Here is a 135991-nt window from a genome sequence, read left to right as displayed (position 1 = left end):
TTCATTATACTAATGGTATGGTTTGGCTCTGTGTCCCCACCCAAATCTCATCTTTTTTTTTTTTTTTTTTTTTTTGGAATTGGAGTTTTGCTCTGTTTGCCCAGGCTAGAGTGCCATGGCATGATCTCGGCTCACTGCAACCTCCGCCTCCCAGGTTCAAGTGATTCCCCTGTCTCAGTCTCCTGAGTAGCTGGGACTATAGGCGCGTGCCACCACGCCTGGCTAATTTTGCATTTTTGATAGAGATAGGGTTTCTCCATGTTGGTCAGGCTGGTCTCGAACTCCTGACCTCACGTGATCCGTCCTCCTCGGCCTCCCAAAGTGCTGGGATTACAGGCTTGAGCCACTGCTCGGCCCAAATCTCATCCCACAATTTCCCCGTGTTGTGGGAGGGACCCAGTGAAAGATGATTGAGTCATGAGGGCAAGTCTTTCCTGTGCTGTTCTCATGATAGTGAATGAGTCTCATGAGATCTGATGATTTTAAAAACAGGAGTCTCACTGCCCAAACTCTCTTTTGTTGTCTGCTGCCATGTGTCTTTCACCTTCCACCATGATTGTGAGGCTTCCCCAGCTATGTGGAACTGTAAGTCCAATAAACCTCCTTCTTTTGTAAATTGCTCAGTCTCAGGTATGCCTTTATCAGCAGGGCTCAGAAGAAGACAGGAAAATGTGGGAAAGTTTGGAACTTCCTAGACACTTGTTCAATGGCTTTGACTGAAATGCTGATAATGATATGGACAATGTAATCCAGTCTGAGATGGTATCAGATGGAGATGAGGAACTCACTGGGAACTGGAGCAAAGGTGACTCTTGTTATGTTTTAGCAAAAAAACTGGAAGCATTTTGTCCCTGCCCTAGAGATTTGTAGAACTTTGAACTTGAGAGAGATGATTTAGGGTATCTGGTGGAAGAAATTTCTAAGCAGCAAAGAATTCAAGAGGTGACTTGGGTACTGTTAAAGGCATTCAGTTTTATAAGGGAAGTGGGCCGGGTGCAGTGGCTCATGCCTGTAATCCCAGCACTTTGGGAGGCCAAGGCAGGTGGATCATGAGGTCAGGAGTTCAAGACAAGCCTGGCCAAGATGGTGAAACCCCATCTCTACTAAAAATACAAAAAAATTAGCCAGGCGTGGTGGCGCGTGCCTGTAATCCCAGCTACTCCGAAGGCTGAGGCAGATAATTGCTTAAACCTGGAGGGGCGGAGGTTGCAGTGAGCTGAGATCACGCCACCGCACTCCAGCCTGGGTGACAGAGAGAGACTCCATTTCAAAAAAGAAAAAAATAAGGGAAGTGGAGCGTAAAATCTTGGAAATTTGCTGTCTGACAGTGAAATAGAAAAGAAAATCCCGTTTTCTGAGGAGAAATTTAAGCCAGCTGCAGAATTTGCATAAGTAATGAGGAGCCAAATGTTAATCCCCAAGACAATGGAAAAAGTGTCTCCAGGGCGTGTCAGAGGTCTTCACGGCAGCCTCTCCCATCACAGGCCCAGGGGCCTAGGAGGAAAAAGTGGTTTTGTGGGCCTGGCCCAGGGTTCCTGTGCTATGTGCTGTCTTGGGACTTGGTGCCCTGTGTCCCAGCTGCTCCAGCCATGACTAAAAGGGTCCAAGGTATGGTTCAGGCCATGGCTTCAGAGGGTGCAAGCCCCAAGCCTTGGCAGCTTCCATGTGGTGTTGAGCCTGCGAGTGCACAGAAGTCATGAACTGAGGTTGGGGAACCTCTGCCTAGATTTCAGAAAGAAGTATGGAAACTCCTGGATACCCTGGCAGAAGTTTGTTGCAGGGGTGGGGCCCTCATGGAGAACTTCTGCTAGGGAAGTGTGGAAAGGCAATGTGGGGTCAGTAGGAACCCACATAGAGTTCCTACTGGGGCTCTGCCTAGTGGAGCTGTGAGAAGAGGGCCACCATCCTCCAGACCGCAGAATGGTAGATCTACTGACAGTTTGCACTGTTTGCCTGGAAAAGCTGCAGACATTCAACACCAGCCTGTGAAAGCAACTGGGAGGGAGGCTGTACCCTGCAAAGCCACAGGGGTGGAGCTGCCTAAGACCATGAGTACCCACCTCTTGCATCAGTGTAACTTGGATGTGAGACATGGAGACAAAGGAGATCATTTTGGAGCTTTAAGATTTAACTGCCCTGCTGGATTTTGGATTTGCATGAGCCCTTTAGCCCTTTGGTTTTGGCCAATTTCTCCCATTTAGAACAAGTGTATTTACCCAATGCCTGTACCCTCTTTGTACCTAGGAAGTAACTAACTTGTTTTTGACTTTATAGGCTCATAGGTAAAGGGACTTGCTTTGTCTCAGATGAGACTTTGGACTGTGAACTTTTGAGTTAATGCTGAAATGAGCTGAGACTTAGGGGGACTGTTAGGAAGGCATGATTGGTTTTGAAATGTGAAGATATGAGATTTGGGAGGGGCTGGGGTGGAATGATATGATTTGGCTCTGTGTCCTTACCCAAACCTCATCTTGTAGCTCTCATAATTCCCACGTGTTGTGGGAGGGACCTGGTGGGAGATGATTGAATCATGGGGGTGGGTCTTTCTTGTTCTGTTCTTATAATAGTGAATGGATCTCATAAGATCTGATGGTTCTAAAAATAGAAGTTTCCCTGCACAAGCTTTCTCTTTGCCTGCTGCCATCCACATAAGATGTGACTTGCTCCTCCTTGCTTTCCAGCATGATTGTGAGGCCTCCCCAGCCATGTGGAACTGTAAGTCCAATAAACCTCTTTCTTTCATAAATTGCCCAATCTCGGGTATGTCTTTATTAGCAGTGTGAAATGGACTAATACAACTAAGAACAAGGAGCGTTTTCTATATAACCATAATATAATTATCACACTTGAAAACTTAACTTATATAATAAACATTATCCAATACACACCCATATTTACATTTGTGCAAATGTACTTCAAATATCCTTTAAAGATGGATGTTTGGCTTAGGCTTCCATCCAGGATCCAGTCCAAGTTCACAATTGCATTTGCTGGCCATTGCATAGTATTTTTTTTTTAAATACACTTTCAATTTTGAGATCATTGTAAATTTACATGCAATTGTAAGGTATAAGAGAGAAATTTCATTTACCCTTTACTCAGTTTCTACCAACGGTAACACCCTGCAAAACTGTAGGCTAATATGACAATATCTTGACATTCGTATAGTCAAGTTATAGAATATTTCTGCTATCACCAGGATCCATCTATCATGTTGCCCTTTTCTACCACACACATTCTCTCCTCCTCTATCCACCTTTATACTCCCCAAACTACTAATCTGTTCTCTATTTCTATAATTTTATCATTTCAAGAATTTTATATGAATGGAATAATATAGTGTGTAGATTTTTGGATTAGGGTTGGCTATGAACATTCCTGTGACAGGTTTTTGTGTGAACATAAATTTTCATTTTTCTGAGCTAAATCCAGGAGTGTAATTACTGAGTCATGGTACTTGCATTTTAGCTTTGGGGGAGAGGGGAGGAATAGCATTAGGACATATAACTGATGTAAATGATGAGTTAATGGGTGCAGCACACCAACATGGCACATATATACATACGTAACAGATCTGCACATTGTGCACATGTACCCTAGAACTTAAAGTATAATTAAAAAAAGAAAAGAAAAGAAAAGAAATGGCAAAATAGGTATTTAGAGTGTCTCTACCATGAGACATTCCCACCAGCAATGTATGAGTGATTTAGCTTTTATTTTGGGCATCCTGATAAATGTGTAGTTATATTGCAATGTGGTGTGTGCTGTTTTTTTTTGTTTGTTTGTTTTTTGTTTTTTTTTTTTGTTTTTTTACAAGATCTCACTCTCTTGCCCAGGCTGGAATGCAATGATGCAATCAGTGCTCACTGCAGCCTCCACCTTGCCTGGCTCAGGTGATCCTCCCACCTAAGCCTCCCAAGTAGCTGGGAATACACACACACACCACAACACCTGGCTATTTTTTGTAATTTTTGTAGAGACGGGGTCTCACTATGCTTCCAGAGTTGGCCTCAAACTCCTGGGTTCAAGCGATCCACCCACCTCGGCCTTCCAAAGTGCTGAGGATTACAGGCATGACCCACCACACCTGGCCTCAATGTAGTTTTAATTTGCATTTTCCTAATGGTAAAAACATGTAACATATTTTCATGTACTTCTTTGCCATCCGTATATTCTATTTGGCAAAAAGGTCTTTTTGTATCATTTGCCCATTTTCTAATTGGATTGTTAGTCTTTTTTACTGTGATTCATTTTAAGTTTTTGTACATAAGAGATGAGACTTATGTCAAGTATTATTCTTCCTTCCTTATTTCTTTCTTTTCTTCCTTCCTTCCCTCTCTTTCCTTCCTTGTTCTTTTTTCCCTTTCTTTCCTTTCTCCCTACATCCCTTCTCTTCTTCCTGTCTCTTTATTCCTTCTTTTCTTTGTGGTATTCAATTGCTCTAGTACCATTTGTTTAAAAGGCTATTTTTTCTCTATTGAATTGTTTTTGCACTATTGTCAAAAAAAAATTGGGTGTACTTATGTGGGTCTATTTCTGGTTTCTCAATTTTTTTCAATGATTTTTATGTCTATCCCTCCACCAATGCTACAAAGTTGTGATTACTGTAGCTATATAATAAGTCTCGAAGTCAAGTAGATAAATTCTTCCTACTTTAGATTTTTAAAATTCCCTAAGCTCTTTTAGTTCATTTACCTTCCATATAAATTTTAGAATAATATTGGAAATCTTAAAAAATTCTTACTGGTATTTTGATAAGAATTGTGTTAGACTTGTGTATTAATTTGGGGGAGAATTGATACTTTTACTATGTTGATTATTTCAGTCAATGAACATGGTATGTCTCTATTTAGATCTTCTATGACTTCTTTCATCATCATTTTGTTGTTTTCAGAATGCAAGTCCTTTACATGTTTTGTACATGTTTTGTTAGATTTATAGCTAAGCTTTGTTTGAGCAATTTAAATGATATTGCAAAAATAAATAAATCATTTTCCAGTGTGCACATTTTAATTGCTAGTATATTGAAATACAATTTATGTTTTTAGCGGTTATCTTATGTTGCTAAACTCACATTTTTAATTCTAGCAGGGTTTTTTTTTGGTGAATTCTGTGAGATAGATGGTCTACATAGACAATCATGTCATCTGCAAATAGAAGTGGTTTCATTTCTTTGTGTTTTGTATCCTTTTCATTTCCTTTTCTTGCCTATTGTACTGGCTAGAACTTCTAGAACCATGTTATATAAGAACCCTGTAATTGTGATTTTCTTTTCAGAATTGTTAGAATGGTTGATTATATTGACTGGGTTTTGAATATTGAGCTAGTCTTGCATCCTTGAGATAAATGTTGTAAAATTCTTTTCATATATTATTGAATTCTATTTGTAAGTATTTTGTTAAGAATTTTTTTTTTTAAGTTCTGGGGTACATGTGCACAATGTGCAGGTTTGTTACATAGGTATACATGTGCCATGTTGGTTTGCTGCACCCATCCACTCATCAATTACATTAGGTATTTCTCCTAATGCTATCCCTCCCTGCTCCCCCCCAACCCCCGACAGGCCCCAGTGTGGGATGTTCCCCTCCCTGTGTCCATGTGCTCTCATTATCCAACTGCCACTTATGAGTGAGAACATGTGGTGTTTGGTTTTCTGTCCTTGTGATAGTTTGCTGAGAATGATGGTTTCCAGCTTCAGGAGGACGTGAACTCATGCTTTTTTATGGCTGCATAGTATTCCATGGTGTATATGTGCCACATTTTCTTTATCCAGTATATCACTGATAGACATTTGGGTTGGTTTCAAGTCTTTGCTATTGTGAATAGTGCCACAATAAACCTACGTGTGCATGTGTCTTTATAGTACCATGATTTATAATCTTTGGGTATAGACCCAGTAATGGGATTGCTAGGTCAAATGGTATTTCTAGTTCTAGATCCTTGAGGAATTGCCACACTGTCTTCCACAATGGTTGAACTAATTTACAGTCCCACCAATAGTGTAAAAGCATTCCTATTTCTCCACATCCTCTCCAGCATCTGTTGTTTCCTGACTTTTTAATGATTCCCATTCTAACTGGCATGAGATGGTATCTCATTGTGGTTTTGATTTGCACTTCTCTAATGACCTGTGGTGATGAGCATTTTTTCATGTGTCTGTTGGCTGCATAAATGTATTCTTTTAAGAAGTGTCTGTTCATATACTTTGCTCACTTTTTGATGGGGTTGTCTTTTATTTCTTGTAAATTTGTGTAAGTTCTTTGTAGATTCTGGATATTAGCCCTTTGTCAGATGGATAGATTGCAAACATTTTCTCCCATTCTGGAGGTTGCCTGTTCACTCTGGTGATAGTTTCTTTTGGTGTGCAGAAGCTCTTTAGTTTAATTAGATCCCATTTGCTAATTTTGGCTTTTGTTACCATTGCTTTTTGTGTTTTGGTCATGAAGTCTTTGCCCATGCCTATGTCCTGAATGGTATTGCCTAGGTTTTCTTCTAGGGTTTTTATGGTTTTAGGTCTTATATTTAAGTCTCTAATCCATCTTGAATTAATTTTTGTAAAAGGTGTAAGGAAGGGGTCCAGTTTCAGTTTTCTGCATACCGCTAGCCAGTTTTTCCAACACCATTTATTAAATAGGGAATCCTTTCCCCATTTCTTGTTTTTGTCAGGTTTGTCAAAAACCTGGTTGTAGATATGTGGTATCATTTCTGAGGGCTCTGTTCTGTTCCATTGGTCTATATATATATGTTTCAGTAACAGTACCAAGCTGTTTTGGTTACTGTAGCCTTGTAGTATAGTTTGAAGTCAGGTAGCATGATGACTCCAGCTTTGTTCTTTTTGTTGAGGATTGTGTTGGCTATGCGGGCTCTTTTTTGGTTCCATATGAAATTTAAGGCAGTTTTTTTCCAATTCTGTGAAGAAAGTCAGTGGTAGCTTGGTGGGGTTAGCATTGAATCTATAAATTTCTTTGGGCTGTATGGCCATTTTCATGATATTGATTCTTCCTGTCCATGAGCATGGAATGTTTTTCCATTTGTTTGTGTCCTCTCTTATTTCGTTGAGCAGTGGTTTGTAGTTTTCCTTGAAAAGATCCTTCACATCCTTTGTAAGTTGTATTCCTAGGTATTTTATTATCTTTGTAGCAATTGTGAATGGGAGTTCACTCATGATTTGTCTCTCTGTTTGTCTGTTATTAGTGTACAGGCATCCTTGTAATTTTTGCACATTGATTTTCTATCCTGAAACTTTGCTGAAGTTATTTATCAGCTTAAGTAGATTTTGGGCTGAGACAATGGGGTTTTCTAAATGTACAGTCATGTCATCTACAAAGAGACTTAGACTCCCACACAATAATAGTGGGAGACTTTAACACCCCACTGTCAGTATTAGACAGATGAATGAGACAGAAAATTAACAACAATATTCAGGACTTGAACTCAGCTCTGGACCAAGTGGACCTCATAAACATCTACAGAACTCTCCACCTCAAATCAACAGAATATGCATTCTTCTCAGCACCACATCACACTTATTCTAAAATTGACCACATTATTGGAAGTGAAACACTCCTCAGCAAATGTAAAAGAAATCATAAAAAAACTGTCTCTCAGACCACAGTACAATCAAATTAGAACTCAGGATTAAGAAACTCACTCAAAACCCCACAACTACATAGAAACTGAACAACCTGCTCCTGAATGACTCCCGGGTAAATAATGAAATGAAGGCGGACATAAAGATGTTCTTTGAAACCAATGAGAAAAAAGACACAACATACCAGAATCTCTAGGACACATTTAAAGCAGTGTGTAGAGGGAAATTTATAGCACTAAGTGGCCACTAGAGAAAGCAGGAATGATCTAAAGTTGACACCCTAACATCACAATTAAAAGAACTAGAGAAACAAGAGCAAACCAATTCAAAAGCTAGCAGAAGACAAGAAATAACTAAGATTAGAGCAGAACTGAAGGAGATAGAGACACAAAAAATCATTCAAAAAAATCAATGAATCCAGGAGCTGTTTTTTGAAAAGATCAACAAAATAGCCCACTAGCAGGACTAATAATGAAGAAAAGAGAGAAGAATCAAATAGACACAATAAAAAATGAAAAGGAGATATCACCATCGATCCACAGAAATACAAACTACCATCAGAGAATATTATAACCACCTCTACACAAGTGAACTAGAAAATCTAGAAGAAATGGATAAATTCCTGGACACATACACCCTCCCAAGACTAAACTAGGAAGAAGTCGAATCTCTGTATAGACCAATAACAGGTTCTGAAATTGAGGCAATAATTAATATCCCATCAACCAAAAAAAGTCCAGGACCGGACAGATTCACAGCAGAATTCTACCAGAGGTACATAGAAGAGCTGGTACTATTCCTTCTGAAACTATTCCAATCAATAGAAAAAGAGGGAATCCTCCGTAACTCATTTTATGAGGCCAGCATCATCCTAATACCAAAACCTGGCAGAGACACAATAAAAAAACAAAATTTTAGGCCAATATCCCTGATGAACATCAATGCAAACATCCTCAATAAAATACTGGCAAACCAAATCCAGCAGCACATCAAAAAGCTTATCCACCACAATCAAGTCGGCTTCATCCCTGGGATGCAAGTCTGGTTCAACATATGCAAATCAATAAACGTAATCCGTCACATAAACAGAAACAACGACAAAAACCACATGATTATCTTAATAGATGCAGAAAAGGCCTTCGACAAAATTCAACAGGACTTCATGCTAAAAACTCTCAATAAACTAGGTATCAGTGGAATGTATCTCAAAATAATAAGAGCTATTTATGACAGACCCACAGCCAGTATCATACTGAATGGGCAAAAACTGGAAGCATTCCCTTTGAAAACTGGCACAAGACAGGGATGCCCTCTCTCACCACTCCTATTCAACATAGTGTTGGAAGTTCTGGCCATGGCAATCAGGCAAGAGAAAGAAATAAAAGGCATTCAATTGAGAAAAGAGGAAGTCAAATTGTCTCTGTTTGCAGATGACATGATTGTATATTTAAGAATTTTTTATCTGTATTCAGGAAGGATATTGATCTAGAGTTTTCTTTATGTAATATCTTTATTTCATTTTGGTATAAGGTTAATATTGGCTTTACGGAATAAATTGGGAAGTTTTTTTTTTCTCTTATTTTCCAGAAAAGATTGTGTACAATTGATGTCAATTCCTAATTGACTATTTGGGTGAATTCTTCAGTGAAACCATTAGTTCTGGAGATTACGTTTCTTAAAGGTTTTTAAAATTGCAAATTCAGTTTCCTTAATAACTATACAACTACTTAAATTATTTATTTCATTTTGGGTTAACTGTGGCTGTTTATGTTTTTTGAGGAATTAGTCCATTTCATCTTAATTGTTAAATTTATATGTGTAGAGTTGTTTGTTATTATTCCCTTATTTTGCTTTTTAAATCTGCAGAGTCTATACTGCTATCCTTGTTTCATTCCTGATGTTGGTAACTTATTACTTCTGTTTTTCCTTTGTTCATCTTGCAAGATGTTGTGCAAATTGTGTCCATTTTATGGACATTTTCAAATAATAAGTCTTTGTTTTATTGATTTTCTGTGTAGGTATGCCTTTTCAATTTCATTAATTTCTGCTTCTCTTTTTATTACTTCTTTCCTTCTGCTTGCTTTGACTTTTTCTCTTCTTTCTGTAGGTTCTTGAAGAACTTAAATTTTTAATTCGAGACTTTTTCTCTCTTCTAATATATGCATTTAGAGCTACAGATTTCCCTCTTATCACTGCTTTAGTTGTGTCCTATGAATTATAAGTTGTATTCTCATTTTCATTCAGTCTAATGTATTTTTAAAATTTCTTTGAGGTTTCTTCTTTGACCCACTGGTTATTTAGGAGTATGTTGTTTACTTTCAAAGTGTTTGGATTTTTTTTCTAACTTTTTGTTATTAATTTCTAGTTCAACTTCATTTTAGTTGGAGAACACACTTGATATGCTTTGATTCTTTGACATTTGTTGAGTTTTTTAATGGTTTTTCTTAATATATTTTCCTTAGGACCTTCAAAAGAATGTGTATTCTGCTGTTGTTGGATGGAGTGCTCTGTAAATGTTGATTAGTTCCTACTTGTTGATGGTGTTGTTGAGTTCTTCTTATATCCTTGCCAATTTTCTGTCTAGGTGTTATATCAACTGCTCAGAGAAAGGTGTTAAAGTCTCCAGCCATACTTGTGGATTTCTCTATTTCTCCTTTCAGTTTTTTTCAGTTTTGTTTCACGTAATTTTCAACACATTGTTTGGTGCATACACAGTTGGTTGGTACATACACATTTAGAATTGTACATCTTCTTGATAGATTAAGGATTTTTTTTTGCATTATATAAGATCCTCTTTGGGTTTGGTAATTTTCTTTACTTTGCATCTATTTTATCTGCTATTAATAGAGCTACCTACTCTTGCTTTCTTTTGGTTAATGTTTACAGGAAACATTTCCCATTATTTTACTTTCAACCTGTCCTTATTATTATATTTGAAGTGGGTTTCATATGGACAACATATAGTTGAATGTTTTTTAATCCACTCTGTCAATCTCTGTCTTGTAATTGGTATATTAAGACCATTTGCTTAATGTAATTATTGGTATGTTATGGCTTAGGTCTACTATTTTATTAGTTGTTTTATCTCTGTTTTTCATTTCTCTGTTTTCTTTTTTCTGTGAATTGCTTAAACATTCATTAGAATTCCATTTTGATTTTTAATATGGTGGTATGTCTTTTTGTATAGATTTTTAATGTTTTTGCTCTAGGCATTACATTATATATATGTACACATATGATTTATATTAACAGTCTATACAGTCTACTGGTATGATTTTACTAATTTGAGTGTAATGTAGAAAACATACCTCCTTTACATTTCACCATCAAACATAATTTTGGTGATGCTTTCGTCATCAAACATAATTTTGGTGATGCTTTCGCTATCAAACATAATTTAGAAAATGCAAGAGGAGAAGGGAAGTCTATTATATTTACTGATATTTTAGTTACCATGTTTTTTTTACTGATGATCCAAGATACTTAGTCATTTTCTTTCTGTTTAAAGAACTTCCTGTAGCCATTCAATAACCTTTTTCTTATCAAATGACATGAACTAGAAACTTTCAAAATATTATATACTTTATTGCAATGCATATGAAAGTCTTGCTTCTTCTTTCTGACTTTAATGGAATGCTTGTAATGTTTTTTTTCCATTTAGTGTGATGTTGAGTTTTAGATTGAGGAATGCTTATATATTTTTATCCACAAAATACCTTTTCATTTTCTTAATTCTCCATTTATCTCTCAGGAAAATAATGTGATTTCTAGGGCAGTTATATACAATTCTTTTTAAGATTATTTCTAGATATTTCATGTTTTTATGGCATTTATTAATGAGATATATTCCCCAAATACATCTCCTTTTGAATTTCCTTTAAATATATAATTTTGAATAGAAAATCACTAGAAATATTGGGAAAAAATGGAAAGATACGGAGAAAAAACTGAAAGCTATTTTTAATATTCTAAACTAGAGATACTATGTGCTAATATTTTATGTCTGTCATTCTAGTCGGTCTGGAATATTTTTATGTGTTTTGTGTGAAGTATTATATGTGTTAATTTTATGTTGATCATTTTAAAATATCTATATTTATATTTTACAAAAATGGTACCATATTAGTATATGATACACTCTTTCCATCTAGCAATATATCATAAACACTTTTCTATTTTATTCAATAGCATAATTTTAATAACTTCATCTAGGACAGATGCTTTCCAGAAATTTGTCTCTAGTATAGAAATCCATCTTATCTGTGGTTTTGCTTTCTGTGGTTTCAATTATCCATGATTAACCATGGCCCAAAAATATTAAATAGAAAATTCCAGAAATAAACACTTTATAAATTTTAAAATGCACACTGTTCTGAGAAGTGTGATGAAATCTCACCTGGTCCCTTTGCCCGGCTTATCTGCTGCTGTATATGCTACCTGTCCTTTAGTCACTTAGCCAGCCATCTGTGTTATGAATTTAAAAGATCTCAAGAAGAAGAAAAGTAGGTACAGTACAATAAGATATTTTGAGAGAGAGGGAGAGAGAGACACACACAGAGAAAAAGAGACAGCACATTTACATAACTTTTAGTACAGTACATTGTTATAGTTCTATTTTATTATTAGTTTGTCAATCTCTTATTTTGCCTAATTTATAAATTAAACTTTATCATAGGTATAAATGTATAGGGGAAAACTGCTGTATATATTTTGTTGTAAATGCAAGAAAGCTATTATAGTTGCAGGACAGTCTTCTGGGAGGTTGGAACAGCTTAATTCTTCCCTTTTTTTTCACTTGTAGTTCTCAAGAATAGCTGCAGAATGTGCTAGGAATGCAACATCCTGAGAAAAGAAGGAACTGGCCAGAAAAACCTCGGTTCTGTTCTGGTTCCCCATAGAAACAGGACTTCTTTCAACACGTAGGCCCAGCATGTGATGTGACCCCATAGTATAAAGCCAGAGGAGAGGGCGCTACTTTCTGGGGTCCCTCAACTGCTGTGTTAGTTGAGTACTTGTAAATAAGATTCCATCTGTCTTGGGCAACTTTCCTGAGCCTTGCAAGATCAGCTTACAATGAATCCTCAGCTTATGTTGCCATTGTTGCCAGTCTGTAAGTAATAAACCCAATTCACGTAACGGGTGTGTGCGTATGTTCTGTCGAATTGGACTGAGGCATATTGGTAAGCAGTGCACGGTGCACCTACTTAACATTCAGGGGCATTAATTTTATATGCACTTTACTAAATTTTTATGAATTCAAAGACTTTTCAGTTTATTCATAAAATGTCTAAATAGGCAACCATATGGAAGAAGAATAATGATAATTTTGTTTCTTCCTTTTCATGGATTATTTTTTAGTTCTGTTTCATATCATGATCTCAGCTAAAATGTTTAGACAATGTTGAATAATGGTGAATGTGTTTTGTTTCCTTTATCTTCCTCTGATTTTTAAATGGAGATGCCTCTATTCTTTCATTGTTAAGTAGTATTCTGGCTGATGGTTTGATTTGCGATAGTAATGCTTATTATTGACATTGAGATAAGCATTCTTCACTTTTGATTAAGGTGATCATATGTATGATATTAATTATATTAAATTATTTATTAGTTACTAGCGGATGTCCTAATATCCATCCAATCCTCCAGATAAAATTTCTACTTTTTAAAGTAATATTACTTTTTTCAGGTTTTGGTAAAGGCTTACACTTGATTCCTGAAGGTATTTTTAACTTTTAAAATAGCCTAAATCAAATGAATGTAGCATTATAATTAGCTTTTCCTTAGAATTTTGAAACCTCATTGGTAAAAAAAATATTGATCCCTGAAGACTTTTTGGAGGTAATTTTTAAATATTTATATCTATTTCATATTTGTAATTATTCTATAATCACTCTCTTCAGATAGGCTACTTCTTAAGCAATTTACGTTTCAAATTATAATCTTAGAAATTTTTCTGCAGTAGTAAAATTTTCAGATTCATTACCAATTAATTTTGTATGATACAGCAGGAACAGGCAAGATCCTTGCTTTCGTGAAAAGTACACTCTAGTGGAGAAAAAGGAAAAAAAAGCAACAGGAAACAAAGATGATTTCTTACAATAATAACACTGTTTTGCTCACCAAATGTTTCTAGTTTTCCTTCTGGCCATGGGAAGGCTATACTGTCCTGCCCCCTTGGAGTTAGGTATGGTCACATGACTTGTTTTCCCAGTGAAACGTGCGCAGAAGTCACATGTGTCACTTTAGGATGTATAATTTGCCATACCAGATCTTTTCCACTGCCATGGCAATCCTCTCTTCTGCCACATTTTCTTGACCAAAGCATGTCAGAAGGCCAATCTAGAATCAAGGAATGGGGAAATAGATTCTACTTCTTGTTGAGAGGACATGCAAAGTTACATTGCAAAAGATGTAGGGAAGGGTGAAGAATTGTGACTGTTTTGCAATCAATCTGTCTACCACAATTATTTTCTCCTTTCATTGTTCTTTCTTTTTTAAAATTTATTTAATTTTTAAGCCTTTAAAAATTTTCAGTTGCATGTCTATTTCATTTATATTTTCAAAACTTATACATTTAGGTCTATCAATTTATATTTTAGTAAGGCTTTTGGTATATCCTAGCAGTTCTAACATGTAGTAGTTTCTTTGTTATTGCCCTGCAAATAGACTAAAATTGTAATTTTACTTCTTTCTTTGATCTAATAGCCATATAGGGTTAAGTTTTAAAACATTCAAATCATCAGAATTTTATCTTTACCTTTGACTACGTTATATTACATTTTGACTGGAGGATTATTCCATATAATTGTGTTGTTTTGGAACACATCAAGGTCTATCATGTGATCAATTTTTGTAAATATTCCATGGATTCCTGAGAGAAGTTGTTGGCTTTCATGAAAAGTACACTCTAATCATAATCATTGCAGATTATGTATAATAATTTAATTTCTGGTCCTTATCAGGCATTCATCTCTTTCGGATCTGTTAGACCAGGTGGATATCTATCAAGTTCTTTCTCTCCTACAGAGTTAATTAGGTGAGTCTTTCACTTCTTAGGGAAAAATGTAAAGGATGTAAAATCTGAGATATATCTATTTCAAGTTCAACAATTCCATGGATTCCTCAAAGAAGTTGTCAGCATTTTTTAAAATTAGGATGTAAAGTCTGAGATATGTCTATTTCTAGTTCAACACATTAATTATAATATATGCAATGTTTAAATATATACACACATATAGGCCAGGCTTCATAATCCCAGCACTTGGGTGGCCGAGGCGGGTAAATCCCTCTGAGCTCAGGAGTTCCAGACCAGCCTGGCCAACATGGTGAAACCTTGTTTTTACTAAAAATACAAAAATTAGTCAGATATGGTGGTGCGTGCCTGTAATCCCAGCTGCTCGAGAGACTGAGGCAGGAGAATTCACTTGAACCTGGGAGGCAGAGGTTGCAGTGAGCCAAGATAGAGCCACTGCACTCCAGCCTGGGCAACAGAACAAGACTCCCTCTCAAATAAATAAATAAAATATATACACACATATCATTTATTACATAGTAGTGTGTTTTCTTATTACAAGTAAATTTCTGTCCATTTATAGTCTCTCTCTTTTTTTTTTTTTTTTTTGAGACGGAGTCTTGCTCTGTCGCCCAGGCTGGAGTGTAGTGGTGCGATCTTGGCTCACTGCAAGCTCCGCCTCCCAGATTCACACCATTCTTCTGCCTCAGCCTCCTGAGTAGCTGGGACTACAGGCGCCCACCAGCACGTCTGGCTAATTTTTTGTATTTTTAGTAGAGATGGGGTTTCACCATGTTAGCCAGGATGGTCTTGACCTCCTGACCTCGTGATCCGCCCGCCTGGGCCTCCCAAAGTGCTGGAATTACAGGTGTGAGCCACCGCACCCAGCCTCTTTTTGTTTTAAATATTTCAATGCTATATCATTAACCCATGAAAGATATTGTTAGCTCATCATTGTGGATTATGTATAATTTAATTTCTGGTCCTTATTATGCATTCATCTCTTTCAGATCTGCTAGACCAGGTGGATATCTATCAAGTTCTTTCTCTCCTACAGAGTTAATTACGTGAGTCTTTCACTTATTAGGGAAGCTAAAGTAATAAAAAATAGAAACAAGTGAATCAATTGTAATAATAAATATAAATGGATGGAAGTCACCTATTACAAGGGAAGGATAGGATTAAAACACCAAATCCAATTGTAAACAACTTACGAAAAACCTAATGAAATGAAGTACTATTAGTTAAAATTGGAAACAACTCAAATGGCTACCCACTGTAAAAAGCTTAAGTAAATTTTGATATATTATACAATAGAATATGGCAATGAAACCTACTAAAATAGACCTACGCACAATAAATGGGCTGAATCTTAAACATCATGTTGAATGAAAGAAGCCAGAAAAAATAGCATTTATTGCTCTTTTATTTACACAAACTTCAAAAATCTTGCTCTTGGCTGGGCGCGGTGGCTCAAGCCTGTAATCCCAGCACTTTGGGAGGCCGAGACGGGTGGATCACGAGGTCAGGAGATCGAGACCATCCTGGCGAACACAGTGAAACCCCGTCTCTACTAAAACTACAAAAAACTAGCCGGGCGAGGTGATGGGCGCCTGTAGTCCCAGCTACTCAGGAGGCTGAGGCAGGAGAATGGCGTAAACCCGGGAGGCGGAGCTGCAGTGAGCTGAGATCCGGCCACTGCACTCCAGCCTGGGCGACAGAGCAAGACTCTGTCTCAAAAAAAAAAAAAAAAAAAAAAAAAATCTTGCTCTTAGGGAGGTATTTCTAGATATTAAAAGTCTAAAATAAAACCAATAAACATTTACTCCAAGATGTGAGTAAAAAGGAGCATCTAAGGTACTATTTCTTGATTTTTGTGGTAGTTCTATGGGTATTTGCTTTATAAACATTCATCATACTGTGCATAAAAACATTCTGTATGTGTAATATATTTCAAAGTTTTTTAAAAAGACATAAGAAGAAAAAATAGCATAGGTAGGTGAAAGGATGAGGATATATAAAGTAAATAAAATATTTATATTTTTATAAAGTAAATAAAAAATTATGGTTATACTACATATAAAAAGTAAATGTATTTATTTTAAATACAAAACAACAACAATAAAACAATTCAGAGGCAGAAATAATTTTCCTAATTTAGTAGAAATAAAAAATCTTTATACCTATTGAGCCTCAGCTATGTAAGATGGGTAAGTTCTAGATATCTGTTGTACAACCTAGTATCTATAGTTAACAATATGGCATTGTGCACTTTAAAATATGTTTAAATAAATATGTTTAGGTCTCGTGTTAAGTGTTCTTCACACAAAAGCAAAGCAAAACAAAATGTAAAAGAACATAAGAAAATTTTCAGAGGTGATAAACATATTTAGGGTCTTGATTGTGGTGATGGTATCATGGGTGTATATACATGTCAAAACTCATCAAATGTATACATTTTTGAGTATCAATTTGTATATCAATTTATATTTTTTGTCTATCAATTATACATCAGTAAAGCTTAAACAGAAGAAATCAAATAAAATATTAAATAGCATAGAAAACATCATTTTATGTTATCATACTTCCTTATCTTTGTGCTTTAAAGTTAACTATTTTTCTTTGAAAAAGGTTTTTTCAAGATCTTTTGTTATTCTTTAAATTTTAAAATTTTAATAGCTTATGCCTTGAGGAGATCTCTGTTCATTATCTTTATGAGAGTATGGTGATAAACCCTAAAAAGCTAAAGCTTTGTTTTAGCTCTGGAAAACTGACTTTAATTATATCTTGAATAATGATTGCATTCCATTTCTTTTGATTTGATTCAGTTATCTTTGGGGGGAACACCCACCATTTCTTGGATTTCTTTTCACCATTTCACTTATCCTGTAGTATCTATCTCCATCTTTTTCTCTGATTATTTTCATCTCTTTATTCATTTCTTATACGATCCTAGATTATTTCTCCAGTTTATCTTCTGCATTACCAAGCTGTAAAATTGTCTTTTAAAGCATAAATTTATTTGCCCCTTCTGCTCGGGTGTTAGTTTCATTGTACTTTCTTCTTGACTGATCTTCTTACCAAGACCCTTACTTGTTCAATTGAGGCAAGTCCTTATAGGAACAAAAGAAAAAATGTTGCAACTTTTCTTCCATTTTAGAAAAAGCCTTTTCTACTAAATTATTTGGTCATTAAAAATGTTTTTCCTTGTGCTGTAGAATTTCTTCATAGATATCACGTAGATTTTGTTCTATTATTGATCCTAGAAAGAGGAGAATTCTGTGTAGAGCTAGTAGTGTTAAAGAACGGTTATGCTGCCTAATTCTCCATCACCATTCAGGGTGCCGTCCAGGGTCCAGCTGCAGTCCCAAATGCTAGCTGCAGCTCCTGCTTGAGTGTAAAACCCTAATCTACCACATATAGGAAAGGCAACACTATCTTTCTTTCCAAATGCAAAGCTCTTCAATGCAAAAGCAAACAAACTCGCATTGAAATTGTTCTTGCTGTATTCAATAGGTTCTTATTTGGAAGAATAAGAGCTAATGGGGTAGGTTCTTGGTTTGTTGTATATTTTGCAGGTTCCTTTTAGTTTCATGCATTTTCTTTTAGATGGTAAAACAAATACATGTTTATTGAACTCAACATAAATCTTACATGCTCTAAAGCTGAAGTTACAGAAAGGCACAGTGAAGTTTTAGAGCGTTTTTTTTTGAGGGGGTCTTTAACCTTTTTCCTCTGGCTGATTTCCTGGTTAGTGCAGTGATGTGTGGCTGAAATAAATTTTTATTCTTGCCTTTGAAGTCTGCTTCTCAAATACTTGTGACAGCTTCTTATCTGAGGCAGACTTTCAGTTCAGCTTAATGCTAGAAAGCCCTTTTGCTCTGGGCTGCCCAGTTCATCAGGGTCACCTCCCTTCCCACCCACCTCCAAGTTGGAAGCTGTCCATGGGGCTGTCCTGTGGCTCGGGAAGAGGCCTCAATTCAATCATTAATGCACTTTCTCTTTTCTCCCTCCCTCCTCTTCCTTCTCAGTCTTTTTCTTCTGTTTTTCTTCCATGCAATTTTCTCTGCAAAAATCGATGAATGGATTGAGACTCTTGTGGATTGAATTGTGTACCCCTCACATTTGTATGTTGAAGCCCAACCCCAGTGTTATTGTATTTAGAGATAAGGCTTTTAGGAGGTAATTAAGATTAAAAGCGGTCATAAGGGTGGGGTCTTAATCCAATAAGACTGGTATCCTTATAAGGAAAGAGAGACACCACCAGGGATGCATGCACAGAAAAAAGGGCTATGGAAGAACGCAGCGAGAAGGCAGTCATCTGCAACCCAAGGAGAGAGGCCTCAAGAGAAACCAGGCCCGCTGACACTTTGGTCTTTGTCTTCCAGCCTCTGGAAGTGTCAGAAATAAATGCTTGTTGTTTAAGCCACCCAGTCCGTGGTGTTTTGTTATGGCAGCCCTAGCTGACTAATATAGACTCTGTCTACCCATCATCTGCTAATTGTTAAGAGACTTCTGGGGATCTTGCCATATGTCCAGGTTTTTTGGTTTGTTTTTATTTTTTTCGAGACAGAGTCTTGTTCTGTTGCCCAGGCTGGAGTGCAGTGGTGCTATCTCAGCTCACTGAAAGCTCCACCTCCTGGTTGCAAGGGATTCTCCTGCCTCAGCCTCCCGAGTAGCTGGGACTACAGGCACCTGCCACCACACCCTGCGAATTTTGATATTTTTAGTAGAGACAGGGTTTCACCATGTTGGCCAGGCTGGCCTTGAACTCCTAACCTCAGGTGATCTTCCCACCTCAATCTCCCAAAATGTTGGGGTTATAGACATAAGCCATCACACCCAGTTTGTTTTTATTACTAATATCAAGTACTGCTGAATTTTTCTCTTCTTTTAAATGTAAATCACAGGTATTTTTACAGGGACATTTGGGAAAGAAGAATTCATTTGGTCTTCTATGAATCTCCTCTGAAACTTTACATTTCTTTTAGTTTCTGTCATGTCACTTAGCAGTTATGTTCTATTTTGTTCCATCCATTAATAGCAATAGCTTTAATATCATCTGCCCAATTAGCCTGTAGCTTGCAAGCAGCAGGTAATTATGTTCTATAATTCCTGTCTAGCACAATATTTATGCTTAAAAGTGCTGGAGGACTGGTGGGAACACTGATCCTACAAGTTGAGTCATTCTTGTTACATACCTAACTAAAATACAGAGTTGAGAAGCTGGGGGGAGAAGTACTCAGAACATATAACGTTGCTCCAAGAATGTAATTCTCTGCAAACCTGCCTAATGAAATTGCCTGCTGTAATCTTCAACCGGTTTTGTCTAATGGTTTCTGAGACAACCTGCTACAGCTCTAAGATTAATTTTACTCACTCATGTCACTCACCAGTTGAAGCTTGCCAGCCCCCTAGAGCCTTACTAGTGCCAGTGAACTTTTCAAAGAGCAATACTTAACATACATTTATTTATTTATTTATTTATTTATTTATTTATTTATTTATTTTATTTTTGAGACAGAGCCTTGCTCTGTCCCCCAGGCTGGAGTGCAGTGGCGCAATCTCCGCTCACTGCAAGCTCCGCCTCCCGGATTCACGCCATTCTCCTGCCTCAGCCTCCCGAGTAGCTGGGACTATAGGCGCCCGCCACCACGTCTGGCTAATTTTTGTGTATTTGTAGTAGAGACGGGGTTTCACCGTGTTAGCCAGGATGGTCTAGATCTCCTGACCTCGTGATCTGTCCGCCTCGGCCTCCCAAAGTGCTGGGATTACAGGTGTGAGCCACCGCGCCCTGCCTCTTTTCTTCATTTTTTAAAATGAAACCTCCAATCTTCTCTTTGTTCTTTGGACATACCGAAGACCGCCCGGTCTCCGCGTATGGTCTGAACTGCAATTCTTTCTTCCCGAATAAAATGTTACACTTCAGACATTCGTCTCTACATTTTTTATTTTGACTTGGACAGTTCATTGGTTTAAATCCTCAAATTGGACTCAGGGGCACAGTGATCTTGATCCTTTCTGTTTCCCACCTAGGTTTAGAGGTGAATTCAAACTCCACCAGGTGTGAGGGAAGAGGGACTGGGGCCTTCTCCCAACAAACGTGAGGATTTAGGAGTCCCCATTTCTGGTTTCCACATGACATAATATGCTGGTCTGTTGTTTTCCTCAGGGACCTAGAGGCAGATGTAGACAAATAGCAGGTGAGGAGGAAGGGTGGCGCTGAGCTGTAAACAACAGCTGCGGGCTGTAAACAATGGAGCTATATTAAGAAAGTCCTGCATCTGCAGCCTTAGGTTCAGTCCTGCCACCCACTGGGCGTACTCCGGAATTGACTTTCCATTGTCAGCTGATCAGTGACAGATGTGAAATGACTCCTAACACACGCAGGTCACATTGGGAGGATTCTTAGACGTCATATTCTTTGGTGATTCACAAAGTCTTATTGCGGCACATGGAATGATTTCAGATGGCACACAAGATGATTTTACATGGACACACGTTAATGTTGAACGCACATTAGCACTGAATTGCATTTCCAATATTCTTTCCATCTTTTTGGTTTGGGGATGGAGAAAGTATCTGTTTAGTGCTGGTAGGCCTTTTGACACTTCTGTTTATATTCACTAAAGGAAATAATGTGTACAGTGGTCCATATCCAAGACAAAGTGCCTTGAATTGGCTTAGGTCAGCAAACTACAGAAGACACAGGATATACTAGGCCCCTGCTTGGATAGCCGATGTCTGCTTGTTGGCCTCTCCCTTCTCCCTCTTGCCCCCACTCTTAGTTGCCCTCACCCGACCCAAAAGTTTAGTCTAATAAAAAAGCATACTAGCCTGCAAAATAGCTTGTTTTGTCTGTTCTTATCAGCCTGCCCAGCTACTTAGGTCATAAGTCAAATACTTGAAGAGCCTCTGAGCTAACTAGAATTGCAATACATTGTCAGCTGCAACAAAATGCAGCCAGACAACCCTAAAAAAACCCACCTATGGCCCCTACCCAACAATCAATAGGCAACATCTGGGAAGATTGTGACCCATAGTACTCAGCCTATAAGGAACAGCAAGAGGGACCTGTGCACTAGGGGATAAATTGCTTGTTGAAACTGTGCTGGGTGTGCCTGCCTATCAGACACCTGATCTTGCAAGACTGTCATTAAAAGTTTCACTTTCATTGTTCTTGAGGCCTCTGAGTTCATTGTTTGGGTTTGGATGGGTGAGTTTGTTTCTCACATTCACTATCTTCCCTCTCTAATAAAGAGAGTGTTTTCTCTCCTACATTGTATTTCTGTTACTACCATTACATATCATATAAAAGTCCTTCTTTATATAAATTAATTTAGCTGAACAAAGTGAGTCTCTTTAAAGACAAATATTAAACACATGACGCTGCAGGTGATATCTGGATAAGGGAATGATCGTGAAGGTGGTACACAAGGTAACACAGAGATGCTGGCATAGTTTATTATGAACCTCTATCCCCTCCCCTTTCCTTCTACACAGAAGCTGAGGCCTCTTTTGGAATGTTTTGCTGAGAGGCTGAATTGGGAAAGTTGGGATAGACAGTGAACTAATGGCATCTGTTATCACCGAGATGCCCAAGAGGAAGAGGGGCTGCCCCAGAAGTAACCAGAGGTTGGCACCTCTATGGATCTGGACCATGCCTGCTGCACAGAAAAGGTCTCTGACCAGCCACTCCTTTGCTTGTTCCCAGAAGACAGGGAGAAGAACAGTGGGAGGAGAATCGAGAGTGTAGCTTGTGTGGCATTGAATGGTACAGAAAACAGGACTTTCAGTCATATGAACTAGCAGTGCCACATGAAGGCAATAAAGCTTGGTGTCAATGATTGTTGAGCTTGGGGCCATAAACGATGTTTTGAATTTTTTCCTTTTAATCAATCACATAATTATTGCTCTATATGTTGTATACCTCTAGTGTAAAAAAATAGAAAAAACCCGTATATGTAAAATTCACATGCAAAGTATTTACAGATTTCAGTTGTGCAAATAAGTCCATTTTTTAATTTTCCTAAGCCAGCTGAATCTCCATTAGGAATCCCCATCAACTCAAAGGCAGGAAAAATTAATCTAATCAATGCCTCGTTTTCTCTGTCACTTCAGATTGAACTAGTCACTAGTGGATCTTTCTTCTTCCCCCATCTCCTTCTTCCTTGGTGACCCCTACATTTCCGACATTATGGTTCAGGGATGGCAGATGGGGAACTGGCTGACATCCTCTCAGGGTCTCAGACCCTGGCTGACCTTCTCAGGGTCTTAGGTATAGCCTTGATTAGACCCCAGTCTCTGTGGACATCACCCTGGTCATCTGACTGTACCTCTGCCGCCTCCTCCTCTTTGGAAATGTGAGGTTGCCTCTCAACTACTTCTGTGTCTTTTTCACCAGTGCAGCATCAGAAAACCCACAGCATGCTTGCCTCTTCCCTCTGATGCCCTGTACCCCACACAGCTTTACTGCCTCTGTGGCTGCCAGGCCACATGCCAGCATGCCATAGCAGAACTGTGGGATTTGCTCACATTTCCAGGCTCTACCCAGGAAGTCAGATCCTCCCCGCCCTCAGATCCCAAAACTTATTGGGAGGTGGTTCTGTTGTGGCACTTACCCTGCTCTTGACTGAGATAGAAGTGCAGCTTGGGCGCAGGGGCCCTTCTTGGAGGCTCTTACCAGCCTTTCTCTTACTTGGCCTCTCCCTTCCATCTCTCGTTCTAACCTACTTCTCTAGCTCAAGAAATATTGATCACATGCGGGAATAAGATGACTTACCTCTTGGTCTAAATTTATTATTTATGGAATACACTAAATTCAGAAGGCCCAGGTTAAGGCAAATCAACCTTTTTTGGGGGAACTTCTTCTTTTCTGTGTAATGAGTGTCAACAGACTAATTAGAAGATGCTATAAAGATTTGTGGACAAGTTTTTATGTGGACATAGTATTCATTTCTCTGGGATAAATGGCCAGAAGCACAATTCCTTGGTTTTATGTTAGTTGCATGTTTGGTGTTTTCTAATTCAATAGACATTAAAAAAAAGTGTCAAAGGTACAGAGAAATTGAGAAGATAGTATAGAGAATTCTCATATACACCCTAGCTGGTTTCCTCTATTAACATTTATATTCGTATGGAACATTTTCCAGAATTCATGAACCAGTAAACTTCCTTTAACCATTTTTTTAGGGTAGGTACAATTGGCTGAATAATGGCCCTCAGAGATATCAGTGCCTAATTCCTGGGACATATAAATGTGGCAGAGACTGCAGATGTGATCAAGTTAAAGATTTTAAGTTAAGGAGGTTGTCCTGGATCATCCAGATGGACCCCAAATACAATCCTAAGTGTTCTTATCAGAGAAGAAGGGGGATTATTAACATAGAAGGGTCGACTAGGAGACCACTGAGGCAGAGACTGGAGTGATGTGGCCACTCTGATAGAACACAAAGAAAGCAGCTCTGGGGGCTGGGAACAAATTCCACCATAGAACCTTTTAAAATTGAAAGGGTACCAGAGGAATCTAAGAATTTCTCTCTAGTCTATTACCCTTTCTGAAGACAGCCAGTGTTAATAGGTCATTCTGCATCTTTCCAGAGATATCTGATGCATATATAAGCAAAAATATGTTTTTTATATTTTCTCTCTCTTTTCACCCAAATGATGTCATGTACATTGTTTTGTATCCTGCTTTTTCCCACTAACAACAGCTCTTGAAGACCGTTCCATTTAAGTAGTTTTCTTTTTCTTTTTAATGGTTGAAATGGTCTGGCTCTGTGTCCTTACCCAAATCTTATCTAGCATTGTAATCCTCATGTGTCGAGGGAGGGACCCTGTGGGAGGTGACTGGATCATGGCGGGGGTTCCCCCATGCTGTTCTCATGATTGTGAATGAGTTTTCACGAGATCTGATGGCTTAAAAGTGTGTGGTGGATCCCCCCTCGCTCTCTCTTTTCTGCAACCATGCTTCCCCTTTGCCTTCTGCCATGATTGTAAGTTTCCTGAGGCCTCTTCAGACATGTGGAACTGTGAGTCAATTAAACATCTTCTCTTTGTAAATTACCCAGTCTCAGGTAGTTCTTTATAGCAGTGTGAGAGTGGACTAATACAATGGTTGCATTACATTACGTTGAAAAGATAGATTAGAATTTATCCAGTGACAACTTTAGCTGTTCTCAATATTTTTTATTACAAACAAAACTTCAATAAATATTTTTTTACACATATCTTTTTTTGCATTAAAATATATCTGAATATTCTTGGGATAAATTAAACAGATGTCGAATTTGTAGATCAAACAGTGAGCGCATGAATCGAATTGTGTCCCCTCAAAATTCGCATGTTAAAACTCTAACCTCCAGTGTGTCTGCATTTAAAGATAGGATCTATGAAGAGGGAAGTAAGATTAAGGGAGGTCATAATGGTGGGTTGAATTCAATGTGACTGGTGTCTTTGTAAGAAGAGAAAGAGACACCAAAAAGTGAGTCATAGAGAAAAGACCATATGAGGGCACAGCAAGATAGTCATCAGCAAGCCAAGGAGAGAGGTCTCACCAGAAACCAATTCTCCTGACACCTCCACCTCCAGAACTGTGAGAAAATAAATTTCTGTTATTTAAGCCACCCAGACTGTGATATTTTGTCACAAAAGCCCTAGAAGACAAACATAGTGCATATGTAATTTTGACAATTATTGCCAAATTGCTGTCCATGCAAGTTGGATCACTTTGTACTTTTTCCAGCTTCTGTTCTTCTATTGGCAGATATTTAGGCTATTTTCAACAGATTGTAACAAACCATGCTGCAATTAACATTATAAACTTTAAAAAAACAAGTTTTTTTTTGTGTCTTAGAGACTCTGGTACGTATGTCTTTGTTCTCATTGGTTTCAAAGAACGTATGCCTTAATTTCATTATTTGTCCAGTAGTCATTCAGGAGCAGGTTGTTCCGTTTCCATGTAGCTGTGCAGTTTTGAGTGAGTTTCTTAATCCTGAGTTCTAATTTGATTGCACTGCGGTCTGAGAGACTATTTGTTATGATTTCTGTTCTTTTGCATTCGCTGAGGAGTGTTTTACTACCAATTATGTGGTGAATTTTGGGGTGGAGAGTTCTGTAGATGTCTATTAGGTCCACTTAGTCCAGATGTCTATTAGGTCCAGAGCTGAGTTCAAATCGTGAATATCCTTGTTAATTTTCTGTCTTGTTGATCTGTCTAATACTGACAGTGGGGTGTTAAAGTCTCCCACTATTATTGTCTGGGAGTCTAAGCCTCTTTGTAGGTATCCAAGAACTTGCTTAAGAATCTAGGTGCTCCTGTATTGGGTGCATATATATTTTGGATAGTTAGCTCTTCTTGTTGCATTGATGTCTTTACCATTGTGTAATGCTCTGCTTTGTATTTTTTTTTTTTTAATCATTGTTGGTTTAAAGTCTGTTTCATTAGAGACTAGGATTGGAACCCCTGCTTTCTTTTTGCTTTCCATTTGCTTGGTAAATCTTCCTCCATTCCTTTATTTTAAGACTATGTGTGTTTTTGCACATGAGATGGGTCTCCAGAATACAGCACACGGATGGATCTTTACTCTTTATCCAATTTGCCAGTCTGTGTCTTTGAATTGGGGTATTTAGCCTGTTTATATTTAAGGTTAATATTGTTATGTGTGAATTTGATCCTGTCATTATGATGCTAACTTGTTATTTTGCCCGTTTGTTGATGCAGTTTCTTCATAGTGTCAATGGACTTTGGTATGTTTTTGCAGTGGCTGGTACTGGTTTTTCCTTTCCATATATAGTGCTTCAATCAGAAACTCTTGTAAGGCAGGCCTGGTGGTGACAAAATCTCTCAGCATTTGCTTGTCTGTAAAGGATTTTATTTCTCCTTCTCTTATGAAACTTAGTTTGGCTGGATATGAAATTCTGGGTTGAAAATTCTTTTCTTTAAGAATGTTGAATATTGGCCCCCACTCTCTTTGGGCTTGTAGGGTTTCTGCAGAGAGATCTGCTCTTAGTCTGATGGCTTTCCCTTTGTGGGTAATCCGACCTTTATCTCTGGCTGCCCTTAACATTTTTTCCTTCATTTCAACCTTGATGAATCTGATGATTATGTGTCTTGGGGTTGCTCTTCTTGAGGAGTATCTTTGTGGTGATCTCGGTAGTTCCTGAATTTGAATGTTGGCCTGTTGTGCTAGTTTGGAGCTAAAGCAGTGTTTAGAGGGAAATTTATAACACTAAATGCCTACAGGAGAAAGCGGGAAAGATCTAAAATCAACATCCTAGCATCACAATAAAAAGAACTAGAGAAGCAAGAACAAACAAATTCAAAAGTTAGAAGACAAGAAATAACTAAGATCAGAGCAGAACTGAAGGAGATAGAAACATGCAAAACTTTTCAAAAAAATCAATGAATCCAGGAGCTGTTTTTTTGAAAAGATCAACTAAATACATAGACCACTAGCCAGACTAATGAAGAAGAAAAGAGAGAAGAATCAAATAGACACAATAAAAAATGATAAAGGAGATACCACCACTGATCCCACAGAAATACAAACTACCATCAGAGAATATTAAAACCACCTCTACGCAAGTGAACTAGAAAATCTAGAAGAAATGGATAAATTCCTGGACACATACACCCTCCCAAGACTAAGCCAGGAAGAAGTCGAATCTCTTATAGACCAACAACAGGTTCTGAAATTGAGGCAATAATTAATATCCTATCAACCAGAAAAAGTCCAGGACCAGACGGATTCACAGCAGAATTCTACCAGAGGTACATAGAGAAGCTGGTACCATTCCTTCTGAAACTATTCCAATCAATAGAAAAAGAGGGAATCCTCTCTAATTCATTTTATGAAGCAAGAATCATCCTGATACCAAATCCTGGCACAGACACAACAAAAAAAGAGAATTTTCAACCAATATCCCTGATGAACATCAATGCAAAAATCCTCAATAAAATACCGGCAAACGGAATCCGGCAGCACATCAAAAAGCTTATCCACCATGATCAAGTGGGCTTCATTCCTGGGATGCGAGGCTGGTTCAACATAGGCAAATCAATAAATGTAATCCACCATATAAACAGAACCAACGACAAAAACCACATGATTATCTCAACAGATGCAGAAAAGGCCTTTGACAAAATTCAACAGCCCTTCATGCTAAAAATTCTCAATAAGTTCAGTATTGATGGGATGTATCTCAAAATAATAAGATCTATTTATGACAAACCCACAACCAGTATCATAATAAATGGGCAAAAACTGGAAGCATTCCCACTGAAAACTGGCACAAGACAGGGATGCCCTCTCTCACCACTCCTCTTCAACATAGTGTTGGAAGTTCTGGCCAGGGCAATCAAGCAGGAGAAAGAAATAAAGGATATTCAATTAGGAAAAGAGGAGGTCAAATTTTCCCTGTTTGCAGATGACATGATTGTATATTTAGAAAACCTCATCATCTCAGCTCAAAATCTCCTTAAGCTGATAAGCGATTTCAGCAAAGTCTCAGGATACAAAATCAATGTGCAAAAATCACAAGCACTCTTATACACCAATAACAGACAGAGAGCCAAATCATGAATGAACTCCCATTCACAATTGCTTCAAAGAGAATAAAATACCTAGGAATCCAACTTACAAGGGATGTGAAGGACCTTTTCAAGGAGAACTGCAAACCACTGCTCAACGAAATAAAAGAGGACACAAACAAATGGAAGAACATACCATGCTCATGGATAGGAAGAATCAGTATTGTGAAAATGGCCATACTGCCCAAGGTAATTTATAGATTCAAAGCCATCCCCATTAAGCTACCAATGACTTTCTTCACAGAATTGGAAAAAACTACTTTAAAGTTCATACGGAACTGAAAAAGAGCCCGCATTGCCAGGACAATCCTAAGCCAAAAGAACAAAGCTGGAGGCATCATGCTACCTGACTTGAAACTATACTACAAGGCTACAGTAACCAAAACAGCATGGTACTGGTACCCAAATAGAGATATAGACCAATGGAACAGAACAGAGCCCTCAGAAATGATACCACACATCTACAACCAGGTTTTTGATAAATCTGACAAAAACAAGAAATGGGGAAAGGATTCCCTATTTAATAAATGGTGTTGGAAAAACTGGCTAGCGGTATGCAAAAAACTGAAACTGGACCCCTTCCTTACATCTTTTACAAAAATTAACTCGAGATGGATTAAAGACTTAAAGGTAAGACCTATAACCATAAAAACCCTAGAAGAAAACCTAGGCAATACCATTCAGGATATAGGTATGAGCAAAGGCTTCAGACTAACACACCAAAAGCAATGGCAACAACAGCCAAAATTGACAAACAGGATCTAATTAAACTAGAGAGCTTCTGCACAGCAAAAGAAACTATCATCAGAGTGAACAGGCAACCTACAGAATGGGAGAAAATTTTTGCAACCTATCCATCTGACACAGGGCTAATATCCAGAATCTACAAAGAACTCAAACAAATCTACAAGAAAAATACAAACAACCTATCAAAAAGTGGGCAAAGGATATGAACAGACACTTCTTAAAAGAATACATTTATGCAGCCAACAGACATATAAAAAAAAAGCGCATCATCACTGGTCATTAGAGAAATGCAAATCAAATCCACAATTAGATACCATCTCACACCAGTTAGAATGGGAATCATTAAAAAGTCAGGAAACAACAGATGCTGAAGAGGATGTTGAGAAATAGGAATGCTTTTACACAGTTTTGGGAGTGTAAATTGGTTCAACCATTGTGGAAGACAATGTGGCGGTTCCTTAAGGATCTAGAACCAGAAATACCATTTGACCCAGCAGTCTCATTACTGAGTATATGCCCAAAGGATTTATAAATCATGCTACTACAAAGACACATGCACACATATGTTTATTGCAGCACTGTTCACAATAGCGAAGACTTGGAAAGAACCCAAAAGCCCATCAATGATAGACTGGATAAAGAAAATGTGGCACATATACACCATGGAATACTATGCAGCCATAAAAAAGGATGAGTTCATGTCACTTGCAGAGACAAAGCTGGAAACCATCATTCTCAGCAATGAACAGAGGAACAGCAAACCGAGCACTGCATGTTCTCACTCATAAGTGGGAGCTGAACAATGAGAACACATGGACACAGGGAGGGGAACATCATGCATGGGGCCTGCTGGGGGTTGGGGAGCTGGGGAGCTGGGGAGGGATAGCATTAGGAGAAATACCTAATGTAGATGATGGCTTGATGGGTGCAGCAAACCACCATGGCAAGTGTATACCTATGTAACAAACTTGCATGTCCTGCACATGTATCCTAGAACTTAAAAGTATAATAATAATAAAAAAAAGTTTTTGGTTTTCCAGTTAAGAATTGTGTACCAAATCAAAAGATGGTCAGATACTTGCTTTAATCAGAAATCCAAATTTGACCTACCCTAAGAGAAAAAAAGAGACTTATTTAGAACATCAAAGAGGCTCTAAAATTCCAAACATACCATGGATTGAACTGAACTTTTCCTTATGAGATGACCCCACATTTTTAGAAAGGCATAGTTTCAAGGGATCATTCACAATGGCAGAAGAAAAGATCTTCATATATATTAGTTAGGACTTAAGGTTTTGATGGTTAGATGACCCAAATACAGCTTAGGTTAAATAGGAAATGGAATTGCTTGGCTTTTATTATGAGAAGCATGTGAAGTTGGAGTTTATTTCAGGCATAGCTGTGTCCAAGAGTTTAAATGATGTCATCAGTCTTTTCTCGGTGCCTTTTTGCTGAATTTCTCATTAAGATCATAAATTGTTTTTCTGTATTGTCTATCTGTATTTGCTTGAATCTTGCTGAGTTTTCTTATACTCATTATTTTGAATTCCTTTTCAGGCATTTCATAGAGTTGCTTCTTTAGGGTCTGTTATAGGAGAACTCCTTTGGAGGTGTTATATTTCCCTGCTTTTTCATGTTTCTTTTGTTCCTTTGTTAGCATCTGTGAATCTGCTGGAGCAGTTGCCTCTTCCAATTTTATGGACTAGCTTTTGTAGAGAAAGACTTTTTCCTGTGAGTCTGTCCTATAGTGTTGATTGGGTAAAGTGGTTTGGATTTGGTTCTGAGTGGCTGCAGTAGTGTAGTATCCATGTGATTTCTTTGACTGTAATCAATATCAGTGGTGTTTGTAGAGACAGTGATGTGGCTTTGCTGGGGTTGGGGAATGACAGGTGGACTGGTTCTCAGGCCTTGGTAGGGCATGTGTTGGGCATAGCAGCTCTGCAGTTCTTCAGTACAGTATTGCCAGTGGTGGCAAGCATTGGGTGATCAGTCCTTGGGCAATGGGGGTATGCACGGCAGTGCCCCTGGTCTTGGGGGAAGTTTATTTCCTATTCTAGACCACCTGTTTCTTGGGGTGCATGTCACTGTGTGGGCTTAGGTGCAAGGTTTACAGCTGAACCACTGAATCAAGATAGAGTCTTGAACCCTGGCTTTGAAGTCTTTTGCCTGATCGTGGTGGAATGACGGCAGAGCTCCAGGTAGGTGGAGATGCCAGGACACTGGCTTCCAAAACAGGATTCACTTTATTGGTGGCTCTGTTCTCAGCATGATGCAGTTCCATAGCAGCTTGGTTCCTGAGGAGTGGAGAACCCAGCATGATTTCCTACTGTGGAGCAATGGAGCTGTGTAAACTCCAGGTAGCTTTTGTATACTGGGCTTAGGGACTGTGAGGGTCTTTTGTAGCTAGGATTTCAGGCATCTGCAGTGGAAATGAGGACTGCTAGGGATCTCCTGATTACCTTTCCCCCTTTTCCCCACTATAGGGAATCCCTCTTGGCACTGAGCTGATCTTGGCTGGGTGCTTCATTTCCTTCTTTATACTGCCATCTTGAGTCTCCATGATTCAGAGGGCTTCATCACTTCCTTACTGAATTCCAGTGTTCTGCCTTAGACACTCAAAGTGTAGTTATTTGTTTGTTGTTTTGGTCCTTCTTTGTGGAGGAGGTGAGCTTTGACACTTCTAGGCAGCCATCTTGTTGACAACATCTCCCATGTGCCTTCCTGAGGCACAATTATACTGTCTTCCTCCTGCCGTACTCACGTATTTATGGTGTTGCCCAATGGCTGGATTAAACTGGAAGCTGGAGGTTGAGGGCCTTCTGGTGATGCAGTCCAAATGGCTCATCTACTTGGAGCACAATGTGGGGCTGAGGGAGGAAAAGATGGATTTTCTTGGGGCTTCTTTACACCTTCCTTACCACACTGTACAAGGTGCCTGGTTCTCCAGGCCTTGTAGGCAGACGGGTGAGCATGGTCTCCTACAGCTTCCTTTTCCCCAGAATTCCACAGAGGGAACTGAGGATGATCTGGGAGGTCTTTGGATGAGCTACTCTTCAGCCTTTGATTCCAATCTCATCACTCTTGATTCACAATCTCATTAGCTCTTTCTGCCCTACCAATTACTCCAGGTTTGTTTATTCATTTTTTGTGTGTATGTTAATACGGCTGGATCACAGAGTGCAGAGATATTTGGCTAAACATTATTCCTGAGTGTGTCTGTTAGTGTTTTTCTGAATGATATTAGCATTTGAACTGGTTGACTGAGTAAAGCAGATTGCTCTCCCCTATAAGGTAGGCATCATGCAATTCATGGAAGAACCAAATAGAACAAAAAGGAGGAGGAAGAGTGAATTCTTTTCCTCTTTCTACCTGATGGAAATTTTTTTCCTCTTTCTACCTTGCTGGATCTGGGACATTATTATTTTCCTGGCCTTGGGCTAAGACTTGAACCATTGGTGCTCCTGGTCCTCAGACTTTTGGATTGGTACTGAAACTATAACACTGACTTTCCCCTCTAGCTTGTGGATGGCAGAGTGTGATAGCCTCCATAATTGTGTGAGCCAATTCCTCATCTCTCTCTATTTTACTGGCTCTGTTTTTCTGAAGACTCCGACTATAAAGCAGTGCCTAATGTGTCTAAAGTAATATTTTAAGCAGAGAGAATAGCCAATGTCAGCATATCTGGACATTTTGAGGATCAGCAAGGAGGCTACTGTGGCTGCAGGTAAGTGGGAAAAGAGATGGAAAAGGAAGGGAAAGTCATGTTCCCTGTTGACCCTTGAGAGGCCTTTCACTTTTATTCTAACCATGATGGGGAACCATAGGAGGGTTTTGATTAGAGAAGTAAAGTGATTTGACTTATAGTTTTAACAAGATTAGAATTTATTGACTGATTGGGCATGAGGATTTAGAGGAAGAGATAAATGAAAGATAATTCTAAGAGTTTGCCTTGAAATGTAGAGTTGCCATTAAGCAAGCTGGGAAAGACTGTAAGAGAAGTGGGTTTTTGAGGAGGATTGTGAGTTTTCAAGATAACATTGTATTTAACAGTGTGCGAAGCACCTCAAATATTTTAACTCACTTAATTCTGCCAAGAACGTTACCAGCTTCATATTATTATCCTCATCTTCAAATGAGAAAATGGAGTCAGAGAGGTTAAGAAATGTGCCGCAAATCACACAAGTTGCAAGAGATGGGGCCAGAATTTAAACCAATGTTATGGCACTCCAATGCCTGGGTTTTTAACCAGTACCCCACACCACAGCTCAACATTAGATTTATAATAATGGTCATGATAATCATACTTGCTCGTTAAGAATGAAGCCCAATGAGTATCTTCCAATTTGACCTCTTCTTCTTCCTCCTTGGGTGGGTGGATGAAGGAAATGCCCAAGATGAGAGACTTGATCCCCACTCTGCTAATTGGCTTGGGCTACCATAACACAATACCATGGACTGGGTAGCTTAAACAACAACAAAAGTATATTTTCACAGTATGGAGGGTTGAAGTAGAAGATCAAAGTTTGATCTATTGATTTATACCAGTGGTTTTCCTGGTTCTCCAGCTTGAAGGTATCAGATTGTGGGACATCTCAATCTCCATAATTGTGTGATCCAATTTCCATAAAGCAGGTGTGATTTCTTGGGAGGCTTCTGTCCTTGACTTGCAGACAGCTGCCTTCTTACTGTGTCTTCACCTGGTCATTCCTTTGTACACACACACTTCTGGTGTCTCTGTGTGTATGTCCAAATTTCCTTTTCTCATAAGGATACCAGTAAGATTGGATTACAACCCACTCTAATGACCCCATCTTAATCACCCCTTTTAAAGCTTGTGATGGTTAATCTTATGTGTAAACTTGACCGGGCGAAGGGATACCCATAGAGCTACTAAAATGATTCTGGGTATGTCTGTGTTCATATTTCTGGAAGAGATTAGCATTTAAGTCAGTAGACTGAGTAAAGAAGATCCACCCTCACCAATGTGGATGGGCATCACCTAATGTGATTAAGGCCCAGATAGAACAAAAAAGTGGAGGAAGGACTAATTTGCGCTGTCTGAGCTGGACGTCCATCTTCTCCTGTCCTCAGACATCCATGCTTCTGGCTCTTAGGACCTTGGGCTTGGACTGAATTACATTACTGGTTTTCCTGGGTCTCCAGCTTGAAGACAGCAGATTGCCGGACTTCTCAAACTCCAAAATTGTGTAAGCCAATTCCTGTAAAAATCTCTCTCTCTCTCTTTCTCATAGTTCTGTTCTTCTGGAGAATCCTAACTAGTACAAGGCCCTATCTCCAGATACAGTCACATGCTGAAGTACTAGGGGTTAGGGCTTTAATATATAAATTTTGAGATGAAACAGTTCCACCTCTAACACCTGCCTTCAGGTCAACAGACAGCAACCACAAATTATTGTAACTATATACCATATTATTATTCTTATTATCAAGATAGATAGCTTTTATGGAGACAGGGGGTTATGAACCTAGGTGGCCAAAAGGTCACTGCACCTAGAATTGACTCCTGGTATCTTACACACAGTCTCTACATGACAGTATGGCCCATGAGCAACAGAGGAGTTACAAAGAGGCTTCGGAGGCCTGAGGACTATTCACATTGTCTTGCCATGTTGCTGAGAACATTTTTTTTTCCTGATAATACACATGACACATGCTAATGAAGGACAATCATAGGTTTTTATGTTGGTGATTGGATCACTTTTTGGAGAGGTCACTGGAGAGATTGGAAAGGTGGAGGGAGGCCTGAGAATAATAAAGGCAAATCCCTTTTGATAGCAGCATAAAGGACTGCAAATCTCAACCACAGCACAGCTCAACTAGTCTCCTCTTATTTGCTACATAGCAAAGTTACTTTTTGAAACTGATTTATAGACAAGAATCACTAGAATTCAGCTGGGTCTTTACAAAAATTTATTTAATTATTTTATATTTAATTCAGATGGGTCTTTAAATTTATGTAACGACTCCTGTTAGCCATTCTCACATGTGGAAAGGAAGACTTTTTTTCTATAATGATAATGGCAAAGTGGGATTTTTTGGAAATGCATTCTTTGAGTGAAAAGAATGTTCCAAGAAAAATGTATAACAAGACAAACATTTAAATCACATGGTAAATCAGAAACTATTTTTTTTGAGAAACATAGTCAATTTAAAAGCAGATTTTGTGTAAAAATAATCAGAAAACGATGCTCCTTTTCTATCTGTCTCCAGAAGCACTAACTGTTCAACTCTTGAAATAAGACATGGTCCTCACGTCTTCTCTTGTTTGAGGAATAGGGAGAAGGTATTTATAACATGTTTTCTGGGACTGGTCAGGATTAGCAAGACAATGAGAATGGAGTTCTATGTTGTCTCTTGACCTTTATGGAAGACTGGAGTTAATGAAGTGTGGGGTCTTGTGCAAGTAACTTTGACCTTTTAAGCTTTTGGCTCTGTTTCCCAGTCTATAGGAATTGTGGGGGATTTCTACAAAGGTAAGTGATGGTGAAAGTGGGGGTAGGGAGAATAGAGGTTGGGATAAGGGGAAGAGGGAAGAGAAGAGAAACAAACACATAATTCATTCTTAACCTGTTCATGGATTCAACAACTTCTGAGACTTTTTCTCATGGCTTTTTCTGATAGTCAAGAATATAGTCTTTTCTTTGCCCACAGGGTGGCACTAGCTGCTTAGAAAACAGCATAGCTACAATCAGAAAGCCCGCAGAAGCACTCCTGAAGCATGGAGAGTGAGCTGCAGTTGATGTTTAGAGCAATTAATAACGCTTTAGAAATTTTACTAACAGGGGTAATTCACATTGAGTTAATTAGAAAACAATTTTAAGACAGAGAAAGGGGGAGAAATGAGTGTGTAGAGATGCTGTCTCTCCACCACCAGTGCAGGGTGGTGAGTTTGCATGCTCACCCAGGGCTCTGATCTAGCTACGACCTGTTAAGGTTCTGCTCCATTGCCAGCTTGAGTTTCTTTACCATCTAAGATGCATCTTGGGCAGGTTAGGGAGGGATGTTCCCTTTTCAGTGTAGTGGAAAGAACGTTGTCCTGGGAGCTGGGAGATCAGATTTGTAATGCTATTTCTGCTACTAATTCCCTTCTGTGACATTGAACAGGAACACTTTGCCCTTCAGGAATAAATAAAACACATACATTGGGGCAAGTAACCTCTAAGTTCCCTTCTAGTTCTGGCTTTCAAATTGGTGATGATAGAAGACAAGAGTTTCGCTAGTTAGAGATGTATAGATACATGCTTATGTATGTAATCTCAATGTCCGTAAACAGCATCTGCTGAATTATGATAAGAGCTCAAAATGCAGCGTTCACACACTCAGACCATGGCTGCAGGAGTAGATTTTGATTGTTATCAGCAATTGGAACTCATTGCTGTCTGGGAAGAAATTGAATTTGAAAAGGTTACTTAAAAGGGCCTTTGGGAGCCAAGGGGAGTAAGTGTAGGCAACCTGCTAAGGGGGATTGGGGCTTGGATGGAGAGGCAGGTGAAAGCAGGGATGCAGGGAGCACATTGCCTGGAGGAGCAGGGCCAGTGAAGGGCCTGTCGGCACTTCCAGGACTAACAACAGCTAATCACTAGTCTGGGAGGTCTGTACTCAAGGCTGGAACTTGGCACCAAATTGTCCAGGCTCTAGTTCACCCTTTTCATTCTTTGTCTGTTGCAACAATTGGCCAATACATGTCGGCTGTGTTTTATTTTTGATTTGCTTAGAACAACATGCATCCTAGGCAGCTCTGACTTTGCTATTTTGTGATGCAAGTCAAGGTTTTCTTGTCACGTGGAAAAGATTTGAAATAAAGACAGTGAATAAAATGTTAGTGTCCAGGCAGAAGGACAATGGGGCATCGTTTAACTTGTTTTTTTCCAGGTGATCCAAGGGAGGTCTCACTTCTCAGCAGGAGACAAGTGCCTTGATTTCAACATGGATGGGAGAAATTGGGAGAAACATGGAATTACTGGTGATGTATACAAATCCAGACTTTTATCAAACAAAGCATTTAGAAAACTGTATCTTCATATGCACCCAATATTTTGTTATGTCTCATTTAAAATTCATTGAGTACTTTATTTGTAAATATTGTGATTTTTCCTAATTATAAAAGTATATATAGCTGATGAAAAATTCAGCAATACAGTATGTTAAATATGATTTTTAAAAAGAGAGAAAGAGAGAGAGAGAAAGCTCCTCCATTATCTGGTCTGAACCTCACACCCCCACCGTTCTTTGATGAGTCCATTTGACCAGCTTACTTTTTCAAGAAAAATCGAAAAGGATTCCATCTGTACATTTTTCAGCTCAGAGAAATTTTCTAACTCTGGTTTGGAGGTTATGGGCAACCTACCAACTCTGTTCACTTTAGACTCCTGATTCTAAACCAAGGAAAGTCCAAAACAAACCGGTGCATTTTGTCACCTTAGTTTCACGTAACTTCCCAGTGAACCTACAGAACTGAAGCCTGATCCTTGAACTTGGTGCTTTGTTCTAATACTGTGAGATATTATTGTTTTGCTCTTTCCTTCAGGGGAAGCATGAACATCTGACCTTTTCTTTTTCTTTCTTTAAGTCCATTGGAGATGCAAGATTTTAAGGAGCAGGAGGATGGGTGGGAAGGACACCCTCTTGCATGTAAGTCATGTTATGACTCCTCTCTACTTGACCTCATTGTATAAGGAGGGCCCAGGGCCACAAAGCTTGCTTCTTGATGGTTCTGTTGAACATGAACACTGTCTTCAGGAAATTCTTAGCTCTCAGCTGCCTTTTCTCGCCATGTTGCCTTAAATACGACCCTCAGGTAAGGCTGCATATCCTTAGGGAAAAACACACTGAAGCACCTAGAAGCCACAGACCAGTTTCCCCTCTCCCCCAATGTTACTGCAGTGGCTTCTGCCTTGTCTTTAGTGAGCAGAAGCTGTGGCCCCAGGTCTGTTGTGTGGTTAGACAGGTCCAGATGCAAAAGAGTGGGAGATGTGAGAAGAGCGTCTAATGAGGGCAGCACAGACCAGTGAAATCCTTGCACCTGCCTCCTTGACAGTTTTTTTCTGAGAATCAGACAAGCAAGGAATCTCTCACTTATTAGCTGAACACAGAAAGACTTTGAGGATAAAGCTGGTCTGAGAATTATAAAGGGGTTTTGAAACAGACAGAGGTGTGTATATACCTATTCATTCTTGAGTTTTCCTTAGACTATTACTACAAAGTGGCTTTCATTATTCTCCTTTCATGGCATAATGGAGTGATTAAGAACATGAGCTTTGGAATTCCACCTCACCTTCACCAAGTAGTGGCTGTGTGACCATGGGCAAGTCACTCCATTGCTCTGAACTTTTGTCACTTCTTTTTAGAGATAATACTATCAAATGCGTAAGATTGTTGTGAAAATTAAATGACACATAAAACACTTAGAAGCCTGGCCCATTGCTCTCAATAATGGGGACTAATATTATTAATCTTAGGTTGCGGGTGATGAGATTGAGGCTCATAAAGTCTAAGCAATGAATCAAAGGCCTAAGTCAAGATTTAAATCCAGGTCTGTTGACTTCCATACTCGAGTAATGTTCAAACTTAGAGTAGTTGCAAGGAGCATCAACCTTCCTCAGCAAGATTTGACCAGGTTGAAAGGTTCTGAGATTGTTTGGATACCATTTCAAGATAATAATAAAAAAACCCCATAGTGTTGTTAATATCTGATGAACATTCACAAAGAGGCAGACATCGTTTCAAGTATTTTCCTGTAACAACTCTCATCGTATAACCTTATTGACTCTTTGAGGTACACACTACTAGCATTTCCTTTTTACAGATGTGGAACTGAGGCACAGAGATATAGAACCCTGGCATAAGCTGGGGCTTATACTGACTGATAAGACCATTTCCAACCCAAACATTCTCAGGGAGGCAACTGGCAGCCAGTGCGCCAGCAAACTCGCACATCATTCTACACTCAGGCCTCCTCTGAGCTAAGCTTCCTAAAGAGCCAGGTGGCAGCTGGAGCTGGGGTCTCCTGGCTTGTGATTGGCTGTCATCATTTGTGGTTAGCCCTCCATGGTGGGGGAGGCTGGGAAGGACAGTGGAAGCTGATAAACAGCTCAGCAGCATGTTCTGAGAAACGAGAGCAAGGAGAGAGCAGAGAACACACTTTGCCTTCTCTTTGGTATTGAGTAATATCAATCAAGTTGCAGACATCTCAACACTTTGGCCAGGCAGCCTGCTGAGCAAGGTAACACTCATACTTTTCATGCCTTGAGCCAAAATATTTATTACATTTTTATGTTTCTAACTAGAATTGCTTGAGCTTTCTTTCCTTCCAGGTGATGAGGGGATGGAATGAGCAAAGCTACATCAATGTTTTTTTTTAACATATGAAAATAAAAAAGGTATAAGAGGACAAGTTTAGGGCCACTGAGGGCCCAGTTTAGGGCCACTGAAGGTTCATAGAAAGATGCAAAATATCTGAATTACTATAAATGAATGCTATTGTCAGAAGAAGGGTTTAAGGAATGCTTCTTGAATGAATGTGTACAAATCAGCAGAAGGTAATGTGTGAGACTCTTGGAAATAAATACTGTTAGTTCAGGCAAGAAAAATAGTCAGGAATGCAAGTTCTAGGATGGGAGGAAATGTGTGGTTTCCCAGGTATGAACAAGTATTACCAGGCATTTCCTGAACTAGATTGGCCTAAGTAGGAGACCAATGTTTCTCGAAATATCCGGTCATTTTAGAATCACTGAATGTTTAAAAATGCAATTCCTGGATTCCTTCCCTAACAGCCAGACTCTTTAGGACCTGATGATCTGCATTTCTTTTTAAAAACAAGTTCACTCATGATTCTGATTTGTATTAATTTAGAGAATTGCCATGGTAGAGACCCTGCTTTGAGGTTTTGTTCTTGAGTCAGGATTCCTGGCCAGGGATTGTGATGATAAATTTCACTTTCTGAAGTGGTTTATGCAAGAGGTTGTCTGAAGGAAGAGCAAGGATCATAGTGCTATTTTGTGGATACTTGAGACTTATAAAAACCCTTTGTATTTTGTCACATTTTTGTTGTGTGATATTTGACAAAAGACAGACGATGGTATTTGCAGAGTGAATGAATAAGTGGAACAGGTGTGATAATGAGAGGTCACACTTGAGCACACAGGTATTACTTGAAAATTGTGTACAGACTAAGTTGAAGACGTTAGGAGGGAAGATTGTGGGCCAAGTAATGGGGTGTATGTGTGTGTGTAGGGTGTGCAGCTGGGATGGAAATGGGGGCTGCTGCTGCTGCTGTGTCCTGGCCTCCTGAACTAATGATATCACTCACCAGAAACTACTGTTCCTGCACTGTCCAAGCCACCCCAAACTAGTTTGTCAAAATGAATCTGTGCTCTGTGGAGGGAGGCACCCCTGCAGCTCTGATGTCAGATGGCAATGCTGAGATGGCAGTGCACGGTGGGGACAGGGCTGAGCCAGCACCAACCACTCAGCCTTTGAGATCCTGAGGCTGGTCTACTGCTGAGATCTTTTGTTAGAAGAGAGGAGATCAAGCATTTGCAAGGTTTCTGAGTGTCAAAATCTGAGTCCAAGATAACTCCTTCACAATCCTAACTTCATTCTGTCTACAGGTCCATATTTTAGCCTGCTTTCTACATGTCTATCTGAAAAGAATGAGAAGCTAAGGGTGGTGGTCAGATTTGAAATTAGCCAGATCTTAAGCTTTTCTGGGGGAAATTTAGAAGAAAATATGGAAAAGTGACTATAAGCACATATAAATCTAGTCTTTAAAACAGTTTTATCCAGAATAAATGTATCACAAAGTTAATAAAAATAGTACTTGCTTGTTTTGAATAATTCAAATGATACAAAAATGAATAAAATAAAAAGTGCAAGAGGCCCTCTTATCAATGCCAATTCTATTTTTTTCAGAAATTAAACACTGTTAAGATTTTAGTGCATATCCTTTCAGAATTTCTGTGATTTCATATATGTACAAATACAAACATTATACACAAACAGAATCCTACTATACTTGCTATTGTCATTCTATTCTCTGCTTTTTCATGTGAGCATCTTTCCATGTCACTGATGCATACAGAAATTGCACATATGCATCAATGCATACAGAAAATCAAATTTTCTGCATGGTTTTCCACTGTATGTCTGGACCATAGTTTATTTAATAATGCCCTTTGGGTAATTATTTATATTGTTTCCTGCTTTTTCAAAGTAACAGTTTTTGAAACAAATCTCTCTGTCTTTATATAAATATTGTTGTATTCCTGTGGAAATGTTTCTATTGGATAACTTCCCAAAAGGAGATTTATTGCACCAAAGATAATATATTTAAAAATTTTAAAGACATTGCTAAATTGTCTAGTAGGCATTTGATACCAGTTTATACTCCTCCCAAGAATGTATGGAGATATCTTAATTTCTCCATGCCTTCATTAATGCTGAACCGTATAAGTAGTTTTAATCTTTGCTAATTGAATAGATAAAAAATATCTAATCTAAACCTAGTTCTTAAAAGTTCTATTTTCTACCAAAAGTAATACATGTCTATTTTAGGGAGTAAAAATCACAAGTAAGGATAAAAAATAGTGCAGTAATAAACACAAGAGTGTAGATGTCTCTGAACATACTGATTTGATTTCCTTTGGATAAACACCCAGTGGTAGGACTGCTGGATCATGTAATAATTCTATCTTTAGTTTTTTTGAGGACTTCCGTACTATTCTTCATAGTGGCTGTACTAATTTACATTCCTATTATTGCTTGTCATTTGGATAAAATCTATTTTAACTGGGGCGAGATGACACCTCATTGTAGTTTTGATTTGCATTTCTCTGATGATCAGTGATGTTGAGCACCTTTTCATATACCTGTTTGCCATTTGTATGTCTTCCTTTGAGAAATGTCTATTCAGATATTTTGCCCGTTTAAAAATTGGATTATTAGTTTGTTTCCTGTAGAGTTGTTTGAGCTCCTTATATATTCTGGTTATTAATCTCTTGTCAGATGCATAGCTTACAAATATTTTCTCCCATCATGTGGATTTTGTCTTCATTTTGTGGATTGTTTACTTTGCTGTGCAAAAGCTTTTAACTTGATGCAATCCCATTTGTCCATTTTTGCTTTGGTTGCCTTCCACAGGAGTATTTAAATAAATGTAGTTTGGTAGATTTTGATATAGTAATTCAGGTCAGTGGGAGTCAAGGGAGAAATGTGTAGGGAAGTGAGATACTTCCAGGGATCCTACCACCATGCCTTATGATTGACTTACTCAATTTGAAAGTCAGTATTAAACTTGATGAGCTCTAGAGACGGTCATGCATTTTAAAAAGAATTACTCATAATATTATCTTGGAATACCAGAGAGCAAGTGATTTAAGAATAGTCTGGGAAGTAAAATGCTAAAGGAATGAGAAGGTATTTGGGGTTGAGTTCAACCTAAGAGGCAGGGAAACCACAGGGAAAGACCTAGCACCTGCCACAGAAGATAATTAGGAAGCAGAATGGAACTATAAGCAATTTTGAGGTGTTCGTTGGGCTGCAGTTGAAATATTTTTTGAGGTTAATGAGACATTTGAAATGGCTGTGTATTGTTTTAACTCTTGCATAGTCCTGCATAGGTAACAATCTAATAGGATTTCTCTGTTAATCAAGTCTCAGAAATTTGCTTTTAATTTTTATGAAAAACACCCATTTCTTTTTTTTGAGACAGAGTCTTGCTCTGTTGTCCAGGCTGGGGTGCAGTAGTGGGATCTTGGCTCACTGCAACCTCTGCCTCCCGGGTTCAGGCGATTCTCCTGCCTCAGCCTCCTGAGTAGCTGGAATTACAGGTGCCTGCCACCATGCCCGGCTAATTGTTTTTTGTATTTTTAGTAGAGATGAAGTTTCACCACATTTGCCAGGCTGGTCTCACACTGACCGCCTTGGCCTCCCAAAGTGTTGGGATTCCAGGCATGAGCCACTGCACCCGTGCCCCAAAACACCAATTTCTGATGCGTAATGCTTGTAAGATGGAACAAACTTCAGTAAAGCAGGGACTTGAAAAGAGTCTTTGGTAGCAGGTGTCAGAGTTAGCCCTTGCCCCTCTGTACCCCCTAATCCCACCCCTGTTGAAAGTGTGTTCATCTGAGAATTTGTCTCCATAACTATGTGACTATAAAAATTCTCATCGATTTTGTTAGTTGATCAATTGAGGGGAAAACATATGTTACTTTACGTAACTGGTGGGTCGAAAGAGTTAACCCAGGCAAATTTGAGATAGGTGGATGGGATGATGGATTGAAAATATAGTTGCTCTTTTTGCAATTATGTACTAAGTAATTTGGGAAAGATTGGTCTAATTGGGTCTAAAGAGTACACCTCACATGGCATTGTTAGACTTTTTTCCTGCATCGCTAGAGATCTGTGCACTACAACTGAAATCAGTAGGGTTTCCTAATTGGGTCTAAAGAGTACACCTCACATGGCATTGTTAGACTTTTTTCCTGCATCGCTAGAGATCTGTGCACTACAACTGAAATCAGTAGGGTTTCCTAGCATATGCAATTGCCAAAATGTTTTTTTAACAGAAGAGAAACAATACTCCCACCTCTTCTTATTATGTTACAAACTATAGTGCTAATGACCATCGACCGACAATGACTTTCAGGATGACCTGTGTGAGTTTTATCTGAAACCATGTGAATTTTTCATCTTAAAAGTCCCTCAGAATCTCAGTTTATGTACACTCTGGTTTGTTGCAGGTTTAGAGTTCTGTGGTTTTTGTTTCTAATGTAGACGCAGCCTTATAATTTACAACAGCATTCACTAATTAAAATTGTAAGCATAATTACTATCCATGATACTTATTATTAGTTTGCACTCATAAAGCTCAAAATTCACTTCATCCTTTCAAGTAGTGAATAATTAGTTTCTTTGAGTTTGCAGCTTTATCATCCTTTTATGACCCATTTGGAAGAAATAAACAACCAACCTCCCGGAAGACTGCTTTAAAAAGCTGGAAAATATTGTCCAGCTAGTGCAATGAGGCTAATACAATGTGGAAAATACTACTTTTCTTTAGTGTTAGTAGCCAATTCATCTTTACATTTACTGAACAAATAACTATTGAGCACCTAATGTATACTAGGACCCTTGGGGAGACAAAGATAAATCAAAGATTCTGTCCTCAAAGACCTTAAGGTGTTTGTGGAAGGGAATAAAACTTTACATGTATATATCTAAACATTTATATGTGTGTAACAGGTATAAGTAACCGTAAACACTGTCAGAACAGGAAATAACTCTGTGATCAGCACCTAACATGATATATTAAGATAGAAGATTTAATACATATCTTTTGGAATACATGAATAAATAATTGAATGTATTTATTTTTATTACTTATAAGATACACCAGTGGGATATTGATATTGGTCTTAATATGACTTGTTTTCATTGTTCTCAGGTACCTCAGCCAGCATGGCGTCCTCTTTCCCACCCACCTTGGGACTCAGTTCTGCCCCAGATGAAATTCAGCACCCATATATTAAATTTTCAGAATGGAAATTTAAGCTGTTCCGGGTGAGATCCTTTGAAAAGACACCTGAAGAAGCTCAAAGGGAAAAGAAGGATTCCTTTGAGGGGAAGCCCTCTCTGGAGCAATCTCCAGCAGTCCTGGACAAGGCTGATGGTCAGAAGCCAGTCCCAAATCAGCCAGGGTTAAAAGCCCATCCTAAGTTTTCAAAGAAATTTCATGACACTGGGAAAGCAAGAGTTAAAGCCATCCATCAAGCCAACCTTCGACATCTCTGCCGCATCTGTGGGAATTCTTTTAAAACTGATGAGCACAACAGGAGATATCCAGTTCATGGTCCTGTGGATGGTAAAACCCTAGGCCTTTTACGAAAGAAGGAAAAGAGAGCTACTTCCTGGCCAGACCTCATTACCAAGGTTTTCCGGATTGATGTGAAGGCAGATGTTGACTCGATCCACCCCACTGAGTTCTGCCATAACTGCTGGAGCATCATGCACAGGAAGTTTAGCAGTGCCCCTTGTGAGGTTTACTTCCCGAGGAATGTGACCGTGGAGTGGCACCCCCACACACCATCCTGTGACATCTGCAACACTGCCCGTCGGGGACTCAAGAGGAAGAGTCTTCAGCCAAACTTGCAGCTCAGCAAAAAACTCAAAACTGTGCTTGACCAAGCAAGACAAGCCCGTCAGCGCAAGAGAAGAGCTCAGGCAAGGACCAGCAGCAAGGATGTCATGAAGAAGATCGCCAACTGCAGTAAGATACATCTTAGTACCAAGCTGCTTGCAGTGGACTTCCCGGAGCACTTCGTGAAATCCATCTCCTGCCAGATCTGTGAACACATTCTGGCCGACCCTGTGGAGACCAACTGTAAGCATGTCTATTGCCGGGTCTGCATTCTCAGATGCCTCAAAGTCATGGGCAGCTATTGTCCCTCTTGCCGATATCCATGCTTCCCTACTGACCTGGAGAGTCCAGTGAAGTCCTTTCTGAGCATCTTGAATTCCCTGATGGTGAAATGTCCAGCAAAAGAGTGCAATCAGGAGGTCAGTTTGGAAAAATATAATCACCACATCTCAAGTCACAAGGAATCAAAAGAGAATTTTGTGCACATTAATAAAGGGGGCCGGCCCCGCCAACATCTTCTGTCGCTGACTCGGAGAGCTCAGAAGCACCGGCTGAGGGAGCTCAAGCTGCAAGTCAAAGCCTTTGCTGACAAAGAAGAAGGTGGAGATGTGAAGTCGGTGTGCATGACCTTGTTCCTGCTGGCTCTGAGGGCGAGGAATGAGCACAGGCAAGCCGACGAGCTGGAGGCCATCATGCAGGGAAAGGGCTCTGGCCTGCAGCCAGCTGTTTGCTTGGCCATCCGTGTCAACACCTTCCTCAGCTGCAGTCAGTACCACAAGATGTACAGGACTGTGAAAGCTATCACAGGGAGACAGATTTTTCAGCCTTTGCATGCCCTTCGGAATGCTGAGAAGGTACTTCTGCCGGGCTACCACCACTTTGAGTGGCAGCCACCTCTGAAGAATGTGTCTTCCAGCACTGATGTTGGCATTATTGATGGGCTGTCTGGACTATCATCCTCTGTGGATGATTACCCAGTGGACACCATTGCCAAGAGGTTCCGCTATGATTCAGCTTTGGTGTCTGCTTTGATGGACATGGAAGAAGACATCTTGGAAGGCATGAGATCCCAAGACCTTGATGATTACCTGAATGGCCCCTTCACAGTGGTGGTGAAGGAGTCTTGTGATGGAATGGGAGATGTGAGTGAGAAGCATGGGAGTGGGCCAGTAGTTCCAGAAAAGGCAGTCCGTTTTTCATTCACAATCATGAAAATTACTATCGCCCACAGCTCTCAGAATGTGAAAGTATTTGAGGAAGCCAAACCTAACTCTGAACTGTGTTGCAAGCCATTGTGCCTTATGCTGGCAGATGAGTCTGACCACGAGACACTGACTGCCATCCTGAGCCCTCTCATTGCTGAGAGGGAGGCCATGAAGAGCAGTGAATTAATGCTTGAGCTGGGAGGCATTCTACGGACTTTCAAGTTTATCTTCAGGGGTACCGGATATGATGAAAAACTTGTGCGGGAAGTGGAAGGCCTTGAGGCTTCTGGCTCAGTCTACATTTGTACTCTTTGTGATGCCACCCGTCTGGAAGCCTCTCAAAATCTTGTCTTCCACTCTATAACCAGAAGCCATGCTGAGAACCTGGAACGTTATGAGGTCTGGCGTTCCAATCCTTACCATGAGTCTGTGGAAGAACTGCGGGATCGGGTGAAAGGGGTCTCAGCCAAACCTTTCATTGAGACAGTCCCTTCCATAGACGCACTCCACTGTGACATTGGCAATGCAGCTGAGTTCTACAAGATCTTCCAGCTAGAGATAGGGGAGGTGTATAAGAATCCCAATGCTTCCAAAGAGGAAAGGAAAAGGTGGCAGGCCACACTGGACAAGCATCTCCGGAAGAAGATGAACCTCAAACCAATCATGAGGATGAATGGCAACTTTGCCAGGAAGCTCATGACCAAAGAGACTGTGGATGCAGTTTGTGAGTTAATTCCTTCGGAGGAGAGGCACGAGGCTCTGAGGGAGCTGATGGATCTTTACCTGAAGATGAAACCGGTGTGGCGGTCATCATGCCCTGCTAAAGAGTGCCCAGAATCCCTCTGCCAGTACAGTTTCAATTCACAGCGTTTTGCTGAGCTCCTTTCTACCAAGTTCAAGTATAGGTATGAGGGAAAAATCACCAATTATTTTCACAAAACCCTGGCACATGTTCCTGAAATTATTGAGAGGGATGGCTCCATTGGGGCATGGGCAAGTGAGGGAAATGAGTCTGGTAACAAACTGTTTAGACGCTTCCGGAAAATGAATGCCAGGCAGTCCAAATGCTATGAGATGGAAGACGTCCTGAAACACCACTGGCTGTACACCTCCAAATACCTCCAGAAGTTTATGAATGCTCATAATGCATTAAAAACCTCTGGGTTTAACATGGACTCTCAGGCAAGCTTAGGGGACCCATTAGGCATAGAGGACTCTTTGGAAAGCCAAGATTCAATGGAATTTTAAGTAGGGCAATCACTTATGAGTTGGTTTTTGCAATTGAGTTTCTCTCTGGGTTGCATTGAGGGCTTCTCCTAGCACCCTTTACTGCTGTGTATGGGGCTTCACCACCCAAGAGGTGGTAGGTTGGAGTGAGATGCTACAGACGCTCTCAAGTCAGGAATGGAAACTGATGAGCTGGTTGCTTGAGCCTTTTAGTGAGTTCCGAAAAGCAACAGGAAAAATTAGTTATCTGAAAGCTCAATAACTCATAACAGGAGTAACTGCAGGGGACAAGAGTAAACAAAGATCTGTGTGTGCTGGGGAACTGTCGTGGAAATCAAAGCCAAGGTTATCAAAGAACAGCCCGCGAGGCCAGGAAAGAAATTGGTCCTGTGGTTTTCATTTTTCCCCCTTGATTTATTATATTTTGTATTGAGATATGATAAGTGCCTTCTATTTCATTTTTGAATAATTCTTCATTTTTAAAATTTTATATATCTTGGCTTGTTCTATAAGATTCAAAAGAGCTTTTAAAATTTTTCTAATAATATCTTATATTTGTACAGCACAATGACCTTTACAAAGTGCTCTCAATGCATTTACCATTTGTTATATTTATGCAGAATTACTTTACATCAGGACAATTTTGAGAAAATCAGTCCTTTTTATGTTTAAATTATGTATCTATTGTAACCTTCAGAGTTTAGGAGGTCATCTGCTGTCACAGATTTTTTAATAATGAATTTAGAATACACCTGCTAGCTACAGTTAGTTATTAAATCTTTCGATAATATATATTTACGTAGCTATCAGAGTGTGATTCTTTATTTTTGCTTTTTAATTTCAGGTAATTTAGAGTTTCCAAATTTAGAGCTTCTGCATACAATCTTAAAGCCACAGAAGCTTATAAGAATATAGGTTAGCTTGATGTCTAAAAATATATTTCATGTCTTACTGAAACATTTTGCCAGACTTTCTCCAAATGAAACCTGAATCAATTTTTCTAAATCTAGGTTTCATAGAGTCCTCTCCTCTGCAATGTATTATTCTTTCTATAATGATCAGTTTACTTTCAGTGGATTCAGAATTGTGTAGCAGGATAACCTTGTATTTTTCCATCTGCTAAGTTTAGATGGAGTCCAAATGCAGTACAGCAGAAGAGTTAACATTTACACAGTGCTTTTTTTGAGGAATGTTTTCACACTCATTTTTCCTTACAACAATTCTGAGGAGTAGGTGTTGTTATTATCTCCATTTGATGGAGGTTTAAATGATTTGCTGAAAGTTATTTAGGGGTAATAAATACTTGGCTTGGAAATTGAACACAGCCCTTTTGTCTCCAAAGCCCTTCTTCTTTCCACCACAAATTAATCACTATGTTTATAAGGTAATATCAGAATTTGTTTAGGATTCACAACTAATCACTGTAGCACATGACCTTGGGATTACATTTTTATGGGGCAGGAGTAAGCAAGTTTTTAAGTCATTTGTGTGCTCTGGCCCTTTTGCTAGAAGAAAGCAACGCAAAAGCTCCAAAGAGCACCCTAATCCTCCTGTGGCTCCAGTTATTTGGCAACTATTATCTGCATCCTTAGGAATTTGGGATTTGCCGGTTGCTGGCAATGTAGAGCAGGCATGGAATTTTATATGCTAGTGAGTCATAATGATATGTTAGTGTTAATTAGTTTTTTTCTTCCTTTGATTTTATTGGCCATAATTGCTACTCTTCATACACAGTATATCAAAGAGCTTGATAATTTGGTTGTCAAAAGTGCATCAGTGACATTATCCTAAATGGTATGCATTTGGTGCTTCTGCAGGAATTCAACTCAGTATCTTTCATTAACAAATACAGCAGTTTTCCTTGCTTTTTATATGCAGAATATCAAAGTCACTTCTACTTTAGTTGTCAAAAACATATGCATATTTTAACATTTTTGAAAACTCTTGGTTTTGTTTTTTTTGGAAATGAATGGGCTACTAAGCCACCCTTTCCCTTCATACTGCTTAATCCTTCCACCATGTCTCTACACTAATAAACGGCTAAATTCACATAATTATCCTATTCCCTGAAGTATGGTAGTGCTGGTTTATAGATTTTTTTTTTACCCTTTTCTACTCTTTTACTCTATTGGTGGCACTGTAAATACTTTCCCATATTAAATTATCCTTCTCTAACACCGTAGGAGCTATTTTGAATGCATATGACTAAGAGCATGATTTATAGCACAACCTTTCCAATAATCCCTTAATCAGATCACATTTTGATAAACCCTGGGAACATCTGGCTGCAGGAATTTCAATATGTAGAAACGCTGCCTATGTTTTTTTGCCCTTATTGTTGAGATTGCAATATGCTAGACCCTAGTTTTATACTACAGTTTTATTTTTAACAATGCCTATTGCAAGTGCAATTACATACTCCAGGGAAATTCACCACACTGAATGGAGCATTTGTGTGTGTGTGTGTGAAGTATATACTGGGACCTCGGAAGTGCAATGTATTTTTCTCCTGTGAAACCTGATTCTACAAGTTTTCATGTCAAGTCACTCAGGTGCATTGCAGGGACCAGTGATAATGGCTGATGAAAATTGATGATTGGTCGGTGAGGTCAAAAGGAGCCTTCAGATTAATAAACATGCACTGAGAAGCAAGAGGAGGAGAAAAAGATGTCTTTTTCTTCCAGGTGAACTGGAATTTAGTTTTGCCTCAAATTTTTTTTTTCCCACAAGATACAGATGAAGATAAAGATTGCTTCAGTTGAGAGTGTGGGTCTTGCATTACATAAAACAATTCAAATTCCACACAGATAAGAGGCAGGGTATGTAAGCGCCAGTGGTAGTTGGGACGAATAAACCATCATTTGGATGCAGGTGGTTTTTGATTGCAGATATGTGTGTGTCTTCAGTGATTGTATGACAGATGGTGTATTCTTTTCATGTTAAAAGATTTTAAGTAAGAGTAGATACTTTGTACCCATTTTACATTTTCTGATTTTAACTAGTAATCTACATAAATATACCTCAGAGATCATTTTTGGCAATATTTTTTGTTTTGTAGAATTGCACTTCAGTTTATTTTCTTACAAATAACCTTACATTTTGTTTAATGGTTTCCAAGAGCCTTTTGTTATTTTTATTTTTTCTATTTCAGAGAAAATTCAGGTACCAGGATGCAGTGGATTTACTTGATGCAGGGGACCTGTATTTCCATGTCAAATGTTTTCAAATAAAAAGAAATATGAGTTTCAATACTTATTTTTATATTTTAGTATTTCCATTCATTAATATTACGGTTATTGTCAGCAATTTTACATTTGAATATTTGAAATAAAAGTTTAAGATTTGAAAATAGTGTGTTTTGTAATTTCTATTCAAATATTAATAATAATATTGAGTGCAGCATTTAAAAATTAACATCATTTACTTTGAGAGAAATACAGAATAAATTTGGTGGTCTTTGGATTAAAGGACAATTGAATAATGATTATGTGAAAAATTTATCCTAATGGAGATGAGACAATTTTTCCCCCCAGATACATAGGATAAATGGTAAATCTTTTTATTTGTTTTTTAACTTTTTTGGGAATAGTGAAAATACAGACTTATTCTCCAGAAAATTCACATACTTATTATATTAGGTCACTCTTGGCATTACTATAAATAAATACCTGAGACTGGGTAGTTTATAAAGAAAAGAGGTTTCATTGGTTCACAGTTTTGCAGTAAGTATGGCACTAGCATCTAATTCTCCTTCTGGTGAGGCCACAGAAAGCTACAATCATGGCACAAAGGGAAAGGAGAGCAGGAGCGTCACACAGCGAGAATGGGAACAAGGGTGGGGAGGTGCCACACACTTTTACACAACCAGATCTCATGTAAACTTGCTGAGCAAGAACTTGCTCATCATCGTGAGAATAGCACCAAACCATCTGTAAGGGATCTGCCTCCATAATCCAATCACCTCCCATCAGTCCTGACCTCCAACATTGGGGTTACATTTCAACATGCGAATTGGAGGGGACAAATATCCAAAACATAGCATTCTGCCCCTGGCCTTCCAAATCTCATGTTCTCCTCACTTTGCAAAATACAATCATCCCCTCCCAACATTACCCCAAAGTCTTTACTCATTCCAAGTATCAACTTAAAAGTCCAAAAGTCCTAAGTCTAGAGTCTCATCATTGGAGACTCAAGGCGAATTTCTTCCTGATCCTGTAAAATAAAAATCAAGTTATTGACTTCCAAGATACAATGGTGGTAGAGGCATTGGACTGACATTCTCATTCCAAAAAGTAGAAATTGGCCAAAAGAAAGGGGTAATAGGCCCCACACAAAACCGAGAAGGGCAGACATTAAACCTTAAAGCTCCAAAATAATGTCTGTTGACACCATGTCCCACATCCAAGGCATGTTGCTGCAAGCGGTGGGCTTCTAATGCCTTGGGCAGCTCCAGCCCTATGGCTGCGCAAGGTGCAGCCCCCATCGCTGCTCTCAAGAGTTGGAGTTGAGTGACTGCAGCTTTTCCCTGCTGAGGTTGCAAGTTGCAGGTAGCCATACCACTCTTGGGGTTAGAGGGTGGTGGTCCCATCCCACAGCTCCACTAGGCAATAACCTGGTAGGGACTTTGTATGGGGGCTCCACATTTCCCCTCTGCATTTTCCTAGTAGAGGCTCTCTGCAAGTGCTCACCCATAGAAAACCCAGGTTTTCTCATACATCCTCTGAAATCTAGGGCGAAGCTGCCAAGCCTTCTTCTCTCCTGCATTCTGAGCACCTGCAGGCTTAAAACCATGTGGAAGCTGCCAAGGCTTATGGTTGTGCCCTCTGGAGCTGCAGCCTGAACTGTATCTGGGGCCCTTTGAGCCAAAGCTGGAGCTGAGTGGCCTGAATGCAGAGAGCAGTGTCCCAAGGCTGTGCAAGGTAGCAGGGCCCTGGGATTGGCCCCTAAAACCATTCTTTCCTCCTAGGCCCTGGGCCTGTGATGGGAGTGGTTGCCTCAAAGATCTCTGAAATGCCTTCAAGACCTTCCCTTTGTCTGGGATAGTAGCACTTGGCTTTCTTTTAGTCATGCTAATCTCTGTAGCCAGTGGTTGCTCTGTAGCTGCTTGAATTCCTCCTTTATCACAAAGTCAAGCTGCAAATTTTCCAAACTTTTACATTCTGCTATCATTTTAAATATAAATTCCAAATTTAAGTCATTCCTTTGCACCTGTATTTGATCTTAGGCTGTTATAAGCAGCCAGGCTACATCTTAAATACTTTGGTGCATAGAAATTTCTTCTACTAGATACCCTAAGTCATCACCCTTAAGTTCAACCTTCACTGATCTCTAGGATGTGAACACAATGCAGCCAAGCTCTTTGCTAAGGAATAACACAGGTGACCTTTACTCCAGTTCCCAGTAGCTTCCTCATTTCCCTCTGAGACCTCATTAGCCTACCCTTCACTATCCATATCTCTATCAGCATTTTGATCGTAACCATTTAACCAGTCTCTAATAAGTTACAAACTTTCCCTCATTTTCCTATCTTCTTCTGAACCCTCCAGGCTCTTCCAATTTTAACCTCCGCCTGTTACCCGGTTCCAAAGCCACTTCCACATTTTCAGGTATCTTTATAGCAATGTCCTACTCCTTGTTACCAATTTTCTGTATGGGGCCATTCTTGCATTGCTATAAAGAAACATCTGAGACTTGATAATTTATAAAGAAAAGAGGTTTATTTGGCTCACAGTTCTACAGGTTGTACAGAAAGCATGACACTGGTGTCACATACTGAAAGTGGGAGCAAGGGGTGGGAGTAAGGTGCTCCACACTTTAAACAATCAGATCTTGCATGAACTTTTAGAGCAAGAACTTGCTCATTATCATGAGGAGAGCACCAAGCCATTCGTGAGGGATCTGTTGCCGGGATCCAATCACCTTTCACCAGGTTCTACTTCCAACACTGGGGATTACATTTCAAGGTGAGATTTGGAGGAACAAACATCCGAACAGCATCACTTATATGCTCAAAATTTTGGTCAGAGTTGTTGACTTTTCCAGCGTCACTCAGAAAACGGCAGAACTGGCTACAGTCCGAGTGCTTTTAGTTAGTGCTTTTAATAATAATAATAATAATAAATAATAATAATAATAGCTATCATTTACCAAACTTTTTTGTGTGCTAACCACTTTGCATAAATTTTCTTATTTGATCTTTTTGAAGTGGATACTCCTATTTTCTCCATGTTACACTTGAAATAACTGAAGCTTACCTCAGCTAGAAAATGGCAGAGCCACATCCACACATTTTTAAGTACCATAGACCCACCTTAGCTGGACGTTTCCTAGCTCCCTTCCAGTCAGGGCTGAGATTCAGTCTGGCTGTCTCTCTACAGCTATACCATTTTTTAAAAATATTGAAATATGTTTGTATTTGTAGGTAAATAGCCTGTGGCCCAAGACCCAAGTGCTCTTTTGCTACTCTCACAGCCCTACTCTATCTTTCAGGAACTGGGGATCACTCCACAATCCAGCAAGTAACTCACAGCACTGCTGGAGGCCTCCGGACCTGGGTTTTTAAACATTTGAATATTTGAATGCTACCTCTACCTTTCAGAATGTAGCACCTTCTTACCTTTTAAGACCCAGGTAAAGTCTGCATCCTTCTCACCCTTTCTAGTTACTTCAGCCTATATATTAAATACATCTTCGTAGGATGCCTTTTGTGGGCAATGTGGGCTTGGCAGAGGAGATACAGTGGTGAAGAACATAGACGGTTTCTGCTCACAAACAGCTGGGGAGAGATAGACTTCAAATCAACAATAGGACTCTAAATGCACTGCCACACACTCTAGTAGGTGTCAAGAAGGAAAAACACTAAATGTGATCAGAGCACCATAGGTGCAGTATGAAGTACAATAGGACAATAGAATTTAACCTGCGGTATCAGAGAAAGCATCTAGGAAGAAGGAACTTTTTAGTGGAGAGACTGGGAAAATGAGTGGATGAGGTCAGGTAGGTTACCTGGAGTAAAGTTAGTCTGTGGAAAGACTCTGTGATGGGAGAGCAATTGTCAGTGTTTAAGAACTGAAGGAAGATAAGTGTTCAGGAGCCACCTGAAGGAGGAGCTGCTCTGGAGAATTAGGCAGAGGTTTCATAATGCAGGACCCAATGGACTTGAGTGCTATCAGAAGTGCAAAGGAAAAAACCACTGAAGAGTTTGAGGCGGGCCAATGAGGCAATCCACACCACAACAGCAGTGGGGCACGAGTGAAATACTTTTGGAAGATATAAAGTATGAGGGAATTGATCCAAGTTTGAGAAGGGTTATGCAAACGAAGCTAAATGATGGGGTAGCAATTTCAAGCATTTTTTTTCTCCTCAATGATACCTGCCTACTGATTCACTTGTCTCACTTCTTTAGATGACTGTGCCCAACTCTAGGCAGGAGGAGATGAAGGAAGGTTCTCTGTCCTTGGTAGCCTCATTTTTTTTTTCATGAAGTCAGTGTTTCTTTCCCTGACTTTTTTCCTTCTTTCTTTGGAAATTTTCTTTTTTCCCCCTTTTGGCCTTTATATAATCTTTTTCTTCTTTTTGATGATGACAACGTATTTGTACCATCGCAAAATACATACCAACTTACTTGGAGGCCAAGACCTGCAAATTATTTTTATGCTGAGGTCTGATCCAGGTCTAAATAAATACCTAATCTCACATAGACATTTTTTCATCTTTTCCTCAAGAAACTGAAACTTTTTCATAATTGAAAATTGATGATTTAGCCATCTTTTGCACACACACAAACCCTGCCTCTTTTAAGTTATCACTATACATTTTGCATAGCATTTCAAATAGTCTTTTCTACATTTCCAGTTATCTTGATCACGACATCCCTTCAGCAGGTCTAAAGAAAACAAAGGAAACTTGGAAATATTTTAGCCCAATTTCTTAATTTTCCCAGTATATCCCACGTTAAAGAAAAAAATGAACTGTTAGTGCACGGACAGCCTGGACTACACAGTTTCAAATTTGAGTCTGTTATTTTATTGTCCACAACTCTCTTGTCCTGCCACTTTTCCCCATTCTATAGTGGGAGTATAAATTCACTAAAGGTGAGGCTTATGTTTTATATTTCTTTTGCAGGTCTCATAATATTTAATGTCCATCTTGGATTTTCAATAAATGCTGACTGATGTATACCCTGAATAAGCCTACTGGGAGAGGAATTGAGCCATGGATTCAGGAGATTTTTATTCTTAACCATCCTCTTAAAAGGAGTAGTATTGATAACTTTTCTTTTCTATTCTCACAAATTGTGATTTAAGTGATTACACACATTTTTTTGGATTGATATCTGGAGACAGGGTGAGGAATTGGTTTTCTTAGAAGTAAGTGTGCAATGTTAGATGTTTCTTGACAGAATTAGGTTTGGAAAATGTGTTATCATCTATGGTGAAGTCCAAGCCAAAAAGCAATATTCTATGCTAGAGTGGAATTTTGTGGCATGTAAGTAATGTGGAATTCTTGTCACTGTGTATTGCAACGGCTGTCTATTCTATCAAAATTTACCATGATATCTATTCTAATCCTGTGTGAACTCTTTTCACCAGAAAGGAGAATAAATATAACCTAAGAGCTCATCACCTTCTGTGAATTTTGCTGTACTTTTGATTTCCAAGTTCTGTGAGATATTTTAATTGATCAAGATATTTAGAACACATAATTTATTTCCACAGCTCCTCTTTCATGTATTAAATCAGAAAGATAGTAAGACAATAGCTGCAGAAGTGAATAAGTTTCAGTCCTTATAGATGGAACTTAATTTAATTCAATGAACATTCATTGAGCAACTATAATGTACGAGACTCTATGCCTTCTGTTACGAACATGCAACTGAGAAAGAAACTTTCTTTTAAGAAGCCTATTTTCAAATAGCTTCTCTATTTGAAGATCTGGCATATACATAAATGTTTATAAGTTGATAGGTGCTATGAAAAGTGATGGTTTGGATAGAGGGTTGAGTATTCCACACTTTTTAAACCAAAGGCTTTACAGAGAACAACTAAATCTTGAAAGATGATAGTTATTAACCAGGAAGATGGACTTTTCAGGTGGAGGATTTCCAGCATCGATAGAGAGTAAGTACCAGGGGTGTGCGTAGAAGGGAAGGATGGCCTACAGAGTCATATCTTGCCATAACGAGGCATTTGGATTTTTTTTTTTCTCATGGAAGATGGGAAGCCACTGAAGAGTTTTCATCAATGAAACATCAGACTTTTATTTTTGAATGTTCGCTGTCATTTCAGCACAGTTAGAGGACTGGAAGGAGACAAGGCAAAGGCAGAGAGACCAGTTAGGAGGTTGCAAAAGGTAATAAAAGGTAATAAAAGCAGTGGCAATGAGTATGCACAGGTTGTATATTAGTCCATTTTCACACTGCTGATAAAGACATACCTGAGACTGGGTAATTTATACAGGAAAAAGCATTTAATGGACTTACAGTTCCACATGGCTGGGGAGGCCTCACAATCATGGCAGAAGGAAATCAGGAGCAAGTCATGTCTTATACATGGATGGCAGCAGGCAAAGAGAGAGTTTGTGCAGGGAAACTCCGCCTTATAGAACCATCAAATCTTGTGAGACTTATTCACTATCATGAGAAAAGCAAGGGAAAGACCTGCTCTATGATTCAATTACCTCCCACCAGTTCCTCCCATAACACATGGGGATTCAAGATGAGATTTGGGTGTGGACAGAGCCAAACCGTATCACACAGCACGTACTTTTGTTTGTAGCCTACAAGAGCCATTCTAGTACCTTTCATTACTATTTCAGGGCAAATGGGGCTATTGCAGCTGGAATGTTTAAAATGTCTACTGTGTTAGATGCTGGATAAATGCTTGACACTTACAATTCCCTGTTATAGACACATAGTTAAACTACATTTCCCAGCCTTCTTGGATCTAGGTGGGGCCATGTGACTAGCTTTTGCCAATGAAAGTCAGAGAAAATGATGTATCATTTGCAGGCTGAAATATTTACAAGTGAATGTGCCTTCCCCACATTTTCTCTTTCTCTTTCTTTCTTTTATTCTTTTTGTATCTGAAGTCTTGAGGACACATGATGGAGATAGAGATGTTAGAGTTGCCAAAGAGAAAAAGCCTGGATCCCTGAGACAAATCTTGGAGGAGAGTCACTCAGGTGAATAACCTGATAAGAACACCTGCATTGGATTTTCTGTGAGCAAGAAATAAACTTTAAATGACTTACTGAAGTGTTTGAGAGTTTTCGTTATTGCAGCTAGTGTTAATTACCCTAATACATATTTTCTTATTCTTACCTTTGCCATCAGCCAGAAGTTTGTTGGTTTCCTTTAAGCTCATATCCCTTGCTTCTTTAGTTGCTTTAAGTTTTTACTGTCTCTCTCTCTTTGTGTGTGTGTGTGTGTGTGTGTATGTGTGTGTGTGTATATATATGTGTGTGTATATATATATATGCCATATCTGTATAAACACATGTATGTTTAGCAGTAGTCACTCTGCTGGATGTTGGAGATTCAATAATAAATAATTAAGATCTCTGTCATGATGGAACTAAGAGATAAAAGGAGGAAAAGATAAGTTATAAGTAGTTATAACAAATGTAGCAAAGTACAATTAGTGTTATGCTAGAAAAAGTATACATCACTTGGGTTACTCACAATAAAAGTCAGATACAACTCAGTAACGTATTTAATTAAATTCAGCTTAACAACACGTTACCTAAGATATACCAGGCATTATGTTAAGTACTTGACATAAAAATTATAAAAACATTGTTCTAGTATTCATGAAACTCATAGTTGGTTGGAAGAGCCAGACACTTAGAATACTTACCAAGTAGTAGTTTTTAACTCATTTAGGTGTAACAACAGAAGTAATTACAAGGCGTTGAAGCAGCACCAAGGAGGATGTGATGGACTCTGTGTTGTATAATACTGCTAGATAGTACTTGACTAGTTTTCCTCCTAGATCTTTCTTTTATCCAAGATTTGAGTGTGAAAAGTCTATGCTTAGGAAGCTGGTGCAGTGGCTTATTCCTATAACCCTAGTGCTTTAGGAGGCTGAGACAGGAGGATTGCTTGAGGCCAGGAGTTCAAGATTAGTCTGGGGAAGATATGGAGACCCCATCTCTGCAAAAAATAAAACAATTAGCTGGGTATGGTGGTATGCACCTGAAGCTCTAGCTACTTGGGAGCTGAGGTAGGAGGATTTCTTGAGCCTAGGAGTTAGAGGTTGCAGAGAGTCATGATGGCGCCACTGAACTCTAGCCTGTGTGACAGAGTGATACTGCATATCTTAAAAAAAGAAAGAAATCTAAAAAAAGAAAGAAAAAGAAAAAAGAAAAAGGAAAAATAGTCTATGCTTCATGGGGAAATGGAAAAAAATGGAAAATATTAGCATTATGTTTTGAAGAGTATCTGATGAGTAAGAGCTATTCTGTCACACCCTCAGTCATTCAATAGTCATTCTTTCACGCAATCAACATGTATTTGGTAAGCAACATGACAAGAAACTGTTTCCATGCCTAGATAAAGGTTTTTGAGAAGTGAATTTGAGACAAAGATGGAGTGAGCAGACAGTGTGGGTCCCAGGGAAAAGAATTCTTCATACCATATACCTTGGGCTGAGCTGTGGAGTTGGAGAGAGCACTAGGAATCCCAGATTCGTTTCTGGGAGTTGGGAGCAGTGGGGATGTGCATCTTCCGTGATAGAGCTTAGGAAACAAGTAACATCCAGAGGTGAAATGTTGGTGATGTGTGTTTAGCCAGTGATAGTTTGGACGAGAATCTGTGGTCCAGAAAGCTGCAACAGTAGTAGGATGTGCACAAGAAAGGTACAGAAATAAACAAGTTCCTAGATGGTCCCAAACAGAGAACTGTGGCCATGCTGGGAAAGGAAGAGGCAGAATGATCTCCTTGTCATCATGTTAGCTCACTAGAGACCAGAAAGCAGCTTAGAGAGGGCTAGACATAAGGACGACCTGCAGTGAAGACTGAGCTGCAATTCAGGATCATCCTCCAAGTCTGATAATGGCGATGGATGCTGTAGCTGAAGTTGATGAGGAGGAAAGATGACCCTAAGCACCGGATACTTCACCTTTCATCACCCCTCTCCTGACAACTCAGCATTATATTTCTCCCTGGAACGTGGATGAAAAGTTGGGTGAAGATAGGTAGAACTCTAAAATTGTTGAAATTATATTTCCAGCATACAGTCAAAGAGATTCATAATAGTATGTAAGCTGAGTTAGAGAAAAATACAGCCAAGTTTATTTCTTGCACCCTGAGTATTTAAGCTGTAAAAGATAGTGGGGTTCAGAGAAGTCTTCTAGAGGGAGAAGGTATCTAAACTAGGATATAAAGAGTGAATAGAACTTGGGCTACCTAAAATATTTTTATGTAGTCCTTGATGATGTGTGGTCTAGATTTTGTATTTGTCAGTTGGAATGTGTATTATGTATGTTTATTATGGTAAAATCTCTGGCAAATACCCTCTTAAATAATTTTTACTCAGTGTCTGCATTTATTTCACAATGATAGAGAATAATGAAACTATGTTTTTGAATACACATATAACAAGAGTATACATTATTTTTCAGTTTATAATAATGTGCTTGGCCCTTAGTGATTTTATTTTACTGCTGAAAAATTGGATCCCTAGGCCCTGCCAGGCTCTCTGGGCTCATGCCATTCCACCCCTACTTGTTTACTGTGTTTTAACCAGGCTGACCTTTCAGTTCTTCAAATGTGACAAGCTTCATCTCTCCCCAGAGCCTTTGGAATAACAATTTCTTTTTCTTTATACTTTCCCTTTCCCCTAAAACATTGAACTCACCTGTACTTACAGACTTGTATAGTCACCTGAAATGATTACCTTGGGAAGCCATATACTTATTTCTTGATACTACTCCTGTAGTCTTGTGCAAACAATTTTGGGACTTTCCTTTAAAACCCATTCATAAGCCATATCAGAAAATCCATTTTGTTAGCTTGTATTCACACTTTGTTTTTGACCTAAAGTGGTAGTGTAATGTGAAAATCTCACTCTGCTGGATTTCAAATGACACTTATCTGTTTCCAGAAATTAAATCCATCTTTAATGAAGAAAGAGATACAGCTGTTGAACATCTTCAAGGGAATGAACCATGGATTCTGAAAGTGATTGATTGAAATGTGAGTCCCTGAAACATTTTTGGCAAAGGCAATATTGCTGAAATAGGTGTCTGCTTTTCTAACGTGGCTCATTTGAATGTTTGCATTAGCTTATTAGAAAAGCAACGACATTATCTTAAAGTCACATCGAATAAACTGATTGCTGAGATATAAAAAAGACTTAATTTTACTCAAATATATAATCTGTATAACCAATTTGCATGCTGTTGACACACACACACACACACACACACACACACACATACACACACCCTCCCCCAAAAGCAGCTATGCTGGTGAGATCTGAGTTTGACTAAGAAACTCAGTGAGTTCACAATTGAATCACTTAGATTACCATATCTGGATTCGTTGGCTACAAAATAAATATGTGGTAATAATTCTTTAGCCACCGAATCACTGCAGACAAATCAAGAAGACAGAATATACCTACTCCTTGGGGAAATTTCACCTTTGGACTCTGTAAAGCATATTTTCGCTCCAACTTGTGCCATTTTCTACTAACAAATAGAAAAAAAATCAAAGTGGACTGACCCTGAAAAAATTAGTTTAATTTTGCCTTTATTTAGGTAACATATCTTAATAATTTGAGTAAATCAATATAAACAGAAGATTTTTATATTTTATTATTTTTACATAGGTGATGGAAACAACAAAAGACCAAATCAACATGCAACAATTGTTCAACAGGAATATTCAGCGAGCAACGTTATTGAAACAGAGTGAACATAATTCAGTTTATCAAAATTAACTTCAGTATCTGGCACATGGAACTGTCAGCAGAAGAACTTGTGCTTCAGCGTTTCATCTCTTGTATAATTCATGTTTCCCCTAAATTTGCTAGTTGTACCTTACACACTGTAGCCTTTCAGTGAAGAGTAAGAGTCTTCACTGTAACTGTGGCTGAAGCTCTTAAGTTAAGGTTTTTCCAGAAAAATGGTTTTTTTTTTTTTTTTTCAGGAAAATATTCCAGGAGGAAAGAAATTTGTTTTTAAGGTAATCTAGCTATCAACCGATGTCTTGAAACCTTAAAATTAACAGTCATTTCAACTAGTTTCATCCTAGCGAGTGTCTAATTAAACCTTGGCAAGATCACTGATTTTATAATATTCACTGGCAGCAATCTCCACATGTTAACTACACACACACGCACACAAATACATTTCTTTTCCTCTATTTAAATCTTCTGCCTGTAAATGCGATGAAATTCTAACATATTATTTTGGGAAATAATCAATATTATTATTCTCCACGAGATTTATTTGGTGGGCCTTTCTTATTGTATTCTTACTCATTTCCTTTTTCCAGAGTACTAAGAGCAATGGGCTTCAATTTTCCATGAAAATGCCCAAAAATAATTAGTTAAAATGACTGACTTTGGCACATCATTCATACATCATATAATGGGGAGGGGAAATCCTTAAAGAAAATGCACACAAATAATTCAAGAAAACATATCAAACTTGATGTAAATTCTTTATTTCTTCGTTCATGTCGTGGAGAACATTATCTATCCATATGTATATGTATATTTATATTTATATCTACATCTGTAAATCTATGAGGAACTAAGTTGTTCATAAGCATAATCCAAGGGGTTGCTTGAATGTATATAAAGAACACTGATGTGGGATGTAGTTGATCTTGCTTTTAAGTTTTGGCCAACTGCTGAATTGTTACATTGCACAAAATAATTAATTCTTTTGTGTGTTAATTTCATTATTGGCTAAATTTGTCATAACCACTCTATAGGTTATTTGTTACCAAGACTCATATAAGAAATATAAACATACCTTGATGATTATTACTGCTTCTGGGTGTTTAAGTTTTGATGAATAAAAAAGAGTCAGATCAGAAATTCTCAGTTAAGAATAAATTAGTAAATTGAGTATTCGGGTAAAATATTTTCAAAATGTATAGGTTCTAGAGTGACTTTATTTATCATTGCATTATAAACACATTTTTCTGGCCCTTAATTCATGTAACTAAAAGAAAACATAGGCATTTAAAATAAACAAAAATAAAAACATATTTTTAAAATCAATGTTATGACTTTTAAAATAGGTTCAGAAGTTCCATATACCTGAATCTGAAAGGCTTTTGCAAAACTAATCAAACAACCTTCTAAGAAAGGATTTCTTGGCAGGAGTCAAAATTTTTCCAGAACCTTTTTTACGGAGGGATTTCATTGGAGGCTTTTTTAAGGGTAGGACTCTTTGGGGAGTGTGTAGAGCTCTTGCTATCTCCACATGCTCATTGCAGTAATACTTGTTGCTTCCTGCTGACAGATGGATGAGCGTGCGTTCTGCCAGATCCATGCACTGAGCATGGACCCAGTGCCCATCCCCATGAGAACAGTAGATCATGGCGGGTTTATTCAGCTCGGTTGAATAGAATGGCACCCAAGTGTTGATATCCACGTCACAAGTAGGGCAGCATGTAATCCAGTAGCCTGTCTCAGACTCATCTTCTTCATCATCTTCATTATAGGTGTCAAATTCATCATCACCATCAAAACTATTTGCTTCTGCACTGAAACAAAATTCTTCGGAGTCTTCAAAGGGAGTGGAATCCCCTGGATCTTCTGTTGATGTCTGACTGTTTGTGAATGTTGTTTGCTCTTCATTCGTATCATCTTCAGCACATTTCAATGTATAGAAATAGAATGCTTCTGAAACAACTTGTTTATTGTCTCCTGGTATGCCAAGAAAAACAGTTCCATTTCCCATGTTGCTTCCAAACCATATCTTGCTGTGCTTAATGTCTGGGGTCCAATCTGGGGTCTCCATCTCACGAATTTCTATCTTGTTGTCCTCTAAAGAGATTATGTTGCAGATCATTCTTTTTTGGTTTTCAAGCTGATATCCACCAACAATAACAAATTCATCCTTGTTAGTTTGAGTCAGGATTGCACTGGAGACAGAGATTCCTCCTGGCAAGACTGTGCAATTCACAGCTGGGCTACCCAAGGGAAGATCAACCCTTATTCTGTACAGGTTGGCAGGCCGGATATTATTGGCAAGTGAATGTCCTCCTAAAATATAGATGGTATCATTTTTGGCAATAGAGACATGAAAAGATAGCCCATCCTGAAGTTCTGGAAGAATGTATGATGTAGCACACCCAAATTCAAAATCCACCAGGAAAACATGGGGCAGGCAGTCAGCTACACTATTCCATTTTTCTGTGGTTCTGTGGGTAGAAGGCATGTATGAGCGTCCTCCAAAGAGAACACCCATACTTTTCCCTCGGCTATACACCACATTAATGGAATGACCATATCTGGCTTCAGGAACATCACCAACCAAGTCTTTCTCTGTGCAGCGAAAAGTAACCCTTTTGTTGTTCTTGCAAACAATAGACATGACATAAATCTTATCTGAAAGCTCATTGTTTGGTGTTTTCCCTCCATGGATGATGTATTGATGCTTTTCAGACTCCAAGTTGCCTTTGAATGTGCAAGTAGCTGGGTAGCGAAGAGGAGGGAGGTAGCAGGAATCCTTAGAGAAAATTGTAGGCTTCAGTTTGACATGGTTATGCTTTACATCCAAGTGGAAAACTCCAGTGGGGCAGGATCTTTTGGGCCAGCCTTTTTGGCCAAAGAAGAAAACTTGTCCATCAAAATTCATCAGTGAGAAGCCTGGTTGAATTAAGGCTATGTTATTACTTACTGTTACCATCTGCAGAGACATATTTTCTGATGGCATGTAGATTTTTGTCTGAAAGAATTATAAAATAAAATTACTTAGAGATCGCTTCATATAAATCATCGTATTTAGATTCCTTCACATGTAAATAGCATTTTTTAAAAGTCCTCCCACACGCTTGCAGTGGGACTGAATGAGGAAAATCCAAGGAGTTAGGTCAGTAAAGAGCCACAGAACCTTTACTGCCATGCCATCCAAGGAGCTGGGACATGTTTTAGCCACGAACTATTCTCCCTAGGATTTCTGGGAATTGTAGTCCTTTTCCTTAAAGAGTCACCACGCGTCAGCTGAAAGAACCACATTTCCCAAGAATCCGTTTTCTCTGGGATGTGTCGCTTTGGAAATCTGTCTTTGTTGCTCTGGGAGAGGGGACTCCTGGAATGTGTCTCTGAATAAAGACTAGCGGAAGGTGCGAAGTGACTAGATGGGAGCCAAGGAGGAAAACTAGGGAATGGGAGGTGAGAGTGGCTACACCGACCCAACATCCGGGTTGCCGGAAGGCTGCAGCGCCCGGAGCGGTGTCGGGCAAACCGCTACCCTGGTATTGTTGGAGCCTCTCCTGGGGACTTTTGAACAGGTGACCCGGTAGGAAGCACAACTGCTTCTGTTGGAGTGCGGTTGCCTGGAGACCGCAGTCTGAAGGGACTCCGGGCAGAGATGTCGTTACTGTGTCCTGCCTGTCTGGATGCTTAGGAGCGCGACTCAAAATTACACCCCTGAGGACCTCGGAGGTGCTTGGGGCGGGAGGTTGAAGGGGTCACCGAGGTTACAAAAGCCGTGACTGTCTTACAGAACAGAAAGATGGGTCTTTGAATCCCTCGAGTGCAGGGGAGACATTGCCTGTTAATGATTTTTACCACTTCTACATTTAGTAATTGAAATACAAAAGGCCCTTTGTTTTCTTCACTGTTTTTACTACTGTTTTTAGGGTTCTTTTAGGGAAGCAGAGAAGGTTCCTAAACACATCTCCTTTTCATCTTCATTCTAGGAAAATAGAGTTAGTGGCTTTTTCACATCTTTCCAGTCCAAAAACTTTTAGGTAATTCTTTAATAATTCTGTAGTAAGAAAGCAGGGACTAAGAAGCGAAATGTTTGAATTATTCAGGATTTCATACTTGTGTTACAACAAAAAGAATATTTACTAGATGAAGGAAGCTTGATAAATTTCTATTTTATTATTGTTTACCTTAGAGAGATGTGGAATACACTGCCTGTTTGCAGTGTGAAGTCCTGTGCACCAAATATTAAAGGAAACAAAATAGTACAGAATACTTGACTTTTAAGAGTTAATTCTTAATGTGGTTCAAAAGCGGTATAAACAATGGCTAAGAGTATGGACTCTGAATGCTTACTGGCTGGATTCAAATCCTGGCTCTGCCACTAACTACATGACTTTGGGCAAGTTCTTTAACTTCTGTGTGCCTCAGTTTCCTCATCTGAAAACTGAGATAATAATTTTACCAACCTCGTATATTGATGTCAGTTATGATTAATAGTTGAATGTACGTAAAGCACTTAGAACAGGGATTTGCACACAGTAGATGATAGTTATTATTATGATTTTTAAAAAATTTACCAAAAAGTAAGGTCTAGTGCATACGCACCTGCCAGTAATGGCAGTTGATAAGGTTGGAGAGGATGAGAAGGGGCTTTAGGATCTGGGAATCAGGTCAATGGGTATAGATAGATAAACATTTGAACTAAAAAGAATTGGATAAACATATGTGATGAGGGTGCTGGTAGTAGTTAATTTATTAACAGAAGATAGTTAATATTTTATTCCTTTTGTCACCCTTTGTCTAACCTTTATTAAATAGACAGGCCCTAAAGTTGAATTCTCTGAGTCCAAATTAGGCTCTAACACTTAGTTGCTGTGTAACCACCCTGGGCAAGTTATTTTTCTCTCTGTTATTTTTATCTGTAAAATGGGGATAATCTTGGTATCTATTCACTGGGCTGTTTTGAGAAATAAATGGGATAGCATGTGTAAGTCAAATAGCACAGTGCCTGGCACATAAACACTCAATAAATGTTAGTTGATACTATAATTTATCTAATTTATCTTTATTCCTTCTGCAAAGATTCCTTGAACTATTTAGAATCTCTGGTCACTCTAATGAGATGTTGGTGGGTTTCTTTTTTTTTTTTGCTTTAAGAATTTCTGTAGATCAGCTGTAATTTACTGCTAATTAATCTTTTGTAGTTATTATTTTTAGTCTACTTGGGAGACTCCTAAGGGGGTGATCTTTTAACAGTTATCCGGTGGGTTATTAAAGCAGGTGAGGAAATGGTGTCTGAGAAGCATTATTATCAAAGTTATGAAAGCAAGCCTCTCTCCCTCAGTTGTACATTCAGCAACCTGTCCTGCTTAAAAATAATCTGGGCAGTGTTTTATTTATATCATGGCCTACCCAAGCCTACATGAGTGAAGGCATCTGAGCAACTATGAAAAATGCTATTCATAGAAAGTAAAAGGAGACCTTATTGACCCTCACTTCAGAAAACTGTAGGTGATTACACTCAGCCTGAGTGATTATGATCAGAGAGTTGTTCCAATTTGGGTAGGGGGAACACTGAAGCCAAAGTCAGCTTGTTTCAAACACCTGTGGTGACTGCTTCTGAGCTACTAGGCAAGCCATTCAGTGGTAATGGATTCCATTACCACTTGAAAAATCCCTTTGTGTGATTTTTCAAGAACACTTGCTTTTAAAACAATGTTTTCATTGTCGCCCTTTGGTTTCACTTTAAGGTTGCTCTAGGAATTTTGGCTTCTTATAAGTGAAAACATGATTATTGTAGATTACACAGAAACATTTTCTTGGGCAAGACGTAAGGAGGATTGTCCATGTTTGTAACTTAGTCTAGGCCCCTAAAGATTTTTGAAATAGGACTTTTGACCTGTTTTCCCTTTGATACCCTGCTTTGGGCTCATTTCATAATTTCAAGGCCCTAAAAACGGTGGTAAAGTTTCTTATTGCTAAGATGAATTACCTCCTCTTGGAACACAGTTCAAGTGTGAGTAATTTTTAGATTACTCACTTTAACCAGATGATATATGCATTTAAAGAATAAACAGGAATACGGAAAGTGTTTTCACATTATTTTGCCCATTTAGTTTTTGAAATTTTGCTTTATTGACTTGAATATATTTTTCACTGGAGTAGACTATTGTTTCTCTTCCATGGTTTCAATATGACTGTATTAGTCACATCTTGGTTTTTAAAAAGAGTTTTTGAATGATTATACTATATCTAAAATAACCTACTGAAGTATTTTCCTTTTAATAGGCTATATAAAACAGACAGATTTAAAAAAATGAGACCGTGTTCTTCAGCTGAGGGAGGTTTCAAGGTCAACACATTAAAGATTCTTTGTAAAGGACAGAAATATAGGACCAATAAATATATACAATTTTCCCAACCCCATGCTAACATTCTTAAGCAGGGAGATTTTCATTTATTCACTGTGATGCTAGGGCATAGTTGAGTATAATAAAAGGACTCATGGTATGAGGTCGGGGTTTATAGTTCCCCACATCTGAACCGACTTTTTCTTTTCCAAAGAAAGATACTGTACTCGGAAACATTAAATCTTGCTGATCCGTGCTGGCCATGTTTTCCTGATTGCTCCAGAGTAGCAGGTAACCTCATGTAAGTAACTTCAGGCATTTAATGTGTGAATAACACTATCTTGCACTGTTAATCAGGTTTGAGGCATACATTATTTTATTTTTGCTGGCAGTAAAAGCAGGATTAGATCTTCCTTCCTATACTTAGGCCAGATAACGATTTATGTACTAAGATTAATAATAGTGCTCTAAAGGCCTAAGAATTAAATCCCTGAAGCTGCCAGAGAACAGAAAGCCCCACATTTTCCAAATTCTACTCATCCCTTCCCTATCTAGATACCAAATCCATTTGTAACTAACACACTGTCAAAGTGTGGCATCTTCATTCCCTTAAAGTTTATGAACATAGGCTCCCATTTTTTAGCTTTGGTAGAAATGAAGGTATCAGACCTACCTGAAAGCCAGAGGGGCTGCTCACGCCTCTCTGAATCTTTGCCGCTAAACCAGGTATTAATTGTCAGCACCTGGGGAAGATTCACTGACTGCGCACTATGACTGTGGCAAGCAGAAGGCTGAGTGTAAAGAGAGTGTGTATGTGTGCCTGCAGATGTTCTCATGAACACTGATCTAATGGGAGTAACTGACTATGACCTTTTTTTTTTTTTTCTCTCTCTCTCTCTTTAGATGGTTGAGGGAGTTACCCACCAGGGTGTACCCTCAGGATTTAACTATTTCACTACTAGCAAAAATGGCAACACAATTCACTATTTGTAAAGATAAAAAGAAATCTGGTTAAAACTTGATTTTTAAAAATTAAAAACATTTTAGAAAAACACAGAAGAAATGCATACAGTTTCTGTGGTTTAAATAAATACTATTTTGAATCAAATGAGAAATTATTTGTCCTAAAGCAGAGACCACTAATACCAGGGCTATTCATTTTAACTTTGAAGTACTCTTTTGTGGTCTCATTTTCTTTAATACAAGACTCAGAAGGAAAGAGTTATAATTATTCCAGGCCCTCTACCAACTTTATATCAGGCAGCTACTGTGTAATAATACAGTTTAGTGATTAAGAAAATGGGCTTTGGGGTCAAGCTCACCTGGTTTTCTCTGCTAGCTCTGCTATTTTTTCAGGTAAAGTCATCTTAATACTTAAGCCTTTGTTTCTCTGTCTCTGAAATGATGATAATAGAAATATTTACTTCAAAAAGCTGTTGAGAAGAGATTAAATAAGGTAATGTATGTAAAGTGTTTAGCCAAGGAAGAGATTAATATTCCATAATGATCTGGATAGCAAAAAATTACCTTTATAATTTCTTACCTTTACCTTTTTTTTTTTTTTTTTTTTTTTTGAGATGGAGTCCCGTCTGTCTCCCAGGCTGGAGTGCAGTGGCATGATCTCGGCTCACTGCAACCTCTGCCTCCCAGGTTCAAGCGATTCTCCTACCTCAGCCTCCCAAATAGCTGGGATAACAGGCACATGCCATGACACCCAACTAATTTTTGTATTTTTAGTAGAGATGGGGTTTTACTGTGTTGGCCAGTCTAGTCTCAAACTCCTAACCTTGGGTGATCTGCCTGCCATGGCCTCCCAAAGTGCTGGCATTACAGGTGTGAGCCACCTTGCCCAGCCTATAATTTCTAATAGTAGCATAACATTACATTAAGTAAATGTAATATAATTTACCTGACCTTCCACTGTTGTTGGTCATTTGATCAGTTTCCATATGGCTGAGGTGATATAATGTAGTGAACAGAGGTAGGCAAATCTGGGTTTGAGTTTCAATGTTGTGACCTTTTTGAGTGTCAGTTTTCTTATCTCTAAGATGGGAGTAGTAATTACCTTGTTTTAAGGCTTAATGGATTAAAATGTCTAGTATATAGAATGTATACAGTAAATCTTACCTAATGAAGATGCTGTAAATATATTTGTATAGTGACTACTTTAATTTTTTTGCAAAATTTTAGTGTGTATATTTTCAGGGTTGATTTTTTTTTAAACAGATGTGTGTAGTTCAATTGCTTGGTTGATTCTCATCATTTGAAATGTCGACCCATCCTTTAAACAGCATCATCATCTCTTCTAGTGCCTTCCATGATGATTTTTTTAATCTGCAAAAGGATGTTGGGTTATTTCTCTAACCTATTTATGTATTTTATGTATAAGATTCTTGAAATTAGAGCAACAATAAGGACAACTGTCATAAAGTTGATATATTGGATGTCTCCACTGTAAATATAAAATAAGAAATGCAAAGATAGAAACCATAGGTAGGTTTAGACATGTTTTAGCCTTTGGATTTTACTAACAGGCCATTTTTAGCATAATAATTAGTTGCTGAACGAGTAGTTGTCTCCTGAGGAGACTAGAAATTAGTAGCACATTTGAAAATGGGTTTTAAGACTCCAAGTCCTTGCTATACCGTTAGGAGAGCATTAGACTTACAGTGATTTCATACAAGGTCCCTGATCTCCCAAATTCCTCAGCATTGAAACTAAATATAAAATAGTAAACTATATTTATTGAGCATCTACTATATATAAAACCATGTGGAGAATTAGAAAAAAAATCAGACACAGGTCTTGCCCTTAAAGCAGGGGTTGCCAATCCCTGGGCCAAGGACAGGTACGGTCAGCAGTCTGTTAGGAACAGGGCTTCATAGCAGGAGGTGAGCTGCAGGTTGGCAAGCCTTACTGCCTGAGCTCCGCCTCATGTCAGATCTGCTGTGTGGCATTAGATCATCATAGGAGTGTGAACCCTATTGTAAACTGCGCATGCAAGGGAGCTAGGTTGAGTGTTCCTTATGAGAATCTAATGCTTGATGATCTTAGGTGGAACAGTTTCATTCTGAAACCAGCCCCCTCACTGTGGTCCATGGAAAAATTGTCTTCCATGAAACTAGTCTCTGGTGCCAAAAAGGTTGGGGACCACTGCCTTAAAGAACATATATAATAATAGAATGAAGCAACTTTTGGTTGCAGATGAACACGCCTTATATTCTTGCCACATTCATCTTTTCTTAAAAGTTCTTAGAAGTTCATTAAGAAATCACAATTATAAGTTTCTCAGCCCATTTTTAAGCCTTGAGGCAAAATCAAATTCAAACTCCTACAAGAACATATTGATTTATCCTTCAGTAAATTTCAAAAAACCACTACACAATCAAAGAATACAAGTCAGTGAAATTACATAGTAAAACAACCTTTATTTTATGGGAAAGATAAAAACTTAGTAATGGGATATCCTGGCATAATAATTGGACCAAAAAGGAAATGTAATTGGAAAAAAAAGATGGAAGCCAACCTCAAGCCCAATCCCTTTATTTTTACACTCAAACTACTCAGGGTCGGAAAAGTTTACATAGCTTGACAAGGGTAACACAGCTGCAGGGATCTGTGGACATGGTGGGTTGGAGGGAGGCAGAATTCATGACAGTGCATTGCAAGAACTGTAGTGCATCTCTCAAGCATTTCTATCACCATTTTATAAATGGAGAAACAGCTTAAACTTCATTATTACTCAGTGAGTTAACTAGTGTTTGAAATAATGTCAGTGGCAACTTCTCATAGCATTAGGATAAGCATAGACAATGATTACTGTTTTACTAAGTGGCAGAGTTTTGAGGAAATAAGATAAATTGTGTTGGAAAGGGAGATGTTTGGCCTGTTGAATGAATTCCATAATAGGAGCCACAACTGAAACTGACAAAGAAAAGAGGAAGGAAGAGGAAATATATAGAAGGAAGCAATTTACAGTTAGTATGATGGATTATCAAGAGAAGAACATGACAAGTGACTTGACATTTTTTATTTAAAGCAATTAATTAGATATGGCCACCTGACCAGAATGAGTAGTATCTTCCTATAAAAGTTTCATGCTCTCTAATTTAAGGTGGATTCTTTGCTTGAAAACAAAATGGAAAAAAAATTTCAGAGGAGTTTGGCTGGAAAATTTTTCATGCTAGAAAAAAATTTACTGAAAGATTTTATTTTTAGAGAAGGAAAGGAGTTTGAAGGAGTTTGTGATTCTTTTTTTTTTTGGAGACAGGATCTCGCTGTGTTGCCCAGGCTGGAGTGCAGTGGCATAATCTTGTCTCAACTCAGCCTCCACCTTCTGGGCTCAAGTCATCCTCCCACCTCAGTCTCTCAAGTAGCTGGGACCACAGATGGACACCACCATGCTCAGTTAATTATTTAATTTTTTGTAGAGATAAGGTCTCACTATACTGCCCAGGTGGTCCTGAACTACTGGGCTAGAGTGTTCCCCCTATGTTGTCCTTCCCAAGTGCTGGGGTTACAGGCACGAGCTATTGCACTTGACCTGATTCTTAATTTCTACCTTTGAGTATAGAAACCATATTGACAAAAAGAAATTATTTATATATGTATGTGCATGTGTATGTTATGTTTTGTACCTTGAGGCAAAATTGCAGATAAAGTATTGAGTGAAATTGGAAGCTGGGGAAGCACTGTATTACCTCTTACAGCCCATTTATTATTCCACAACCTTAGGAATTTATAATTCAAAATAGCTGGGAAACAAATCTAAAATCTTACTTCTTTTAAGAGAATGCCAAGTGAAATAAAGTTTGATTTTATTTGCGAGATCTGGCATTTTGAAACACTTCGAAATGAACTCCTAGGTGATTTAGTTCAGTTGGTCTACACCTGCTCCTAACCAGCTGTGTGGGTTTTGCTTTAGAGTAGACTTCTTGGTATTGTTTCAAGTCCTGTGCGCTGTGCAGGTGGCTAACAGGCTCAGGAAGTTGGAGAGAAGGGGACAACTTTAATTAAGAGTGAATGCCTTTGTGCCATAGTATGCAGTATAGATAAAGTAACCATTAGTGGGACACTGTATCTTATGTGAGGGTGGGATTATGTTTGAACTAATCTTTTATGATTGAAATATTGTGTGATTATAGAGCTATAAAGTTGACTCAGAAACCCTACTGCTTTATGGATTCACAGTTGTATCAGGAGTCTTGAAGAAAATGTTCACTGAATTACTCGCTGTTACTGCCCATAACTCATTGGTATAGTTGATAGCATTTCTGAGGCTAGGAGATCAGTTTTGGACATGGTTGAAATACGTGTATGGCAGATTTTTCTTGATAAATGTCTACAGGTCAGTTAGTGTGCTTATAAGAGTTTTGTTAGGGGGTGAAGGTATGGTGTTTACTTGTAATTCCACACAACTGTAAATTCTTAAAAAAAAAAAAAGGAAGCAAAAATGGTTGTGAAAAGGCAGACTTTCTGATTTCAAAAACAATGAATTTCCTGAGATTTGTCTTATAAGTGTATCCTACAGATTCTGTGTACACAGTTAATCTGTTTTTAAAAAATGATAGGGAGTAAGTGGGGAGAGTTCAAATGCTTCACTGGTTTGCATTTTTCTTTGTTTGATAGAATTAATAGCTGTTTAACTGAAAACAATCTAATACTTACTTGACCTGCCTCAGTGAGTCAATGCAGACATTTCTGGATTGACTTAAACAGCTAGGAGGAAGAGTATACTTGGGGAAATAAAGTGGGTCTTATACAATCTGCGGATGATGAACAGCAGGGCTTAATGAATGATAGCCTCAAGAAACCTCATTACAGTAGCTTGGGTGAATGAATAGGAAAGGGAAGCAAAGTTTTCAAGATGAAAGTTTCTGTTTATGCATGTAATTGTATAGATCAGTATTAGTCTGTCTCCCAGAGTTTTCTGTAGGGGGAAAACAACACACCTGGTTCTCACATTCTTGGTAAACTTTTAGTGATAATTTACTTCCTAAATATCTTTTGTTTTAATTGACTTATCATTCGTCTCTGTTTCCATCCCCCCTTTCTAAGCGAAAAAAATAATTACAGATTCACAAAATGAATTCACAGGAGGTTCCAAAGAGGTATATAGGGAGGTCTCATGCATCCTTGGTCCAGCCTTCTGCAATGTTAACATCTTGCATAAGTATAGTATAACATAAAAATCTGAGTTATTGCTATTACAAAAATGGAGTGTTGTATAGAATATGTAAATTACAGTCAGGCACAGTGGCTAACACCTGTAATCCCAGCACTTTGGGAGGCCGAGGTAGACGGATCACTTGAGGTTAGATGTTTGAGACCAGCCTGGCCAACATGGTGAAACCCTGTTTCTACTAAAAATTCAAAAATTAGTCAGGTGTGGTGGTGGGTGCCTGTAATCCCAACTACTCACGAGGCTGAGGCAGGAGAATCGCTTGAACCCAGGAGGTGGAGGCTGCAGTGAGTCGAGATTGCGCCACTGCACTCCAGCCTGGGTGACAAGAGCAAAACTCAGTCTCAAAAACAAACAAACAAAAAAGAATATGTAAATATGTAAATTATAAATCTCTTTAGGGAAGAACCTAGATCTATTTTTGTTAAGGCATCCTTTGTGGTATCTTTGTTTATAATCTGAACCCACATTTTAAAAATTATATGCAGTTTTTAGGATGGATGTGCTGTCTTTTCCTTTTGGTGAGAATTTATCAAGGAGAAACGTATAGCTAGTAAGACATACTTCTATTACTGCTGCGTGGAATGCAATTCATCTCTCTCTCAAAGCTTTGTAGTCAACAATAATCCCCAAACCTTTCCTACCTCCTTCCAAATACTTCCTTTAATATTCACTGAAAAGGGCTATATACCTAGGGGAATTTAATAATATGTAGAAGTCTAGATGCTTATACTACCAACTTTTTTGGTGATAATGAAGAGTTTGATGTCTTTTACGTGTTAGAAAAGTCTTTTGATAAAAACTCATGACTTGAAGTGCAGTGTATACTTTTTGCTCTAATTGTATGTTTTTTTATTTCATCCTGATGAAAAACAATAAAGGAGTGTAGGTTCTTTTCTATTTTGTAAGAGATGTTTTGTTTTATATTCTGCTTTCCCTTTATTCCTTTTGTTTCTTCTTTTGTTTTCTCATTTGTATTGGTGGGTTGCTAATATATAATGGTATAATATGTGCTCAGCCTCTGGCCTTTTGAATGTCATTAGGGTATGGAGCACAAATGGAGGCATGAATATACCTGCCAGGGTAAGATTGCTGCTTTGTGCTTAATTTCCTGAGGCTCCAGATATGCCTTAAAGTTCATAATCATGAGCATCTCATTACTATTTATGATGAGAGAACCATCCATTACTGCTCATCAATAGAGTCATTAGTTGACAGAAACCCCACATGAAGTTTCTTTCCCATACTCATTTATTCCTATGATTGGACTAGATAACCTTCAGGTTTCTCTCAAGTCAGAGAATCTGAATTTCTCGTTGGATGTTTTTTCTTTCTTCTTGATATTATCTGAAAGACAAAAAAATTAGAGGATGCAAAATTGTTGTAGTTCAGTCAAGGAGGAAGACATCAGTTCATATTAGGTCTGTTCTAATCACATCTGTGCAGTCTTACTAAATCTCTGCAGTTAGAGTGCAGTTTGGTCTTTTGGAGATTTGACCATTTACACAAATATAAAAGGACACACCCCTTGTGCAATTGTTGAAGTACAAATGTTGATGATTTTATTTCCTTAGGCAAAGTGATAATATTTTTATGATATCCCATCTTACCTTTCGGTATAGCAGTAGATTGTTACTGAGCAGAAGAATACAATTTTGAGTAAGTGGGCTTTCATAGACCTGCATGACTCTCAGAGTTTTGAACCACTGCCCCACACTTTTTTTTTGCAGACATATAACCCTAGTGCTGTTAAAAAGTATGGTATGCACTTTCAGAGAAGCAAGCTTGTGGTGATTTACTTCTTTAGGTCGACTATTGTGTCTGAAAGTTGCATTTTGTTTGAGTAAGTTCATTAACAGGTATCTGAAGGTGAACATCAAAGATGTGCTGAATCAGTGCTGACAATTTCATGTACCATATTTCATAATAATGTTCTTTCAGAGAGCACATAACATTAACTAGCTTAGGTGGTTGTTAGCTTCATTATTTGATAGCAGAAAACAAGACTTTAGGGAGGTTATATGATTTTTCTATCTCTCAGTGACTTGGTAAAAAGTGAACCCTATTCCTTACCAGGCCTGTGGTTTTCAAGTGAAGTGTAATAGTCCAAGGAGCAGTGCATGCTCCCTGTATTTCCTTCTGGGGGCCGTGACTGTGAAAGTGTTGCTTGAGATTTACCAGCAGATATTTATACACATTTACGTATCTCAAGATGTTTTGAGTCTGTCATGTGGAGCTCAAAGCCTTAAAACATAAAAACCAAACCAAAACAAAGAATTCTCTTATCCAGGCAAGTGTCTCTCGATCTCTCTCCCCCCGGCTTTTTCTTTTAGAAAAATACTTCATGATAAAAACACAAAAGTATGTGAATGGTAATTGAAAATGCATTGCTTCCTTTTAGAAAACCACTAGGATTTGCATAAACCACTTGGCTGTCTGATAAGTGATTATCTGTTCTGTCAGTCCCTGGGGACTTTTAATACTAGGTTTGTATTTTTGTAGAAAAGGCAAGTTCTAAATTTGAAGATGGGTATTGTTAAACTCTTCTAATAATGACAGTTTGTGAAACTGGATATTCCAGAAGTCCTTTAAGAAGTCAATAAGACCGGGCACGGTGGCTCACGCCTGTAATCCCAGCACTTTGGGAGGCCGAGGCAGGCGGATCACCTGAGGTCAGAAGTTCGAGACCAGTCTGCCCAACATGGCGAAACCCTGTCTCTACTAAAAATACAAAAAAAATTAGCCAGCCATAGTGGGGGGGCACCTGGTAATCCTGGTGACTCGGGAGGCTGAGGCAGGAGAATTGCTTGAACCTGGGAGGCAGAGGTTGCAGTGAGCCAAGATCGCGCCACTGCACTTCAGCCTGGGCATCAAGAGTGAGACTTTGTCTCAAAATAAATAAATAAATAAATAAAAGTCAATAAAAGCATGTCATCTCTATATTGGGATAACCACACAAATAAAATTAAAGGCCTAGAAGGATTTTGAATTTGTGCTGGCACAATCTGTTAATTGTTTGCTTTTAGTACTACTGAGATGTGTTGAATAATACTCAAAATATGCCGTGGAAAAGAAGTTTAAAGGAATTTCTGTTAACACTCCTAAAGCATTATGAGAAGACATTTACAGGAATGGAAACCACAACCTGGGTGCATCTCTTTGGTATTTGTTTGCTGAAGTAACTTACCAAAGATGATTTTAAAGAAGAGATTGATAAACTGTTGAAAATTTTCTAGGCTCCAATTCTGGAAAAGCAGATTGACATTGAAATTCTTGTAATGAAGTATACATGCTAATGTAGTAAAATAATAGCCACTTTTGAGTTTACTTATCATTATTTACTGTCTAGCTACTGCAAACACAATTTATTCAGCTTTGCATGGCTAAAGCCTTGGCAGTGTTACAAGTAAATGTGCATAAGCCATAACCAATGCTTTTTCATATATCTAACTTTTTTAGGTACAAATAGCTTGAAATGGTTTCTTTTGTTTTAAGTTGGTACCCAGCTACACTTTTAATTTTTACTCAGTCCTCTACAACTCCATGCTTTATCTGGGGTTGTAATACATGTGGAATTATCTTGATTTATCTTTAGATAACATCACTGCCTTCAGAGTTGAGTGGGCACAGTTATAACAGGTCTTTGTGTAGGCAAAGGACAGAATCCTAAGACTGATCCATCATCATCATCATCCTGGCTAACATTTTTTGAGATGCCATGCGTACTCATTTAATTTTCATAGTAATCTTGTGAGGCATGTGTAGCTTCACGATTCTTTATTTAAACCCTCAGGGTCAGATGTGCTTCAGAATTCAGAACTTTTTGGAGTTTAGAAAGGTAATCAGTGCATGTGTCATATATTATACAAAATCTCTAGGCTGGTTCTGGGAAAGCACCTTATATGCAAGCACACTGGTATTTCTACAGGGAAATATATGAATAGTAATGCTGAGTAGAATAAAAGCCGTAAGTACTCTCATGTTAATTCAACCAGGTCTTGCCCCCAAATGCATTTGGGCATTGTCTTATGAAATTTTTTTTTTCCTGAGCTTTTTGGTATTTTGGAATTGAGGTTAAGGAAATCAGAAGATTGACAGATTGACAAAGGACAGTATAACCTTGTTCAAATATTTGAAAAGATGTCATGTATAAGAAAGACTGAAATTTTTCAGTACAACGTTGGGGGCTCAGAAACCAGTTGGGGTAGGGTTCAGGGAGACAGATTTAGGCTTAATTTAAAAAGTTTTTAACAGAGCTGTGCAAAGGCTTTTTTGGAATGTTCAGAGTTACCAGTCCCTGGATGTGTTGATGCACGGGCAAGTCAACTTTTGTCAGCGATAGTAGGGAAGGCGGGGGCTGGCAGGGGGAGGGCAGGTCACCCAGTGAATAGAGTGATGGATAGTGAAGTGTTTAAAGGCATGGTTTCTAGGATCAGACTTCTTGAGCTGGCACTTCTCCGTATTGACTCTGTGACCTTATCTAGGACTGTTATGATAATTAACCAAAAAAATTACTCAGAACAGCACCTGGTACACAGTAACTGCTAAATAAGTCACTAAGCTATTGTCATTGGATGGGTGGTTAGTTGAGTACTCTTTAAAGTTCCTCCTACCTTGAAAGACTTTGAATTTCTAATTGTGTAATTGGGTGACAATATTCTTATGAATTAAGAAGATAGTAATGAGAAGACTGAAGCAAAAAAATAAAATTGTGATAATTAACAATTCAGCAGCAAAGATATGAATAAAATTCTGATCTCTTGAACTAGAGGTCGTTGCTCTAGTAACTATCTTGATCTTCTTTTGGAGCCTTGGGATTTTTCAACCTACCCATCCAGAATATTTTCAAAGGGGCTGGTATTGCCTGTTGCTCGCTAGCTGGTATTTTTCTGTCTTGCAGATACTGTGGCCTCGTGAATAGAAATGTCTGCCCATGTGTCAGGATTGGAAATAATGAATGAAGATCAGTTAATCAAAGAAGTCTTGGATAAATTCCTTAATTGTCATGAGCAAACAAATGATGAAGAATTTCTGAACACTTTTGCTCATCGTTCACAAGGTAAAATGGAGAAGTAAACTTTCTGCAGCAATAGAGATAAATAATTTTATTATAAGTTTATGTTTTTGCTGCCTCTTAAGAAAGACTATTTAGTGAACATTCATTCCATTCGTTTATCAGGTAATTCTTACTAGGGCACTCGTGACCAATGCCCTAATGTTATTGATGATATAAAGACTAGTCTTCATACATCCAAGAGTTGTGTGATGGTGTCAGAGCCACAGAATTTGATAACTAAAAATGACTTGAGAAATCATTTAGTATAATCCTTTTATTTTTTAAGAAAGCCAAATGCAAAGAGTGGAGGTTGTTAAAAGCCTATTTTAAAAAATTTCAAAGAGAAATAGCGTAGTATAGACTATGGATTACATTGCACACTTCTGGAAACTGGGATCACACTTACTGGCCATGTGATCATGGGCGGAGGTAGTTTTTGAGTAAAAGGGGAATAATAATAGTACTTCTCTCAAAGGTTGAGAAAGGTTAATTGAGATAATCCATGTGAAACTCTTAGCGTAGTGACTAATACATAGTAAGTACTTACTGAGTGTTAGGTATTGGTATGGCTGTTGTGATGCTGCTGCTGCTGCTCCTGTTTTCTGTAGAGCGGAAACAACCCTTTAGACTGGGTGAGATGAGGCCAAACCCATGTTGTGTTTTTCATTATTTGTTTCCCTCATCCAGCGTTATTGTTTTAGTAATTGAGCCAACATTTGAAAGTTGGGTAATTTTACATGAAAATCTTGATTTGTGTTTTTTTTTTGGGTGCGATCCAGTGAGAATATCTGTTACTTCCTCGTGGCAATGTCAGCTAGAGCTCAGGAGCTCTTGCCCAGTGAGCTCCTTAGTTTGTCGTGCTCTCTGGTACTCACACAGTCTAAAAATGTGTGCTTACATTGGCTGCTTCATTCATTCAAGTGGGCCCCTAGGCATTTGAGTTGTTATCTTCCTTCTGGATTTTGCTTCAGATTGCCATCGGCTTGCTCTCAACCTTGATCCTTTCTGGGTCATTGATCCACATTTTTGAGACCATTGGTTCTCTACCTAGCTACACATTAGACTCACCTGACTTGCTTTTAGAATGTATCGATATCAGAGCCCACTCTGAAGCTCAGCTAGGATCAAGGGATTCGTATTTTATAAATCCTCCTCTGGTGTTTCTAATGTGTACCCAAGGGCGAGAACAGGGAGTTCCATAATCTCTGAGGTCATGACACTGTTAAAATACCAGACTTCATGATTTGAGTAATGATTCATGTGTCCCAAAGAAATGTAAAAGAAGAGTAGTAGTTATAATGAAATTATAGTTATAATGTATAAATATAAAAGAAGTGTAGTAGTTATAATGAAAAGAAAACGTGATTCTAACCTGTTTCTTTTATCAGGCAAGATATAATATAATTGATATCTGTTTTGTTTATACTTAAACAAAAAACATAGATGTGGTGGTTTTGTTTATACTTAGTGGAGATGAAAAATTTAGGAACTAGCTAGTTAACGTTGGGACTGACTGTGAATGATCTGTTTGGACGTGATATGTAGATCAAATGAATCTTGAGAATGACTAAATTATCTTTTAGTCTATGAACCTGAGTTTAGGAAGATACCTGCTTTGTTCGAGACCGATGATTTAGTTTGTGTTTTCTGGACCTAAACATAGCAGTATGAATGGCTGTGGTGGGGTGGTGGAAACAAGGGTAAAATTGGCAGAATTAATGAATTTTGGTATGCTAATGACATTTTGATAATTCATATTATTTTGGAAATCATTTGTAAGACTGACTTTATTTTTATACCCTAGAAGAATAAAAACTTTTTGCAAGGACTTTGATATATTTAGGGGGTTATAATACATTTACTTTTGTGAAAAGGGGTCTTACTCTGTTTTCAAATTCCAGTATGATCATTGCATGCTGAGAAAGAAACTGTTGTAGATGTGATAACTTCCATTTTGGGTTCAGTTTTGGGCCCCAAATTGAGCTGAAATAAATGATGATGCAGGTCCCATAAACTGCATCTTCAAGCATACTAGTTTTGTTTTTCTTTTTGTCTTTCAAAATATCCCTAGGCACCAGTGCACATTATAAACTAATGGCCTGAAAAAATTCCTCTTAAAGCACAAAGAGTTGTGAGTGTAAAAATGTCTCTTAAATCAGTAAGTGTCCTTTTTTCCCTTGAAACATTTAAATACCTTCTGAGAAACCAGGACTTAGGGACAGGCCTAAGAGTTGAGTGATAGCCAGCAGAATTGATCAAGGTAAATGTGGTTAGTTTTGTTTAAGAAAGACATTAAAGCTGTATTTCCAAAATTCCCATTTTCCCTGCTTCTTTCCAGGCCCTTCATTTGTCTCAATGTGTTTAGTCGTTTTGTTGATATACACTGAGCCTTTTCTCTGTTAAAGTGGTTATCACCATGCATACTTATGTACATTTCTTTAGTAAGTTTAGTTTCTCAAGTCCATTACCATTTCCACTGATTGACTGTTCTATTTATTTTTATAATAGTTATACACCAGAATGCTTAGGGGATTCATTTTCTTTCCAAGAGTGTTAAAAGGGTCAGTAATCCTGTTAAAAATATTTCTCTGGAAAAAATTAAATTATAGCCTTGTTGAAAGAAATTCTCATTACTGCCTCAGACTCTTGGAAAACATTTGGAAACTGTTAATATTATAGCATAATTCTCACTACAGTACATTTATGTTGATCATGTTTTGTAGTTTTTTCTCTTTTAGAGCAACTAAGTTTTTAACGTGGTAAAGACAATGTTCTATCAAAATGTTTAAAGAGACATTAATTATTAGTTTTAAAAGGCCAATTATGAGTGAATTCTCAGTAGTATCTTCCGTTCAGGAGGGTAAATCAAATTGTAAGATGTGTATTAGAAAATTAGCATGCAGATTTTTTTTTAATAGTTGGTAAAGACATCGTTATATTGTTGACATAGTGGATAAAGATAAGCAGCTAAGTTTCAATCTTTTGTATCTCAGTTTCTCTGTGAATGTAACTAATTTATGGGAATTTCTAGAATATCTGTTTAAAAGGAAAAAAGGATTCTTTCTTCTTGCCTGTCATATTGCTATCATGTTTTCTAGGTTATAGAAACACTGATGTAAATACTTACATTTGATTTTTTATTAATTCATTAATTCATTAAATCTGTGAGTGTCTTGTTATGGTCCAGATATCATTTTAGGTGCTGAAGATTAAAAAGGAAATAAAATATAGTTTGTGTTCTCAAGCACTCGTAATCCAGTGGTAGAGATAAATAAGCAAGCAGGAAATTAGACTAATGCATGGTAAGTATCACAGTGGAGACTGAGAGTTTATAGGAGGGCCACCTAGCCTGTGGTTGGAGGGAGGGCAATAAAGTCTAGTCATCAGAGGGGCTGCTTGAGATGAGTCTGGGATAACTACTGAACCCAAACTTGCCTTGGGCTTCAAGACGTTAAGTAGAACCAGGAAAGTTTGACAGAAAAGAGCTGAAACTGAAAGATGTTAAAATGCCTACGCTAGTGATGGTTCTTTGGGTCATGGTTGCATTGATTTTAGTACTGATGTATCTCTATCTCCTTTAAACAATACATCTTCAAGACGAATATGTAGCCTTGCTTTAGTAAAGTTTAGAGTTGCTTCTAAATGCTGAAAGAAAAAGGCAATTTCTTTTAATTTCCTTCCACACCAGGATTACAACATGATCCCATTTGGGAAGCATTTGCTCCCACCTTTTAGAGTGGTAATTACTGCTTATGTTGCTGTCACACAGAAATTGTATAATTAAGAAGCCAATGACTTAGAAATTGACATTAAATCTTTTCAACTCCATTTTATTACATATGGTAACTGTTAGGAGTTACAGTAGTTATTTCCAAATCTCTCTTTCTCTCTCTCTCACGTGCCTAGCATCCAGCTTTCCAAGTGATTCTAGAGTTTTTATATTGCCACATAATAACAGCTTTCTATTCACTGCCATATTTGTCTACTTTAACCTGTTTTCTTCTGTGTAGATCAAAGATTTTATTTCACATTTTGATGTGTAATTTCATTCCTAGTTTTTCTTTATGCTATTCTCATTTCACTTGCAATACTTTGTGCTTTTAGCATTTTATTGTTCTTTTAACATATCTTTGAAAAAAATTCCTGTCAACTCAACCTCCCTTTTTCTCTTCATATTTGTTAATATTTGAATTGATTTTCCTATTAGGTAGAACATTGTGTGTCTGAATGTTCAGGACAAATGGTATGCCTGTGGCTTTATAAATTGGTGGAGGGCTGGCCTTTAATAGTTCCAAACTCTCAGGGTTTCAAAACCACTGAATAGCGTTCAGTTTTTCTCAGATTTTACTAATATTGTATAATCATAGAGAAATTAATCTATATTTACTTAATTCACATTGAGTTATTTAAGGAGTGATGCCAGTGCTTTTCCAGCATTACAGATTTCATGAGTGGTGTAGTAACCGTATGATTCGTGATCATACAGGCCTGCACTGTCCACCACAGTAGCTACTAGCAACATGCAACTATTGAGTATTGGAGACATGGCTAGTGCTATCCAGAAACAGAATTTTAAATTTTAATTACCTTAAATTAATTTAAATTTAAATAAAAAAACTGGTATTCGTTTATTAGAAAACTTTAAAAGGTGTTTGGAACAACTTGGGTAGGTGAATCCATTTTTTTAAATGTAAATTTTATGAAATCTAAATACAGATCAAATATTTCTGATGAAAATTTACTCTCTGAATTGAGACATGCCATAAGCATAAACGTACACTGGATTTTGGAGACTTGTATAAAAATAGAATGTAAAATATCTTAATATTTTTATATTGACTATATTTGAATAATATTTTAGAAAATTAATTTAAATAAAATAAATTATTAAAATTAACTTTACATTTTATTTGCATATTTATTTTTTACCATGTCTACTTGAAAACATAAAACCACATATGTAAGCAGCTCTACTATAGACAAGTAGTTCTCAAACTTGGCTGAATATCAGGAAGACTTTTGTGATGACAGACTTTTATAAAAGTATAGATTTCCAGGCTTTTGGCTTATTAAATGAAACTATAGCAAGGGGTCTAAAATTTTTATATTCTCTAGGCTCTCTAGGTGATTCTGATGTACCACTAGTTTTGAGAAACACTGATTTAGGCTACAGATTCTGATAATGCAGTCCGTTAAAAAGCAGGACTGTCTGTACTGCTTTAAAATACCAGATAATTGCTTAAAGTATGTTTCTTTTTAAATTATAGAGTTGGCAGAGGCTGTCTAGTGCTCTTTATTTTAGATTCACTTATGGATATATTTACTAAGTATTTGTCTCGAGTAACTTATTTAATTGCCACAATTATGCAAAGAATTAGCTATTATTCTTCCTTTTTATAGCTCAGGGAACTGAAAGTCATTGTAGATTAAATAATTTGCCTGAGTTCAGGTCAAGGATTCACACTCCAGACATCTGACTCTCCTCTGTACAATTATACCTCTCTCACAGAAACATCTGTGAGTGAGAGACTCTTACAAAACAAGTCTAATATTACTACTGATAGCATTAAGTTCTAGGGATTAATGCTTAGCACTTCACATGTATCATCTCCATTAATCATTATAATGACCTAGTGAGTTTTTTCTTACATTTTAATTTTTATCATTTTATTATTTTTAACTTACAGATGAGGAAACCAAGGCATAAAGTTAAGTAACTTGCTGTTATGGACTGAATTGTGTGCCTCCCAAATTTACATGTTGGAGCCCTAACCCCCAACGTGGACTGTATTGGGAGATGAAGCCTTTAAAGAGATAATTAGGGTTAAATGAGGTCATAAGGGTGGACCCTAACCCAATATGACTGCTGTCCTCATAAGAAGAGATGGAGTTAGACTATGGGCCTAGTCAGTGTGATTTCAAAGCCCACACCCTGAACCACTTTGTTCTCTGCCTTCCTTAGGGCATCGGGCAGTTCTTCTCAAGACCTGGGGTCACTGCTATGTAGATAATATATGCCAACAGGAATGGATGTGCTACCTCAAAATCCACTTACCCTGTCTTCTCTAGAGTATCAACTCCATGCAGCTAGTGTCTCGTGGGTTTTCACCACTCTTACACTTGGATCTAAAGCAGTGCCTGGTGGGGCAGAATGAGTAGATGCTTAAATATTGGTTGAAAAAATGCAATGAAAAGAAAAGAGAATACAGAATGACAGGCAGGCAGACAGGAGGGCCTTAGAGTACAACCCTGAGGAACACCCACATGTAGTGGATGGCACAGAAAGGAGAGCCTGAAAAGGAGGCTATGTATTGATGCTCAAGTTTGGATTTTGATATACTATGTAACTGGGAACCATAGTAGAATTTTCAAACAAACAATCAAAACCCAGTAATACACGCTGCTTGTGATTTTGAAAGGTAGAGCAAAGAGGAAGTAGAGAAAACATCTGGAGTCAGGGAGACTAGCCGGGGGCTAAGCAGAAGTACATCGCTGGAGGTCTGGACTAGGGTAGTGGGGGAGAAAATGGAAAGCAAAAGGGCCTAGGAGACGCTGCCAGTGAAGGAATGACTGACAGCGCTTAGTAACAGGTGACTGGCAGAGGATTAGGGAGAAGAAAGAGTCAAGGAAGAATCACAAGTATTGTGCCTGGGAGATACTGAGGCCCACAGAGGCCAAATGACTTCTTCAAAGTTACACAGTTCTCATTTCAGGAGTCTTTTAATTTTTTTTTTTTTTTTTTTTCCTTATTGAGTACTCATTCTGTCAAGAGCTTAGAATCTTGGGTTGGGATTTGGTTTACACTTCTGGACTGATAAATTTTGAGTTGTCATTTCAGCCAAAAGAATATCACTACTTATACTTGACAGCTTCTAAAAAATATAATTAAAAATGAAACTGGTGACAGCACATAAAACAACACATTTCCGAAGTTGACATATCATCTTGGTCCCCAAAGCTATTTTGAATTTGAACATTAGCAATGCATCTTTAAACTTCCATGAGGGTACAAAGAGAGGCTTTTCCCAATCTGAAGAATGAATTTAAAATCTGCTGTAGAAAAATACCACAGAGAAAAATAGAGAAAGCAGCTGGCCCTCTTACCAACTTCAGAGCAGGAAAGGAATTTCAGTAGAGCATAAAAACAGCTTTCTCTCATAAAAGAAAACACAACAAGAAAAATAATCCTTGCTGTGTAGCCTTTTGCAGTTATTTTTTGTCATGTATTAGATAGAGACCAGAGGTCTTAACATTGTTTTGATACCCTTGCAACTGGCAGATTGCCTGTCAGAGGAAGTTGGAAACGAACTGACCAGCTTTATGCTTCCAGGTGGCACTGAAGCCACATTTTCTGTGCTGTTGTTATCAGTCATTTAATTCCCTACTGAATATTGAGTGGTGTTTTTAGTTCACAGGCCATTTGCAGTGCCTTTCTGTTTCCTTTTTAACGTTAGCCACATTAAGAAAAAAAAAAGACAACTCGGGAAGCGCTTTTGCAAATGTGAATTTAACAGTAAAGAGAAGATAATTGAAAATATCACAGCAAATAGCAATAAACTTACTTTAACTGAAGACATAGGCCATGGGACATAGGCCATGGGGATAATGTCACCTCGAGAGAAATTTGCAGAAGACATAAGGACTTGCTAATAAAAGTAGGCAATAAAAAAAAATTAATTAATCTTGCATCGCAAGGGAGCGAGTAAGGAAGCGGTGTTATTTTAAAGCTTTTTATTGATGTGTTTTTTAGTATTACCAAAAAGAATAAAAGGGTAAGAAAAAATGTTGATAGTTTTATATTGATCATAAATTCAGTAACTATGTGTATGTAATCTCTTTATCACAACATAACATCAAACATCACATAGAACACTGAAGGAAAAAAATATTGAATGAAGTGAACTAATTTATAGCAGAGTCTTGTGGAAGAAACAGCATCAGCAGCATTAACCTGTTTTTTTCTCTTTGGGGGAACATCTGCAAGCTGTAATTAAGCAATTTTCATTTGTTTCTGTATTTCTTTTGTCATCACTAAATCACTACACTTAGGGAACAAATTGACAAATTATGAAACACACAAAAAATTGCTGGTTCAGTTGCAGAAAGAAATTTCCCCTTTCAAATTATGACAGATTTTGAGCTGATCAAGCCATTTTGTTTTAGATATATTAGCATAAACCTTCAGCTGAAGTTGTTATAATTCATATTCATTTATTTCAACGTGAATATTTGGTCCATAGATAATCATTTGTTTTTTGTGACTGCTGTAGTTTACATATAATTGGATAAGGAAAGAAAATGTATTTAAATGAGCATGGCATTTTGAATTATAATCATTACATTTATTTTTGGCAGTGTTTTTAATGCATAGTATTTTGTTCCAATAAATATCTTTTCTAATATGCTTTCTCAGTGAAGACATGGGAATTAAAAATATTTATTTTTCCTACAAATAAAATAATCATTTTCTTTGATTCTTTGAAAAGAATAAAATTGTTTGATTTACTTGGAAAGATACACATCTTTTCAATTTATATATATTTGATATATTTTATATGTACATATAAATTAGAGAGTTGAACTTTTGTAGACAAATGGGATTTTAAACTTTTACAGAATGGAAGAGAACTACTAATAGCTAAATAAACTTTTAAGGTGGTCATTATCAATCTTTAAATAGCCAACTTAAACAGTATTAAGTGAGTGCATATTTGTTTTGTATGCATTTCTCTTTAACTTGAGACATTATTTTTTATTCTTTGTTGCTAAGTGTATCATTACTTGAAGGAAAAGGGTAAATTGTTCCACTTGAAACTGAGGTGATCATAAGACTGTGTCCTTTGATTCAATTGAATGGGCATGTTTCAGATCTGAATGGTTTTAGCAAAATGTTCTTTTAGCCATGAAACAATAATATTTTCTTTGAAATGGTCAGCTAAACCCAAAGGGATACAAACAGGAAACTTTATTTTAACCAAATCCTTATATGAAAATCAAACCACAATCTGTCTAGTTTGTGATTTTTAGTGTCTTTTTTTCCCCTTAATTTGGATTCGTTCCAGAGGAGGTAGATTTAAGTGACGCCCATCAGCTCACTCTTCTTGCAGTTCATGCATCCTTAGCACAGAGAGGAATCATTATACCATTTTCATGTGTTTTGCAGACTTGCCTTTTGCATTCGATTTTATTGTATATTAACTACTATTTAGAAAACTGGGGTTGTAGGGAGTCATCTAATTCTGAGTGTTGAGTTTAGTCCCTAATTATAGTGTCAATCCAGGTCTTCTTGCTAATGTTGAGGTCATTTTGGTATTGACGGTTCCTTCTGTGTTTTAAGCATTGAGCTAGAATCTGGGAATACTCAGATGAACAAAACAGGGTCCCTACCCTAGAAAAATTCATCAGCTGATATGTGATGCCTGCTGCAATCTGCTTATAAAGGATGGTGTGATTCCCAAATGCTCTAAATGTGTGAAGGCAGAATAGCAATCTATATGTTTATAGATTGTATAGTTAGAGGTTGATTTGGTAAGGCAATATTAACTGTTTGCCTAGTGTTGATTAACATCATATCCAGAATATTGCCATTGGTTTTGGGGTCTCAGTTTTAGATTGAATAAATACTCTATGAGTTAATAAAATAACAATAAAAATGATTAGAACAGTGAATTTTCAGACTTTTTCCTTCTTATTTTACTTTAAGCTTTATTTTTTTTGGGGGGGGGCGTGGGGGGAAGGCTGTCCTGGAGTTTCCTGAAAAAAAAAAAAATGAGAGAATGTGAAAGACATGTATAATTTAAGTCTCCTCTTGAACTGCTCTAATGCAACATGCCAAAGTCTGAGTCCTATATTGTTACAAATGTATTCAGCAGATGTTATTCTACTTTAGAGAGTTTGAAAACTTCTAAGAAGTATTTACTTTTTTAAAAAGAAAGAAAAATTACTCCTAACTTTCTCCAATGTAGGTGAGTTAAAGAGGTTGCCTTGAGTAAATGCAACTTTGTGCAGGTAGGCGATAGGGCATGATCTTAGGGTGAAGGAAAATCTTTTAGATTGCAGATATTTAGTTTTATAAATAATTTACTATATTGCTTTTATAGTTCTCATTTTGTTATGGGCATGGCCAGTGTAATGGGAAGGGACACTTCTATCCTTGGAGTCAGAAGACCTGGGTACTAGCCCAGGCGTATACTAATTTCTTAAGATCACAGGCCTGTCACTTACTCTGTCAATCTGTAAATCAGGGCTGATTCTGCCTGTTTGGTATGTCTCAAATGGTTGTGGTAAGAATCGGATGAAATACACATGAAAGTATTTGGTAAATTTTAAAGACTTACTCATGTGTGAAGTTTTATGATGAGGGGTTCTAATTCTCTAATATGAAAGAGAAAAACATCAAGGTTAAATATGAAAGGAATCTTGAATGTAAATATAAAAAATGTAAAATATTGTCTACAGTGTTAGTTGTTTATACCGCATTTCTTAAAGTAGTTAAAACCAACTATGTGTAGTACATATTGTATTGTATACATGTACGTGGTATATTGTATGGTGTAAGAGTACAATTCAGGGGATGATCCCACACTGGCCTCTGGTGGATGGACGCAATACTATGTCTACACATAATCATCAGGCAAATGTATATACATGCGTTGACAAAAGATAAAGTATCAGATTCTTCTTTTTAATTATCATTGTTAGATTTTACTTCATGGAATCTTTACTTGGGAATTTTACCTTATATACAAATGACTGGGAAGGTACTTATTAAAAAGCAGATTTCTAGGGATCTTGCCCCAAGATTCAGTAGTTCTACTAGTGTGCAGATCAGGAACTTGGACTTTCAGACCAGCTTTGAGAAATAGTTTCTTACTCTAAATGAAATCAGGGAGGAGTTTAGGGAGATAAATGAATTTTTCAACATTTTGTGCCCATTTTTGTATATATGGTATTTTTTCTGTGAATAAGGTCTATAGCTTTCATGAAATTGTGACACTCCCCACCCCACTCAAAGCATAAGAACAATTATTTTACTTTAAATGTGACATTTTTGTTGAATATCACCATTGTATATTATTTAGAAAGCATTTTGACAGTGAAAAAGTATAATGGGTTGTAGGAATAATTTTACTGTGATCTTGCTGATTGCTGATACAGAGGCTAGGATATTATAGCTTACAGAATTTTAGGGTGGGCTTTAGTTCGGCACACGTTCTGTTCCAAGTCTGAAGGATTATAGTGCATGTGCCTATAAGTCAAAGCTACTCCATCACAGGGAAATGTCCTTGCTACTTCTGTCTGTTGCTGCCAGAACTGTGTTCTTTGTGAGTGTTTTGCCATTAGCAAGTGCACAGACAAGAGACTAGGGAGACCACCCAGGCTGTGGAGGCATTTCATTGCCTGTACTTTCAGGAAATGCCCCTCCAATCATTTCCCTGTTTCTGGTAACTTTTCTGTTGTATATTTCATGCACAAAGGTACTTGGTAGTTTTAAAGACTTACACAAGAGTAGAATTTTATGATTAGGGTAATTATTTGTGATTTAAAAGAGGGACATCAAAGTTAAATATTAAGAGAATCTTGACCTACAATAGAAAAAAATGTAAAATTATATATATGTGTGTATATCTATGTGTGTATATATATTTTTCCTCCTTCTTCATTATTTCCAGGAAAAACTTTTTAAGAAGGAAGAAGATGCATGTAGGTATTCTCCCTAGATTGAGGATTAGAAACTTCGTTAGAAGAAATGCTTTTTTGCCTCTACAAATATAAGTATAGTTTTTAGTTTTTTTGTTCACAGTAGAAAAATTAGAAAATACTCAGAGGCACCAACACCCACACACCCATGCACACACTCACACCCACACACACAGCAAAACAATAAACATGCTCTTTTTATAGCCGTAGAATTTTTAGCTACTCTATGGCCAGCCAGAATAAAGATTACATCCCAGTCTTCCTTGAAGCTGGGTATGGTCATTTGACTAAGTTTGTGCCAATGAGATGTGAGGGGAATTGGTATGTGCAACTTCTGGGTCAGATCCTTAAGACACATGCACTATATTCTTTTTATCCTTTTCCTCCTGGCTGGAAATTGGGAATCATTAGAACAACTCCTTTAGACCCAGACATGGAGGCCATGTGCTTAGGATAATAGAAAACTCCAGCAGCCTGAATCCCTGGGTCATTTCATGGAACAAAGCATACCCACCTGTCCTAAACTGTTACAGGAGAGAGAAATAAAATTCTTGTTTGAGCTGCTCTATTTTTTGTGCTTCCTTGATCTGGTAGCTGAAATCAGCCTTAGCTAATTACAGAGGAGTGAGGTATGTGCTTTATTCTTCCTTATCTTCATCCTCTTGCTTGGAACAAGGGTGTGGGGGTGTGTCATCCTGGACCATGTGGAGAAGGTTGGTGCTGTAGTCATGGCAGAGTAGAAAGATAGAAGCCTGGGTCAGATGACTGTGCAGAACAATCATATTATCCTTGGATTGTCTATATCTCTTACTGTTGCATGAGCGAGAAATAAACTTCCATTTTGTTTAAGCTGTTGTTACTTTAGGTGTCTTTTTTATGTAGGCAAACTTATATGCAGTTAACTAATAAAGCCATAGTCTATTGTCCTATAGATAAACCATGGTTGTATGCATCCTTTTTGAATTTTTCTGTTTATTAATATGTATATATGTATTCAGTTATTAGTTAAGAACATGGAAGTTGGAGACAACCAAGATTTGAATCTAAACTCTTACTTTCTAACTAGATGGTCTTGGGAAACTTACTTAACATTTCTGAGCTTCAGTTTTATCATATGTAAAATAGATATAATAACTTTTACCTCATTGTTATTAGGATTAAATAAAAATATATAAAATGCACATAAATATATTTATTTATTTATATTTATAGTACCTGAATTATTGTAAGGGCTCAACCTAATATTTTCATTCATTTATATATTCAGCAAATTTATTATAATTATTTTATAAAAGTGGGCTTGTACTACACATAGTTTTTGTATCTTGCTTTTTTCCCCTCACCACTCTACAGATAAGAAGCAACTTGCTTTTTAATGTAACATTATATTATGAACACCTCATAGCAATAAATATTATTTACCAGTGTTTTGATGACTTCCTGGTATTCAGTTGCATGGATATTTGTTTAGCCATTCTCTTTTTGTTGGAGATTTGAATTATTTCTAATTTTTGTCTATTACAAATGATGCTGCATTGCACACCCTCATTCATTTGGTAAATGTTTGTTGAATATCTACTATGTGCTAAATGTTACTTACAGAAGTGAACAAAAGACACAAAGATCATTGCCTTCAGAGAAATTGTATTCTAGAAGGGGGAAACTGAAATTTGTATTCTAGAAAGGGGGAAAACAACCAGAGCATGGTATAGGGAATCATGAGTGCTGGCAGGAGGATGTAGGGTTGCAGTTTTATATAGGATGATCTGGGAAGGTACAATTTGAATAAAGCTGGAATGAGGTGAGTCTGCAGATATTTGAGGCCCAGGGAACAGCGAGTGCAGAGGCCAGGTCATAGCAGCACCTTCCCAGCTGAGGACCAGCAAGGAGGCCAGTGCGACTGGAGTTGCATGAGCAAAGGTGAAAGGAGTGGAAGCTGAGGTTAGAGGGCATGGAGGTAGGGAAAGATGGGGCATGGATAGGTTTGTAGGTCCTTGCAAGGGTTCTGGCCTTTATTTATTGATTGATTTTGGTACCAGCATTTTTGTACCCTTCTTATTTATGGCCTTTAGATACATTTTCACCCATGGAAATGCTGGTTCAAAGATCTGCAAAAACATATGTCCTCAATTAAATAAAAATGTTCAAGGGAATAAATCAGACATTTTTGGCTTTGCAGTGAAATCTTCACCCACGTACTTAATCATTTCCTTTGGATACATTCTTAAACATGGAAATGTGAGCTGAAAGATGTGTAAAATGTTGTGTCTTTGAATGAGTAAAAATTTTAAGGGACTAGATGATATGTTTCTTATAGGCAGAGGCCGTGTCATATCATTTTCTTAACTCCTCTTCCAGCCTAGCAGAGTGTTAAGCACATGGTGAACTCTCAGTGTAAAACTTCCTGGTTGAAGGGCTGAATATCAATCTATGTTTCAGTCTTAATTCTTACCCATCCTTTAGAGTGGAGAATGAATATTTTACTTTACAGAAACTGTGAGTAAGTTCCTGATGGTGAGATCCCTGCTCCTCTTAGGGATACATTTTAGTGGGAACAGGCAATGAACAATTTAGGAAGGTAATTTCAGATAATTTCATATAAATTTGAAGAAAACAGGCCATGTGATAGAGAGTGGTCTGATCCTATGACTCTGATGGTACGGTGGAGATAAGGTGATTAAAGAATTATAGCCTCAATGAGCATCAGCATTTCTTCCATTGGGTGTGGAGGGAAGTTAAACTGCATAGTTACCCTGTGGTTTTATTTTGTCATATGGGACAGCATGGAATTGGATTAGTGATGACAGTCCTTAGGTCAAACTCAGTATCATCATTAAGGGGGTATAAAATGTGGAAACACTCCAAATTTTCATCAACTAGTGAGTGGAAAAATAAGACTTGGTACTATTTATACAATGGACTATTTGACAATAAGGGAAGTACTAATACACTCCAACAGACCAACTTCAGTAATGTTACGCTAAGGGAAAGAAGCCAGGCACAAAAGACCGCATATCATAAGATTCCATTGATACAGAATGTCTAGAAGAGACAAATACATAGCAACACAGAGTAGATTAGTGGTTGCCTGTGGTTGAGAGTAGGAATGGGGAGTGACTGCAAATGGGCTCCAGGCACCTTTTTGGGGTGATGGAATGACCTAAAAATGGAATCGTGGTGATGGTGGTACAACTTTGTATACTTCCTAAAAATCATTGAATTGTACACTTAAAATGAGCGAGTTTTGTGGTGTGTAAATTATACCCAGTAAAGCTGTGGGGAAGTGGGGGTATTGTTCGTGGATACTTAGATCCTTCCTGGGTTCTTCACCAGATAAGCATGTGTCCTTGTGATTCTGGGTTTAGCTCAAGAAGTAGGAGGATCCTACTTGTTTGTAAATATTACCTATTAAGAATATAAATCAATTATGCATAGACTTGTAAGTTTAGCATAGAAAAGGGTTGTGGTGCAAAAAGAAACAAACTTGGATGTAACAGATTCTCCCTTGTGCTGACATTGTCACCAGCAGCTGTTGCTCTGTTAGGAATTCTGGAGCTGTGGGAGGCTATGCCCAAATATGCTGCATCTGTTCCCAGTGTGGGCCACCTCTTTTGTGGTCTTGACTAAGTCAGTTGGGAAGGTAAGCTCATTTTATGGGATGGGTATGTGTGGCCTCTTAGCACCAAACTGTTATCTACTTGACAGGTTGCCGTCATGCTGTTATTTGCACCCACCATCACAGAGATTGTTTAAAAAAAAAGTTATCAAGGGCATGCCAAATTATATGTAAAAGTATAGTACAGATTGCAGTGGAAAGATAACGTGATGATTCTGTGATATCTGGAGAGAGGACACATAATCAGTTGGAGATAGTGCCTTCATTTTTGTTCTAAAAACAAAAGAGAACGCACTTGCGAACTCTTTTTTTTTTTTTTTCTAAATCTCTTCTGTTCCCACCACTGCCACCATAGCTGAAGCTCCCCTTCTCACCTGGGTTACTATGGTAGCTCCACTTTCTTGTCTCTAGTACCTGAACCACTTTGATCCATTCTGTCCGTTTGTCTTCTTAGAGTACAGCTCTAATTGTGACTCCCCAGGATGTGGGTCAAGCACAGTTTTTGTCAGGCCCTCCAAATATACCCCATCCATGTGTCCCCAAATCTTCCTGGAATAATTGGCGATTCTTCCTCAGGCCTTGTGCGTTCCCACATTGAGGGCCTTGCTCAGGGAATTTTCCCTGTGTAAAATGACCTCTTCACAGTGCTCACCTGTTGAAATTTTAGCTGTCTTTCAAAGCCCAGCTCAGATGCCTTAGTCCTATGTGAAGCCTTTTGTGATTCTCCCAAACCAATTATGATTTTACCATTCTTTGTCTTTGTACCTCCCTTATATCATCTGCCATCGGTGCCTTCTATTTTGGTGGTTTGCATATATGGCTTACCTTCCTAGTTTGTAAACTCTGTAAGGACAACAAGGACTGAGTGTTAACCATCTTTGTCACCTTGCACATAGTTGATGACCAGAATATAACTTTTGGATTGAATGAGCTCCGTAACTCAGCCACCACACAGAATTTTTTTCTGTCTGAAAATAAGCTTTCAGAAACATTACACTCTCTTCATATTTTTCTCTCTGTAAGTGCCTAACACTGGACATTTCAAAAATTTCAACTTACTGCCATTGTGTCTCTCATCTGGGGCTTTTCACACACATTTTTCTAGGCCAGGGTTGTGCATTTGTGCCTTGGCAGGTTGATGGCTATGACTGTGAATAATGAGTCAATTATCATCCAGCCTCGGGGAAAGCACAGTTATTCCTGACTGGCCAGACTGAGGTAATCCTCTCCTCCCCGTGCCCTTTCAAATGAGGAACATAAAACAGTTGGAATTCAAAGCACTGCAAAGGGAATTTAGACAAAGCATTTGTCAGGCGAATTTAGCTTCTTTGGATTTATTCTGATTTATGATTGATTGGTTTTTAAATTGCTTATTTAGTTCTAACGACTGTCACTCCAGGGGAGGCCAGATACCAAGGAGCATGAGATCAAGAAGCAGTGGAGTGAAGTAGCTTGGCTGGACAAATCAAGAGCAAATATTATTGTCCAGAGAAACATTGCTCTAGGCAAGGAGTATAATGCAAAAATCACGCCCTGACTTTCAGAGTACCCAACCTTGTTATCAGCATGATTGCTTATCCCCTATTCTCTTTGCAGAAGGCTTTTTGCAATTGCCTAGTGTTGCACAGAATTGTCCCCTCATGAATTTTTCTTTCCTTCTAGCAATATATTCAATATCTCCTCTCAACTGAGAACATGCTCTTGATTTATATTGCTATTGACCAGAGTGTGGAAGAACAGACACTCCGAGCTTGCTGGCAGATTTGGTTGTGAATTCTAATGTTGGTTGTGCTGATCTGTGAAAATTCTCCTGCAAGTGTGATAATGCTCCTCATTGCATGGGCACTAGTCTGGCTTTTTTACAGATTAATTTGAATTTTTAAAAAAGTTTCTTTTGAAATTGAGTTGTTTAAAAAAATGGCTTTTATCTGGAAGATATATAATCAATATGAGGTTAGTGTTTAATTTATCAAGACATCAAAAGTTTCAACCTTTTCAAGGTGTGTAACCTTTTTCTTTGGTCTGAAATTAGACCCTATAGGTGTAGGGGGGGCCTTGTAAGGGAGATCTGTTGGAAGCTTCTCTGTTTGGTATCAAAAGGAAATTGAAATTCCATTGCTTCAGAATAATGAAACCTCGAAAAACCTTTAGAAAAAAAACTTTTGTCTCATCTGTATTGAAGTTTTGACTCAGAAATGCCCAAAGAAACGCTTTTTCAGGTCTCAATAACCTACTTGTTCTCTGAAATATTGCTGTTAGATTTCTAAACCGTATTATGTCTGACATTTATTTCAAAGCAAGAAACATTAGGGATAAGATGAAAGGGTGGAAGAGGACCCTGATGAAAAACAGAAACAGAAGAAGATGAGTCGAACACTTGGGTGGCACTTTTGGATTGCACCAGGATGGCTATAGGAAGCGGCATCTGGCTCTCTAATCAGGCTTTCAGCCACTTCGGATTCTGGGCTGTGCCAGCATCTGCAATTTGACATTATCATATTGAAAAATAACTTTTTTTTCCTTTCTTATTGTGCCAAGATATTTATTATTTGCTGGATTTTAAAAACAACGATAAAAACCTTTAGAAGGAGCACTTCTGGGTCTTAGGAGGGATATAGCATATGTTCTTGTGAAACCAATTTTGAAGTTTAGAAAGGAGCCGTAAACTGTAGCTTTTGTCAGAGAGCGAACAAGTTCTTTTCTACATCATCCAGTCTTTTAAAAATGAAAACTTTGTGTTTATAAAAGGAGAATTTTTAAAAGAGTGAAAGAACTTTTGTGAGATCTGAGATCCCAACAATAGTCCAACATCAGGATCAGAAGCCGAGACTTCATTATATTTTGTTCTTTATTTCAGAGGAGTTTCATCTGGTTACCTGTCACATAACCTGGGTGTTTTACTGGAAATAGTAGAGAGTACACTGAGTGATTGTGAGAACAAATAGAACTCGTCCTTGTAGAACATCTTTGATTTTCAGACATTGCTGTGCTTTTCAAGTATTTAAGTCAATAGATTATTACAATAGTGTTGTGCTGGGTACATAGTATTTTCTTAGTAATTACTAGATTTAGGTTATACTTGACTTAAAGGATGAGCAGGGAAAATGAAAACTGTTTCACCTTTTATTAGAATAGGGCACTAAGGCATGGCAGTAGCCACAGGAAGTCTGCTTTCCTTTCAACATCGATGAAGTTTGAGGAACCCTTTCATCCCTCAGTTAACTCCTATTTCCAAGTGTCTCTGTGCCTATCTTGCTTTACTCTGCTACCAGTGCTTTTTGCCCTAGGACTGATTCAGGACATCTCTGTGGCTGTAAAAGTGGAAGAAGTCAGGGAGACTAAGGCCTAAGACCATTTCTTCCTCATTTATCTCATCTTGTATAGGGCTGGTTACTCCAGCATATTCTTAGCAACCCTCCCCACACTTTGCTCAGCACCCCCCAGCCCTCCACCCACAGAAGCCAAGGTTGGGTGCTTCACACCAGAATTTCCAAGGATTTGTTGAGGCAAAAGGCAGGGGCCACCTCTCCCGCTAGTAACTAGTTCGAAGTCACTGGTGCTGGTGCAGTAGGCAGTAGTAGAGAGCTGGCCTGAGCTGGTGTTATTTATGGATATGACCTTTTTAAAGAGAGTGTGATGCATTTCATATTTGTGTTTTCCCTCTCTGGCTTATTAATTATGTATTATAGATTAGGTCACCTTATCTCTGCTTCCTATCAGTGTATCTGTGTTATGTCCTAAACATATCCTCACAAGTCTTAATTCTACCAATGATAGGGTATTCAGAAGCAAACAAATTATGTTAATTGGATTTGTACCAGGCTGTGATCATCACAACAACATGAATCTCACTGATTTTGATGCCATGCACTGACAGGTCAAGGGAAACAAACATGGGCATTGTGCTGGGTTAGGCTATCTGTAACCCCTTCAGTTAGGGATGTTCCTAAGGAACTCACAGATAAAACAATTGCTGGGTCTCTGGAACATTTTTATAGTAGAGGCTAGGAAGGGGATGGAGTAGGATTGCCCAGTCCAACAATGGCTTGATTTCTGCCACTTGACTTCTTCTGAATTCCTTTATCACTCTTTTAGTGATCATTGACGTAGGTTCCTGTACTTGCTATTGTCAGAAGAAGCAAGTTTCAGTTTTGGAATGTACCCTGCACCTTAGTTCTTCTTTGACTATTGTAAGCCATTTTTCTTTGTCTCCTTTCTGGCTCCCCGCCACCCCCTGCCCTTTCTGCTTCTTTTTTCTTCTATTCTCTAAAGACCTTTTCTTTTCATTTGCTGCACTAACGCAGGTAGCAAGGCACAGTGGTTAGAAGGATAGGTTCTAGAGTCAGAAGGCAGTGTTCAGATCCCCACTCTGCTGCTTAACCATCTGTATAGCCTTGAGTGAGTTACTCTTTCTCTGCAGGCCTTAGTTCTCTAATCTGTGAAGTGAGGATAGTAACAGTGTCTACTTTTAGTGGTATTCTGAGGATTAAATGAAATGATTCATGAGATGCTTTTGAGCAGGGAAAACGGAAACTGTTTCACCTTTTATTAGAATAGGGTGAGTGCCAGACACTCAATGAATGTTAACCTTGATTATTAATTTTAATATTACTATTAATATTAAAAATAATGTTATGGCTTAAACTATTACCTCAGTGTAATTGATGACCAGATATTTACCTCCTGTGAAATCTCTCCCAGATTTTAACCTACATTTGCAGCTGCTGTTCGGTCATTTCCACTACAGTTTCAACTGGCACTTCAAATGCCACATGGCCAAAGCTAGATTCATTATCTTTTACCAAAATTATTTCATTTTCCCCCACATTTCTTTTAATAGCATCACGATATAATTGTCTTAGTCTCTTAATTTAGGATTACTCTTAGATGCTCTCCTCAGCCTAAGTAGATAATCATGAATGTACATGGATTTAGTACAAATATATTCATGTTTATAATTTTAAACAGTCAAGAATAAGGAATTGGTTAAATAAACTATCTTACATTTTATATAAAGGAGTTCTTGATAACTACTAAAATTACATGGAATATTCAATAACCTGAAAAGAGATACTGCTGGCAAGTTGAGTTGTGTACAGTATGATTGAATTTGGATTTTTAGAAGTGCATGGATACATAAAAAATTTTAGATAGCCACTGAAAAAACTTTGTTATGGCCTTTCTGGCTTGTAGGATTATGAGTGATTTTCATATTTTACTTTTTTTCCCTCACAAGGTTTCTAAAATCATCCATAAATTGCTTTCATATAAAGAAAAAATCCCTCAAATTTAGAAATAGATGGGATAGGTCATATCTAAGAGTCTTGCAAATACTGTATTTTACTAACTTTTTAACATCGCCCAAGAACAGTGCTGGATATGTAATAGGCACTCAGTAAATATATGTTGAGTGACATAATGTTATCTTTCTATCCAATTTTAGAAATCAGTTTTAACAGTTCAGAGTGCTTAATGCCTTAAGGGTTCAGTTTGTAGAATTCTTTGAAAAGTATTCTTTTTTGTTGCAAGGAACTTTCTCAATATACACAAAATAAACCAGACTGGGTGTTGTGGATGTTTTCTAATAGTGCATAACTTCTTATTTCAGAGGATCTTGTGTCCGAAAGGGGAGTGTTTGGAACTGATTCTTCAGAAAACATTTTTACCTCAGCAAAAGTTACTCATAAAAATGAAGCAAATAACTGCCATCTTAGAAATAAAACCATCTTTCTTCGTACTTCATCACAGTGTTTGGAAGAACAGGTAATGCCAACATAGTACATTTATAGAAACAATCTGAGAAGAAAAGAATTCTTCATGAATCAAAAAAAAAAAAAAAAAAAAGAGAGAGAGACCCTACTAAACACTAGATAGTTGTTAGATCTGTAACTCCTAATTCTAGAAGGAGTACCATTGGGGCACTTTATTGAAGGTCATCATTACATGTATTTCATGATTTTGACAGCTATTGTTTATGATGATAATCGGTTATCCCCAAGTTTTATGAAAAAGTTCTTAACGATCTGCCATCTATAAATTATTGAAATTATTTCTTTTAGCTTATCTTCTTCTAGTTGAGACAAAGGAGTTCCTTTCTATAATTACCTGTATAAAATGGGGCTTTCTTTCACCTCTCCTAGATTCATCTCTTTCAAACTCAAGGTGGAATCAGTTATTTTGTTTTTCTCTAAGATTTGGTCAATAAATGTTAGATACTCTTTTTCTAATCTTGAAGACTTTATAGACTCTTCACATTCTCCTCAGCTATAGTTTTTAATTATCAAGGAATTATAGTGGAAACTGTTCTGCTTTTTAAGCCATTTAAGTTTCTAATATCTGCTTCGTCATGGCTTCCTTGCAATATTGTAGACAGAATTGTATATTGTGTTCTTTTTTTTTTTTACAAGGGAACAAAAATCTCTGTGCTAGAAATATGTTTTTATACAGCAGATGCCTATAATTCTTTATTTCCAGAACTTGCTTCCAGAGAGATAATTGTGGGATATGAACTTTTTTCACTCTTTACTGGCAATGACTGACCATTGGGATTATATTATATAGAGAGTCTTTAACCAGCATGTGAGAAAAAAAATGGTTGAATGACATTGTTTTCTAATAACTTGAAAACGTTGTGTTAGCATTCTCTAATTTGTTCATCAGAGGTTCATTGGGATGGGATAGGAGTGGGAAGTATTCCTGTTTTACTCATGAGAAGACTGAGGTTAAGTAGTCTATTGTAGGTTACACTGTGGATGAGTCTATAGGACAGAAGTAGAATCAGAGCTCCTGAAACCTATTCAGGAGCCTATTCATGGCTTACTGAATTTGGTCTGTTATGCTTAGCTAATTAACAAAAATAGGAAGGGGAGTTTTGTCATCTGAAGGGCTACAAGATCAGCTTATTTATTTTCGGTTGTTTCATTTTTCCATCAATATGTGACAGATGAAGGACAAAAAGTATTTTTTCAGATAGTGATGGATGAAGGCCAAAAAGTTGGCAGTTCTTTTCAAGGTGATCCGAATTGGGCAGAAAAGGTGAAGATAAGGCATGATTCAATTTTCTTGGCAAAAACCAAAAACATAACAAACAAACTAAAAACACAGGACTCATTTACTGTCCCTTATACAAAGTTGGAGAATTCAGCAGATTTTGTCCTTGCAAGTTTTTTTTTTGTTTTATTTTTATTCATTGGTGTTTGAATATCTTAAACTATTCTTGGTCAGCTGGGTTCTGGATCTTTTTTCCTTAGAGCTTAATAAATGAAAGGGGTGCTTTGGTATAGCACCCTTAGCACACACCACTAAGTAAATAACAATATAATATGAGAGAATTTCAAAATTTAGTAGTGAAACCATTATATGGAAGATAAATTTTTGCCTTCTCTTGGATGCTAGATAATAACTGCAGGTATGTACTTAAAAGCAATAGAAGTACCATTTAAAATTCCTATGTAATAGCTATGGTCTCACAGGTAGAGCTGAGGGAAGAAGGACCCAGCCTGTCTTTTGAATTACAATTATGAAATGTAAATTTGTAATTTTATGGTATTTTGTTATGCACATGTTTAGGTCATGAGCATAAAAGGCATTGCCACCTTATTCCTTTACTCGGTCTCATTCGTGCCAGTGGTGAGATCATTTTCTTATTTACACTCTTTGATATATTCACTTGAGATGAATTAGTTCCTGTCTAAATCTTACCATTTTGTTAATCTAAAATGTCTCATTGTCAGCTTGCAGTGGAAAGCAGTATTCCATGTGGAATAGTTTTTCATTGAAATGCTGCTATTGTGTCTGTAAAGGTCATTTGCCCTGCTTTTTACCTTTGAAGTAATTTTCAGTTTTATTTGCTCGAAAGAGAAAACACTTGAGTTTTTGCCCTGCTCACCTCTCTTGTGATTTTGTTTTGCATGAACTTTTCTCTCCTGTTTTCTTGAGTTTCTTCTCTCTGGCTCTTCAGAGTGCTGTAAGAAAGCCTGCTGTTATGACAGTAGCCAGAGCCACCACCACCATTTGCTTGAGAGGCAAAAGCAATAAAATGAAAACAAAACCCAGAAACACTGTTTTTGATTGTCATGGTGGTGGTATATATTCTGGGATAGAATCTGGAACAAAGTCCCTTTTTAAAAAGTCTCAGACTACTTTTTTCCCTTTCAATGCAGAGGTCTGACTATGGTGCCATTTTGGCCTGCCAAAATCCAGGTCAGCTTTCAAATTTACTACTTCTTTCAGATGTCTCTTGGGAAAGCACAGTGAACACAAAAGCCTTGAGCTGGGACTCAAGAGTTAATGAGAAAAGTGGATTCAGCTGCTCAGTTAGGTGTTGTGGAAGTGAATTCATTGACTTTTCATTGCAGTTTTTCTTTAGGTCTATTCTGCTTAAAAATGATGTTAATTCTTTTTTTTCTAGGTAAACAATTTCCTAGATTTAGAAGATTTGGACATGGATGAAGAGATTAAACCCCAAATGAGTGAGGGTATGCTTTCTATTTCCTTTCTATACTACCTGACCTCTTTCTAGAAACTACAAATAAGGCTTTAGACAGCTTTCCTGTTTTTGGCAATTCTTACCTCCACCTCTCCTAAGATAGGAAAAACTAAAGTTGTGAGCTATTTTTTTCAATAACAAAAATTTCAGCTGAAAGGTCAAAGCTTTTTGAAGATTGTGAAACCTTTGGTCTTAAATGAAATAAAGGTGTGCCCTCCCACTAACAATTCATCACAGGATTGATTCTTAGGTAATTGTCTCAAGTGGAGCCATTGTAAGTCAACTCTTTATTTCTTAGAAGTACAGTCTTGTAAACTGAGATTATTTTTGAGGGACGCATGAAATACCTATTGATCATAAAAATCATAAAAATATCAGAATTGGTCACAAAAATAAGGCTGTCTGCCTGGTATTAAAGGTTACTGAGGTTGAACCAAGTTTCAGTGGACTTGAGTGAACTAATGTCAAGACCGTCCCACATGTAGAATAACATGCAAAGCCTAGACAGAAAATCTACACATGCTTCAGTGAGCTAGTAGAAAGAAAATAAAAGAAAATCCATTTTTTTGCTTTTAAAAATATTTATTATGTAAATTAAACTCTTAATACTAAAGATATATTGTAAATGTTTCTTCTGAGGCATTTTTCCACATGGGCTGGATTGAAAAAGACTTCATGCTAGTCTGTTGATGTTTATTTAGAGGAAAACTTTTTTCTTTCTAGTTAACATTTCTGGATAGGCATAGATATTCTTTGTTTCTCAAAGGACGTTTGAAATATGTTCAAAATCAAGAGGTTTTTTTTTTTTTTTTGAAAACACTCATTCCTGATTTAATATGCAAGAATATATCAAAGTCAATGCCTAATTTTACGGAAGGAGCAGTTTCCATGGAGGTTTGGTTGTCGATGTTTCACTATTGTTTACTGTCTTTAGGTAGTCATAAACATGATTTATGGTCATTAGTGTTGGAAGGATGGCTTATTTATAATCAGACAGAAGTTAAAGTGACTGGGTAAAGTTGGTTTGGGGATGGTGACTATCTATACGTTGGTTGTATAAACCTCTACTCTAGCTTCTTCAGCTGCTTGAATTTGAGAGGCTTTGGTAACCGGAAGCAATGAATATTTTTATTGTTTTCAAACATCACACTACTCCATGAAGGGATTGCTTCTCAAGCACACTATTAACCAGTAGATGTTGCAGATTCTTTAATTACTTACTTGGTTTAAGTGAAATCAGAGGTCTAGAGGGATCACATCCTCTAGGGAGAGGTTCTCTAACTTTAATACACTGAGTGGCTCTGAATTTCTATAAGAGCAGCATAGGGACTCCAGTTGGATTAGAAGGGAGAGCTAAGGACTTGTCAGGAAGCTACACTTGTAGAGGAAGCACACTGTTTTGGGTTTTGGGTGATTTGGGAGAGGGAACCTTGTTAAAAATGCAGATTTCTGGATCTCCCTCCCAATAGAGAATCTAATTCAGAAGGTCTTTGATGGCATCTGGTGATCTGCATTTTAACCAACACCCCAGATTGCCAGTTAATATTCTATATTATTAATATAATTAACATTTTATATTATAATATAATAATATTAATTAATATAATTATATATACTGGTATATCTATATACTATATATACTAGTGTATATGTAATTAATATTATAATAATATTAATATTATAATATAATAATATTAATTAATATTATAATATAATATATAATATAACACACAATATTGATATTATATTAATAATTAATATTGATATTAATACACTATTAATATTAATCAACATCAATATCAATATATTAATATTAATTTTGATATATTAATATGTTGCATATAATAATATATACTAATATATAATAATGCATAATAATAAATAATATTATTATTTATTATTATTCTTTAAGTCCTAGGGTACATGTGCACAACGTGCAGGTTTGTTACATATGTATACATGTGCCATGTTGGTGTGCTGCACCCATTAACTCGTCATTTACATTAGGTATATCTCCTAATGCTATCCCTCCTCCCTCCCCCGTCTCCACAATAGGACCCTGTGTGTGATGTTCCCCTTCCTGTGTCCAAGTGATCTCATTGTTCAATTCTCACCTATGAGTGAGAACATGTGGTGTTTGGTTTTCTGTCCTTGTGATAGTTTGCTCAGAATGATGGTTTCTGGCTTCATCCACGTCCCTACAAAGAACATGAACTCATCCTTTTTTATGGCTGCATAGTATTCCATGGTGTATATGTGCCACATTTTCTTAATCCAGTCTATCATTGATGGACATTTGGGTTGGTTCCAAGTCTTTGCTATTGTGAATAGTGCCGCAGTAAACATACGTGTGCATGTGTCTTTATAGCAGCATGATTTATAATCCTTTGGGTATATACTCAGTAATGGGATGGCTGGGTCAAACGGTATTTGTAGTTCTAGATCCCTGAGGAATCACCACATGTGTCTGTTGGCTGCATAAATGTCTTCCTTTGAGAATTGTCTGTTCATATCCTTCACCCACTTTTTGATAGGGTTGTTTGTTTTTTTCTTGTAAATTTGTTTAAGTTCTTTGTAGTTTCTGGATATTAGCCCTTTGTCAGATGGATAAATTGTAAAAATTTTCTCCCACTCTATAGGTTGACTGTGCACTCTGATGGTAGTTTCTTTTGCTGTGCAGAAGCTCTTTAGTTTAATTAGACCTCATTTGTCTATTTTGGCTTTTGTTGCCATTGCTTTTGGTGTTTTAGTCATGAAGTCCTTGCCCATGCCTATGTCCTGAATGGTATTGTGTAGGTTTTCTTCTAGGGTTTTTATGGTTTTAGGTCTAACATTTAAGTCTAATCCATCTTGAATTAATTTTTGTATAAAGTGTAAGGAAGGGATCCAGTTTCAGCTTTCTACATATGGCTAGCCAGTTTTCCCAGCACCATTTATTAAATAGGGAATCCTTTCCCCATTTCTTGTTTTTGTCAGGTTTGTCAAACATCAGAAGTTTGTAGATGTGTGGCACTATTTCTGAAAGCTCTGTTCTGTTCTATTGGTCTATATCTCTGTTTTGGTACCAGTACCATGCTGCTTTGGTTACTATAGCCTTGTAGTATAGTTTGAAGTCAGGTAACGTGATGCCTCCAGCTTTGTTCTTCTGGCTTAGGATTGTCCTGGCAATGTGGGCTCTTTTTCGTTCTATATGAACTTTAAAGTAGTTTTTTCCAATTCTGTGAAGAAAGTCATTGGTAGCTTAATGGGGATGGCATTGAATCTATAAATTACCTTGGGCAGTAAGGCCATTTTCACAATACTGATTCTTCCCATCCATGAGCACGGATTCTTCTTCCATTTGTTTGTGTTCTCTTTTATTTCACTGAGCAGTGGTTTGTAGTTCTCCTTGAAGAGGTCCTTCACATCCCTTGTTAGCTGGATTCCTAGGTATTTTATTCTCTTTGAAACAATTGTGAATGGGAGTTCACTCATGATTTGGCTCTCTGTTTGTCTGTTATTGGTGCATAAGAATGCTTGTGATTTTTGCACATTGATTTTGTATCCTGAGACTTTGCTGAAGTTGCTTATCAGCTTAAGGAGATTTTGGGCTGAGACGATGGGATTTTCTGAATATACAATCATGTCATCCGCAAAACAGGGACAATTTGACGTCCTCTTTTCCTGATTGAATACCCTTTATTTCTTTCTCCTGCCTGATTGCCCTGGCCAGAACTTCCAACACTATGTTGAATAGGAGTGGTGAGAGAGGGCATCCCTGTCTTGTGCCAGTTGTCAATGGGCGTGCTTCCAGTTTTTGCCTATTCAGTATGATATTGGCTGTGGGTTTGTCATAAACAGATCTTATTATTTTGAGATACATCCCATCAATACCGAATTTATTGAGAGTTTTTAGCATGAAGGGCTGTTGAATTTTGTCAAAGGCCTTTTCTGCATCTATTGAGATAATCATGTGGTTTTTGTCTTTGGTTCTGTTTATATGCTGGATTACGTTTATTGATTTGCATATGTTGAACCAGCCTTGCATCCCAGGGATGAAGCCCACTTGATCATGGTGGATAAGCTTTTTGATGTGCTGCTGGATTCGGTTTGCCAGTATTTTATTGAGGATTTTTGCATCGATGTTCATCAGGGATATTGGTCTAAAACTCTCTTTTTTTGTTGTATCTCTGCCAGGCTTTGGTATGAGGATGATGTTGGCCTCGTAAAATGAGTTAGGGAGGATTCCCTTTTTCTATTGATTGGAATAGTTTGAGAAGGAATGGTACCAACTCCTCCTTGTTCCTCTGGTAGAATTCGGCTGTGAATCTGTCTGGTCCTGGACTTTTTTTGGTTCGTAGGCTATTAATTATTGCCTCAATTTCAGAGCCTGCTATTGGTCTATTCAGGGATTCAACTTCTTCCTGGTTTAGTCTTGCGAGAGTGTAAGTGTCCAGGAAATTATCCATTTTCTAGGTTTTCTAATTTATTTGCATAGAGGTGTTTATAGCATTCTCTGATGGTAGTTTGTATTTCTGTGGGGTCAGTGATGATATCCCCTTTTTCATTTTTTATTGCATCTGTTTGATTCTTCTCTCTTTTCTTCTTTATTAGTCTTGCTAGCGGTCTATCAATTTTGTTGATCTTTTCAAAAAACCAGCTCCTGGATTCATTGGTTTTTTGGAGGGTTTTTTGTGTCTCTCTCTCCTTCAGTTCTGCTCTGATCTTAGTTATTTCTTGCTTTCTGCTAGCTTTTGAATGTGTTTGCTCTTGCTTCTCTAGTTCTTTTAATTGTGATGTCAGGTTGTCAATTTTAGATCTTTCCTGCTTTCTCTTGTGGGCATTTAGTGCTATAAATTTCCCTCTACACACTGCTTTCAATGTGTCCCAGAGATTCTGGTATGTTGTATCTTTGTTCTCATTGGTTTCAAAGAACATCTTTATTTCTGCTTTCATTTCGTTATGTACCCAGTAGTCATTCAGGAGCAGGTTGTTCAGTTTCCATGTAGTTGAGCGGTTTTGATTGAGTTTCTTAGTCCTGAGTTCTAGTTTGATTGCACTGTGGTCTGAGAGATAGTTTGTTATAATTTCCGTTCTTGTACATTTGCTGAGGAGTGCTTTACTTCCAACTATGTGGTCAGTTTTGGAATAAGTGCAATGTGGTGCTGAGAAGAATGTATATTCTGTTGATTTGAGGTGGAGAGTTCTGTAGATGTCTATTAGGTCTGCTTGGTGCAGAGTTGAGTTCAGTTCCTGAATTCCTGTATTATATATAATAATATAATAATACATAATAATAAAATATAATAATTATATAATGTGTTAATATATTATATGTTAACATATATAAACATATAAAACATATGTAATCTATATTATATGTAAAATATATGTTAATATAATTAATTTGAGGATAACACGTGGAGACAAATGGTTCTAGTCTGCATGTAATACATATGCAATATAAAATAAATTTCATAAGAGGGCACAAAAGTACATGTTTTGGGTGCTTTTGTGAATGGTTTAAATTTTTCACTTCTTGCCAATATGAGAAGTCTGTATATTGACATAAACCAACATAGCCAACAGATCTGATTTTTCTTATGTCAATCTTTGTTTTTTGAGATGGAGTCTCACTCTGTCACCCAGGCTGGAGTGCAATGGCAGGATCTCAGCTCACTGCAGCCTCTGCCTCTCAGGTTGAAGCAATTCTCCTGCCTCAGCCTCCCAAGTAGCTGGGATTACAGGTGCATGCTGCCACACCCGGCTAATTTTTTTGTATTTTAGTAGGGACAAGATTTCACTGTGTTGCCCAGGCCGGTCTCAGGCAATCCACCTACCTCAGCCTACCCGAGTGCTAGGATTACAGGCGTGAGCCCCTGTGCCCAGCCCGTCAATCTTTTAAGTTAGCCTTTTTACCTTCTCCAGTATTTTCACATTGCTTTCTTTAAATATTTTTTTCAAGTTACATTTTTCAATTAACAGATTTATTTTAAAATATTGATAAAAACAACTCACTAGTAGGATTTTTCCAGAAATCAGATAACAAGCCTTCTTATATTTGTGTATAAAAGATTACTGAGGCTGAACCAAGACTTGAATGAACTAGTCAAGACCTTCCCACACATAGAATGACGTGCGAAGCCTATGCTGAAAATCAAACTAGGCTTCAGCAATTTATTCTAATTACTGAAAAGGCCACCAGGGCTTTACAATTTTCATAATGTACAATCTGGGTCATTTAAAGGAAAAAGAAATTAAATAGTTTGTGCCAAGGTGAATTTTATTTTGGGCCTAATTTGTATTACACTTCAGGAATGTGAGCAGAAGGCAAATACTTATATCAGATGGGAAATGTGACATTTTAAATAGTCAAGTTGCTTGTATAATTTTGGCAGCTGGGAGGTTTACTGATTAGATTCTGTTGTTATTGTTTAAGCAACAGATTTGCCTGGGGCAACAAGGAAGTGGTTTGCATATTGTTTTTCTACCACTGACTTTATTTGTTCACCCCATTCACTCTCATAAATATTCTCCAAGATTTAGGAGCATGATTCTTTTCTGATATTTGTTTTATCATTTGGCAGCCCAGGTGGAAAGATTGGAGACGGTTTTTCAGTGGAGCCAGTTCTGTTAAGCAATGGTATTAAGCAGTTTTCTGAGGTTAGCGTCTGCCACAGAGTTTTGTGCACTGTGTTTATTTGATATCAAGTTAACCTATTCTTCCTTTTTTGAATTTGAGATAAGGTAGTTAACCTGGTGACTGTCAGGCCTCAGACAAACTGGCCCAAACTTTTACCCAGCACGATTATTGTTTGGATCAGTTATTAGTTATTGTGCTGAGACCATTAGAATAGGAAGATTTTCTGTTCATCTTTATTTTTATGCTTCTTCAGTGGGCCCAGCCCAAGTAGCTCAAGAGACTTTTTTTTTTTTTTTTAATCTACTTCTGAGATTCATGCTGTCTTACACACATCTCTTGGCCAGTGGGTGTACTTATGCTGTGACTGATTGTATTGCTTGAGAATGGGCACTGATTCCTGCCCAAAGGTTGGCAGCCTTGTTTGATTTTTATTTTCAGGTTCTCCAGTACTGTACTTCTGCCTTAGTCCATTTATGTTGCTGGGTAAAGAAAAGAGATTTATTTGGCTCGTGGTTCTTCAGGCTGTGCAAGAAGCATGGAGCCAGCATGTGCTTCTGGGGAAGCCAAAGGGTAGTCACATGTGCAGAAACTGCATGACGAGAGAGGAACTGAGAGAGAGGGAAAGAGGTGCCAGGCTCTTTTCAACAGTCAGTTCTCTCGGGAACTAAGAGTGAGAACTCAGCGAAAACTCACTCACTCAGGAGAGAATGGCACCAAGCCATTCCTGAGGGATCTACTCTCAAACCAAGCACCTCCCTCCAGTCCCTACCCTCCAACATTGGGGATCAAATTTCAACATGAGACTTGCTAAGGCCAAACAAACCATATCCTAACCATAGCAACGTCCAGTCATTTTTAGTCCATTAAAGGGATTAATTGCCATTAATGAGCAAGTGCATACAAGTGATGACATTGGTTACCTCTTTCTTTTTCTTTTTTTTTTTTTAAAAAAGAGGTATTTCTTAATTTGCAACTTTAAGCAGCTTTAGGCTACCCCCGAATGACTAGGGACTCTTATTCAACACATATTTAAGAACTGTGGCTGAAATCTTGGTTCCTCATCCTTCTCCAATGCCTTTAAATAGTTGATTTTTGTAATTTATCTAGCTTTTCTAGTTGTTGATAGTGGGAGGGTTGGACTGACATTAGCTAGACCAGCGGACTCCTGAGGGTGTGGTCTGGGAATCCCTCAGAAACCCTGAGGTTGGCAGGTCATGTGTTGATGTTTGCATTGAAGTTGGAAAAGCAATGATGGGTGAAGATGCTGGCACCTTAGTCTGAATCAAGTTTGTGGCACCAAGTTATACTAGCAGTTGTCATCTTCACTGTCATAAATTTATAATAAAAAACAAATGCCAGTTTTCATTGAAAATTTCTTGATGTAAAAATTATTAATTTTATTAAATCTTGATTCTTAAGTATACCTCTTTTTAATGATTTTTGTGCCAAAATAGTAAGTGTTCATACGGCACTTCTGTTACATACTGAAATACAGTGGTTGTGGAAAAACACTTGGGTGATTGAGTGGTGTGCTGAACTAGTTTATTTTTCTCTTTCATGAATCACCATTTTTACTTGAAAGAATGACTGACAAACTATATTTCTCAAAAATGAATAAAGTGAGCCTGTCTCTTCAAGGCTAATAACTAATGGTATTCGTTGCCAATGATAAAATTGGCAATGCATCAAGTGAAAATTAGATTTTTAGAGAACTTGTATCTAGTACTGTGAGCTTGACAGCTTCTCAATATTTAAAGGCTTCTCTGGCAAAATTGGTGATATTAACTAATGTGATTTTTATACTGTATAATGAAATATGTCAAAATTTGGAAGATCTACATAACACAGTGAACCAGTATTTTCCAAATGACCAATTAATAATGTTTACAAAATTATACATAGGAGAAAGATCCATTCAGTGTGCAAGATAGACCAATGGATTTTAATGTAGCAGTACAAAAAGTTCACTGACATGTTTTCAGAATGCTCATTGAAAATAACTTTTGAAAAACTTTATCATTTTTCAAATGGTGGTGTAGTATCAAAGAAAAATATCCACAACTATATAAAAAGACTATTAAAATACTCCTCCCCTTTCCAACTGCCTATCTGTGTGAGTCTGGATTTTCTTTACTTCAACTAAAAAACAGCATATTTCAAAAATTGAATGCAGAAACAAATAGGGAATCCAACTTTCTTCTGTTCAGCCAGATATTATAACAGATTTGAAAAAATATAAAATAATGCTTCTCTTCTCAATATTTTCTGTTTCTAGAAAATAGACTTTTAATAAAAATACTTATTTTAATATATAACTTGATTATTTGTAATGATTCTAATATACAAATATTAGAACACTTGTCAGTTTTAATTTCTAATATGGTGAGTGTTGATAGACATAACCCATATAAACAAAAGCTCTTTGGGATCTTCAATCATTTTTAAGAATAAGAACTACTGAACGAGACTATCATAGCTGGAAGCTCTATTTAGAAGTGGCCTGGATGGCTAAAGTATTTTTTATCTATATCCTTTTTGTATTAGGATGCCCAAACTTTCAGGAAATTTTGGCCGTTTTATGTGGTAACAAATGAACACACTGGTTAATTTTATAAATATGCCAGGCAGATTAAATATTATTGTATATAAAATTTCAGATGTCAAGTAGATTGCTCACTTTGTAACACTGTATTAGATTACATGGCTATAGTCTTTGACTTTCTGATCATTGACAAAATACAGAGACAAATGGCATGAATAGCTACTTTTTAAATAGTAGAATTTCTAAACATATGGTTGAGAAAGAAGAGATTAAAATACTTCAACCAGTCTTGCCGTCCAACCTCAAGATTCATTTTTGAAAGTGTCCCTGACTCTACAATGCCAAGATGGTGGCATTTCATTAAGGTGAAAACAAAGCCTTTGGTTGTTTTCGAAACAACGAATATGATCAGATTAAGTCTCTTAAAGCATTTCTGTTTTAGAAGGTTATACAGAGAACTTCAGAAATTTCATTTCCTACCATGAGTGAATACAGTATTTTTTTCTCCTGAGAGAATGTGAGTATATATATAACCCACCCACAATTGTAAAATGGCTAAATGATTGCAGTAGTTTTCTTTATAACATATGCCTTGCCAGGCTCTTCTCATTCATATTGTTTTTGCCCTTTTATAAATCTGTCATCTTTAGAGTTAGAGCCATTCAATTTTTTCTTGATTATTCTTTGATTGACTTTATATATGAAAGTCTTATTCCTGTAATGTTTAGTTTTTGAGGGTAAGGGCTATACTCATTTTACATCATCCACAACATCTTATTGGCAGGCAGACTCTTGATACTTGCCGTTCAGTTTAAAAGTTGAGGTGTACACAATTCATTTTCTATCTCCAAGTATTTGTTGAGAATTCGCTATGTATGAGGTGCTATGTTAGGCACTAATAGATATGCATTGGTGCATTTCGCTTTGACTCTGAAGAAACAAATGACAAGAATTTAAGACATGGAGAATACTGAGTCTTGTCATTTTGAAAGAATTGTTCCCATGGCAGTAGAATTATTATGAAAGAAACCATTTTTGTTGAAAATCCTACTTTCTTGGCAAATAGGTTAGAGAAGTGAAGTTTCAGTAAAGAAACTGCAGAGTTAGCCTCCTCGCTGCACAATACTGTCAGCCAGAACAATGATTTTAAATAGCCCTGAAAGCAGACTTGATTTTGATTTCACATTTGAACTGATGTTTGCTCTGTCAGCCAGTGGTCAGGTAGATAATGGTTTTCATGTTGAGAGGCCCAAGGCTTTCTCTTGTTGCTTTCCTTGTTAGTGGGTCCCTCACCAGATTTGTACCAGTCCTGGGCTATTACACGAGGATGCTCAGTGAGGATTTGGCTTTGAACTCATAAATAGGTGCATTAGAAAACCAGTCTTCCCACCAACCTCATTGAATTTTAAAATGTTGTTTCTCTGGGTATGAAATGTTTGGGAAATGTACTTAATGTTGCCTAACCATGCTAATGTGTTATAGTAATGACATTTCTTGGTTCTGAGTTTGAGTGTTTAATTTGATCCAGTAAAATAAAATATGTAATGAAAATGCTTGTTTAAAAGAAGTTCGTAATGTGGCATTGTAGGATAAGAGCATGGGCTCTGTAGATAGACTGCCCAGCTCTGCCCTTTTTAGCTGTGGGATCTTGAGTGAGGCTACTGTCAGTGTTTAGAGCTCATTGCTTGTAGAACAGGAAATAATAGAGCTTTGGGAGTATTAGCAGAGCTAAAGCATACAAAATGATGAGTATGTAAGTGTTGGCTATTATTATTGTTTTTATTTCTGCTAATTAATGAAATCATAGTCTAAAATTTCAATAATTAGCCATAGCAGAATTACCTTCTTTGTCATTTCCCCTCCACAATTCTATTTCCAGGCTGTCTGTTTTCTCTGTTGCTGGAGTCATAAGAATTTTGTAATTATATTTTTTTGTGTGTGAAGGGGATATCTATAGTGTTGAGGGATTCATTTCAAATAAGTTTCAGTTTTTGAACAGCAATACCTGCTCAATTATCTCCCTATGCATGCTGCCATTTGCAGCAGTCAAGTCATGCCTGTTACTAATTAATCACTTCCATTGAGAACTTAATTAGTGCCTTAATTAGGATCATCCTTGAGAAGTGGGCAGCGTCATCCAGAGTCGCCTCCAAGTTATTGGCTAGTTCTAGCAAGCCCTTCTGTTCCTATGAAAACAGGCTGAGTAGGAAACCTGTTGTGCTTCTATTTGTTTTTTTGTCCTCCTTGAAGAAAGCTGTGGAAGATCATCAGTTGTCTGTGATGCATGCATGTACTGTCACACATGCAAAAATCAGGAGACATATCCGCTTATAATAGGTCAATCAGAACTCCAAGATTGGTTATTGAATTCTTGAGATTGTGCTTAACAAGCAGGAAACACATTGCTGTTGTTCTTTGCAAGTGTTGAAAATTAGACCATGCATTATGAATATGACAGAGTATTTCATTTTTCTGCTGAAAGTTAAAGTACTTTCCTTCTGGCATTACTGTTTTTTAATATATATTTTTGAAATATTGCCATATTGTTACAGGATGAAATCAGCACTCCATTTTCTTTCTCTTTATCCCTTCAAGAAAATATGGGAAAATGAAGCAAAAGTAACATCTTACCACCTTATTTTCCTATAAAAGTAGAAATTGAGTTGAGAGTAAAAGGGACAGTCAGGTTACTCCAAAAACAGTACTCCTCCAGACATTTTTGGGGGACTCTTAAGTTTGCAACGATAAAATAAAAGTAAATGCACTAATGGCTTCTATTGTGAGGAAAGGACAAACCCTTGAGTCCAGTTCCCAAAGGGGAACAGGCATTGTGAAATGGACCTACTTTACATGAGCATATTTGCTTCATTTTCTTTGACTTCTGGGCATTTAAATGATTTAGGTAAATTGTGAACTTGGCGAAGGGCTCAACTGAAATATTTTGTATCCAACAGATTTGCTGCTTCTTCCAGGAGAAGTGGAGCAGGCTGCAAGCACCAGCATTCCTCCCTGTATCCCTTCTGTAGCCCAGCCTCCTACCTGTGAGGTGAAGCCAAAGCCCGCTGTAAAAAGAATGGACAAACAGACGGAAGAGGTACTCTACAGGGAATTCAGTCATTCTCTACACTGCCTTGATTTTGTAATTCATCCCTTCAAAGAAATGCTGTATACTTTTGTATTTGTCTAAGATTTGGGAAAATATAAAATTCAAGTTGCTTAATTGGTCCTTCTCACAGCCATCTATCTCAAATGCATACATTTCTTTTTAAACACATAGCACAATTATGTTTTTACGTGGAAACCATTTTTGTTTTACAATGTATGCAGTGCTACAGATCTGTGCTACCCAAGGACTACACATAGAAAGGATGGACAGTTTTCTTGCCCTTTTTAGTCTGAACAGGCCGTTTTTATTATTATGGATAAGGTTCTATAAACTTTTGAATGAGTTAAGGTAAGGCCAGGCTTCTGTAACAGAGAATCCCAATAAATTCAATGGCTGAAAAGAGATAGATCTTTATTTCTCTTATTTAACAGCCTATATAGAGCCCTTAAAATGAGCAGGTGGCTCCTTTTTGGGGGGTCATTAGGGACCCAGGTTCCTTCTTTCTGGATGTCCATTATATTTTAGGACATCATCCTCACCTGCGTATTCCGGGTCAGGTCATCATCATACCTGGAGGGCAGAATAGAGGAGCATGGGGACAGCATGTTTCCCCAAGGCTTAGGACTCAAGGTCCTTAATTTCTTCTGCTCACATTCCATTGGTGACCACTTAGTCACATGTTCCTACTAGCCACAGGGGAGGCTGAGAAATGTCACCTAGCTATGAAAATGGAATCTATGGCATATCTTTCACAAATGTGCAACTTGAAAGTCATCTTTTGCTATCATTTTGCAGCTCTTCTACATATGCTTAATAAACTTGCATCAATAGAGGCTGTTGCTAGCGCTGGTAGTGACCTTTCTCACCCTCCTTACTGGAACACAAAGCAGGATCAGGCCCAAGAAGTTGTTAAGGGCTCTTTATTATTGCTTTCTAATAAAATCCTTAGGGTCTTTTTGGATTATTTAATCAGGAGGTACTAGTCTTGTTACTAGAAGATATTCTGTTATAGAATTAGCGATTCAGTCAGAAATAATCCACACATTTCACTTTTAAATTACCACTTTCTAATAAGTACTTTTGTTCACTGACATCATGAAAGTATATCCAGGATGCATGCAGGCTTATAATAAACTCCCAAATTGATTACTGGCTAAACTGTTAGGGACAGTCACTTTTCAATATGCTTTTTGAATTATAGATTGCTCTCTCTGAGTTGTAAAAAGCTAAAATTATAAGGCTATTTCTAGAAGGAATAAGTTTTTTTTTTAAGATTTGTTCATGCTGTTGACTTCACTTGTGGCCATACAAGTTATTGGACCAGCCAGTAGACATGGCACCTAGTACTTTTATAGAAATACAATTTTATTTCAGTACAATTAGAGAATATATATAATCTAGTACCATTATAGAAATTGTTACAAAGTGATTTTAGTTAATGGGTTAAAAAAACTGAATGATTAAGCATTACTTCTATTTTCTTTAATTTGCCTATGTGGTACTATGAATGAAAACAGAATCTATCAAATAGCAGTATAATTCAAGTTGAGACCCCATATATGATGGTGTGTTTAAGAGGAATATAAATTTCTTACCAGAAATGTGGACATTTAAAAATGTTGGAATCAAAATGATACAAGCCACAAATGAATAACTTTTGCTGTTTTTTGAATATCTGAAGTAATATCTTGGTTGGGAATTTTTATTTCTAATTCCTATTTTTTAGAGTAACTTTGCACAACCATCTAGAATCACAGTATAGGTTGAACATTCCAAATGGGAAAATCCGAAATGCTCCAAAATTTGAAACTTTTTGAGTGCTGACCTGATGCTCAAAGGCAATGCTCATTGGAGCATTTTGGATTTCAGAGTTTGGGATTAGGGATGCTCAACTGGTATATGTTCTGCAAATATTCTAAAATCTGAAACCCAAAATACTTCATCCCAAGCATTTTGGATAAGAGATACTCAACCTGTACTGTACCAACTCTGCTTTGGTTTGATAACATTCATCTTATTTTAAAGCACCCAGAGCTAGTAAAAGAATATAATCATTAGTTTATAGCAAATGGGTCCTGAAGGGCTTACTGAAAGGCCATTTTGGGATTAGAGATGATAGTTTCTTTCTGTGATTTCAATCTGAAAAGCTGAAAATATATTCTGGATGTCCTTCCTAACTTTCTCTTAATCGCCTATTAAGAATCCATCAACTTTCTGATATGAATGGGACCAACTCAATGTTTTACCTAATTTAGTTTTTTTATTTTTAAATTAACATATAATAATTGTATATATTTATGGGGTATAGTGTGATATTTTAGTATATATATATGTGTATGATCAAATCAGAGTAATTAGCATATCCATCACTTCAAACATTTAACATTTTTTTGGTTCAGATTTTTTCCCTAATTTTACCACATGCATAATTATGTATAGAATTATGTGTATAGAATTATCTTGCCTTAGTTACTCCATTTTGATGAACTTTGGAAGTTTGAAGCTACTCTACAGAACAAATAGAGTTGTTATTAGGAGGATAAAAAATTGTGATACCCACCCCCTCCCCCTGAAAACTGTAGAAGAGGTCATAGAAGAAACTTGTGTGGTATTTTAATAGGAGCTCTCCTGTTTGTCCAATTCATAATGGTACTCTAAAAATTTTCTCCTATAAAGACAGTTTATTTACCATATTACTTTGTATGGTAGCCTACAGCTAAATGCTGCCATTATTGATTTAAGCATTAGTTTCATTTTCTTTAATTTGCCTATGTGGTACTATGAATGAAAACAATCTCTCCATCAACAATGCCTCTATTAGAATAAGTCACATGAGCAATTTTAAGGGGACTGAAAGTTTTCCAATACTCCACAAATTTTATTCCCTGAGAGGCTACAAAAAGGTTTCAATTAGATTTGAAATTAGACACCTGAAATCCACATATTTCTTTCAGCTCCTTAGGCAAAAATAACAAGTTAATAACTTAATTCATAGTTGTTTTTTGTTTGGCAGCAGGGGACTTGGTGTTCCATTGCACAAAGTCTTCACTGAAGTAAATCATAATTTCAGTTTGTAATCTAAAAACCTTGGCTTTGAACCCTAACACGAACTGAATTGGAAAGAAGAGAATTTCCAAAGTATGCCACAACAGCCAATAACTGAAATATATACATAGAAATGCAACCTTTCTGTATTTGAAAAGCTGTCCCATCCTGGCTAACACGGTGAAACCCCGTCTCTACTAAAAAAAATACAAAAAAATCAGTCAGGCGTGGTGGTGGGCGCCTGTAGTCCCAGCTACTCGGGAGGCTGAGGCAGGAGAATGGCGTGAACCCGGGAGGCGGAGCTTGCAGTGAGCCGAAATCGCGCCACTGCACTGCAGCCTGGGCGACAGAGCGAGACTCCATCTCAAGAAAACAAACAAACAAACAAACAAAGCTGTCATTTAGAAGATCACAGTGATATCTTGTGAATTGCAGTGTGCACCTACCTAGGCTCACTTTGAATCACTTATGTGTCTCCGGTCTTGGAAAACTAAATTCACTCATGCATGTCATCATAAGCTTACGTAATTAACATGCAAAGTCAGAACTAGTGCCAAGCTCAGTGCCATGCATATAGTAGACATACAGTAAACATTTATTAAATGAACAAATAAATAAACAAACCTCACCACTAAATGGGAGTGATTTTCTGGTATACAGTAATAACATGGTTGGGGTCATTCTCTCTTTTCTATTTGTTCATTCACATCAACCTGTAAACAGGTTTAAGTCTTTCCTATCCTTAACAAAATTAAACAAAACAAGGAAAACAAACTTCCCTTCATCTTGGACCCCTCTTTGGCTACTGTCTGTTCTTTTTTCTCTCTTTTAATCCAGAATTGAAAAGCTATTAGACTCTTCAGTATACTGTAAAATATCCTTGGCTCCAGTCACCTGCCTGGATGTTTTCAGAATGAAGGCACCAATTGCTTTATGATTGCCAAATCCAGGGGACACTTTCCAGTCTTCCTTTTAATGGATCTCTCTACCATGTTTGACACTATTGACCTTCCTCTGGCACTCTTGCTTCGTTGGTTCTCACTTCACTTTTCTTCTGTGATTCTTTACGTATTTCTCAAATTGTGTTTTCCCTGACTCCTTTGGGTTTTCTCTCCATACATCACTTATGAGTTGGTGTGCCTTAGGGTTCGGTGCTTAACATACAGTTCCTCACAGCCTACATACTTGAATCCATCTTCATCTTCAAATTGACATCTCTAGCTTCAGACCTTTTTTTTTTTTATTTTTTTTTCAGTTTCAAGTTTGTATATTCAATTCATCTAGATTCCTTCAGGTACATTCAAATTAAACTGTGCTTTACCTGCTTCCCTTTCTGCATTCTTCCTTTTCTTACATTTCCATATTCAGTCACTTATTGAGTGCTGCCAATTTCACTTTCTATGGATTTTTCAAGTCTCTGCTACCAGTCCCCTGTTCTCATGATGTCTTATTGAACTGCTCTAGCAGGTTCTTGAGTACTCTTCTGGCTCCAGGCTTATCCCGCTCAAATCTACCTTCTGTTTAACCTTCATAGTGATCTGTCTCTCATAATTTCCAACAGGGCAGGGCAATTTTTTTTTTTTTTTTTTTACTCCAGCACCTGTCTCATTGTAGGTGCTTAATAAAAATTAAATGGATGAAGGAATTTATTTGAAATGCATAGATGACCAAGTGTCTTCCCTGCCTTCAAAAAATTCTTCAGTGACTTTTCATCATCTCTAGGATGATTTGGCACCATATTTGTCTCTTGCCACTCTCCAACTTACACTTTGTGCTCTGACAATGTTGACCTACTTTCAGACTCACAAATGCGAAATTCTGCATCTTATTTCCATGGACTGCTCACGGAAACTCCCCCTGTCAGCAAAGCTCTTCTCTGTCAACTTGTAAACTAATGTTTACCCTTTAAGAGTCGGCTTAGATATCACCTCTTCCAAGAAGCCTTCTCTGATTCCTTCCCAATCCCCTCCAACTTAGTCTGGGTCAGGTATTCCTTCTGTGTTCCTATCACCCTGTTCTTACCACATTTTACTCTAATGATTTGTTTGTGATTTCACATAGGTCTTCATCTTTGTATCCCCAGCACCTAACACAGTGACTAGAATTTAATAGGAAGGTAGAGTTTGTAGAAAGAATGTAAAATATCTGAATGATTGCAGGAGGCTATTCCTCTGACATTTCGACTCAGGGATGTACTGGCCACATTACAGTATATCCCCAAAATGGTTTAGAGTGTCCTGAATGTCATGTTTTGGCATTGCAAATGTGACATTATTACTATTCTTTATTTCTTGCTTTAATATCTCAGTATCTAACTGATTGCCTAGAAAAATCTAACAATAGCTGCTGTTAATAACCCTTCATTTCTTAGTGAAGAAATTTATATTTTAAGTATATTTTTATACATTGAAGGGTATTATAAATGAATAATCTTTGTGTTGACATTATCTTTACTGACTTGCTGAAAACTTTATTTCATGTTATTGTTATGGTTAGTACCAAGTGACTGATGAAGAAAATCATCATCCATAACAGAGAAGAATGTAAATGTATTAAAACTTAAAGGCAAATAAGATATTTCCATTAATCCCAGCACTTTGGGAGGCCGAGGCGGGCGGATCACGAGGTCAGGAGATCGAGACCATCCTGGCTAACACAGTGAAACCCCATCTCTGCTAAAAAAAAAAAAATACAAAAAACTAGCCGGGCGAGATGGCGGGCGCCTGTAGTCCCAGCTACTCGGGAGGCTGAGGCAGGAGAATGGCGTGAACCCGGGAGGCGGAGCTTGCAGTGAGCTGAGATCTGGCCACTGCACTCCAGTCTGGGTGACAGAGCGAGACTCCGTCTCAAAAAAAAAAAAAAAAATACATTTCTACATGTCTAGTCCCCTAAGTTTGGATATTACAGCCACAGGGTAGTTTGAGACCTCAGGGAAGGGAGAATCTTAAGAAGGCAATGGGTTGGGCCGTATCTAGAACTAACTCGGCCATGGGAACCCTGATCAAAGTTTAGAAGTAAGTCTGAAATACAGGACTTACTTTAGCTGGGTTGCTAGGATGAGGTAGATAATAAGTGAAGTGATGTGTGGGGAGGCTAGTAAGATTTTCTGGAGAGTGGCAAAACTCAATCAAGAGTAAGAGGCCAGGTTCGGTGCTCATGCCTGTAATCCCAGCACTGCGGGAGGCTGCAGTGGGTGGATTACTTGAGGCCAGGAGTTTGAAACCAGCCTGGCCAACATGGTGAAACCCTGTCTCTACTAAAAATACAAAAATTAGCCAGGCCTGGTGATATGTGCCAGTTGTCCCAGTAACTCAGGAGGCTGAGGCGGGAGAATTGCTTGAACCTGGGGGCCGGAGGTTGCAGTGAGCTGAGATCGTACCACTGCACTACTGCCTGGGTGACAGAGGGAGTCTCTGTCTCAAAAAAAAAAAAAAAGAAAAAGAAAAAGAAAAATAGAAGAGTAAATGAAGCTTCTGCACTTTCCTCTCTGTGCTTCTGTTTCCCTTTTTTGCATTCCTGTACTGGAGAGCACAGCACGTGATACTGAAATCATTCCTACACTTCTGTCTTCTCCTTGAAGTTATGAAACCTTGTAGACATAGATTTTGCTATAATCACTTTATGTTCTCAGAATCTGCTATATAATAAATGTTTATTGAGTGAAGAGGTAAGGGGAGGGAGGTGGGAATTGAGGTTATTTGTGTTCTGTAGAGGGAGTTGGGGGCATGGTATGGTGTCACTGAGATTTTAACATGGCAAAGGGATTTGTCTAATTTGAAATTGTATTCCTAACCCCTAAGTGAGAAGTGGGTGAAGACAAAGTGACTGCATCTAGTGGGGATGGCTAGTAAGGTGTAGGCAAGTTTTAGAGGTTTCAAGGTAGAATTTAAAGACCTAGTATAGGGGACATATGCAGGTATAGGCAGCTTGAAGCTTAATAGACATGTGATGAAAGGCCTTTACCCAGGCATGAAAAGGCAGCAAAATTCCCATCAGACTGAATATATTGGTGGAAACAGGTTCTCCTCCTTATGCTTTGCCAGGATCAGCTAGAATCAGCTCCAGAAGGGGTTGTGGCCAACCAAGCCTGCAGGCCTCAGTACTTACTGCTGAGTAGAGCTGGAGACAGCAAGAACACTTAACATTCAGGAAATGAACATCTTGTGTCATTGTGTGTGTGTGTGTGTGTTTCTGCATTTGAGCCATCTAAGCAAGACTGTCCCACTGTCACTTTGGCTGTGTTGATGATAAATTCGATCTCAGAAAGTGATCAAAATCAGCCTTGCAGGCTGATTTGCTTTTTGTATACAGCTGGGTTTTAAAAGCTAGTCCTGGTATTACACGTAGCCTTGAGTACAGTTTTCTAATGGTAGGCTGTGAGAATTGATCATCTTATTTAGAAAAGGTCTTCTCTCCAAAGAGCTATGACTTGGCTTAGTGAAAACTTCAAGGTTGATTCTTGTTGATGTTTCTGTTGAGCAGGTGAGGCTTTATTTGAAGCAGATTACCCTGGATTCAAATATTGCTTCTCTCCCTTACTAACTCTGTATTTTGGGCAAGTTACTTAACCTTTCAGAGCTTTATAAAGTAGGGGTAACAGTGACTACCGGTAGGGTTGTTTGAATATCACTGCTGATGCGATGTGGTTCCTAGTATCAGGGCTGGCACATGGTGGAAACTCACCATGGAAACTCAGTGGCAGTTTTGTCAGAAAAGCACTAAGGTCCTTTCTAATAAAGAGGAAATAAGCACATCTCCAGAAGTTGTTCTCCTGTTGATTTTACTAAGAAAGGATGATAAATGGCTGAGCGTTTGCTATTAGCACTGCACACCTAACTTCAAAACATAACTTGCGGAACAGGTAGGAGATAACTACTCATTATTTTTTCTTTCACCTTTAGTAACAGCAGATAGTTTCTGAGCTACATGCTACATTTTTACCAACATTGCATAAGCCACTCAATGAGATCATCTTCCATGCAAGAATATTTAAAGCTGATTATAGCTTTGGGACATTTTTTCATTCTTGCATAAACCATAGTTTTCAATTATTTCAGCATCACTATACATATTGTAGAGCTACATAGAAGCACTGGATGATTTCATTGTATCACACACCATTTGTTTTTGGAGAGGCTTTTTAGGGTGTGATACAAGAGATTTAAGGCATACTCTTCGTTTGTTGGAAAATATGCTTTTTTATCTGCCTTCCTTTAGGAAGTCTTTAAAACTCACAAATTATGAATAGATTCAAAATTATTACATTTCTTTGTAACACTTTACTTATAGATAAACTGATATTTTTAAATTCTTGGCAGGAAAAAAGAGATCCTGGACTTTTAAATTTAAACTATGTTTCAAGTTTTACTGTTATTAGCCAAGATTTATAGGTATTATCTGAAGAAGTATATTCAATGTAGTGTACTTTTATCTTTAAAAAATTATGTTTTATTAATATAGATCTTTTTTGGCAAATGGTGAAAATCTATTTAAGGTTGATAAAAAATCTTAGTGTATATTTTTCTCACATTTTAATATAACTGTTGGTTTTTCTGTATGCTTCTCTAGTCCTAACACTACAAGTGGTAAAATGTATAATGAGTGTATGCAAGGGAGACTTTCTGATTCTTGCCTTGGGCAGCATTAGTTAATGATATTCATTCAGATACAGCATGGTATAAATGGGGCATATTAAGAGGCTTAAATTAGGTCAAACTGAATAATTGAATTTATTCCTTTACTTAAAAACAGCTTAATCAGCTGAGAGTGCTGAAGTCTGAAAAAAGGTGTAATTAAATATTACTAGGGAGTTAATTTTCTCAATTTTATCTTCATTTACAATGATTGTGTATGTTTTTTCCTCCTTTGTTACCTTTTATAGATACTTGGAGATGAAGTTCAACCCTTCTCACTTGATGAAGAATTTGACTATGACAATGTGACACTAACCTCCAAGTTTAGTCCTGCAGAGATAGAGACCATCAAAGAGTTATGCAAGCAGAAGAGAAAGGACACCAGCCCAGACTTAGAGGAACCCTGTGACTGATTCACAGAGGCATTTTTTTTGTGCGTGTGTGCTTATTTTAATTTTGTTCTTATTCAAGCAACATTAGAATAAAAGATAAACCTACTATAATTTCCTTTGTGGAAATTTACATATGTGCACTCATTTATCAGAGTTACCTATTATTAGGGATATAGAGCAATAAGGCCAAGGAGATTGCAGCCCTTACAAAATTCTCTCTTGCCATGTTGTTGCTGCATCTTGTGCCTGGTTGGAGGAGATGGGAGTGGGAAATGGGAACAGGAAGCAGCATCTATGGAGGGATCCATTTTGATGAAAGCATTGCACTAGGTGATGTGAGGTGCTGTACCAAAGGTCAGAAACATGATCCTACTTCCTTGAGAGTCAAGGACAATTGCACATGAAAACACATTGTAGCACATTAGAGAAAAATTGCTAATATGAAGTAGGTCTGGGTCCTAGCTAGGTCCAGAGATAGTGCTATCAGTGTGAGTGTTGTTGAGAGATTTGGCTTCTGGAATTGATTGGGAAAGGGTTTACTGAAAAAAGGCATTGAGAATTGATGATATGTCATACATTAAATTATTACATTTCTTTATTACCATTAAACCATGTGTGTAACAGTTACAAAGTACAAGGATATTGGGGGAACCTGCTGCCAATATTTCAACATAGGTTCTTTCTATTTTCCCTAAGTGTCAACTGGCTGAGAAACAAAGAGAAAGAGTACAGAGAGAGGAATTTTACAGCTGGGCCTCTGGGGGTGACATCACATGTCGGTAAGACCATGATGCCCCCCTGAGCTGCAAAACCAGCAAGTTTTATTAAGGATTTCAAAAGGGGAGGGGGTGTACGAACAGGGAGTAGGTCATGAAGATCACATGCTTCAAAGGGCAAAAGGAGAACAAAGATCACATGCTTCTGAGGCCAATAAAGATCACAAGGCAAAGGGCAAAGCAAGATCGCAAGGCAAAGGGCAAAGTCAAAAACTCCTGATAAGGGTCTATGTTCAGCTTTGCATGTATTGTCTTGATAAACATCTTAAACAACAGAAAACAGGGTTCGAGAGCAGAGAACCAGTCTGACCTCAAATTTACCAGGGCGGGATTTTTTCTCCACCCTAATAAGCGTGAGGGTACTGCAGGAGACCAGGGCATATTTCAGTCCTTATCTTAACCGCATAAGACAGACACTCCCAGAGCTGCCGTTTATAGACCTCCCCCCAGGAATGCATTCCTTTCCCAAGATCTTAATTATTAATATTCCTTGCTAGGAAAATAATTCAGCTATATCTTCCCTACTTGCATGTTTGTTTATAGGCTCTCTGCAAGCAGAAAAATATGGCTCTATTCTGCCCGACCCCGTAGGCAGTCAGACCTTATGGTTGTCTTCCCTTGTTCCCTAAAATCGCTGTTATTCTGTTTTTTTTTTCAAGGTGCACTGATTTCATATTGTTCAAACACACATGTTTTACAATCAATTTGTACAATAGTGGTCCTGAGGTGATGTACATCCTCAGCTTACGAAGATAACAGGATTAAGAGATGTAAGACAGGCATAAGAAATTATGAGAGTATTATTTGGGAACTGATAAATGTCCATGAAATCTTCACAATTTATGTTCAGAGATTGAAGTAAAGACAGCATAAGAAATTATAAGAGTATTATTAGGGAAATGATAAATGTCCATGAAATCTTCACAATTGTTATTCTGCAACGGCTCCAGCTGGTCCCTCTGTTCGGGGTCCCTGACTTCCCACAACACAAGGAATGAGCTCTATCTCCAGAAGCTTAAAATACAACTTGAGAAGGCAAAACAACTAGAGAATATAAAAATGCATTATGAAATGCTAATTATGTAACATACCCATAAATGCATTAAGGGAAGGAGAAAAGAGAGATGAAGGCCCAGAGGAAGGGGGAGTAATATGTTTCAAGTAATTTTTATTATTATAGGAATTAGTAACAAATTGAATGTACTTAAACTTAACTGATTTTCTTTTCTTCTTTAAGTGCACTTTGTTTTTCAGAGCAGTTTTATATTCACAGAAAAATTGAGGAGGACAGCACTGTTTTCATACACCCACTGCATCTCCCTGACGTAGACTCCCTTGCTATCAGTATCCCCCACCAGAGTAATTTTTTTTGTTTTGTTTTTCACTATTAGTTTTCTTTTTCTTTTTTTTTGTGGTAAGAACATTTAACATGAGCTCTGCTCTCTTAAATGTTTAAGTGTACAATATAATCTTGTTACCTATATGCACAGTATTGTACAGCAGATCTCTGGAATGTATTCATGTATAATTGAAACTATACCCACTGAACAGCAACTCTCCATTTCCCCCTTCCCCTAAACCATGGCAACCTCCGTCCTCCTTTCTGCTTCTATGAGTTTGACTTCTATAGATAACTCATGTAGGTGGACATGGAGCATTTGTCCTTCTGTGATTGGCTTATTTCACTTAGCATAATGCCCTTCAGGTTTGCCCATGTTGTCGCATATAGCAGGATTTCCTTTTTTTAGGCTGAGTAGTATTCCATTTTATGTATATACTACATTTTCTTTATCCATCCATCAATGAACATTTAGGTTGTTTCCATATCTTGGCTATTGTGGATAATGCTGCAGGCCTGTGGTTGTATGCATGTACTTGTGCTTATGTGTGTGTGTGTGTGTCAATGTGTGTAAGTATTCATAAAAATTCCATTTATGTTATTTACAAAAGAACGCTCTTGATTTCATGTTGCCCTAGGGTCAAGTGACTTCCACATTTATTTTTACTTATTCAACAAGCTTTCATAAAGCTCCATTTGTGTGTTCAAGCTTTAGGCAGTGGGGAGGATACAGGCAAGTTAGACATGGTCCAATTAAGTAGGGAAGAGAGATGTATACACAAATATAATAGAGCTATGTTGTTCAATGTAATAGCCACTAGCTGCATTTTAGTACACTAGAGTACTTGCAATATTATGACTGAGAAACTGATTTTCAGCTATTTAATTTTGATTTTAATTCAAAATAAATGATATTTGATTCAGTTATTAGAAAACTTTCAAGTACATTTAGAACAATTTAGGTATGTGAATCTACTTTTTCAATTATAAATTTTATGAAATGTAAATGCAGATCAGTTATTTTGGAAAACAGCTTAGTGTATTAGGGTCCTCTAGAGGGACAGAACTAATAAGATGTATATATATAAAAATATAGAAGCTTATTAGGAGATTTGACTCATACAATCACAAGGTGAAGTCCCACAATAGGCCATCTGCAAGCTGAGGAGCGAGGAAGCCAGTCAGAGTCCCGATATCTCAAAAGTAGGGAAGCTGGCAGTACACCCTTCAGTCTGTGGCCGAAGGCCTTAGAGCCCCTGGCAAATCACTAGTGTAAGTCCGGGAGTCCAAAAGCAGAAGAACTTGGAGTCCATTGTTTGAGGGCAGGAAGCACCCAGCACAGGAGAAAGATGAAGGCCAGATGACTCAGCAAGTCTGCTCTTCCATCTCCTGCCTGCTTTATTCTAGCCACGCTGGCAGCTGATTAGATGGTGCCCATCTAGATTGAGGGTGGGTCTGTCTCTCCCAGTTCACTGACTCAAATGTTAATCTCCTTTGGCAACACCCTCACGGACACACCCAGGAACGATACTTTGCATCCTTCAATCAAGTTGACACTCAGTATTAACTATCACAGCTTAGTGTCTGAATTTCAAATATGCTGCAAGTACAAAATATGTGTTGGATTTCAAAGAATTAGTAGTGAAAAAACTGTGAATTTCTTGTTATTTTTTTGTATTAGTATATGTTGAAATGGTACTATTTTTGATTAAATAGTTAAATAAAATATATTATTAAAATTCACCAATTTCTTTTCTCCTTTATCATGAGACCACTAGGAAATCTGAAATTACACATGTGGCATGCATATTTGTATTTGACAACACCGTAGTCGAGGGTAATCTTTGTTGTGAGACTGGTGTATACCAAGAGCTACTGGGACAAAGCATGTTGGAGTTTTAAAATTATGTTTTGGAGAACTAGGGACTCCTTACAGAGAAGCTGATGTTTAAGCTTGGTTGTAAAGAATTAGTAGGATTTTTTGAGGCAGTAGAGGGGGAAAAGCATTCCAGTCCAAGGGAATAGTGCACAGAGGTGTAATGGAGTGTGACAAACTATTGCTTGGTTAAAGTAAAACCATAGTTTTCTACTTTATGGGATAAACAGGATAACTGCAGGAGAGGAAGTTAGAAATGTAGATTGGAGCCAGATTCTGCAAGCCTTGTGTACTGTAGACTTTATTCTCTAGTTGATATGGAGCTATTTAATGTTTTCATGAGAGGAATAACACAATCAAAAATGTATTTCAGAAAGATAACTTCAGCGTGAATGTGAGAGGTAAAATGAATATAGGTCAATAGGGAGACAAGTTCAAAGGATAGTTTGTGTAGGTAAAAGCGGGGGGCATAGATTTGATGAGATCTGGGAGCAGAAGTAGCGAGGATTTTTGACTAGTGCAATGTGGAAATGAGAGGAATTGTGAGGTTAAGACAAGATCTTAGTGTGCAATCTATGTACTCTTTGACTTGAGATAACCTTGTTATATAATTGTTAACAGGATTGGATACTCTTTTGGTTCTCTATATATAGCATTTTGGTAGTTTCAATAAAAAAGACTTTGTTTTTTTTTAAGAGACAAAAGTTCTGTCACTCAGGCTGTTGTTCAGTGGCACAATCATAGCAGCCTCGAACTCCTGACCTCAAGCAATCTTCCCACCTCAGCCTGCTGAATAGCTAGGACGACAGGTGTGAGCTGCCATGTCTGGTGATTTTTTAAAACTGTTTTTTTTTTTTTTTTCCATAGAGACAGGGTCTCCCTATATTTCCCAGGCTGGTCTCTAACTCCTGGCCTCAAGTGATCGTCCTGTTTTGGCCTCCCAAAGTGCTGGGATTACAAGTGTGAACCACTGCACCTGGCCAAGACTTCAACATTTTTTACAACATCTCCATTTTATGGACTTAAATAGTTTTATAATCGAAGAAACAAAACCACCTTTTTAAGTGTTTACAAAGAACTACATTTCAGTGAAGTAGTTAATTACTTAACTAGGCAGAGAAGACGGCAGGTGGAACATTTCTATCTGTAGGGTTGGTATACTATGTCTTGGCTTCATTCCTCTTGACAATTTTTGATCCCTGAATTATTTGAGGGGAAATTGTGTATTATGGCAAAAGTGACAGTGGAAAATGAGCCCCTTAAAGCATTCGAATGAAATTGTTTTGTCTCCATTGTACCATTACCCTTGCCCTAACTAGCAAATACTTCTTCATGACTGCCTTTCAGTCTTAGCAATCTCTTAAATTGATGGAAATGGTATGTTTTACACTGGTTGGCAAACCCTAACCAAGTAATCCTGCACTTGTAAGGATGGAAAATGCTCACATGGATTAGGTTGTGGCAACGAAAATAAGATTAATAAAGAGTAGAAGATAAGGAGAAGCATCTGGGTGTATACACCAAAATGGGAGGGAAGAACACAAAAATTTTAAAAGTACCTTTAAATAATGTGACCAGTGCAACACGAACTAAACAGAAGTGGAAAATATCACTTCAAGCCTATAGCACCAGTCCTGGCTTTTTCAGCATGGTGACACACTGAGGGATCTTTCTACTTTCAGGATCCATCTTGTGTGGCATAGCACAAGAAGAAGAAGAAAAATTCTGCTCCAATATTGAATTTCCTCAATTTCCTTTGTCAATGATTATCTTTTATTTTCCTCCAAACACATACAACTATATTCTCATTTTGTTTATTTGTTTATTTAGACACAAATCTCCCTCTATCACACAGACTAGAGTGCAGTGGCATGATTATAACTCACTGCAGCCTCGAACTTCTGGCCTCAAGCGATCCTCCCACTTCAGGCTCCTGAGTAGGTGGTACCACAGGTGCATGCCACCATATCGAGCTAATTTTTAATTTTTTTGTAGAGACGGGGTCTCATTATGTTGCCCAGACTGGTCTTGAACTCCTGGGCTCAAGTGATCCTCCCACCTTGGCCCCCCAGAGCACTGGGATTACAGGTGTGAGGTACTGCTCCTGGACAGTATCCTCTTTCTTTAAAAGTTCTTTTAAAAAAGAACTTTTCCCTATGTGTTAAGTTACTGTGGTTGAATAAACATACGAAAAAGTTAAGGAAAAACACATTTTCATTTCATTTGCTTGCTTCTTGGAAGTTGATGGTAAGTGAACACGGTAACATGAAATAATGTGACAGAGACAACCTTACTGAGAATTTTCTAGAAAAATATTGCTCCATATGTAAAAAAGCAATCCATGCTCCTCACCATGACTTACCCAGCTTTATGTAATATGGCCCTTACGTGACTCTCCAATCTCATCTAGCACCATCTTCCTCAGTTTTTACTGTGTTCTGGCCAGTTTGTATTTTTTTTTGTTTGTTTTTCAAACACTCTGCCTTCTTTCCACCTTAGGGCTTTCACTCTTGTTTTTCCTTCTGATTGGTCTTCCCTGGTCTTCATTTGGCTGGATCCTTGTTATTATTCAGACCGTAGGTGAAATATATCTTCCCAGAGTCTCTCTCTGACAGCCCTGTTTAATCTTTTCCCCACAAGCCTCCATCGCTATCACTGTGCACCCTTGTTTTGTTTATTATTTGACTCTCCCTTTAGAACAAGAGCTACAAGAAGGCATGAACCCAGTCTGCCTTTACATTGCAGCTGACCCAACCCCTGAAAAGATCCTGCAGTAAAGTAGGGGTTCAATAAATATTTACTAAATGAATCAAACCTAAAAATATAAGCTTAGTAGCTTGAAGAATTTGGAGGTCCATTTCATCAATTCAATTTGGTTAGATGTATATTGAGCACTTTTTGTATTCAAGGCATACATAAGTTTTTCACTTCCTAGACTGATGAAAATCTGATGACCAACGCAAATTTGGAAAGCATGGCCTGTTGTACAGAACCGTTCCATGTTCAACAAGTTTCTTTCTTTTATTCATCAGAATCCCATAGAGAATTGAGAGAAAGTTGGTTCTCATGGGAACTTTACCCACTCCTCAATTGCTCTTTTGAAACCTTGTTATGATGTCTTAAATTGAAAATCCTATTCAGGAGCAATTCATGTGATGTAATACTGATATTAATACAGGCATTATCAATTAATTATTTTTAGGCAGCTAGAAAGGGTGAAAGTTCTCAGTGGAATTTTTTTTTAATAAAAAGCTACTCCCAAAACATTTTTTTTCTAACAAAAAGTGGCTTGAAAACCCAGACCTACAAGCATTGATATGCCAATGCCAGCAGCTAAAAGCCAGGTCCACCCAATACGGCATCTCCTGCCCTCTTTTCCTTGTCACCATGTGTGCCAGGTTTCCTGGCAGCCTCCAGATAAAACCATGTGTACTAGCATCATGGCCGCCACCAGAAGGAGACCGCATTTGCATAACAAAAGACTCGAGTGGGAGGGCCAGTGTTTTCAGGGACTATGTAAATGGCATCTGGTCAACCCAATCCCCTGAGGCCTATGTAAATCAGTCACCGCCCCCTCAACCTTCTGTACAAACCAATTGCGTTCCGCCACAAATGAGGCCCTCTTCCACCTGCTTTCTCAACACGAGAAAGCATTTTCTCTCTCTTTTCTTCTTCTATTAAACTTTCCGCTCCTGAACCCGATCCTCATGTGTGTCTGTGTCCTGAACTCTTTCTTGACCGAGACCAAGAGCCAGGATATATACCCCAGACAATGAAGTCATTTCATTTTGGGTTCTCGCCCAGGATCTGGATCAGAACAGAAAATAGACACATTGGAGTGGTGAGTATGGAGCAAATCTCAAATCCGTCCTTTAATCTCATGGCTCTCTTCCAGCTATCTTGAGCTAAATTTTCCTTTCTTTTCTATCCACGGTTGCTACGACTATTCTCTGTGTATGTGATGTGTGGAAATTTTTACAGTTCAGGGAAACAGGTCTGTTAGAAAAGATGGGCAAACGTGACAGGCACTAAGTCAATAAGCATCTCTTTTCCATTTCTCTGGTGAGCACATGGTATTTCGTTTTTTGTTTTTTGTTTTTTTTTTTTTACTTGGGAAAATGAATGTTGTGCCATCACAATCACCCTAAGGATCAGTTACATAACATTTAATCAGCATAAATTATATTCATCCAAAATGTGCCATGGGAAGGTCATATGTAAACTTTTTTCTTTTTTTCTTTTTTAACTATACTTTAAGTTCTAGGGTATATGTGCACAACGTGCAGGTTTCTTACATATGTATACATGTGCCATGTTGGTGTGCTGCACCCATTAACTCATCATTTAATTAGGTATATCTCCTAATGCTATCCCTCCCTGCTCCCTGCTCCCCACAATAGGCACCTGTGTGTGATGTTCCCCTTCCCGTGTCCAAGGGATCTCATTGTTCAATTCCCACCTATGAGTGAGAACATGCGGTGTTTGGTTTTCTGTTCTTGCGATAGTTTGCTGAGAATGATGGGTTTCCAGCTTCATCCATGTCCCTACAAAGGACACGAACTCATCCTTTTTTATGGCTGCATAGTATTCCATGGTGTATATGTGTCACATTTTCTTAATCCAGTCTGCCACTGATGGACATTTGGGTTGATTCCAAGTCTTTGCTATTGTGAATAGTGCCACAATAAACATATGTGTGCATGTGTCTTTATAGAAGCATGATTTAGAATCCTTTGGATATATACCCAGTAATGGGATGGCTGGGTCAAATGATATTTCTAATTCTAGATCCTTGAGGATTCACCACACTGTTTTCCACAATGGTTGAACTAGTTTACAGTCCCACCAACAGTGTAAAAGTGTTCCTATTTCTTCACATCCTCTCCAGCACCTGTTTCCTGACTTTTTAATGATTGCCATTCTAACTGGTGTGAGATGGTATCTCATTGTGACTTTGATTTGCATTTCTCTGATGGCAAGTGATGAGTATTTTTTCATGTGTCTGTTGGCTGTATAAATGTCTTCTTTTGAGAAGTGTCTGTTCACATCCTTTGCCCACTTTTTGATGGGGTTGTTTGTTTTTTTCTTGTACATTTGTTTGAGTTCTTTGCAGGTTCTGGATATTAGCCCTTTGTGAGATAAGTAGATTGTAAAAATTTTCTCCCATTCTGTAGGTTGCCTATTCACTCTGATGGTAGTTTCTTTTGCTGTGCAGAAGCTCTTTAGTTTAATTAGATCCCAGTTGTCAATTTTGGCTTTTGTTGCTATTGCTTTTGGTGTTTTAGGCATGAAGTCCTTGCCCATGCCTATGTCTTGAATGATATTGCCTAGGTTTTCTTCTAGGGTTTTTATGCTTTTAGGTCTAACATTTAGGTGTCTAATCCATCTCGAATTAATTTTCGTATAAGGAGTAAAGAAAGGATCCAGTTTCAGCTTTCTACTTATAGCTAGCCAATTTTCCAGCACCATTATTAAACAGTGAATCCTTTCCCCATTTCTTGTTTTTGTCAGGTTTGTCAAAGATCAGATGGCTGTATATGTGTGGTATTATTTCTGAGGGCTCTGTTCTGTTCCATTGGTCTATATCTCTGTTTTGGTACCAGTACCATGTGTTTTGGTTACTGTAGCCTTGTAGTATAGTTTGAAGTCAGGTAGCATGATGCCTCCAGCTTTGTTCTTTTGGCTTAGGATTGTCTTGGTAATGAGGGCTCTTTTTTGGTTCCATATGAACTTTAAAGCAGTTTTTTCCAATTCTGTGAAGAAAGTCATTGGTAGCTTAATGGGGATGGCATAGGATCTATAAATTACCTTGGGCAGTATGACCATTTCCACAATATTGATTCTTCCTATCCATTAGCATGGTATGTTCTTCCATTTGTTTGTGGCCTCTTTTATTTCACTGAGCAGTGGTTTGTAGTTCTCCTTGAAAAAGTCCTTCATATCCCTTGTAAGTTGGATTCCTAGGTATTTTATTCTCTTTGAAATAATTGTGAATGGGAGTTCATTCATGATTTGGCTCTCTGTTTGTCTGTTATTGGTGTATAAGAATGCTTGTGATTTTTGCACATTGATTTTGTATCCTGAGACTATGCTGAAGTTGCTTATCAGCTTAAGGAGATTTTGGGCTAAGATGATGGGGTTTTCTAAATATACAGTCATGTCATCTGCAAACAGGGACAATTTGACTTCTTCTTTTCCTAATTGCATACCTTTATTTTTTTCTCTTGCCTGATTGCCCTAGCCAGAACTTTCAACACTATGTTGAATAGGAGTGGTGAGATAGGGCATCCCTGTCTTGTGCCAGTTTTCAAAGGGAATGCTTCCAGTTTTTGCCTATTCAGTATGATATTGGCTGTGGGTTTGTCCTATATAGCTCTTATTATTTTGAGATACGTTCCATTAACACCAAATTTATTGAGAGCTTTTAGCATGAAGGGCTGTTGAATTTTGTCAAAGGCCTTTTCTGCATCTATTGAGATAATCATGTGGTTTTTGTCTTTGGTTCTGTTTATATGCTGGATTACATTTATTAGTTTGCGTATGTTGAACCAGCCTTGCACCCCAGGGATAAAGCCCACTTGATCATGGTGGATAAGCTTTTTGATGTGCTGCTGGATTTGGTTTGCCAGTATTTTATTGAGGATTTTTGCATCGATGTTCGTCAGGGATATTGGTCTAAAATTTTCTTTTTTTCTTGTGTCTTTGCCAGGCTTTGGTGTTGGGATGATTTTGGCCTCATAAAATGAGTTAGGGAAGATTCCCTCTTTTTCTATTCATTGGAATAGTTTCAGAAGGAATGGTACCAACTCCTCTTTGTACTTCTGGTAGAATTCGGCTGTGAATCCGTCTGGTCCTGGACTTTTTTTGGTTGGTAGGCTATTAATTATTGCCTCAATTTCAAATCCTGCTATTGGTCTATTCAGGGATTCCACTTCTTCCTGGTTTAGTCTTGGGAGAGTGTATGTGTCCAGGAATTTATCCATTTCTTCTAGGTTTTCTAGTTTATTTGCATAGAGGTGTTTATAGTAGTCTCTGATGGTAGTTTGTATTTCTGTGAGGTCAGTGGTGATATCCCTTTTATCATTTTTTATTGCATCTATTTGATTCTTCTCTCTTTTCTTCTGTATTAGTCTTGCTAGTGGTTTATCAATTTTGTTGATCTTTTCAAAAACCAGCTCCTGGATTCATTGATTTTTTGAAAGGTTTTTTGTGTCTCTATCTCCTTCAGTTCTGCTCTGATCTTAGTATTTCTTGCCTTCTGCTAGCTTTTGAATGTGTTTGCTCTTGCTTCTCTAGTTCTTTTAATTGTGATGTCAGGGTGTCAATTTTAGATCTTTCCTGCTTTCTCTTGTGGGCATTTAGTGCTATAAATTTCCCTCTACACACTGCTTTCAATGTGTCCCAGAGATTCTGGTAAGTTGTATCTTTGTTCTCATTGGTTTCAAAGAACATCTTTATTTCTGCCTTCATTTTGTTATGTACCCAGTAGTCATTCAGGAGCAGGTTGTTCAGTTTCTATGCAGTTGAGCGGTTTTGATTGAGTTTCTTAGTCCTGAGTTCTAGTTTGATTGCACTGTGGTCTGAGAGACAGTTTGTTATAATTTCTGTTCTTTTACATTTGCTGAGGAGTGCTTTACTTCCAACTATGTGGTCAGTTTTGGAATAAGTGCGATGTGGTGCTGAGAAGAATGTATATTCTTGATTTGAGGTGGAGAGTTATGTAGATGTCAATTAGGTTCGCTTGGTGCAGAGTTGAGTTCAATTCCCGGATATCCTTGTTAACTTTCTCATTTATCCATCAAAGTTGACAGTGGGTTGTTAAAGTCTCCCATTATTATTGTA

At 37.8% G+C, this 135991-nt stretch overlaps 3 protein-coding genes across 29 annotated transcripts; 2 read left to right on the top strand and 1 right to left on the bottom strand.

The window, feature by feature from the left end:
* The first annotated feature begins 28009 nt into the window (after positions 1-28009).
* Positions 28010-50878, top strand: RAG1 (recombination activating 1). Of its 3 annotated transcripts, XM_065528314.2 has the most exons (4): positions 28010-34148; positions 36835-36925; positions 37532-37593; positions 44405-50878. In XM_065528314.2, the coding sequence occupies exons 3-4, from the start codon at positions 37542-37544 to the stop codon at positions 47548-47550; spliced, it is 3198 nt and encodes a 1065-aa protein (XP_065384386.2). In that variant the 5' UTR covers positions 28010-34148; positions 36835-36925; positions 37532-37541; the 3' UTR covers positions 47551-50878. The 3 variants fall into 3 exon arrangements, with proteins under 3 accessions (XP_065384386.2, XP_073870042.1, XP_065384387.1); XM_074013941.1 differs by having other exon boundaries at positions 36835-37593; XM_065528315.1 differs by lacking the exons at positions 28010-34148; positions 36835-36925; positions 37532-37593 and adding an exon at positions 39071-39184.
* An 11319-nt stretch (positions 50879-62197) lies between these two features.
* On the bottom strand, positions 62198-68617 carry RAG2 (recombination activating 2). Its single transcript, XM_005578160.5, has 2 exons — positions 68451-68617; positions 62198-64440 (listed from the first exon to the last, which is right to left on the bottom strand). Exon 2 carries the CDS (start codon positions 64426-64428, stop codon positions 62830-62832), a length of 1599 nt encoding a protein of 532 aa, XP_005578217.1. The 5' UTR covers positions 64429-64440; positions 68451-68617; the 3' UTR covers positions 62198-62829.
* On the top strand, positions 64758-124269 carry IFTAP (intraflagellar transport associated protein). 25 transcript variants are annotated; one of them, XM_065528312.2, is made up of 8 exons: positions 64758-64837; positions 65417-65467; positions 67992-68078; positions 78859-79017; positions 99939-100093; positions 102741-102807; positions 114937-115076; positions 124015-124269. In XM_065528312.2, exons 4-8 carry the CDS (start codon positions 78882-78884, stop codon positions 124177-124179), a joined length of 663 nt encoding a protein of 220 aa, XP_065384384.1. In that variant the 5' UTR covers positions 64758-64837; positions 65417-65467; positions 67992-68078; positions 78859-78881; the 3' UTR covers positions 124180-124269. The 25 variants fall into 25 exon arrangements, with proteins under 25 accessions (XP_065384384.1, XP_065384385.1, XP_005578219.2 ...); XM_065528313.2 differs by lacking the exon at positions 65417-65467 and having other exon boundaries at positions 67996-68078; XM_005578162.5 differs by lacking the exon at positions 65417-65467.
* Positions 124270-135991: the final 11722 nt, after the last annotated feature.

Source organism: Macaca fascicularis, chromosome 14, assembly GCF_037993035.2.
Source record: "Macaca fascicularis isolate 582-1 chromosome 14, T2T-MFA8v1.1".
Classification (NCBI taxonomy): domain Eukaryota; kingdom Metazoa; phylum Chordata; class Mammalia; order Primates; family Cercopithecidae; genus Macaca; species Macaca fascicularis.
This window is presented reverse-complemented; position numbering and strand designations above follow the sequence as displayed.

Bases quoted from the DNA above. Each gene is read 5' to 3' on its own strand.
- RAG1 (XM_065528314.2), top strand. From the start codon at position 37,542: ATGCAAGATTTTAAGGAGCAGGAGGATGGGTGGGAAGGACACCCTCTT. The intron at 37,594-44,404 runs GTAAGTCATGTT...CATTGTTCTCAG, and splicing joins GGAAGGACACCCTCTTGCAT to GTACCTCAGCCAGCATGGCG.
- IFTAP (XM_005578166.5), top strand. From the start codon at position 78,882: ATGTCTGCCCATGTGTCAGGATTGGAAATAATGAATGAAGATCAGTTA. The intron at 79,018-99,938 runs GTAAAATGGAGA...TTCTTATTTCAG, and splicing joins TTTTGCTCATCGTTCACAAG to AGGATCTTGTGTCCGAAAGG. The intron at 115,077-124,014 runs GTACTCTACAGG...TACCTTTTATAG, and splicing joins TGGACAAACAGACGGAAGAG to ATACTTGGAGATGAAGTTCA.
- RAG2 (XM_005578160.5), bottom strand. From the start codon at position 64,428: ATGCCATCAGAAAATATGTCTCTGCAGATGGTAACAGTAAGTAATAAC.